Raw genomic sequence first — 120080 nt, 5'->3', positions numbered from 1 at the left:
AGAGTAAATGGCCACAACGGATTGGGAAGAGTTTATGGCATTATCACAGTTGTTATATGTCCACTGAACTTTCTGAATCATGCTGTTCCCTGTTCTATCAGGGCCACTGGTTTTATTTATGTATTGTTTTATCTGTATTGTGATATTAAAGCAATAAGCCACTGGACCTCACTGTGTTCCCGTGCCCTTGCGTTCATACCTCAAACAAACTGCACCGGAAATTGCTTTGAAAAGAACCGAGACCAGCCTTCTCAAGGGGTCTCAGTCCATTTATTCAGTGAGCACCAGGGTTCAGATTGCAGCGTTCTCACCTGTTCTAACGAACCAAATTAAAAGCAGTCATACCAGCGTGTTCGCTTTAGGGTGCGTTCAGACTTGGTTCAATTAGCAAACCCCCTGGGGCGATTGCTGTTAGTACGTTTTGTTAGAACAAGTGAGAACGCTGCCATCCGAACTCTGGTACTTACCAAATAAGTGAACCGAGACCCCCTGAGAAGGTTGGTCTCGATACTTTTCAAAGTGAACTGGTGCGGTTTATTTGAAGTATGAACACAATACAGACCAAAGCAACTAAACACACCAAAGACAGAGTGAACTGTCTGCAGATCTTCTTTGGTACATGGAAAAGATGAGGTTCTGATGCTGTTTTGACCCACACTTGTGCTTTATCATCTCTTTGTAAACTCTAAATTTGCAATTATAGAATGGACAGTTTTGGTTTTAAAACAAGGCTGAGGCACGTTTGAAGTCATTATAAAATACTACATATACACATTTTACTGCACACATAAATCACGGCGCCAAGGTTTTCTGTTTTCTGAAAGAAAAAAGCCAGTCAAGGCTGTGTTAGAGGGATTTCACCCTGCTTTGCATAGTGGAAAACCATGGTAACACAGGGAGTCTCATGGCTTATTGCACTAATATCACAAGACAGATAAAACATGCCATAAATAAAACCAACAAGCCCAGATAGAACAGAGAACAGCATGAGCATAGTTCAGAAAGTTTGGTGGACATTATCACTTGCCAAGCAAGAACGCACCCTCACTCAGAGCATGAGGAACACTGTAAAGAACTAAAACTAAGAATGACTCAGATCAAACATAGAAGAGTTACAAGATACATCACAGTATTTCTCCTAATAACTGTGCTGCCTTCACAGAGCACACTCATTAGCGTGACTCTTTTGTGTTTAGACTGGATTTGATAACTTACTATATAAGTCAGAGGTGTGGTCATGGCCTGGAATGATCGAGGGGCTCAACATGGAAGTAAAACTGTATCTGCCTGTATGAGGGATCACTCCTCAGCTTCTGACAGCCATAACTACAGAATTTACATTTTAGATGAATACTTGTTACTAGAGATGACATCTTTAGTAACAAGTAGGCGTCAGTCTGATATCAGCAGGAAATGCTGGATCGGACATCATAGGGGAAAAACAGAGTGAAGCTGATCCAATCCTTTGAAAAACATCTATCCTAAAATAGCTCACGCTCACACTGTGTGATGTGATGTTGTTAGCTATGTATTTCTTCCTGTGGGGTAGAAGAGTCTTTGAGTAGTTTGATCATGATAGCCAACTTTAAGACACTCACCTTAAGTGAAGCTTTCAAATGACAACTCACTTGACAGCTTTAAACAGCAGATGAACTTAAGAGGAAGCAGAATGCAAGTAGGTTTTACTGAGATTCATGATGAAGTCGGCTTTATTGAAATCCATGATGAAGGTGCCAGCACAGAAACAAAGGGAAAGACTAAACGAGAAAAGTAAACGAAGCAAATAAAAGGAATACTAAACAGAACAACCAAACAGAACTGAGTTTAAAATACTAGAAATAAATACACAAAACCATAATCTGGAAACAATCAATCAATGCCAAGCAAGGTGCAGGACAAACACAAGGGGTATAAATATGAAGAACACCTGGGAACAATTACAGAGCAGGGCTACAGATCAAACACGGGTGAGGGGTGTGACTAAAGGGTGGAGCTAAGGTGGGGCAGGAGAACCAAAACAAACAAAAGCACATGGCTAGAGACACAACATAAGGTAAACAAGGACACAAACAGACAATCACAAGGGGAAAGCTGGGCAGGATATTACAGCTATTAGATCTGCATCGGTATTGGACAATACTCAAGGTTTTAATATTGGTATTGGTTTCAGAAAATAAGTGGTATTGTGTAATCTCTACTTGTTACTGAAAAATTAATAGTAGTTACTGAATAATAAGGATTAACAACAGACTAATAAACCTGCTGTTTATTGGGTTAAAACATTTGGTTAACCACACACTTCAGTGCTCTAAGATGCCCCTTTAGTCATAAGGCTAAATTTAATAAACTTAAAAAACTTAAATATGTTTACTTCTCAAGATTTTTTGTTAGAAAAACCACTAGACTAGACTCAGGAGTTCAAAATGACCACCTTGGCATTTTCTTTTGCCCTTACTGTACGTCCATTTCTAAGTGAGGCTCCACTCATGGCTACAGCACAGACCTATTATTATGTAGGCCAATAGTGGACTCCAGGTATTTTTATCACTTGACGGGCCACGGAACACCTATTTTAGTGATATCAGTGTACCGAGGGTGTCACACTGTTTAGCAGATTTATCTTCTGAGCTTAAAAGAATCATAAGGTGAAACTACACTACAAAACTGAAAAAGGGATGTATAATCTATTAGTGCAAGTTAAAATGTTTTCAGTTTCAAATCCTTACTTATGTTAAAAATCTTTTATTGGTTTATATTGCTGGGCTAGATGTCATGGAATTTGAACATTTTCCAGTAGGCCACCTGACCAGTTCAGTGAACGTGCTTGTTGCCTCTTCTGAGGCCTGTCTGCGCACCAGTTGTGTGAGAGTCTCTCTAAGGGGGCCAGTAGTTGAGATGGTTGGCTGTAGAACTGGGCACTGTGACACAATAATGTGAGCATGAATGCTTATTCATTCAACACAGGTAAATAAATCTTATATGAACAGTTCCTTGCAAATGGATGTATTATGAGAACCGAACCTCCAGTGTCAAATTATCATAATGGGTCAGAAGTTAGATATGTGGAGGCACCCATGATTACAATTTTTACCTTTGCACTTGGAACTGTTTCTTTGCAAGTTACACTTGCACATCATCAGACAAGAAAAAGACCCCTTGTCTTTAGGGTATGAACACAGATTCTCTGTGTGTAATTTTTTATCACTTTTAGTTCTATTGTGTTTGTGTAAAATATTCTCCTTCCACACATCTAAGTGTAAGGATATTAGAAATAGTTATAGACAGCTTAAAGGAACACAGTTTACAGTTTTTATCTTACCCCAAATGTTATCGATCAGCCAAGATGTTTGGGTGCCTTACGTTTTGTACTGGAGCTGCAATGCTAATGTAGCTAACAAGCAATGGAAATTTATCCTTCAGGTTAGCATGGTGCAAACTGCATACCTAAGTCATCACACATTTGCTTTAACATGTACCGAGTTGTTAAGTGATCTGAAATAGACATGCTTATGTGGTTTCTGACATGGTACAACTACATACTATGTATTAAAATGGACAAAAATACAGACAAAATTGAGGTATCAAGATGGCAGGTAATACTGTTAGCTATGCAACATATTCAGTTTTAAAGAGTCATAGAGTCTGGAACCACATATGCAACTGAAATTACTTAAGATCTCAGGGGTTAACAGATTTAGGTATGCAGTTTACATATTGCTAATTGGTGGATTTGAAACTCATTTCATTGTGATCGGTATATTAGATTCTTACCTTCAGTGCAAAACTAAAGAAGCAGATTTCAGATATCAAACATGCGTTGGCTAATCAACCTACATTCACGATATGGGAAAATTAGTCTAAAATTAGTTTTTTCCTGAACTTCTTCTCTTAACAATTTGTTGGAAAGGCTAACATGCTAACATGAAACACTCCTGTAAGAAAACACTAAGTGAAAGACTTTTGTGGCACATTTTGATGTAGTCTTGAGCTGGCTACATGAGCACCATTCTAGCCTGCAAATCCCACCCAGGCCAAGGTAGCTTACATTTGCTTTCACTCATCCGCCAAACAAGAGCCAGTGTGCCAGTACAGTGTGGAGGGAGCTATCAGCTGTTGGTGGGAGAATCTGTGTCACTGTTGTTCTCCGGAGGTTTGAAACGCAGCCAGCGTTTTCTCATGCATTCCTACCTGCCCTGGTTTCTAAGTCTCAACCCCAAGAGAGAAAGAACGAGAGTGAAGGACGCATTACAGGCTGCTCCATCCGATCACTCATCAGAACTGTAACTGTGCCTGTTTATTTGCAAACCGTTGACCAGTCAGTGATGTCCTGTAGCCTCTGGCATGAATGCTGTTCTTGCAGAAGAGTTTTTCCCTTTTCATTACAGGGTCTAAACTTCGCATATATGATTTTATATGTGATTTGGTTCAGATCCGATCTGGTGTGAACGCAAAATCAGATTTTTTCCAATCAGATTTGAGCCACTTTTGGTGGACATGGACATGTTCCACTTTTTCCTGAAAAATAGCATACTAAATGCCTATTTCTTTAAACATTTATAGACTTTTAATGAACTAATACATGCTAGAATTTAGTGCAGTATATATATACACACATGCACACACCATATTTGCTGCTTATCCTCCTGGGTCATGGGGGATGCTGAAGCCTATCCAAGCAGGAGGCAAGAAACACTCTGGACAGGCAGCCAGAAGAAACCCACGCAGACATGGGGAGAACATGCAAACTCAACACTGAAAGGACCCTGCCTGGCCAGGGAACCGAACCCAGGTTCTTCGTGCTGTAAGGCGACAGCGCTACCCACCACTGCTGATATATCCACCTGCAACTAAAGCTCCTTTCACACTTTACATAAACTTGCGTCTTGTGTAACCCCATCATTAGTGGGCAGCACAAAGTACGGATGCAAACAATGTCTAATGTGCTAATGTATCATGTACACACATTGTGATCCAAACACTCAAACCATCTTTGGAGCTGTTTAGGGACACAAATGAGCACATAACATCTGTGGTGAGAATGCTAAAGTGCCCCAATGCATCCCTGACAGCAACGGGTATACACCTCGCTGTTTATTTGTGATCAGATCACTTGAAACAGATGCTAATACTAGGTGTGAACAGGGTCTTATTCCTAAAGTCAACTGGATGTGTTAGAGCAGTAATACACTACAACACTCTTTTCCAGACCTAGAACAAAGACAGAAAGGATCTGAGAAAAAAAATCAGAATTGAGCAAAAAGGTTTACAATGGTCTGTTGAACCTACATAAGTTTCATTCAAAATATTATCTGAGTTGAATAAAACCAGTTTAATTGTTTATAACTAAATTGAGTATTTTTTAAGTTAAAGTTTTTTTTGTTTTTTTTTACAGTGTAGCCTTATGTAAAAGCCTTCAATTTCAGCTGCAGTCAGAATCATTTGAAGGCTGTAGCTGATAACTTCTGGTTTTCTGTCAGTGCGAATGAGCAATAATGCAATAAATGAACGTCTCACAGTCTTTTTCAGATTATTCAGCCCTTTTGCCTTGTGTGTTCCAGAAATCCTGCTGAGGGGAGGAAGATCCTTATCAACTCAACTCCGCCACCACAATAATAGAGGAAGCGGCAGTTATTTGCATGCCACCTTCAATTTGTATCTGATGGCAGCATATATCCTGTTGTTTTTCAGCTAAATGGCAAACAAGGACAATTTATTTTTTCTCATTTTCCTTTTGTCCTCGTCTCTCTGTACAAATGTTCTTCTTTTGTGTTCATGTCCCTTGAAACAGAACAGAATCTTCAATTACCTTCTTGCTTAAATTGAAACGATAATAGAAATGAAACTGAAAACCCTGAACTTACTAACCCCCCCACCTCCCCCCACCCCTCCCCTGGTCCAATACCCATGAAACTGAAATTCAACATATGATCTTGTGCAAGCCACATTTTGCCTCAAGAAACAAAAGAAAGATATTGATTCACTACTTCTGTATTTTTTCCTGAGCAAAGTTTTCTATGTAGGTCATGCATTAAAATCTTTCTCTGTTGGTTACCCAAACTACTGATTATTTTTTAATAAGGTGTGGCCACAAATTAATATATTGAGGCCATGAATTACTATACACTGTTAGAAATAAAGGTACTGTGCAGGTACATTTTTTGTTCATCAAGGTACAAACAATGTAAATGTACCCTTAAAGGTACAACAGTGGTTTTAATGTCCAATTGTGAACCTTAAATAAGTTTTTCCAGGTGAAAAGTATGTATTTGTACTTTTTCATAAACTAATGTTTTAAAACAGAACAATAAAATAAAAAGCCTGTAGACGAGACAGGGTGTGTGGAGTCAATACAACTAGAATTTCAATGGATTGTGGTACAATTATGTTCCCTGGTACTGAGATGTACCCTTGGGGGTACCACCCCAGTGACAAGAGGGGTACTGCCCCAGTGACAGTTTCACAACTTTTTTTTCTGAGAGTGTACTGGGATCACAAATTAGTATACTGAGGCCACAAATTACTATATTGAGGCTACAAATTAATATATTGGAGCCACAAGTTACTATATTGAGGCCACAAATTACTATATTGAGGCCAGGAATTACTATATTGAGGCCACTAATTACAATACTGAGGCCACAAATTAACATTTTCAGGCCTCAGGTTTTAAGAATATTTAGTGCTGGCCTCAATACATTAAGTTGTGGCCTCAATGTATTATGTGGCCTCAATATATTAATTCGTGGCCATGCCTTATTGAAAAATAATCACCATGTCACCTTAGGGGACACTGTAGTTACTAAACTGATCAAAACAGTAGGCTCCACATATGTCTGCCACTACAATCACGATAAGCTTCTACAGGCTATAGTCTGTCAAAAACAGCTTACATAAAACATAATCCAATCTAAAATGCACCCGTCCATGCATCAAATCGTTTGAAAACCCTTCAAATCTCCGCAAACCCGCGTTATGTATGAATCTACTCACACAGATCCTGAAACAGTCATCCGCCTCTGAAAGAACTTGAACCAGCGGTTTACATAAACTAAACCTGATCCCAGAACAGCGCCGCTTGGCCTCATCCTTACTGCGGTGTCCATGGAAACGCAGCAAACAGAAGCAGCTCACTCGACTGAACTGGACTGAAGCAGTAAGTAAAAGAGAAGTGACAAGTGACTGTAAAGAAAATAGTAACATAGGAAAGTTGACAAAAAACTGATTATCTATAGTTAATATTACAGTCATGCATAGCTAAATAAAATGCTCAGCTTCTGAACTTCGTCAGCCACACGGGCTGCTAACTGAAGCTAATCCAGGATAACTAGCTTAACTGAAGCCAGCCAAAGGTAACGTTAACATTAGCGTAAGGTAAGAGGAATAAACATGGTAGCTAAAATACAGTAGTAATACAGTCATACAGTAGTTATGACAAACCTAAGATAACGACACATCGCTTGGACAAGCTATTTTGACTGGGTAAGTCGTAACGGAATAGATTTTATACGGAACTTTTAGGCGTTTGTGTTCCCGTCAGCTCGTCTTTAAGCAGGGATGAGTTAGCTTAAAGGGGAATTCCACCATTTTTTCAAAATTGCTAAATAATTCGTTTATTGAGATGTAAAGTCATTCAGAATGGCTTGATGTGAAGTGGTTCATTGTAGGGAAACTTACATACTCTGCTTTCTTTACAATGGTGGCGATAGAAATCAGGGGTCACCGTGTCTACAACACAAATATAGCCATTTTATTTACTATCCAAAACCAACAGTGAACCTTGACGTGTCTGCTGGGTGCTTATATGTAGTGTCGATGATGCTAATATAGTGGAAAATCTGAAAAAAACTTTTTCATTGGGGACTATTTTGTCTTACAAAAGCTGGCATGTATCTAAGATTTTTCAATTCATGTTACACGCAGGATGTTGTACAGAAAAAATAGTCCCCATAGAAAGTCAGCGTTTTCTGATTTCTTCATATTTTACCCAAATCACCATAGAATTCCTCAGAAGACATGTCGGTTCATTGGTCGCAACACCTGGTTTCTATCACTGCCACTATAAAGTTTCTCTAATGCACCATTTCACATGAAACCACTCTGATTGACTTTGTTTACATCTCAGGGACTGAATTATGCATCTCCTTTTTATTTTTTTTTAAACAGAATAAATTAATCACAAAAAAGATTGTGAAGCTAACGGTTGCCTTTAATCAATACAGTAAATGTAAGCAGAGACTACCCACCTCTGCAGCTCCTGTCGACATCACTATGGAGGACAGTATCTCTGAGAACTTTCCAGAAGCACCAATATCAGGATCTGAGCATGATGCTCCACAAACTACCTGGACAGATGAAGACACAGAAGGTGAGTGATCAAAAGAACGTGCACAAAAGAAAGATTTGTACTATCATGAACAGATGTATTTATGCTTTTTTTCCATCAAACTCAAAAGAAGAAGAAGATGGAACTTGGGAGGACGTTTTCAAGAATGCAGATGACTTTCCCGTTGATTATTCGATGGATTTTGAGGACCCAGAGTGGTGAGTCCATTATTTTCCATCTCGTGTATAAAAATATCCAGCTGCACTTGTATGTCTTTGTGACAGCCTGTCTTTCTGTCAGGGAAGTGAGTGAGTCTAGAGGTATGAAGGTTGACGTGAGAGAGAAAAGCTGCGTTGACAGCACATGGATGTTCAAGCTGAGAAAGAACCTGGACCAGCTGGACAGCTTTTACAAGCAGAAGGAGCTCAACGTGTTGAAGGCCAGGTCTGCATACGCACACATGCATGTACACAGACAGATCATCATCTCTGTAATGTGACCCCTGCCCCCTTCACACTTAACAGCAGGACAGTTTGCACTTTAATTGGTGGATATATTTAAAACTCTCAAGGCAGAAAAAAATCATATCCACCTGACATAATGTGTTTCCATATGTGTTTCTAGCCTTTAGCACAAACTGTGGAGAAGCTGTTAGGTGGGTGGATTGAGCGGCTCAGAGGTCACGTTGTATTTGAATAGCAGCGTGGAACAAACATGCTGTCAGAATTCCAGAACATGCTGCCATGAGACACATGAGGCTGTGTGCAGTCAGATGAATGGGGAATTTCTATTGCTTTATGTAGGTTTGAGGTATATCTGCTGTGCTGTATTTACCACGTTTGGGCTTCACTATTCTAACAAGATCTGCATACTGTTGGCTCTTTTTGGAAGCAGTGCGGATCTTTTTTTTTTCATATGTCTACTCCTGTTTCCATGTTAGGAACCTGCTTCTACCATTTAAGATCATCACAGTAGTACAGTACTTACTTTACAGCTTATTTAACCCTTTAATGGCAATGCAAGAAAGCACAGTTTTCTTTTTAAAGGGGAGCTCCACCAATTTTTAAAATTGGCCAGATTCAAGTATTAACATCATAAGCGAAATCATTTAGAGTGATGGTTCACTGTAGAGAAGCGTACCGACTCGCGTTTCTAATGGGGTGACAGGAACCAGGAGTCGCGGTGTGTATAATGCAAATATGATCATTGTATTTACCTTCCAAAAAAAGCAGGGAACCTATATGTGTCCTCAGAGTTTTGTATGTAATGTTGATAATGGTAAAATAGTAAACAATAGAAGACAAGTTTTGTTTAGGCACTGTTTTGCTTCACAACAGCCTGCATGTACCTCTCCGCCATTAACAGATTAAAAACATACATCTTCCAACATGTTGTGCCACCATGTGTCTACAGTAGCCCAGAAAAGACAAACCAAAAACTGGCTCCAGAGAGTGCGTTTCGCGTTTTTTTACGTTGAAGTGTATTCGGTGGTGCTATAGCACTGGTTGGAAGGTGCAGAAAGTCAGTGGTTGCTGCTGCTGCTGAACAGTAAACATGCATACAAATGTGCAGACTGTAAGAATGTACTTCACAATTCAGTTGCCCTTCGCTGTTGATCTGATTGAAACATAAAAGCCCTTAGCTTTATGAATTCTGTTGTGAATGTCAGAAAGTAGCTCAATAAAGGCAGCTTCTTGCTTGTTTTATATAGAGATCGTAAACATGACACAACACAGAAAGCTCCAATTCCACATGCTGATCCATTTTACTGGCTGAACATAGACGTGCATGCGTACCAATTATTCTGGCAGCAGATCTGACTGTATGCTGGCTGCATGTTAATTAAGAGCTTAAATACAGAGCAGGATTGCACTGTTTAGGTTCAGAAATATTTAAGTCCTTCTAACTATGTCATCTTTTATGAAAATGTCTTTATGAGGACTGTAAAGTTCTGAAACTGGATCATCAGCAAACTCTTATATGTATATAATATATATATATATATATATATATATATATATATATATATATATAGTATGTATAAAAAGTGTTATATAACCTGAGAAAAAAATAATGCATTTTCAGTCTCTTTTCTTTCAAAACGCAGCATGTGACTTTCTGCACTGAGCTGAGGTATGATTAATTTCTAGCTCCCCCGTGACTGCTGCTGAATAAGAGACTCTTTTGAAACTAATTTGGAAAGCTGCACTTCGCCATCAAAAGCTTTTGTAGGCCATTTCAATCTCCAGCCAGCCTTCTTCTTCTCTACTGTACTTTTCACAGAGAGGAATTGAAAGCCTGCCGTCTCCACCTGACTGAGCTGGAGAAGGAGAGGGACAACTTGGAGTCGGAGATAGAGAGGGAGAAACAAGCAGAGAACAGGTAAAACAGAAAACGAGAATTGAGATATGCATTGTTGATAGAAGAGAAGAAGCATCTGTTCTTTCTTTGTCCCCGGTGTGTGCTGTTCTCGGCAGCGCGGCCGTGTTCCGCCTACGTGCCCGGCACAAGTGTCTGTGCGCACAGCTCCAAGGAGAGGAGGAGCTGGAGGCTCATCTAGCCATGGTCCTGCAGGAGCATGAGTGAGTCTGATCTCTCCATATTGGCTCACCAAATCACTCATAGTCCACTAGGGTTTCCCATCTTCTCATTTTCATGGTACTTAGTTAATGAGTCCTATTCTCATATCATCTTAAAATAGCCCACAAACTAGTCTGTTCCCTGCTCTTAGCAATTGCCCTTTAATTAACCCTTAGAAGTCACAGTTTTTGCTAAGGACGACAATAGTAATTTTGTATTTACTTCTTAGCTCATTGAAACAAGCAGAGAAATTCAGTTTTACACTTCCAATGAATCCCATATTTGTGTTTGTCAGTAGAGGAGAAGATATTTTATTATGATTTGAAATTGATGAAAAGTTAAAGTTTTGCAAAAATGCATCCTGAAATGCCTATTTCTGGTACATTTTCATATTGAAACACACCTTAAAATGATATTCCAATTTTTATAATCAGCCAATAAATGCCTTAATCAAGAGTTCCAACTTAAATCTCTTTAAACATTTATACATTTTCTTAAATACAGATGATACAGTTTAAATGGAGAGCAAGAGCATTTATTGAGAACAGGGAAAAAAATCTGGCTCTTTGAATGTTTAAAAACTTCACTGAATTTGTTCATAGGTTAAGAGGTACAGGTATTGTATAAAAAACTAACAAAACGGTAGAAAAACACCTCCTAAAGGTTAATGGCACTTTAGTTGAAACTAAAATTTACTAGTAGAAACAGAAGTGCAGACTTGAAACTGTTGATGAATTTACAGATTGTGAATTAAATGTCAGGGTTCAGTTCACACCACAGTTTGGACATCACGGTTCGGTACGAGTTCCTTACAATAGGAAAAGGGCAGCAGGCTAACAAATAAACAATTTCTCTGGTTAATGTAAACACCAGAATCCATTTCACTTTAAATCGGCCTACATGTATTATTTGTCACTTCTCAAACATGAAACAAAAATAAAATCGTGCTGAACATCTTATACTTCTTATGAAGCTATTTTATTTTCGATAACTAAGGGAGGCGAATCTTGTCAGAATTTTGCAAATGATCAGTTGAATTTACAAATATACAATTACATTTAAATACTATCGCAACTTCTAAGGGTTAAATGGAGGACAGATTTATTGGACAATTGCCTTGTTTTGCCTTGATTAACCTTTTTCAATATTTGTCTCTGTGTCTGCTGAGAACCCATTGCTACTTTGCCATAGAAGGTATTTAAAGTAAATGTACTGTAAATTTTGCTCTCTTGTTCAGACTGGAGCTGTGTGAGGTGGAGGTAGAACTTGGTCGGTTCCTCAGCCTGCGCCAGGAGGTGGAACAGGAGGAGAAGAATTTCCAGGCCCAGAAACAGGAGAAACACAATCAACGAATCCAGCGCGAGAAGAACATTGCCAAAGGAGCCAGACTGAGAGCACTACGTGCCAAAAAGTAAGAAAAGTGACACATCTCAACACTAGTATGACAAGCGTAGATTTTTCGAATGAATAGATAATTTAGCTCCTAACCTTTAACGATTGTGTAGGGGAAAAAAGATCTGAAACAAAAAATCCTTGAACTCTCAAATCAGGTGCATTACCATTTATTTAGCACCAGGTTCAAGACAAATTGAGGTGCGCAATAGGAGAAGGTGCGGCACTCGTATGCCTGTACCCCAGCCAATTCATGCAAGGCTCTGCTCACCAGCATCCATTGAAAGGATTTCCAGCTATGCCAGACCAACCGAAGATCTCCGGCACTGCGGTATAGTTATGTTTAGGTGGAAGTCTTAGAGGCACTCAGTCATAATCCCACAGATGGTAGCTTGGCACCAGTGACTTCTCAGTCAAGCGCATGCACTCATCTTGAGCAGGATTACTATTGCAACAACACAGCATCAGTAGGGTAAAACTAACCCTGCTAACTGTCACGATGGTCTAACCCAGTTGACGTTCCTTGTTAGTGGGTGAATTCTGCTTCACAATGAAAACATCCAAATTTCAAAAAGGGAATGTTTGGCCTATATAAGCCAGTTATCCCTGTGGCAACTTTTCTGACTCCTCCTGTTTAAAACCCAGAAAGCCAGAAGGATCGGGAACCTATTGCTAGCTAACCTTCAGCATTAATGGCTCCTCATTACGGCTCCCGAGTGGCGCAACCGTCAAAGCGTTGGCCCTATCATCAGGAGATCGCGAGTTCGATCCCTGGTGATGCTACAGCCGTCCGTAGCCGGGAGTCCAAGAGAGCCCAAGTCCTCGCTCTCTCTGGGTGGGTAGGATGGCCCCTCCTTCTCCCCCATCACTCAGCACGATGCTAGTCAGCGCAGGCGTCTGTTAGCTGACGTAACAGATCTGGCGGTTGGCGCTTTTCTCCGAGCGTGTTCAGCTGTCCAATGACGTTGCGTGAGCGGCAGCTTGAAAAGAAGCGGTGGTTGGCTTCACAGGTCTCGGAGGAAGCCTGTGTTAGCCTTCACCCTCCTAGCGTTGATAGCATCGTGTGACTGGGGGAGTCCTAACTAGCGGGTGGAATTGGAGACGACTAAATTGGGGAGAAAATCGGGTAAAAAAAATAAGTCCAAGAAAGGAAAATTTCTTCAGTGATTGTTTAAACCGTTTGTTCAATAAAGATAGAAAGATACAGCACTGTAAAGTCATTTATAAGCTTGACTATAATGTTCCAGATGTATGAAATATGGAAATCTGGACAGTTTCAAAGAGTTCGCAAGTTAATGTAATCAAAATAATACATGAAAACAGGCTTACCTAACAAGGACCACATGCAGCAGTTTAGAGTGCTTGTTCTTTACTAAACAAATATTTTAAGCCAGCACTGTTTGGAAGTTTGGTCAAGAATCTATTTGTTTGTTTTCTTTGCTGTCCAAGGTACTGTCAAAAGTCTTCTCCAACACCAAAGTAAAAGGCATCAATATTTTTCCTGTCCTGCTTTTTTGTTGTCCAGCTTTCACAGCCACAAAGAACCACAGAAAACACCATAGCAATTCTGATCTTTCATTGTAGAGAAATTACATTTGAAGACCTGGGTCGTATTGTCATAATCTGTTGTATTTTTGACTGCTGGATTCTTTGTTGTTAATAATTGGGGCGGCAGTAGCTCTTACTCTTACACTTAGACCACAAAGACAGTCAGAAAATTTCGAGACCAGCTTAAATAATTAAGGGGATTGATGGAATACTCTTGAGTATATCATGAAGAACAGGTTACAATTTAGAAGCCATTCATGCAGAAATCCAGATAATTCCGAAGAGTTTCCAAGCTTTTCCACTCAACCAGATTTGTTACTGTGTGTCAGTGAACAGGAGATGGCTTTGCAAGAACAGGCAGAGCTTGACCAGAGGAGACGGGATCAGGCCCTGGCTGGTCGACGGAAAGCTGTGGTTTTCCTCAAACAGACTCTCAACAGGTAACGCACACACATTTGTCATAACGTATTTTCACACCTTGGTCTTATATTTCATGCTGAATGCTGATAAAAGCCGTAATTTATCTGTGTGCTGAAGGATGCGCCAGAAAGAGGCAGAGAGAGAAGAGAAGAAGAAAGAGCTGATGAAGAGGAGGATGGAGGCAGCGGTATCACTGAAGGCCAATATAGCTGCCACTCAGGTACATAACAAAATTAGAAGTCAGGAAGTGCACAGGTGATCCTTATGGAAGCTTTGCATTTCACAGGAAACCAGTCACTGTAGTGAAGTTTAAAATGGAGAACTATTCTGACACTAATGTGTAACTTTCTTCTGTGACCTGATTTTAGTCTTATTTAGTGTCAAAGTGAACATGTTAAATGAGTAGTGCCGTTAATGTTTTTGCCTAGTTTGGCTTTTAACCCATCCATAGTTCCGGCTTGAAGCCCAGCTGCTGACCCACTGACTGTTTATATTGCTAAAAAATAAAAATAAAAAAAGGTTCTTGTAAAGACTAGATATAAAAATTGATGGTCTAAAAATATGATATTTTTACTATTAGATGTACTAAATTTAGAGATGTCCAGTTATATTTTAAAGGAACAGGTATTGGCTAAAATAAGCTCTTCCAGTTCTTTCCTTTGTTTGTTTTTGCAGTGTTCATCTAAACACCGGCACGTAAAATGTGAGCCTGTGGCTATTCAAATCTGTTTTTTGCCGTTTGTTGCAAGTGACGTGCTGCCAAGACCATGCACTCTCACCACGTTTATCTCTTGTGTTGAAAACAAAACTATCACGTTATGCTTTGCCAGCCACATCACGTTGCTTCTGCTTTTAAAGCTGCGTTAGCAGAAACAGCCACATCATCAGAGAAGTCAGAAAAACTAGATCATATTTAAAGAGACGAAACATAAACATACGTATGTACATACATATAAACATACATAAACATATAGTTCAGAATATAGCATTATGTACACATTATGAGATGTAGTCATTTCATTGTAGTATTCTTTGGCAGCCTAGCATAATAATAAATTGTGCAGCTGTTGTCATATTTCATATTACCCATTAAAACACAAAACCTAGACTAAGAATTAGCTGATTCTATATTCGAGGACTCCAAACTGCTTGGAGGGCTGACAGTGATAACTCTTGATATCACTAGATGTTGGTGATGAAAACTCTGCGTTCACGTGATTTTAATGTTTGGGTTCGTGTCAACCCTGAATTGATAAAAGTAATAGCTAGATTCAGATGAAGATTATGTTATCTGTTTGACTGCTTTTAAATGGAAAAAACTGTCTATGTTCAAATTGGAGCACATAAGACAAATGTGATGAATCGCGATTAACTAGACAGCATAATTTGAATAATTGCACTTCATTATTTTAATGGTTTGACAGCCCTAGTCTTATTCCTTTGATTTTCCTGAAAGACACTTTCATATATATTTCATGTTTATGTTTCTGCATGCTGTTACCCGTATAGAAGTCACATACGTTATCGTGCACGTTTTAGGACATCCTAAGAACACAATGTCAGGTTTTAGACATCAGACAAAACAGCTTCGGGTCTCAGGAAAAACACTGTCTCATACAGATGAGCATCAGGTGAAACAGCCTTGGACAAAAGGAATCAGGCAAGGCTGTTGGACTACGTGCACCATGGCTTTGGACGTTAAAATTCGTGTGACATTCACAATTCTGTTCTGTCTTACCAGAGTAATTAGAGTTTTGTGGCCAAATTAAAGATGACAGTGTACTGCAACAACAAATTCCCCAAACTATGTTACTGCTCACATTCAACTAAGCTTGCTCACACTTCCACTTATGGACTGCTGCCGCCATATACATTTGTAAGTGCTTTGTGAATATAAAAAATAACAATATAAAGAAAACCAAAACAAAGATGTCAATTTTTTGTGATTCATTTTTTATTATTTCCCATTTAAAGAAAAAAAACACAAACAAAAAGATTTCACAAACAAAAAAAGTCACTTTTTTAACTGTTTACCATGGTTATTTTCCACATGCTTAGCCAATAACATGATTCTGTTACCACCACAGGCCTAGATCCTGCATGTATCAGTAAGTGCATTTTGAAAATCATGAAAGCAGAGGCTTGTGCACTATTTGACTACCCACTGTTTAAGATTTATTTCTCTCTGATTTTTGCATCCCTTCAGTACATGTTACTGAAGAGAGTGAGCTCCCCCGTTGAGTATGCTAAGTAATTTTGTGACAGCACTGAGAAAGGAACATAAAAGAAACAAATTTGATTCAACAATAGAAATTTCTTACATTTGCAAAGCCGCATAGAATGCTGTAATTGGACAGTGACAAAGTTTGTCTTGTTTTGACTCTCTTCTCCAGCACATGTTTTGAAATGAATGATGACTATGTTGTTGTTACGGTGCTGAATGTCAAGTGTATGTACATCTACTTTGGATGAATCATACAGAAATCACTGCTCTTTTTATACATATACCTTCCTTCCCTGATTTCAGGAGATCAAAAATGATTGGACTGTTGCTTGTTCAGTTGTTTCTTGGCTAGCTGTGTATCATTGCATCATCACTTCATGCACAAAAAAGCTAACAAAGTGTTGTAGCATTTGCAGTGTGACATTCACATATAGCATCTGTTGCTGTTGCCCCTCAGTATGAGAACCTAGGATGTGCCTATGGTGGTAAAGCAGAGAATGCACCAAGCTTAGCAATAGTGGACAAACCATGGATAATCACAGTAGAGGACAACCAAGACCAGAAGAACAACTTTAAATAATGGAAAGAATGGAGCTTTTATTAGGTCATAGAAGTGTGTAATAAAACTTTGGGCCTGCCGGCTGGTCCATGGCTTAGTCAGGGGCTAAAAGGAAAATTTAAGAAGATATGCAAAAATTGAGAAAATGCCCTTAGACACTAGAGGGTTAAGAGCACTGTGGACAGGCATTACAGTGCAAAGCAAACTGCAGACAGCGTACATATTTAGCATAGCACAGGCATATTCCCTCAGAGCAATCGCATTTCAGTCCGACTAACCGGAGATTCATTTGACTACCAAGTGTGAATGCATGTGGCTAAAATCTTATCAGGATACAGTCCAGATATTAGTCACATGAAGTGGCCAGGTGTAAACAAGGTCTTTGGTTCTTTAGCCTTGTTTTGCTAAAGCTACTTCCAAATTCATTATTCCTGCACGCTGTGGCTGTGATTAGCCTATGTTTTGCTGCTGTGAATAATTGTTTCCAAATAGAAATTGGATGTCTTGATACCCTCATTCGCTAGAGTACCGCATACTATGTTATTGTCCATGGCCTGTTACTTCTGGAGAAAACTACAGAGTGTGTTTGTGGAACATGCATTTTCCTTATTTTTGGTTTCAGGAAACACTGCGTGTTAGACAGGCCAAGGAGAAGGCTCGCTTGCAGAAACGAAGAGAGGATGAGAACCGTCGGAGAGAATCACTGCAACAAGCAGGCGTGAACAGCATCAAACTCATGCACCTGCAGAAAGCACAGGAGGACCTACACAAAAAGCAGGAGTAGGACTTCACAAAAAATTGCCAAGCCCTCAGAGTTACTCTTCCAGTAATGTATCCTAACTAGTAAGAATACCTGTTAACCAGAAATTGTTCTCTTTTTTAGGGAATTCCAGGAGAGGCAGAAAGCCAGGCGGATTGAGATCGTTTCCAAACTGCTCCTGGAAGAAGAGATGAAGGAGAAGCTGGAGAAACGGCAAGCACTCCTTTTTCCTCCAACACCGCCTCATATGACTGAGAGCGCAGCGCTGAAGCGGCGAGAGCAGAGGCTGCTCAAGAGCATCCTGCCTCCACCACCACGAGCAGAGAGAGAGGTACCTTGTGTTATATATACATGTACTATATATGTTTTGTTTTAACATAATGGTACACAGTGCTGTGCAAAGTACTTCTACACCTAACATCAATGCAGTAAAAGTAAAAAGAATTTCTTGTTTTCAAAAAAGTAGTTAGAAGAGCTACAGTTGTATGCAAAAGTTTGGGCGCCCCTGGTCAAATGACATGATCTGTTGATTTCTGCATAAATAAGTTAACACATCCTATACAGAGAACACACTTCTGCACATTTTAAACCCTTAACCCATTTAATCTCAGGCTTATTACATACTAAGGCTTATTATTCAGTAACTCTAGGGACTCCAGTGCAAACTGGCTGAGCTATTCTTAGGTTATAGAGTTGTGCACTAAAATCAGAATAATTCCATATTTAATTGTGCTCTCTGCAAAAGATGTGTCCCTTATTTTCACTTAGAAAATCAACAAAACATACACAATAGTTACACAGTGCTCTAAATTATGTTATGGTAACTGACAGAGACGTTCAGAAGTTGCTTCATGCGAGTCCAAGCTGAGTCTCTCAGGACAAGTCAATACCGCATTAAATAACGAGACTGTCATTACAGAAGAACCTGTAGTTTAAAAAATAGAAATGAAGCACTACACAGTCAATGCAGAGCTTAAAATAAAGGACCAGTACAGCTTGAAACATTTGGTTAGTCGGTAGCTTGTAAGTATGCTTTAATGCTTGCTAACTGAAGTTCTAGTAAGTTTTAAAAGAATGTGATTTGTAACTCAAAAAACTTCAGCTAGATTAGTTGACAACTAAAGTTAAATTAGCGATTGCTAGTTTAGCCTCTTACCTTTAAGCAACTAATTTACTGCATGTAGCGCTTCAGTTCTGCCTTTCAGTATGAAAGTTTTTCCAAAATGAGTGGCTAGTTATTTGAAGCCATATCGAAGCTGACGCAGTGGCAAGCTGCGAGTAAATTTACTGCATTAAAATTGGCAGTCCTAATTAAATCTAATTCATTAAATCAGAGTCTAGTCACAAATCAGTCATTTAAGCACAAGTCTGAGGCGAGTCATGAGACAGTGAAGTGTGAGTCGGAGTCGAGTCAAGAGTCAGTTAAGCTTGAGTCCAAATCGAGCCTCGATTTAGTTAAGCGCCAGTCTGAGTCAGGTCACAAGTCAGTTAAGCGTGTGTCCTAGTCGAGTCACAAGCCAGTCATGAGTCAGTTAAGCACGAGTCCAGGTTGAGTCAGGAGTCAGGTTAACATGCGGCTCGAGTTTGAGTTGTTGACTCAAGACCCATCTCTGCTACCTGAAAGCTGTATAATGTAATGAATTCTGTCTGCTAGTTAAGCTTGAGTCTGAGTCAAGTCATGCGTCAGTTAAGCGCGAGTCCGAGTCACAAGCCAGTTAAGCGTGAGTCCAAGTTGAGTCACTTGCCATTTAAGTTTGAGTCAAGTCACGAGTCAAGGTTGAGTCACGAGTCAGGTTAACCTGCGACTCGAGTTTGAATTGCTGACTTGATCCATCTCTGCTAATTGAAAGTTGTACAATGTAATAAATTAATAAATAAATTAGATTATGTAGATTATTTTTAATGCTGGTGAAACAAATGAAAATCCTAGTTTGTTTTATTTACATTAATGGTTATAAATTTATTAATAACTTGTATTGATATGCACAACATGCTCCCCTAATTTATTTATGGTAGGAAAGTCAGGTAATAGAGTGAGTATAAACACTTTTTCATTCCCTGTCTTTTTATTGATGTCCTCAGGAGAGCCCGACCCGGCGCTCAGTGTCATCTCCTTTCAGCTCCAGAAGTGACGTCAGCATCTCTCCAGACTTCCTGAAGGATGAGAGGAGGAAGGAGGGAGGTAAAACAGTGGAGGAAAAAGGACAGCAAGAGTGCCTGGTCCAGCCTGAGTTCACTGGCCTCTGGGACCGCAAGCACAGTGATTACACGGTAACATGCCACATTAAATAAAACTACAGTAGCTTGTTTAGTTACACCGTATTACATACATTCTCACTAGATCACATTTAATCATACCGAATCAGATAAAATTGCATTGCAGGACTAAATAGTGTAATGTGATGTAACAGGAAGACTTTTGTCAATACCGTCAATATTCAAATTCTTTACTTGCCCACTAAAATTCCCTCAGATGTGCACTAAGTCCACACAGTGGCATTGTTATTAGCCTGATCTGAGAAAGCTAAAGGTGTGTTGAAGGTGAATAGAAGGACAGTTGAGAGTTTACCTCAGTCCCACAGGGCCTAAAGCAGACAATTCGCAACTCTCTCTTAGTCTTTTTCTGTATACCTCCATTGTAATCCTTTAGATCTGCAGTGACACACATCACTTCTTATTTGCTGGTAGTGGTGAAACTTCAAACCCAAGATGACACACGGCCCAGCCTCAGACTGTGTGCAGCCAGCCATGTGGAAGACATTGAGGGCTGGATCTTTACGTGCTAGCTGCAGAGCACAGTGCCTTGGTGCAAGTCATACCACACAAATTGGTCTAGTGGGCCCTATTAGGAGGCTGACTATAATTAAGATCAAAAATACAGTGGAGAGCAGTCTAATGGCACTACTTCTGGTAGAATCATTAGTAAGCAGTAGTAATAGTTGAATAGATGTTTAACAGTAGATGCAGAAAAGCAGCTGAAATACTACAGTGAATAACACTATGAATAATCTGAGTAGTTTAAATACTTAAAGTAGGGGTGCATAGTATGTCCAATTATGTGCAGCTGCGGCCGTCGCTGCAAAGACTTGTCTGTAGATACAGTCGTATGCAAACCTTTGGGTGCCCCTGGTCAAATTACGTTTTTGTTGATTTTCCAAAATGAAAATAAGCTACACATCTGTTATAGCAGTGGTTTACAACCTGGTCCTCAGGGCCTCCCAGATGGTCTACATTTTTGCTCCAAGTCAATTCACAGCTCATAGGGATGAAGGAAAACTGTGGATTGCGGGACGGGGCTGGGAACCACTGCTCTATAGAAAATCCATTTCTGCACATTTTAATGCATAGTTACTGTTTATTTGCTTGAAGTAACATACTGGAAAAAAAATAACAAAATGTGGACTGTGTAGATGTTATGGCAGATTTTATATTTTATGTTTTTTTTTCAATATGTTAAAAATAAAATAAAATATGAAAATAAATAGAAATTGACCACTAAAATTTACAGAATTGCCATGTTTTAGTTTGTTCACTGTAGAGGATGTGTTTACTTATTTTCACTTAGAAAATCAACAAAACATGTCATTTGATGACTCTGAAAATTTGTTTGGGTAATCATTAAAAGGTAATTTCCTAAATTTAAACTGGTTCTACAATAAACGTTTGTGGCTAGCCTCTTAGTTAACTAATGGTATGCTCACGCTAGCTAGCAGCTAATGAGAAGTTAGATGGATAGATAAAAAATTTAATAATAATAACTTTATTATAGAGCACAGAGCATTTTTCATTTTAGTGGCATCTTAAAATCCTTTACAGACAGGTGATAGTTTAATATTAAAGTTTCAAATTGAGTTTGATTTTTGATATGTTTTCTCTGTTCCTCCATGATAAAATGAATACCTGATAGTGATTTCAGTATTCAAATACTGGCTTCTCGATCGGTTCACCAAAGACTCGAGTGCAGTTTAGTTTTGCAGTTCTCTGAATAAACTGTCCATGTTCCATTTGTTATAATGTCATTATCACGTAATGCCACGATATTTAAAGGGACTCTCTGGCCAGACTACATTCTTAAAAAAATGGTTCTTCAGGTATTCTTTAGTAAAAAGAATGGTTCTATTCAGAACAGTGACTTCTATATAGAACCATTTAATGCTTAAATGGTCCTTTGCATGGTGAAATGGTTCTTCAGCTTGATGGTGAATGTGTTGTATATGGTTTCTTTATAGAACCTTTTTGAGAACAGTTCTACATAGCACCAAAAATGGTTCTTTCATTGTTACCATATCAGGTTTGTAACAACAGAAGAACACTTTTTTGTGCTATATAGAACCATATACAACACATTCCTCATCAGTCTGAAGGACCATTTCAACATGCAAATAACCTTTTAAGCATTATAAGCATGGTTCTAAATAGAACATTTCCTTTACTAAAGAACACTTGAAGAACCTTCTTTTTAAGAGTGTAGGAACATCCCTTTCTGACGATGTATCAAAAGGTGGGAGGAACTTTTGAAAAGCTACAGCTGCTTAGGGATGGATTTTTTAGGGAGCTTCCAGGCCAAAGTGCTGCAGAGATTAGCATTTACATTCAGCCAGTGCTCTGAATTCAGCTGTTGAAGGCTGAATCAGGTGTGTTTAATGAGGCGGGGTGCTGAAGTCTGCAGTGTTTTGGCCCACGAGGACTGGAGCCTGACACATGGGATGTAGGAAGTGCTAGAGGGCTGCTTAGACATGCCTGCATTTGTGCTGCCTTTTGCATGTTTGAAATACGTTTTGTTTTAGTAGCACGCAAATGCATAATGAAGCCAGATAGCAAGCAGTAGCTTGGAAGCCAGAAAACACATTAAAAAAACACAGCTCACCCTCAAAAATCAAATTAGCTGTAGTAGTTCAACTTTCTTCCACCTTTTGAGATATTATCAGAAGGAGGTTTTCCTGGGCTGGCCAGTGTAGCCCTTTCACGACGGAGAGTAATGAAGAATACAATAGAAAGAGACAGTAGAAGACCTACAACCTACTGAAACTGGTATTGGATGTTAGATAATAGCACAACTAAAGGTAAAATATTGCCCAACATTGCTTATTCCAGTGCTGAATTGCCTTAAACAAATTTGTGCTTCTCTCTTGCTCATGCTAGAATATGAATTTTGCTGCTCCTGCGTTTCAGTTAATTGAAGATGACTGTTTGGTATTTCAGCCTGTAACATTTAAGGAGGTAAACGTCAGCCTTCTTTTCTTCTGTCACTTATAGGCAGGCCTCAGGCTTAACACTATACCCAATTTGATTTTTTTGCATACCCCAACTAAGATTCATCTGAATATATTATCAGGCCATATCATACAAGCCCATTACAGTTTTAAATACCTCTTTAGATGTTGAACTTCCCTACTCAAGTGTGATTCTCTTTGAAAAACACTGTCTTTTATGTGCACTGGGTAGCAGAGACTTAAAAGACAGAGAATAAAATATTTTGATGCTGACTGGGGGTGGTATCGTGGGGTTGCAGTGTATTCATTTTTTAGTAACTGAATTATGTAAGGGGTATTTTTGGAAGTTGGTTTGCAGATTTAGAAGTGGTGTTTCGTTCTGAAATACTTTGGTTTAAGAATCAGTTCTTAGATGCATTAATAACACAGGAACTCTGTAGTAGCAGCCGTCGTCACTGAAAATGTAAGGGAGTTGCAATTTGGTTTAATTCAAACGTGTATATCATTTACTCATAAACAGAATGTACACATCAACACATTTCTGTCTTTGTTTAGTTTTGGCCATAATTGTGTTGATCTGTTATCAATATAGTAAAAATAAGTAGACGTCCTCTACAGAGAACACACCTCTGCACGTTTTAATGCATAATTACTGTTTATTTGCTGAATTTAACATATTAGGTGAACATAAAATGGCACCTTTGCAAATGTTATGGCACATTTATATTTTATGTTGCATTTTTTAAATATGTTAAACAAATAAAGCGAATAAATAGCAACTGTGCTCTGAAATTAGCAAAAAAGGCCATACTAAAGTTTACTCCCTATAGAGGATGTGCTATATATGTGTATAGCACTGTGCAAAAGCCTTAGGCACCTAATAAAATGGTTTAAAACTATTTATATTGGCAGTACATGTATTTTTGCCTAATAAAACACCATAACATTAGAATAAATACAAACTAGTACACCTTATGTATCCTCTTTCTGCATGTGGCCACTCCACTGACAGCTCTGTTATCACACTAATTACGAAACTGTTGGCTCTCTGAGTATGAAATGTTGTGATTCTGTTTTGAGCTGCTAGCGAGCAATGAGGGGTGAAATGGGAGGACTAAGGAACCCCTGCTGTGAAAACAATCCACACACAGACAGCTGTGACACAGACAGCACAACTGTAGCTGTATTAATGTAAAAAACATGCACAACTGCCACAATAAAAAATAGCATTTAAACACAATTAAAACACTTTCATAAATGTTGAGTTGCTTGATTACCTCCAAAGATGAAAATCCAGTTTGTTTCGTTTTTGTAATACAAATTTCCATCAAAATATACTCCATCAATGTTAATGAAGAAAAAAAAATCTGAAGGAACTCCAAAACAGGTCAAAATTGCATTTTATAGCTACTTTTAAAAAAGACTTAATGTAGTGAAATATTGATTAGCCATAATATTTTGCCATCTAAATCTTGATATAGGTTTGGTTCCTATCATTGCATGGATTTGTTCAGTTCCATCAGCAGCACCTGATTTAATTTAATGAAGGACAGATTAGCTGAGCTAGGTATTGGATGGTGACTGTAAACACTGTGCTTCCTGGAGGAGAGGAATAGAAATACATGCATGATGTATTGTAAGTAAGTAGTAAAGTTTATTTATATAGCGCTTTTTACAACAGGTGTTGTCACAAAGCAGCTTTACAAGGAAATGAGCATTACAAAAAGAAGTCCGGGTCCGAGCCCCCATGAGCAAGCCAGTGGCGACAGTGGCAAGGAAAAACTCCCTAAGAGAAACAGGAAGAAACCTTGAGAGGAACCAGGACTCAGAAGGGGAACCCATCCTCCTCTGGTCGACACCGGATAGTAAACATTGTTAGTATAAAGTATTATAGTACAAAAAAACAGGGTAAAACGTGAAGGAAACAATTAATTTGAATAGTTCAGTTCATGCAGCAGAAGCAGCAGCATCAATGGGGTCAGGTTGTGAGGGTGAGGTTTGCACGGTGAGCAGTGGCACCCGATCAAGGCAGCAGAGGCAGCAGCATCAGCAGCAGGATGGGCAGCTGTTCAACTCGGCAAAAGAAAGAGAGGAAAAACACAGTCAATGGGTGATTGATTAATTTGAATTAGTTTGAATGATTGATTGGTTCAATTGTTTATCTGTATTTATATGAATTGTGTTTTTAGTATATAATGCTTACTGCCCAGATAGATTTAGCTTCATTAATGTGTGTGACAGTGTGGATTTTACACATTTGAGTGAAGTAAAGCGATTTGTTTTCCAGTGTAAGACATTTGCCCATGTTTTCATGGGATAGAAATGCACTTTGTTTCCCTCACCTTATTGATACAGTAAGAATGTTAGCCAGTCTAGGATGTTAGTTAGGCAGTTGATGTTCTTCTCAAAGTATATTGGCAATGGGCAATCACAGTAGCTGGAAACTGCTGGAAACTGGATATGACTTACACTGGAGAAAAAGGTGCTGCAGCAGTGAAAATTCTAGTCTCAGAAAACTTTCCTCTTGTTGACATCCAGACCGGACTAATACAGAAATGGTGTTACTGTATTGGGGAGTTCCCTGTCATTGTTAACTGCTACAGAAATGATTGATATTTTTGATATTGTTGCTAACATGTATTCAATGTGATATTATAAAGGTCTTATATTGTTGAGCTCAATTAAACAAACATTAGGTGTCTTAGTAAACGCGTTTCCAGCTTTCCTCAGCTCAAGTAATGGCGATCACACATTTATGTAATAATTGTGTCGGGCTTACTTCTACATGGTTTTCAGAATTGATAAAGTTGGAAGCTATGACTGTATGCTATCAAACCCAGTAGAAATATTTGACCATGGTTGGACTAATGACTAAGACAAGTGTAAACTGTGTCAGTTGACAAGATAATTGGTTCCCTTGAAAAAAAGGCATATTTAGATTGGAAATATCATGGTTATTACATATTTACATATTTCCCAAAGCTGTATTCGGCTATAGCAATTTCTTTGATGTGACTGTCTCATTCTTAGGGGAAGCTAAAACAAAGTTTGTCAGACATATGAAAAATTCTTATGTTACGGTAGATACTTGCTATGATGTCTAAGCAAATGGAAGAAAAGGCTTTTACAGTCTTCTTTCTCAGAGCTCTGCCTGCAGTGCACATTGTGAGATATATTAGAGTGGAATTATGGAGTTATGTGCTGGCAGCTCTGTGATTATGTGCTTCTCATATACAGTACTTTCTCAGAAACCTTATAGATTTCAGTGCAGTCAAAGGATAGAACTGGTAGTTCTCCTGAAGGGGACCAAGTAAGCACTGCTTCACTTACTCTGTAACCAAGGACATAACTTTGGGTTGAACATTGGAGGGGTTGCACAGGACCTGCTTAGGGGTCAATGGGCATTCAATCAGGGGAAATAAATTGCAATTGACACATAAAAGCTTTGGAAATATAATGACCTAATCTCACCACAAGAGTTCTAACCTAAATCTAAAATATTTTTAATGATTGGTCCAACACAGTTAGAGAATAAATCGTCTTATATAGTATTGTAGTAGGTTATATTAACATTAGCTCAGTCCATCCGTGGTCAGTTTTTTCTGCTGGGTCTGATAGTGACAACAACCAGATTTCCTACTTTTTTGTTACTTAAAACTGCGAAAAAGATCATGATTTTTTTTTTTACTTTTTTCTAAATATCACTTATATTGACTGAAAAGTTATGGAAAGTCTCAATATGTAACACTGAGGGAGACAAAGAGGCAGGATGCAAGTGCAGGTCTGACAAAATAGTATCCACAACAAAACAAAGACCTAGCACTACTGAACAAATACTGACACATGAAGAAAACCAAAGCCAAAAGGACATGAAGAAAACTAGAAAACAAACAAGAGATAACCAAAACAAGACCTGAGAGAAGAAAACACCAATCAAACATAAAGCACACAAGCAGGGGTATAAATACAGATGGAACAGACTAGAAACACCATAGACTAATGAGAGGGCAGAGCTACGGACAACAGACAGGCGAGACAGATAGCAAGAAGGCAGAAACAAAGGAGGAGACAATCAAAACAACAACAAAAGTACATGGAACAAGAAAGCTAAGACTATAACAGAGAAAGACTAAGAAAGGGCAAGACAGGATGTTATAACATTGTATGTGACTACTGTGTATTAGAGTGAAATGAGGGTAAAGAGCAAAACTAAAGAAAAAGACTGTGTGTTGCTAAGCAGCCCTGCCTCACTTCTTGACTCACTCCCTGCCTATAATATAGCTACAGTTGAATGCAAAATACATGTTATGTTGAATCTCTAAATGAGTACACATCCTTTACAGAGAGCACACATCTGCACATTTTAATGCGCAATTACTATTTCTTTGCTAAATTTAACATATTAGGGGGGAAATGAACTGTGGCCAGTACTAAAGTTGAGGAGTGTGTGAACGTATTTTCACCTAGAAGATCAACAAAACGCTATCTTTTCAACTATTAGCGATGGGCACCACAACCACAGATGTAAATGTAACATTAACTAACATTAGTCTCAGCCTCAGATGGAGTGATGTGTCTACTCAAAAGTCTACACAGCTGTGTAGGATACTGCACACCAAGCACTTCGCATTAAACAAATGTTTTTTATACAGTAAAGGTATGTGTTAAACACATCAAAAGTATAACCAAGGGGTGAAACAACCAAGGTTTTTTTGAACTGGGGTAACAAGAATATTTAAATCAACATTAATAACAGTATTATTACTAATCAGTAATAGTTATACAGGTACACTGTAAGTAAATACTATGAATAAAATCATGTATGGTAGCATTTTTATATCAGTAAAACCAATACTTATGCCTTGTTTTATTGCCAAATAATCATTATCAAAAATGAATTACTGGGGGGGTTATATGGTCGAGTTAATATTTTTAAAATTAAATCTGCAACCTTTCTACTTTTCCTTGGTGCACTCCCAGAGTAAGAAAAGTGGTCTCAATAATGTTCATACTGCCTATTTTGCTGCCCATGCAATGTTTGAAAGTAGTTTAAACGTGACACGTCACATCTAACACTTAATAGCAAGACAGGAAAATCATGAGCGCTCTGCAGTCTGACATGCAGAAACAGTGACAGTATGCCACAAAATCAGTTAGCAGCTGAATTCTCTTTGAATATTGAGTTCTCATGATATGAACTGACAAGATGCTGTGAAAATGAAAATGACTGTAAAGGATCTTTAATAATCATTGAAGTTCATATTATCTGTTGTTTTAGGAAAGAGTAGAGGCAGCAGTCATCTGCAGTGTGGTGCTGCAATTTACTGTATTGATTGAAACAAATAGAATATAGGCTGTTCAGCAGAACTAGCAGGAACAGAACATATGGTGGGGCCAGCTAAAGAAGGAAATGCATTACATCATAGACAAACCGTGATAAGCAGTTTTACCCACTGAATGAGTAGTGAGGAGTTTTCAGTTATACTTTTCAAAGCCAATTTAACTGTATCCTCAGGAGATTCCTCAGTGTTTTCTTTCTCCAAATTGAAATGCTTTCAGGGCACAACAGATGAAGACATTCCTCTAAAAGCAGCTCATTTGAGGTCTATGAAGACAGGCCTGGAGAGAAGTTTGGCTTCAAAAGCTGGCAAAAAATCTGCAGGTGGCAAAGAAATAAAAGGTCCATCGTTCGTCAGCAAGCCAGAAATCGTCCTCTTTAAGGTAGATGCTTCTCATCAGTTCTCAGTTAGACTCTCTTTAAACATACTGTTTTTAAACAGCTGAAAAATTGTTTTGCAGGATTTTGATGTTGGAAAGACATATAAGAAGAAGGTTGTACTCACAAATGTCTCTCACGCCACAAATTACTGCAGACTTCTGGGGAGTTTCACAGAGTCTCATGGATTTCATATCAGTAAGGTGAGCCTCTCAATAACATTTGTAAAAAGTTTATGTGAAAAGATGTGAAATGAATAAATAACCCAGGCAACCAAGGTGAAGATGTAGAGTTAGGATTATCATTCTTAAAGACCCACTCAGGTAATTTAAAACAAAAAGTGGTCTAAAACAATGGAAAAAAACTCACTGAATGTATAACATTTCAACGTACAAATGTTTCAAACTAAAACTTGCTGAATGTATAATCTGCAGCTGATTATAGTTGGGCTGCACGACATGGACAAAATGCCAGGGTGGGATTATGTTGCAGCATATTGCAGTCCTTGGGATATATAGTAAACACACATTAGTGAACCCTATTGCAAAGGCCAACCAACAAACAATATAATATGAACTCTAGTAGAGGTGGCACGATACCAATTTTTTTTCTGATACTGATATCGATACTGAAACGGCGAGTTTCTACTGATACTGATCTGATATTTTCTCTTTAAAAACTTCACATCTTTAAAACAAGCTGTTTTATTTTGAAGAACTTCACGTAAAATGAGTGTCTAAAAGTAGGCTATCGTGCTGAAATGCTCTACTGCCCCACAGGAAGAAATACACAGCTAATAACATCATGTCTTAGAATGTGAGTGTGTGCTATTTCAGGACAGATTTGTTGCAAACTTGAATTGCATTCTTTTTTCCCACCCCGATATCCAGTCCAGCATTTTCCACTGATATCAGCCTGATACAGATACCCATCGATACAGATATGCCAACTCTAAATCCTGCAGTTGGATGTGACATACTGGGAATTGAAAACAATTAAAAGTAATGAATGTGTACTCTATACAGTACTACGCAAAAAGAGACAACCCTTCATTTGCTTAATTTCAAGTCAAGACATCCATTAAGTAGAAGGTATTAATTTGTCAGAAGACATTTCTGATAAGATTATATATAAGATAATCCACTTGCATAAGGAAGGGGAAACTCAAATGGAAGTAAGTTTTTTTTCTTTTTTTCCTTCTTTTTCCTCTTCTTCTTTTAACTATTATTCTGGAATTATTAAAAGAATTAGAGAAAAAGGGACTCCTAAAACCATGCAAGACCTGATAGACCACCAAAACTGTCACCATCAGATAAACAGTACTTTAAGCTTTCATCTTTAAAGATAGAGGAGAAAATCAAGCTCCACTTTCGCTTCAGATCTGAAAAAATCAACAGGTGTTTCTGTACACCCTTCCACTATGAGAAGACAGCTCAACACTATGAGTCTGAAAGGATGTTTAGCTGTCAAAAAGCTGTTACAGAGAAAAGGAAACAGACCAAAAGTAAAAGAAAATTTGCAAACTGCTGGTGTTCTCAGAACCGCTTACCTCAGAGTCCAGACCTCAACATCACGCAATGTGTTTGAGATTGCTTGGTTTGTGAGAAGCAGAAAATGCAACCAACTTCTAAGACTGAACTTTGGAGGCATGGAAAAATGTCTCTATGTGCAGATTTAAAATAATAATAAATTGTTTTATTTATATAGTACTTTTCACGCTGGTGACAGCTCAAAGTGTTTCGCAGACGGGTGATAAAGCTTAAGAGTAATACAAAAATTTTAAAAAATTAATTTAGAATCATATAAGAAAAGGAGACTTGAAAGCAAATGCTGAAAAATAACTGGCTGGAATTTAAATAAATAAAGGGCAGCACTGTATCTGTTAAAAAAACTTCCTCAGTTTGCAAAATTCTAGGTAGCTAATATAACTGACATTATTTCAAAAAGTGGTGGGATTTTGCACACATTATTCCTGTAAATCTCATTCCTCCCTGTCAGGTTGGGTGTTTATGTAATCAGAAGCAATCTGTGTTTGTGTGGAAGTGAGCAGCAGTAGTAAGACTCTGCTCTCTTTGCCGTATGTCTGTGCCTCCTTTGACGCCCCCAGAAATTCTAAAAATGGCTCCATCTCTCTCTCTCCCTCTCCCCCTCTCTTTCTCTCTCTCTCTCTCTCTCTCTCTCCGTCTCTCTCTCTCCCTCTCTCTCTCTCTCTCACTGTGTTCTTTTGCTTTATGCCAGAGCCCCCTCTCCTGAGTTTCAGTGTCACAAGCATTCACACACACAGCTTCTTGTCTCAGTTCGCCAAACACAGGAAATGGGTTGATGGCACACGTACTGTTTGATTTTTTTTTCGCCTGCTTTTGCATATCAGAGTGTTTTTTTTTAGCTTTTTTAACAGGCTGCCGATGACAAATGTTTCCCTTCTCCCAGCATGGCATCCACACATCACTTCCCCCGATACGTCCTCTCCATGATGCGTCTGATTGATTACTGCTTCCAGAAAACAGTTATGCTCATTTCTTAACTTCAGGCCTTTGAAGCCATCTTCCACAATCCACATTTGTCCACAAGTCACATGTAATATTTCTGCAAAGTCATGAAAAGTTCAAGTGCTCACAAAACTTCTGTGTTCTGAAAATTTTGGACTTTTAACAGACCTTGAATTTAGACTAAAATCCTTTGAATGACCCTATACCTTAATTATGTTAATTTTATTAAAACAAATAATTGAACTGTTACATTTAGTCACTAATAAAACAATCATAACACTACACTTGTCACCAGCTAAAAAACACTAGCCAGTGTGTGATTAGCAAACACAGCTTTGAACAGTTGTTCACATATAAAATCATGGTTTTTATTAAAACACAAAAACGTTTAACTAATTGCAGCAAGTATCTTTCAGTAGTGACAATTCATTATGTTACACACTGATTTTCAGACTTTGGGACGCATTAACTTCAAAACAATGAGATCTAACTGCTCACCATGGAGCCATGAGGGACAGAGATGCTGTAAAATGCAGGGGTGTGGCTAAAATAAGGCCCTGCCCACGGACTAAAACTCTTTGTTTCAGTAGTGACATGAAACCATTTTTGATTGAAACTCATGATAAATCTTAATATTTTAATGTCACTTCTTAATAAAAAACATTCAGAAAATATGTTATGTATTATTTTCACAGTATAGGGGTTAGGGTCGGGGACAGACACTTTCCAATAAAAAGTACCCTATAAATGATGATTTTGTTTATATTAATTACTCACTCAGTTAATGCCTTGAGTTTAAATAGATTGCAACATAATCTCTAAATATCTAAGGTTTGAATACTTAATTGTTTTTTAAATAGTTTCTTAACTGTGGGGCTGCTAAGCAGCTATTTAGTAAAACATTGGGTATATTTGCAACACTCCATGTTCATCAAAGTGTCTTCCTTAGTATGAAGAGCAAGTTTTTCTGGCATAATTTTGACAGTTTCATAGCTGTCTTTTCCCAACTTTTGACAAAATCATATACTGAAAATCTTGTGCCTTTGACATCACAGCAATGGAATAAAATATGCTTGCTATGGTGTTATTTGCTAAACATTTTTGTTACAAATATTGTCACATATTTGCACATATATGTACCTGAAGCCTAGCTGCTCAGGACGCTGTTGCTATGACTCCACGACTGTGTTCCTCTTATTCAGATATAGCTTTCAAATGGCAGGTTTCACTGATGGCTCTCTTGATGAAAGGTATTTCCAGCTACTGGCATGGTAAATTTGATTATTACCAAAGTGCATCAAGTCTGAAGTATCATTAACAGGCAAAACACATCACTGATGCAGGCAGTATTTGTCAGACTATGCTGGACAGTGCTCCTGCTGGACATGTTATGAAATTATTTAATGCAAAAAGCAACAAATACGTTCTGATGAAGCGTATTTATCCACTCACATAGCTGTAACAAAAACAGTACTTTTTAAATAGTGAAATTTGTGCAAATAGACAAAGTAATGATTGATCCTTATTAACTAGACAAAATAATGCATTTAACTGTACTTCATTATTTTAATAATTTGACAAGCATAATATATAGATACTCCTTGTAAAAATGTTATTTTTACCTTTTTCAACCTCTCTTTGTCCCTTACTGTTAAACAGACTGTTTTCTCTGTTTTCTGTGTTTATCTGTTTTCTCTGCTGTGCCTTTAAGATAATATATATGGCTGCCTGTATAGCAGTCTGGTCTGAAACACTCCTTATGACTTGAAAGTATGGGGCAGAACTGCTGATCGGTTTTCATGACATCCCAAGTACTAATTAATCAATAGTGGCCTGTTTTTACAGCTTAGTTTCTATGTACGGACTGTATTGACTAGAATGTAAGCTGTACCTTTTGAAATTTAACCAGTGTTTACACACTTCTTTAAACTCTTTTATTTACAAAATATTATAATCTATGTACTTGAAACATCTGTCCATTGCAGAAATAGATTAATGATGAATCATGTCATGGGAGGGTCATTATGGGCTAGCTCAAGGTCCCTTTCCACATTGTAATAGCTGAATTTTTGGCATTAAAGGACAAAGCAGCAGATTTAGATTTAGGGTTATAGATTTTATGTGACTTTTAAAGCCACTTTCAAACCCAATTTTGCCTCTTTACTTAAGTTGCAGATACACCTATGCAAGTGTTATGGTTTAGTCACACATTGATGCACATGACTAGGTGTGAATAGCATCGATGCCTGACGGAAACCACTGAGGAAAACAAGCTAAAGAGTTTCTGGATGGTTAAACCAGGCTAGTGTTTTCTGAGCTTCACAACATAGAAAAGTGGCATTAATAAGAAAATTTAAATCCGTGGCTCAGACAAATTTACACAGTTTTCCTCTTATCAAGGAATCAAAGTTGATCAACCAACATGTTCGGTCTCCAAGGTTCTCTTTAGTCATGCACTAAAGCTTTGCGGCTAATGTAGAAGTACTGGAGGCTTAAACCTAACCCTTTAGCCTCACGTTTGCAAGTTGATATTGAGTTTCAAATAGACTTGCATTAGTGGTTTATGAGACTGTATAGACATGCTATTGTTTATAAACAGTGACCAAGTATAGACAGAAATCGCTTCAGGGTGGCTGCTGCTACTGTTTTTGTCTATTTTTTATAGATATAGTATGCTTTGTAGTGTTACAAAACTCATCAGCCTATCTGAGATAACTTAACAACTCAATGCTGTATTGGGTGCATAAAAACTTTCTTTGCTAGTTAGCTACATTAGCCTCATAGCTCCAGTGCAAAACATCAAATGTGTACTGGCTGATCGACTACATTTTGGATAAGGGCAGTAAAATATTGAATTTCCTGAGAGAATTTACTGTCTCTAAAGAATATGTGAATAATAGTGGGTCAGTAATATTAATATCAGTGTGTAGTATTGTCCTTTAACATGTACTGTAGTCTATTTCAGTTTTGTATTTATTCTTTTTATGTCAGTCATTTAATGGAGATGAGTAGCACTGAAATACACTAAGCGAAGTATATGCACTTTACCATGACTGCAAACCGTGATTATTAGAGCTAGACCTGCAGTTTGGGCAAAATTCAGTCAAACAATGAGGACCCACTGCCATGATAATGCTAATTTCTGCTATTGTCATTATAGGATTCTAGTTATCACTAAGCTAACGGTGGTGCATGTAAACATTGTTGGCTGTTTGAGATTAAATACAGATATTTGAATCTTGTAAACATTCAAGCTTTAATTGTAAGCTTGTAATAGACATTAACTTATATTTTACTTTGTATGTAGCAGTTTTATAGTGACCCAGTAAAGAGCCCTGCCATAGAGCTGCTGCTGCTGTTTTTCATTTTGTTTATCAATATCTGACTGTAACCCATTGGGTACACTACCCTTTGTATTCACAGTGACACAGTAATTCACATTGTACATCGAATTTAAGTTCTTAATTGGGTTAGTGGTTAGTCTGACACGTTAGGCCTTCAATTCATCTTCTGAAGTGCTAACGAATGGGAGAGCTCTCTTGGCTGTATTGTTGGGGAAAAGGTCCTGACTGGCCAATTTTATGTTGGGCATATCAAGATATTAACCCTTTTCCAACCAAAACTCAGCAATGAAACGAGTATTGCTACAATACCTGTAGAGTTTGAATAGTCGTGACTCTATGTAATAAAATTAACTAAACACTACAGAAAAATACAAAAATATCATTGATGATCACAACGCAATGCAGGGTTTGTAAAATGCAATTGAAAGACTTCAGTGAATTCACATCTCGATCACAGGCATTATCAAGGTCTTGTGTCTTAGGGGAGAAGTCCTTCTTCATCTTCTTTGAAACTCCCAGCTACTGCTTTAGATGGAGAGACTCAAGGAGGTCAGGAACAGCAAGCACAGAACCATGTAGAGTTGTTAGTACATGTAAGCTCTGTATCTGCTGAAATATTTACAGGCAAGTGAATGTTTGTGAGAAGAGCTGATGACCTGTGAGGGTGTGAGGTGCATTCGTTCCTGAGAAAAGACTGCTGACATATCTCCAGAAAGAGTGAAATAGTGAAAAGGAACAGAAAGTGAAAAGGGGAAAAAAAAATGGATGAAAATGTGGGTTGGGAAAATCTGGTGCAGGCAGATGGTGCTTCCGTGACTTAAAATCTAAAATATTCTAAGGCTGTCTGTCCGTGAGTTAGTTATCAGCCTTCCATCCATCCATCTGTGTGTTTTGCTTCTGCTGGCGCTCTGCCATGCTGCATTGATTGCTTTGTTTTTTGAAGGCAGGGTCTGCACTGTAGGCAAGCGACTGCTATTGATCAGTTTTGTTTCTGAGAATTTCTTATGTTAGTCTCTCTTACTTTTAATAATTCAGCCAGTAATCTCAAGCTGCACCATACGCTGCACATGCTTTGTTTTTTACTTGTTTCTTTAACCTTACATTAACAAGTTTATTGTTGATGAAAGTGAATAACAGATGTTGTCCTAAGAGTGTACTGTCATGTTGGTATTGCTGAAAGATCTGTATCATAGCAGGTTTTTTTGGTGTTATTGAAACAAGTTAGTCATTTTGTTTGTTTTTTATTGTTTTTTAAACATGCAGGTATTAGTATCTCCTATGGGACATCAGAAAATCTCAGAAAACAGAGCTAAATGAGTATGCAAATGGAAATTATTCAAAAAGAAATGTAGAAAAAGCTGTGAGAACACGGTGCCCATTGCATCAGATGTGATCATTTGTTTGACAGCAGGCTGCTGACAGCTGTGCTTTCCCAAGACCAATATGTGCAAGTGACATGCAAAACCTAGTGATTTACACATGCAATAGCATGGAATTGCCAAAACTTTCATTTGAAACCATTTTGAATGGGCCATAGAAACAGTAGGAATAAGATTGAACTAAGTTGCAAGTTACATAGATACTTCAAAGTTTTTTTCTTCTAAATCATAGTGTAAAAATCAGAATTAGATCCGTCTGTTAGAACGATACCATTAAACCAGTGGTCCCTAACTTTCTCAGTCCATGATACAATACTAATGCCAAGTAATTCAAACCAGCCTGTCCTGCTTTTGGTGGATTCTGTACATTCTTGAGAGAATGGCACCAAATGTGACCATTAACATGTATTAGATTGGAAGGAGATATTCTGACACTGCTGCTTCAGTTGTGTGGTTTTTTACCAAACACTCAGTACAGATGGAGCCAGTTAGCTGTGAGCACATAATACATTCTTTTACTAGTTGGTCTTGATATGAATGCTGCGGCATGGTATTCTCAACCGCGAGGGTGGTGCCATTACTCATTAGTGGCCCAGTCTCATACTGGACTCTTCTACCATGTCCTATCCATGCTATGTTACTAGTCTTCCATAGCAACCCTGTAGCTTTTTTGACTGTGGTCATCCACAGCCTAGCTAATGAAATGAAAGTTCCTCATACCATAATATAACTGTTTGCATAACCATTATTCATGCAAGTTCCTCCATTCTAGTGATGCTCACAATACACCCCCCAGCCTGAAGGTTCTGAAGAGGGAATGATAGAAAGAATGGAGCATATGACAAAAAAAAACATGAAAAAAGGCTGCATATTAATGACACTAAGCACATCAAGCTAGAGATAAACAGCAGTCCAACTGGGCCCTATCACTACCAGCTTGTTCAAAAACACAATCCGCACAGCATTCAGCAAATAATACTAAGTGTATGAAATCTCCAAAATAGCATTAAGGAAGTCTAGCAAAAAGACTTGCAAGTATATTTGTATCTTTAGATATTGAGCCGAAAGATCATCATGAAAAATAAAAATTCCTGACCGAAACCAAAATTTGAAAATTCTTGACTGAAAGCCAGAAAGTACTCACCTGAAAACCGAAATTAAAAGAAATATATACTATATATATATACTTTGTTGTTTTCTTTGTGCTTTTGAATTAACATGATAATGCTGATGATACTTCATACCTGATAATCACCATGTTGGAAAGGTAACTGAGAGCACTTATTTATTTTTAAACAGCTTGCTAAATAATTTTAAATAGTACAAGTTGTAAAATTCCGAAAATATAATACGTTACAGGTTTCCCAAAGACATTTTAAGCTTAATTCCAGGGCCCCTTCACTATAACAACAAAAAACACCTCATTTCTGAATGTTCAAAGCACATAGACATGGCTTTGAAACTCCCATCTAGCAGTCTGAAGTTTCTCCAGCAGGGAGCACAGTTAGCATGCAAGTCATTTTAGTGTTCATCATTTAGAGAACAAACAGACAGAAATTTTAGCAAGATAAAAAAGATAAATAGCAAAAGATTATTAGAATTTATATGGTTTTCTTTAGAGAATTACATTAAATCAGTGAATGCTAGTTAATGCTAAAAAGGTATGTAAGCTAAAGACAGTATAGAATGTAGCTGCAGAGGACCATGTTTATGTGTCACTGTTAATCTGCTGGTTCTCAGATTGTTTTAACATGTCTGTGCTGACCTGAGCAGGAGAGTGAAGGAAACAAATAGTGTTTTAATCACTACTTCTCATTTTCTCTGTAATTCAGATTATTTGTTAAGTGTTAGATTTTGACACTTTACTGTAGACGTATTTAATCTTTTGCTTTTTTGGGCAACATTTTTATTTTTTTCTTATTTGGTGGCTAAAAAATTTCAGTGCATCCCTACAAAACATATATAATCAGTGATAAACTAGTAACAAAAGTAATAGACTGATGCAAAGGTAACCAGGTCATGTGAAACTACTATAGCATGGAATTATAAAACCTCCTAAAGAAAAGTCACCAAAACTGGTCTTATTTAAACATGAATGTCTGTGTAATATTTCATTTTTCAACATGAGTTCTCTCAAGTGGATTTAGCACCTCAAACTGTATTAGCAGGCTATATTACCTTAGTAATAGGTACTAAACCTGGCCCTAGTGCTAATGGAGGAAAGGCCCCTAATATGAGAGAGCATCTTGATCAGTGAGAGCATGCTGTGTATTTCAAATATGCTGCTAGTAAGTCATTTTCTCAACAGGAGTATGTCTGATTGTTAATCTCTGTTCTCAATTTTAGTTTTGAGCCTCCTGGGCCAATGTCTGCAGGCATGGCATGTGAACTGAAAGCTGTTTTCAAGCCTGTGGTAAGTTGTCTTGTTTCAGAGCTTGCATAGCAAGTTGTGGAGCAGCTATGCATCATCCTCATCATTTTCAGTCAATTCCTCAACCTGAATTTTCTTATCTTCATAGAACTTTACTTAGCCTATAGCCCTTCTAGAGTTACTAACATCTTTCTGAATCACAATGAAGTTGTTTTGTTGGTGCTTCTTATGTATGTGCACTCATTAGCAATACTCTGAGGTGTATTCTGTGACACAGCTCTGCATATTTATGGGCTAGTCAAAGAACGGAACAGAAAACAAATATCAATCTCAAATTCTGTTCAGTTTAGTGGAAAAACCTTTTGGTGCAGTACATGGCAAGAAGTCAAGCATGCTACCATTACAGAGTTGGTTTAGCGCACACACTTGGAACACTTTTGCATTTACTATTGCAGCAATCATCAAAAATCACATACAAAAATCACATACATTTTTGTATTTTGTAAATATTTTGTAAATGTACAGGGTACAAGGCTGTTAAGTCCAATTATGTACCTTAAAATTACAATATGTTCACTTTGTCAAGGGAAAGCCATGTATGTGTACCTTTTAACCTAATGTTTTAAAATAGAAAAATAAAATAAAAGGCCTGAAGCCAAGATGGGGTGTATGGAGTCAATGCAACTTAAAAAACATATATACTGCAACAAGTTCTGGTACAATTATGTTACCTAACTGAGGTACTGAAAATGTACCCACAGTTTATTACCCTTTTTTAGAGATTGTGACCTGAAAGATGCACACTTCAGAAACAAGACATTGTGTAAGTGCAGTACAAGAAATTTCAATAAGTGCTAGATTAATGTAAATACTTCTTAAAGACATGGGTCTTCAGTCAGCGTTTGAAGACAGCAAGAGACTCTGTTTGGACGGCCACTGGAAGTCCTAGGCAATGCTCTTCTTGTCTTCTATGCATCTTGAAAGATGGCCAGTCAAGTAGAGCTTGAAGGGCTTTAGGTATGGATTGAGTTTTGCCAATTGCCATCATGTATGGAGGAACAGGTCTATTTTGGCTTTCTAGCCAAGCATCAGAGTTTTAAATCTGATGCGAGCAGCTATGCGAAGCAAGTGAAGAGACCGCACTTAGAGTGAACTTGGGAAGCCTTGCTGCTGCATTCTGGATCAGTTACAAGGCCTGATGGCACGCAAAGGGAAAGCCACAGAGTTGCAGTAGTCAAGCCTCAAGATAACAAGAGACTGTACAAGCACCTAGAGAGAGTCAGATCCTCTGGATATTGCAGAGTCAGGTTTGCAATAAGAATCAGGCTTTGTGCATCTTCAGATGTAATGACTAAAGAATTCTTGAATAAGATGGCGTGAGCATGGTAAGGAACTGTAGTTCCTCAGATATTTACCAATTTGCTCTTGCTGGGATTCAGGTGGTGGGCTGCTATCTACAATGAAATGTCGGCCTGACAAACCAAGATGCAACTGGAAACCTGAGTTTCAGAAGGTGGAATTGAAAGAATTAGTGTTACCAGAATGACTGAGATAGAAGAAGCCATGAAATGAAATTACCACTAGAGTGAATATATAGTAAATACATTGAGAACAGATAAAGGGCTTATACTTTATAACGGTGGTCAATGTAAAATATTTAAATACACACTTTTTTAGAAAATGATTTAAGTTATTATTAATAATAATCAACATCAACAAATATTCCGCCAAGCAATGTAGTTCCTTTAGAGGTATCGTTGCTAAGCAATTATGGACCACTGAATGAGGAGATTGTTCAGTTGCCCATCGCTGTATATTGCAGTCATTTCATGATTTTTTTTTAAACTTCTTGTTGTATAACAATGAACATATCGCTGATCTCCAAAATGGTAACTTAAACAGGAGAAGAAAAAAAACCTACTTTACTCTTGATGTAAGTCAATGGAACCAGACATTTTTCCAAGTAATTTTGGGCCATTTCTTTTTGTCCATTCATCATGAAATTTACACACAATGTAAAGGGTAACAGGTATTTTCAAATTATGTCAAAAACTGAAAAATGGTTTTCTTTCTTTCAACAGCAATATGATAACACAGCACTGTTTGATGCAAAAACATTCACTTTATAAGTGCTTTTGGTAACCAAATTACCACTGTAAATCTTATTTAGCACCAATCCAGCAGCACCCCTCTTCTCATGCTGGGGCTGAATCTCAAATGGCTCCCTGCTCCCTAGCTACATAGTACACTACGTAGAAATTAAAATACTGGATCCTGTACCTCAAAGGTGCAAAATATCACTAAGAAATAGTCATTTGGGACTCTTTCTAAACTTTCATAGTTAGCACACTATTTAGGGAATATGGAGCTGCTTGGGATTCAGCCTGGGTTTGATGGTACAACTGAAACGGGAACGTTCGAAGCGTGCAAGACTTTTTAAGACTTTTATACTGCTGTTTTACAATGAAGCATGACGTATGTACTTTAATTTAGGCCTGTGATATTAATGGAGTTGTTTAGGCTGCTGGCTATCTTTTTGCTTGTTAGCTAGCTAACCAGCCTAGTTCTAGTTAACAACATAAGTTACCAGCCCCTCAGTTTAAACAAAAACAGGTTCTTACTTCATCAGTATCCTCGGAGGTCCATGGGAGCAGCACGAGAGTCATAGATTATTCATTAACAGCACAAGGATTTTTTCGTGCTGTGGCGTAGTAATACACAATTCAGTTGTTGTGAGGCGGTCAGTGGTGTGGGTATAACGTGGATTTTACAAGGACTTTGAACGCGGCTCAGCCAATCAGATTTAAGGACCGGAACTATCCGTTTTATAAATATACTATTAAGTCTAACCTTAATCCTAAATCTAAGCCTAATCTTAAATTCAGCCCTAAACCTACACCTACTCCTAAATCTAATCCTTACCATAATAATGCTGGTACTTAACTGAATATCATGAAAAAGTTTATTAAGAATGTAAGTATCTGGAGATCATCTACAGGGGACCATCAAAATAAAGTGTAAATTACTACTTTTATACAACAGGTTCAGGCCTTTTGTTTCATCACCATAGCCACTTGAGCTCTGTGTCAGATATTATTTGTTTCAGATTGTTTTCAGTAGTCAAGTCACCTTTTTGGAGCCAGAGTCTTATGTCTTCATCTGTGAGATCTAAGCTCAAGTCATTAGTATGAGTCCAAACCATTAGGGACCAAATCCACAACTGAGTCATTAATGGCTAAGTTACCAGTGAGTGAGTTTACATTTGAGTCATCAGTGACAATATTCAGGCACGTGTTGCGTTAAACCTGTAAACATGTTTTACTTAGCAAACGGGGTTCTATGTATTACTGAAAAAGAATTCTTTACCCCCTAACAATAGTGGAACCATTTTTGGTGCTACATAGAGCCATTTTTAAATGTATATAAGCCATATTCAACTAGTTTTCCATCGTAGAGAACAACTATTTGACCATGCATAGAACCATTTATGCATTCAGACAGTTCTTCATGGTTCTATGGCTTCATGGAGTGTAATCATCAACTTTTATACTACAGGTTCAGGTTTATGTTTTGAACAATAGTCAATGGAGCGCTCTGTGTCAGATATTAATTGTTTTAGTTTCGGAAGTTACTCAAGGTATGTCTCTGTGGGAGCAAATGTTAGCTCTTACCGTCTCAGCTTGGTAGTGTAATACTATAGTGGGAGACCTAGCTAGCAGGCGGGAATTGACAGTGACCAACCTTTTAACCACAGGGACCACACGTCTCATCGATGCAAACACTACTTTTCAGTTTACTCAAGCCAGACTCTCAACAAGTCTGGTATTTCTGAGCTGTTTTGTTTTCACTAGTTATGTTTCTCTTGTTTTCTCTCCGTGTTTTTATTATGACTGATGTGCTGTGGTTTCTCCTGTTTTTTTCTCCAAATTTCTCCCAGCAGGCCCTGCTCGCAGTGAATTTATCAAAATAAAGTGCAATTAAAATGCAAGTTAATGTGGCATAACAAGCATTAGCGTTCCTGGTACACTCTCAGAAAAAAGGTACTAAACTGTCACTGGGGCAGTGCCCCTCTTGTCACTGGGGTGGTACCTTCAAGGGTACATCTCAGTACCTTTAGTCAGGGAACATAATCTATCTATTGAAATTATATTTTCTAAGTTGTATTGACTCCACACACCCTGTCTCGTCCCCAGGCTTTTTATTTTACTGTTCTGTTGTAAGGTTCACAATTGGACCTTAAAACCACTCTTGTACTTTTGAGGGAACATTTTCATTATTTGTTCCTTGATGAATGAAAAATGTACCTGCACAGTACCTTTATTTCTAACAGTGTAGAGGAAGCCAGTTCAATATATGGATCTAAGCGTTCATGAGCCCACCTTCTAGTGATTAGCTTTATGCATGGGTGGGAAGAAACCATTATCCAGCATGTTCTGTAGGAACTAATAGCACCACGAACACTGATGAACTGCCCACCAGTAAAGAAACATTTTCCAGTGAAAGACATGCATGACTTGTCCACTAGGCTCTTGCATGCCAGATGGTCTCCCGAATTACTTACTTCCGGTCCATCAGCAATGACTTCTGCCCAGTCTCCCAGCTGTGGCAGTGAGAACTGTCGTAATGAGGTCCTTAGCAGTGACAGCAGAGGAGCAGTAGGAGCCATGGTGATGTGACAGTCTAATGGAGCCTAATGGAGTCAAAAACATTTTGAAACCTGAACAGCATTTGTGGGATGAAGGGAAGTGGAGGAAAGACATAAAGCAGCTGGACTGACCAAGCCATGCCCACTGGGAGGACAAAAGTTTCATCACACGCTTCTGTAACCTAAGAACATTTGCAATGAAGTCCCTTTAGTTACTGATTAATAAGACTTAGTATGTGATAAGCCTGGGATTTTAAGGAGTTAACAGCACCAGGCAGTGCCACAGTTTTGGCAGAAAGTGCCTCAGTGCCAGGTAAACAGTGTTACATCAAACATGACACATGCTCCACGCATGTCCAGAGGGGAGGATTTATGCTTTTGTTCTTAGCAGATACAACACAGTCTGCCTACAAATTCTGCATTGTTCACTTAACTGGGAAACTAGCAATGAGTGTTAGGAGAACTTTTAATTGAGCTAAGAAGTTTGAGTTGATTGAACTTGGGTGTCCTAAAGTTGTAAATGGCTACCTTATAATTTCAAGTTGAGCTGACTTCTGATGTTTTACAGTGTAGAATCAAAATCAAACTGTCAGAATCATTTTGTGAAACTTGTGCCAATACATACCAGCCATGTACTTATTCTGTGGGAAGTACTCTTTGATGATTTTGCTCCTTTTTGATGTCTTGCTTCCATGTGATAGTTTTTGTTTCTTCCATGAGATTGTGCTTCTTAGCATTCTCCAAACCAATAGCCAAAGGAGGATGTATGTTTTAATATGAGGACATAGTTGTGGAGCTCAGTCTGAAAAAAACTATAATAATTTCTCTATGATTGCCTGATATGATATATCTCATGGGGAGAAAAAAGAGACACCCTACATTGGCCATTGACTGACACATAATAGCTTATTTGCATTCAGTTTCACAAATCAAGTTGAACCAGAACTTCCAATTTACTGTGAAAAAACTGTGCTCTTAAAGTCACATTTTCATATAAAACTGGATGTTTTATGTTGTATTTGCATCACCAGGATTAGCTTAGATAAGAAATAAGATTGACTCTTCTGTATGACCAACAACATGAACATGTTGCATGAACTAGTAATACTTGTTTTTCTTTCTTAGCTGAATGAGAACTTGGAAGGTGAGGTCCAGTTTCAGTCTGCTACTGGGCCATTTTCTGTGATCATCAAGTGCACAAGGAAAAAATGTGAGGTGAGATCATCTATTCTGCTAAGTGTCCATCCAAATGATATGTTCTTGAGATCTCATAAATAAGGAAATCTTTTGGCTCATTCTATACTTTAGTTTTTTTCTGAAGACGATATGTCTTTCTTTTCCCCAGATGGTTGTTGGTAGCAGCCTCATTGACTTTGGCACCCATGTGGTCGGGCAGACAATTTCACGGGTAATCACCCTGACCAACAGGGGGGCTTTGGGTACTCGCTATGCACTGGCTACCCTCTCCACCAATTGCCGTCAGCTTCACCATCTATCCAAGAATTCTTCTTCTAGTGTGCAGGCAAGTCCAACCAAAGGCTACCAAGACAACTGACCAAGACAACAAGCACATCAGTCTGTTTCTTCCAATAATAAGGAAGTGGGTTTTTGTGTGTGTTACAACATGAAAAGTAGCACTGTTGAGGTGTTTAAAGAGGAATTTCACAGATTTTTGCATAATTACAGAGTAATTCAGAGTGGTTTGATGTAAAATTGTATTGATAAGGATGGTGAACTTAATCCATTGTCTACAATACAAATATATCCAAAATGACCAGTGAAGCTGAACGTGTATACATAACTAAAGAAAGATGTTTGTTTACCTTAGGTACCTGGAGAAAGCAGCAGTGTGAAACTTGCTGCTTCATATCGTGCCCCAGAAGAAATTCAACCAGAGCATGAAAGCACTGAGTGCATAACTCAGTCAGATGTAAAATCAGGTGAACTCAAAATTAGCTTTACTTCTATAAAATGAGCTGAAGTAGGAGGCATTGATATGGAATTTCTGGTCCAGTAATAATTAATAACTAACACCGTTGCCAATACTAATAACCGAGCATTTTCGTTTTTGGTATTTTAACACACGTTTACACTGTAGTCCATGTGTGAAGTGTACTGACTGTAATGCTGTTGTAATGCAGCAAACCAGATATTCCGTTATTTCCGATGGAGAACGTTCCATAGAAGTTCAATTTTCCCGGCGTTTGCTGTTGACCACAGTGGTGAAATAAACCGGATGTTGATTTTTTTCAGAGCAATCAGCCTTGCTAAGCTCTCCTCTGATAATCATTCAATTTTGTCGTCACCATGCCAACATTTGCGTGGCATGCCGCAGTCGGTTGTGTATCGCTATGAGATGCGGAATGACATTGTATATATATATAGAGAGAGAGAGAGAGAGAGAGACAGATAGAGATAGAGAGAGAGAGAGATATCATTGCTGGCACAACAGAAATCTAACTAACCTCTCCTTTAAGAAAATACTAGCACAATTTTCTGAAAAAGAAAAGAAATTCTAACAGCTACTTACATCAGAATTGAAAACACATTTTTTGTGCACTGAAAGGCTGAGAAACACTCAGCATTATCTATAAATCTCACAAAAACAAATAAATATATATATTTATCCTTTATATCGGCACACAAGAACATTTTTTTAGTGACAGTAGCTATTACTGCCTTGCACACGTTACATACTGGGTGTGAGAATAATCCTAATGTTTGCTGTGTTTTTACAGGCGTGTAGTTCAGGATGGAGTAGTTTTTGACCTGTTCATGTGTGTGTTTTTTTTAATATGTGCTTTGGAATGGGTTAAGTTACTAATTCACCTCATGGGAAAGCTGGGTTCAATCCCAGCACAGAGAAACATTTATTAGACTTCTGACGGTTTCTGCCAGCAATGCTATGACACTTCTGTGGCACTAAGTGTATGAGGTAGTTTGATCTATTCTGTCATTACAGTTCTTAATGATACGTTTATCATGGAAACTCATAATATCGTGATAACGATTAAAATCTGGTTTATCATGCAGCCCTACTAAGGACTGACAGAGTTACATTATAACTTTTATTTTATTATAACGACTATTTTATTGAAAACTTTGATTTCAATCTCTTGAACGGTAATTCCAAACTTTTGGCTGGTAGTGCTTATTCACAGCTCATTTGAAAATGTTTACCCACTACTTGTGATTGTAGATGCACCCCCTGCCAATGACACCTCCCTAGGTGTTGAGGTGATCAGAGCCAGTCAGGATTCAGGAGGCGATGGTTTGGAGGAGAGCACAATCACAGGGGTTGACCAGGATGGATCTGAGGTCAATGAAATCAGCATTGGAGAAGTATGCAGCTAAACATTCTCTTTAACCTAGCAGTTTTATGTGTTTGCATGTCAAACAGTTTTTATACTTCATCAACTCTTTTATTTAAAAAGTTTCAAGGTTTTCCAGTGAGTCAGTTTCAAGAGTCGATTCCACATAACAATTTTTTAGACTCTCAGTTACAAAAATCAAGATATAAGCCCCTCCAGTAATTGACCAGTAATTAAACGGGAAGTGTGAACACAAGCTAACTGTATTTCTTCTGCTGCTCAGAAAACACAGCATTGCGTTTGTGCAAAATAACTTTTTCTAAAATCTGCACATTTTAATGTTCTTCATTTTTTGCTCCTGTTAAATATTTATATGCTACAGTGAGATAACCAAGGTGGCTAGTTAGTGGTAAAATGAAAACTGGCTAAAGCTGTTGTCCTAAAATTGACTCATGTCAATATTTTCACTGCCTGCCTGCTTGGATAAGTTCTCATCCTCCTTAAATAGCATTGTTGTATTCTTGGTGCCACCTTGTTTTTTTCACAGTTCTTTGATGCTGCTGTCCATCTTTACATGATTCACATATGAATATAAATTCACATATGATATGAGTACTGCTATGTAGGTAATGCAAAAAAACGTATGAACTCTAGAGAACTGCCTGCTGTGTCAGTTGAGTTGGGTCAGTACCAGATTCACACTGTCAGACTCAATTTGATACACTAACCTTGCAAGCCTAGTGTTAGCTTCATATTCAAGCTTCCGTTCTACCTTAAATTGTACAGCAGTTACTTGCTACCACCCACACAGGCATCTGAATGTAAGTGCTACATCATGTAAGAAGGAACAGGAAATGAGAATAAGATGCTAACTTCAGCTTCATCTAATCTCTATGGACCATGTATCTTTTGGGCATTCGATTTTCATGTGAAATCCAATATTGAAAAACGGGAAAATGGGTCAGTTCTGGGTTTTGGTTCTGTGGAAGAACCAAGAAATAGCTTCATTTTACAATTTCACAAACTAATCATTGGTTCCGTAACATCTTTGTTTTTATCGTACGTATATAAACAGAACGACTGCAAGCTACCTTTTGTTACAAATTGTACAAATGTCTTCCCTTTCTACTTTGCCCAAAGTAAAAAAACACCCTGTCTGTTGGTGTGTGTTGTGCCTGGAATCAGAGAATTGAAATTTTTATGGGATGTGACTCCCAGCCCTAGCATTGTGCATTTGTGGAATACTATCTGAAGTTTACCACTGCCTGCAAAATAGATATACGCCTAAAAAAAAGAAGGCTTATGTTTTTGTAACTTAAGACCTTTCTGGAATACTAACTAACAATGACCAGTTTGAACCCCACTTTCAAGGGAGCATATCTGTTTTGTCAAAACCAGAAGGTGATCTGGGAAATTTGTTTATACTGACTGGCCACTTTATTAAGTACACCTTCTTGTTTCTACACTCATTGTCCATTTTATCAGCTCCGTTTAACGTTTACTTTTAAAAACATGGTTCCTCAAAGGTTCTTTAGTAAAGAAAATGGTAAAGAACCCTTGAAGAAACAGAGTGTATAGGTGCACTTTGTATTTCTACAATTACAATTACAACAAAGACTGAGTTGTTGTAGCAGTTTGTGTCATCTAGTCCTTCGTCAGTGGTCACAGGATGCTGCCCACAGGACACTGTTGGCTGGATATTTAAACACTGAGGTATTTAAAAACTCCAGCGCAACACACACTAACACACCACCACCACCATATCAGTGTGACTGCAGTGCTGAGAATGATCCACCACTGAAACAATACCTGCTCTATGGTGGTCCTGACGATTGAAGTACAGGGTAAAAGGGGTTAACAAAGTATGCAGAGAAACAGATGGACTACAGTCTGTAATTGTAGAACTACAAAGTGCACCTATATGGAGCTGATAAATGGATAAAGAGTGTAAATACAACTATGTGTATGTAATGAAGAGCCCAGTCGGTGTGTATATTCTATTTTGTTTGGGAAGTCTTTAAGACTGGACAACTTTAAAATATTCTTTTGCAAAAAATATTTAAAGAAAAGTTCTTCATATGGCTTCCATTATGCAGCCATAGTGCATAAACCCCACTGAGCATTGATTTCATGGGTGATGCAGAGGGGAAACCAACCTTGACCAATTACAGAAAATTGCCAGTGTAATTTATTTGTTCATATCTATTATTTGACTGGTATGGAAATAGAGCAGATGGAGAGAAAGGCAGGGTGGCATCCAGTTGCATTTCTTGACAAGATGAAAGATGAAATTGACTAAAAAATAGGGGAAGTTTAAATGTGTTCCATTTTATTGTATTTTTGATTGGTCTTCAGCTATTACGTAGCAGATCCTCTGAACTACAAACTGAGTTTGAGAAAGAGAAATGTCATTTACTCTTCTTTCTCTTTATTCAGACATTGCTGTTTATATGCTTTTTCAAGATTCCTATACTGTTCATTACATTCACTGGCCAAAGTATGTGGATACTTGAGCATCACACCTATGTGAGCTTCTTGATATAGAGTTGCCCTCACCCCCTCTTTACTACTCAAACAGCCTCCACTCTTCAGGGAAGGCATTCCATGACATTTTGTAGTGTGTCTGTGTAACTTTGCCATTCAGTTAAAAGAGCATTTGAGGATCTGGCACTGTTGTGGGACATGAAAGACTGGCTCACAATCAATGTTCTAGTTCATCCCAAAGGTGCTCCGTGAGGTTGAGGTCAGAGCTTTGTGCAGGTCACTGAGGTTCCTGCACACAAAACTCATCAAACTATGTCTTTATGGACCTTGCTTTGTGTACAGGGGTACAGTCATGCATGGAACAGGAAAGGGCCTTCTCCAAAGTGTTGCCAAACAGTTGGAAGCATATAACTGAGCCAAGCCCAAGCCCTGAAAAAACATCCCCAGACCCAGGGATGCGGATCCTGCGACTGTTAAAATGAATAATAACAATAAAACGTTCTGAACTTAAAAATTAGACTTACATAATAACATTTTAATGTGTCAGATGTTTATAATATCGTCTCTCGTGTCTTTATAGCACAGTATGACATGTGGTGTTTGATGTACATTAGCAAAAAAAAGGGCAAATAATTTCATGATATCATCAGTCACGTCACATATACACTGCTTAAAATATCAGCACCCCCAACTTACAACACCATCCTGCGTCCCTACCCTGACCATTATCCCTTCTCCAACAAACTTTACTGTTGGAACTATTCATTCTAGTAGGTTCTTCTGCCATGACAAACCCAATTTCATTCATGAAACTGCCAGAAAGTGAACCCTGATTGATCACTCCAGAGAACACTTTTTCGCTGGTCCAGAGTCCTTTACACCACTCTAGTTGATGTTTGGTATTGCATATAGTGAGCTAAGGCTTGTGTGCATGTGCTCAGTCATGGAAACATGTGGTGTGTGTGTTTCTTATGGTTAAGTGGCCAAGTGGTGGCAGCTGTCACAGTGCTAAAGAAACTCAATCTAAATGTTTATAGTGCATTAAACATTTCTTTTAAAAATTTGTGAATCATACTTATCTGGAATGGATTAATAGCATAAAATTCACTTTTAGTGTACTGTAATGTGTCTGCAAAGTGACAGAATTTATACACTTATAATTATGAGTATAATTTATAATTGGTAGTTATATGATAATAGGAACATTTAAATTGTATTGTGAGACATATTTTACACTACAGTTAATTAAAATCACAGTATTCCCAGTAGTTCAAAGTAAACTAGTGCAAAAGTTTTTTAGTTTCATTTTTAAAAATACGCGAGCTGCGACCGGGAGTTTCAACAATAAACATTTCTACAAGGGGTAATGCATTTTTATAAATATTTATACCCATGTTTATAATGCCTTATGAATGCATTATAACATGTTATGAATGTGTTCCTGCATTGTTATGGACATGATATTCATAGAAAGTGTTACTGATACTCTACTGGAGAACTGTTACCACTTATCCGCTCAATCACTTAAAAGCTTCTCTTATATACTGTTTATATAATAGTCATACGGATACTCCAAGCTATGTTACCAAGTTACCCAGGTACTTAGTACTTTCCTCCTACCCTATCAGGTGCATGAGGGCGAGGTGGGCCCATTCGCTAGTGTCAAACTGCCCATCGTTTTCACACCGACCATTCCAGGGGAAACCAAGCTAGATATCCAGATCACCTTCTCACAACTGGACTGTGAAGCGGTAAGGAGTATTGGAAAATCAGAACTTTGTGTTTTGTGTTGTTTACCAGACAGTGACGACACCCATGTTTTTGTGAACAGATTGTGGTGTCAGCCCGCGGTGTAGCAGAGAGTGTTCCTGTGTGGGTGACCAAGCCGAGCATGGACCTGAGAATCTGCATGTACGATCGTCTTTACCAGGACAGCATTGAAGTTCAAAGCAGGTGAGGTCAGCCACAGATATTTTGGATCCTTAAAGTGGTAGTTTACAAAAAAAGTGAATTTACAGAATTTATGATCTATAGCAGGACTTTAGTTTCAAAGCTAATGTAGCCAGCACACAATGGAAGCTTATATCTACCAACTAGCAAAGTGCAGACTACATGCCTAAATCATCATGAATTTGCCTCAGGACCTCTACACTGTAAAAACTTAACTTAAAAAAGTGTTTGAGCTGCCCTAAAAGTCTGAAAAAACTGCAACTCTTGATACCATGTAATTGACACTGATTGCACTGTCACTGTACCAGTGGAAATGATATGGGACTAGTACTTTTGAAGAAAAAGTATTCATGAATAAGCTACCTGGACAAAAAAATTGTCACCTTGCGTGTTTAAGGTGGTAGTAACTTCAGGCTCCTGCAGATGGTGTTGCACAAGGATGATCGGGCTATAAACACCTGCGGGGTGAGCAACTGGATTCATAGATTGAGAAGAGGTGGTACAGCGCAGAATTCAGTGAGGACTGCATGGGTCCGCACTCATAACTGGAACTACCTTGTTTATTTGTATACTGTTTTGTCTTTTTGGCCCCTGGCCCACGACAGACTAAGGATCCCCTAGACAAAAAAAGCTGGGCATCCCTGCTTTAGGTATCAGATGTTGTTATAGGCATAGAAATAAAAGTGTAAAAAAGTGTTTTTATTACATTGTCTTACACGTGAAATTACCAGATTTTACCTACATATTCAGTAAATAATTGAGTGAATTTATAATTTTACAGTTGTGAATGTGAGTGGGTGTTAGTGTGTGATGGTGTGTGTGGATGTGAGTTCACATCATATTGCTGGATTTGGTGCTGTAGCCATCTGGAACTCAATCAGATCATTGCATTTGCTGATGACTGTGTGTATTTGCACCCTCCACACACACACACACACACACACACACAGATCCACTTAAAAGGATGCCCACGATATTTGTTTACTTGCAGTGTCACGCAACAGTCTTGATCTCGTGACAAAATGGAAAAACCCTCAATGTGTGCCTTCCAAATACTGTAAAAGGCACCACATGATTAAAGTGTTTAAATTAAGGCGAAGGACTGAACTCTGTTTAAAGCTTCTGACAGGAAGGGCTGACACATACTGTAGCTCTGCTGTCTAAAAAACGCTCAAAATAAGCCCTTCATCCTGTCACCTCTGCCTGCTTTAACAGGCCTCATCTTTTGGCTTTTCCCCTGCTCTCTCTCTCTCTCTCTCTCTCTCTCTCTCTCTCTCTCTATCTCTGTCTTTTTATCTCTGTCTCTTTCTATCCCTGTCTTTCTCTGCCTTCCCCTCTCCCTCTCTCTTTTTCTCTCTCTCTCTCTCTCTCTCTATCTCTCTCTCTCTCACCCCGCCTGTCTCTTGCTTTTTCTCTTTGTCTGTCTCTTTCTCTCTCTCTCACTCTCTTTCTCTCTCTCTCTCTCTCTCTTTCTCTCTCTCACTCTCTTTCTCTCTCTCTCTCTCTCTCTCTCTCACACTGTGTGTCTTTCTCTCTCTCTTGGTCTGTCTCTCTCTATCTTTCTGTCTCTCTCTCTTGTGGCACATTATTATTATTATTATTATTATTATTATTATTAATATTATTATTAGTAGTATTATTATTATTATTATGTTTTGGATGTGTTTTTTTCCAATATGTTAAACTCAGCAAATTTAGTTTAATATTTAAATTTATTCGCTGTAGAGGATGTGTTAACCTTTTTTTTTCTTAGAAAATCAACAAAGCATGCCTCAACAAAACTTTTGCATATGACTGTACGCTGTACGCCCCCTCTCCCCGCCCATATCCACAAACAAAACCCTCCTTTCAGGGTGATAAATGTCCTGTGTTTAGTGTATTCACACCTCAGGCGCGTACACTCACCCATGTGGCTGAAGCAGTGCTCTGCCCCCTTTTTCTTTCCCTGTGAGCTGCTTTTGAATTTGGGCTGCAGAATTCTTAATATAGAGATATTAAAAAAGCCTCTGAAAATCCTCCAAGTCTTCCTCCCAGAGCTACGGCTACGCTAAGTGGGTTGACAGCAGCAGCTTTATACACAGTATTATGTCAGCATAGAGATGGAATACAGAAGTAATGGAAGAATAATTCGGACGGACTTTCGGGAGTGTGTGAAAGAGCTAAAGGGCACGCACACGCATACACACAGTAACTGTGAGGACACACACTACGTCCGCCATCTGGACCTGCCAGGCACTGATAGTGACACTACTGCCAGAAGCAAGGCGCGCTCAGCCACTAATGAGTATTAGCGTGTCAGGAGTAGAGGCCTGAGGGTGGCCATTTCTTCCCTTCCAAAGAGTTATGTAGATCCCTTATTTGCTAGATTTGAAAGTCTTTGCAACATGTTTCATCCAACATCAGCTTGGGGAGTCTGTGGGTGCAAGCTAGGGCTTAAACGATTTCAATCTTTTTTTAACTGATTTCAGTATCGATTTTAAAGAGCTAAGAATTCTGCTAAATGCAAGTTTTGGCCAGAATAACCTGGGCTGGTCAGAGTCTGTATTTAAATCATATAGAGAATATTTGTTCTCACATTAAGCACCAACTGGCTCGGCAATGTTTTTTGACTGTTTGAAGCCATCAATGCTGAGTGGAAAAATACTGACTTTTTGTAAAAGATTGTTTGCAAATTTACACACAAAACTTCAACATTTAAAGAAGTCAAAGGGAAAAGTTACCACATTCTATGTTACTTTAGTAAACTTAATATAGTTTTTGTTTTAATATATAATATATATATAATATATAAAAATAATAATTTGATTAATTATTTTTTAAGACCATTAAAAGCTTAATGTTTTGCCATTTTTTTGCATGGGATAGTGCATTACATGGACATAACCATGCCATAAACATGTCATGGAAGACATGTTCTATCATAACAGATTTTATTTGGTGTCAGTGTCATATGCCAACATACAGACAAATGCAAAACATGTATCTCACCTCCCGTGTAGCGAGTTGCAGTCTGAGTTAGTCAGTTAGTCCAGTTCGTTGTTGAAGGAGCGGACATCGGAATGTAATGAGTTAAAGGGGGAAAAGACAGTGAAAGTAAAAGCCAGTCTTTTGGAGCTACCCATTAACCATTAGGCTAGCTTGGATCCGCACCGCCTATGAAACCCCTCTGGTGGCCAACTGCTTCAGGTGATCCTGTGGTCTCTCTTCCTGGTCCTTGCTGAATTTGAGAGGCTCCGCAGCTTCTTAACTAATATTGATGGCGTGAGTGGCTTGTAATATTTACCTAATTTCAGCAGTGTCTGACACTTGTAAATGCATGTATGAAATGAAAGGAATCTGGACATAAAACACCATTAGCACTGTTTTTGCTGGGCTCAGAGAAGCTGATGCATGCTTACATGCACTCATCCTTATCTATTTAGGGCTAGAAAGCAATATTGGCATCTATCTTTATATTCTTAATTTCTGTCTTTACTATTTTGCCTGATAAGAATATATTAGATTTCTGTCTTTACTATTTTGCCCAATAAGAATATTTTAGATTTAAGTCAGTTGTTAAATATGGTTCTTATTAAAAGTGAAGGGACATCCAAGAATAATACCACTGTTAATCTACAAAGTTAGGTTTACGTAACCACCCACAATGATTTTAATTGAAAAAAATACGCAAGTACACTAAATCATGATATATGCTATGCTATAAATTTACTACACTATTTATAGATTGTGGAGAATGATTGAAACCTAATTATTTAAATGTTTGCTACAGAATAAACATGAAGCATAAGTGCATTTGATTGTTACTTTAAGATCAGTTATCTTTGGAGGGACTATAAGAAGACTATAATCAAAACTAAAGTCAATTCCTGGCCCAACGTGAACTTTTCATTTTCTCTGTTGTGGAGCTCCCTCCCAGGCCTGCCGTGGCATTTATGTGTTCTAGATGATTGAAGACAGCTTCTTTTCTTTTTGATGTTTGTGACTGACTTGTTGCAGTTTGCTGTTCTTTCTTTTGTCAGCGACCAAAACTGTGCTTGTCAGCGGCTGCCATAGTATTATAAATTGCTAGACTGGTGAGCAGCTTTGAGTCTCTGTGGTTTCATATAATTGGCCACAGGTCTTAACATCACTGCAGCCAAGTAATGGTTTTTCACTGGAGAAATAAAAAAAATATAGATGCTATAGCTGTACTCTGTACTCTACTGCTATAACATGATACATGATTAATGACACCAGTATTTTAATACCAGCAATGCATTGTCCTAGTTAGACCATTCTTCATTAGTCCAGGTTGAAGCCCAGCTGCTTGGGCAATATGTCTTGCTATGATAGAATCTGCAATTATTGGTTTTTAGTTTAAATACAGCTTCCCTGGCTCCGTACAGTCATGAAAATCTTTGAAAAGTCATGTAATATAGAAATGTCATTTTCCAGGTCTGGAAAAGTAATGAAAAATATGTCCTATACTAAATGTTCGGCATTTAAATTTTATTTCTTGAGAAAGTCATGGCATTAAACTGTTTAACCCCTTACATGACCAGGGTCCGCCGGTGGGCCAAAAAATTTGTTACACACTTCTGTAACCTTAGTATGTAAGCCTTAGTATATAACAAGCCTGATATTTTAATGGTTAAAAAGTGTATGAATCTGAGATATATATAAACTCTCCATGAGGAAATCTGGTTCACGTGATAAAAATAATGTTACTGAAAGTAATAAATACAATTTGATAAAACTTATTTTAGTTTCCTTCATATAGCTATAACAAAATGCACTGCTTTTCAAATTGTTCAGGTCAAGTTTGTGAAAACAAGACAAATGCGATTAATCACAATTAACTACAAATAAATAATGTGATTAGTTGTGATAATTTTTTTGATTTATTGTTTGACAGCACTGCTCTGTACTATACTAATATACATTGAAATATCTGTATGTCTGTTTTTAAAGATTATGGCACATAATTCAATTTTTGGCTGAACTAGCGAATGTGTAATAATATGTAAGCAAAATTGTAAGCAAAATTCACTGTGTTAGTGCCTGAAAGTCTGTCCGAAGTAGATCTGTGACTGAGGCAGAACGTTCCAAGAAGGTTTACCATTTATATCCATGGACTGCCACTGCCCTTGCCTGCAGCACAAGCCCATCTGTTGAGTGTTCAACTATGTGGGTCACTTTACCGGAGGCTGGAAAATGAGGTGCTGACAGCATACTGCAATGTCAGGGAATTTCTGGCTCCTCATCACTGAAATATCCAGTCTGTCTCCCTTGAGGAATTGTAGAGGAGTCTGACTTGAAGGGCACTACGCAAGGACTTCATTACATATTCATGATGTACGCATAACACCTTCATGAGCAGTTTGAATATTCGTACACCTCTACAACAGACCTTCATGGGCCAGTGTGCACTGTGTATTGAAATTGCGCTATCAAGCTACAAATTTAGCAAGTTGTATTCATGATATCTGGCAGTGCTGTCAGTACTGTAGGAGTATCTTAGCTGTACTTATTTAGGCCCCCTCAATCAAAAGCATCATCAAAACCCTTTTATGTAAGTTGAGAAATTACCACGCAGGCATTGGTAGTGAGTCATAGAGAGCCGTAAGCTCTTGGCTCATTGCTTGCACTTGTAGGTGTGCGTAGTCGGAATTCTGTGGAGAATTCCCGAGATGGAGCACCATTTATATCCCTCGATCTGGAAGCTCCTTGCCACAAGGCACAACCCGCCTCTGGATTCTTCATCAAAATTGGGTCACCTCAATAATGGCAAGGATGGAGACTGTTATACAGTATGTGGAGCTATTAATGTCCTCAGCTATCAGGTGGCTCTTGTGTGCACTTGCTGAGTGTACTTTTCTGAGTAGATGTTCGGCTTGCCTGAAGCAGTTGTGTGTGGGCCATTCAACTGGAGTTCAAATAAATGAGATATTCCCTACAGAAACATGGTGGACAGGTGTGCAAATGGACAGAGATGGCACTTGTACAGTGCACTCTTGTTTTTATTCCCATTCACATGCCTGTATAACAAGGCTAAAACTTGGAGTGCAGCTCATCTGGTAAACAGGCTTTGCAGTGGAGAACAGGGAGGCAAATGTAGCAGGGAAAATCTGGTATCCAAACAATTAATGGGGCTTACGGCAAGATACAGATTCTGCTTTTGCTGTCACCCTTTCTCTGGTTTACTTTTTAATAGGTTAATTGAGTTAATTAGTATGTGGCAATGCTTCATTCATTCCAGCATTTGTTTGTGTTTCAGAGCCAGTACGGCCCTCAAAGTGACATTTGAGGTGTGTAAAGAGCTGAAGAACCACATGAAGATCCTGCCTAAAACTGGCTTTATCCAGGCCAAGTCCAGCTTCCATGCCCAGCTCAAGTTTCTGCCCAGGTAATGACCTGTAGCAAGAAAAATCTCATAAGAGAAGTGTTTTGTCACTGTTATAAGAAAACCTCTGAAACAGTTACTATATGGGAAGGGCTGCAAACATCATGCCTTTATATTCATTTATTTTTTATAATTTTTTATTGTTTTCTTTTACCATGACAGCACAGCTAGGGGAAGTGCATTTTAAACCAGATGTAGGCTTCACAGCTGCCTGCAGCAGCACTGACGTTTGTGGTGCGCTCCTGTGTTAATCAGTGTGGACTTTTTTAATGGCCATGCATGGTAGAAATCAGTGGACAACTCAGTGTAGAATGACCATTACTCAGCAGTTTGTATCAAGTGATTCTGTTTATAAATTTATTTTAAAGGAAATGAAAAGGAAAGGACAATAGATTCTCAAACATGGAAAGCTATGAGACATTTTAAAACAGTTTTTTCTTTTTTCATCTCTCTTCTCTTCTGAGTAACTTAAGTTGTGGACAGGGTGAGGCTGGTAAAGGTCCTGGCTCCCCCCAAAAAAGAAAGTAAAAACAGTAGCAGTCATATGTGGATTATGTGCAGTTTTAATCTTCGAGTCTATTCTGTGCTGCTTGCTATGAATGGCATGTACCTAAAGCCCTGTTGATGTTCTTCACTTGTGCCTGCCATGTAAGAAACAAAAGCATGCAGAAATATTCTGCTTTGTAGTCGTGAAGCATCGCTTCTAGCATAAACCTGGGCTAATAATTTCTTTTATTTTTTGTTCAATAAGCTGATATTTTAAGGGTCATGCTTAGACACTAAAATTAGTGTTTCCTCCATTTCGGATCTTCAGTGTGAGGCTTCATATCTTCATATGAAGCCTCACACCTTTGTATAGCAAAGTTTAATCTTTAGATTGTGGCCGCTTAGCTTATGTGTAAAGGCCTTAAGTATGGGAATACTGCTGTTTTGCTGTGCTTTGCAAAGTGAATCAATAACTGAGCAACATTTTTTTTCTGAACTTTACTATCACTGAGGACTGTTACCATGGTAACTCAATTAACCATCACCAAGCACAGGCCTAGCGTTTGCACATCAGAGTGTATATATGGGCATGGTCCCGTTGTCTTTTTTCACTCCGTTTTTTTTGCGTACATCATGGACGCATATTGATCGCTAAGGAGCTTTGAGGTCCAATAGTATGACTTTACATGACAAAAGTTAATGACACATTTGATCAGGGCCGGCGAGCTGATCCAGGGGGAAGTGAAACCTCGCTAATCTGCTTTAGTGAATCAGAGGGCTTTAAAAACGCGGATTAGAATGGCATTACTGTCGCCCGCCCTCTCTCTCTCTTTCGCTCTCTCTTTCTCTCTCTCTCTCATCTTTCCTTCCTCGCTCCTCTTCACTCACTCCTCTGCTCCCATGCTCAAAGCTCACCACCCAGATTTGCTTCCACTAACTTGATTGCTTATGTAACCTACTGTAGTTTTTGCATTTTCATTGTGACCCTTTTTCCAGCTTTGTTTAATCTTTATTTTATTGAATTTTGTTTTCATTAGCATTAGCAACATAAATAGTGTAAATGTTAGTGTGGATGTTCTTGGTGTACATTATATGCTTTTTAAATGGCTGTGTTCTCTTGTTTGGAGTTTCTATTGCAGTGGAGTGGATGAATAATTCGTGCCCTTCCAGCAGCTCACGCGCTCAGCGAGGATCATCATCAGATTCGATTTTTTTTTCTTTTCTCGTCGTGTCTCTCACCATTATCCTGTATCCCTGTCAGGAAGGGGAGTTAGAATGTGGAGCTGATTTCATGCTGCTTTCGTTCTCTTTCACACAAACATACGTTTGTTTTTGTACTGTGTCAGTACATGGGCTAATGTTAAGGCACAATTACTTGACTTGCTGAATTTAACATGTGTGCAGAAGAAAGTTGCATTTTACATTTTATGTAATTGTTTTTCGAATATTCAAAATAAATAGAAATTGTGTACTAAAATTTGAAGAACAAATGACAGGTTGAGTTAATTTCACTTAGAAAATCAAACAAACGTAATTTGATATATATATATATATATATATATATATATATATATATGTAGATATATAGATATTGATACACACACACACATACACATCTTCTAAGCCGCTTATCCTGGGTCGCGGGGGGAGACATTGGGTGGAAGGCAGGATACAACCTGGACAGGTCACTAGAACACGAGGGGAAGTGTGTTATAGCGAAATCACATCACGGCTGTGATTTGGTCGCCGTATATCATCACAGCCACGATAACACACGACCTTGAGTGTTCTATTGCTTTTATACAACAGTTAAATAAATAATTTCCGCAATTTCTTCCGCCAAATTATAGTTCCTTAACAAGCAGCTTGTTGCTACATCAGAGTAATGAGCTCCGCTCAGTCAGTTCATTCCCCAGCTCCTTACACTAAATTCCAAAATCTGTCATTACCACTGAGCAAGCTTTTTTGTGTATGGCTCAGTCCGATTTGGTCAGGCTCTGAAGATGAGACTACACGTTTGGCAAATGGTATTTGGTTCATTTCTGGCTAATTCCAGGTTGTTTAGTTGTTCTTCTGTCACTGTTGCCGACTGAAAACCCTGCTCAGTGTTGATGACAGTTTCGGAAATTAGTGTAGTGTCATCTTCAGAGTCGGACCAAAACGGCTGTAGGTCAAATATGATCTTAAAAGTATCCATTTTCTGTTTGTGCGTAAAGTAAGAAGTAAAAACGTTCAAATGGCTTGAGTGTCTCCTACAGCTGTCAAACTCGTTGCTTAGCAACGGCATCTTAGCAGAGTGATACAGTGTTTGTGAAAAACCTGTGATGTTATGGCAAAATATCAGCACAGTTAGAATGCCGGAACTAACTGTTGTATAAATATATATATGTATATGTATTCACACACACAGCACTGTGCAGCAATAAAAGTCATACAGCATCCTTCATTTTTTTGAATTTCCAGGCAGCAACCAATTGAGCACTTAATTTTTCCATTAAGTTATTCAATTTTTAGGATTAGATAAAAAAACAGAACGTATATGTAACAAAATATTACACAGAAGCCTCAACAACTAAATATAATCTGCATTTAGTGTGTCCACCCTTGTTCCTTTGTTATAGCTATCATTCTTTTTAAAGAAATCTGCAGGGTCATGTTTCACACCTCCAAAGTTCAGTCTTAGAAGTTGGTTGCATTTTCTGTTTCTCACGATCCAAGTAATCCCAAACACATTCAGTGATGTTGAGGTCTGTTTCTCAGTCTACTTTTCTGAGAACACCAGCTTTTATGCATCTCATGATAAATGCACCAATACAAATCTGAAAAATCTTGCTACATTAACACACATTACAGTTAAGAAAGTTAAGGAAGTTTTTCCTTCTCCTCTAAAGTTACTATTTCGGTTATAACAGCAACAATATTGAACTATATGTGTAAAAGAATTTTATGAGCTGAAACCTTAACCTAACTCTAAAGTTAACTATAGTTTAAACAGTAATACATGGAAAAGTAAATAAAATCTTTCAGGATATATGTGAAATATACATCAACACACTGAAACACACACCTGCCTGTATTTTCAGTAGTCTGCTAGAGTAGTGTGGGAGTAATTGCGACAAGAAGCATTATGTCAGTGGTGTGTGGGGAATTAAAATTGTGACTGATGTTGTTCGCTGATTGATATTGTTTGTCCAACAATACTCCTCTGATCATGAATTTAAAGTTTCTTTATTAGTTTAGATTCACTGACTAAAAAGTGGTCATAGTCGGTAATTGCCAGTAATTATTTCTTTGTGAGTGGTTGGTTTTCTTGGAAGGAAAAACGACCCACTAATGCTCATAGTTAAGATTTTACGTGTGTTCAAGATAGGTTTCAGAGTCAATAATAATAATAATAATAATAATAACAATGTAGCATGTTCACAAAATGCTTTTAGATGTTAGTTTCAGGTTATGCATCCTCTAGTATTTCTTGCATTTATTGCACATTTTGCTAAGATCTTATTGTGGGGGGGTGGGGCCAGAAACCACAGGAGGGATGTGTGTGTGTGTGTGTGTGTGTGTGTGAGTTTGCTTAAGCTGTCAGACAGGGACAGACGGGGGTTGAGTCATAGGGCGAACTACTAGAGAGAGACTCTGTTTATGTACAGTGTGGCTGTGGCCCATAACAACTGGAGAATAAAGCACCACAACTTGTGCAAACTCTGTGTCTCTTTTAATAGCAATGAATGCTACAATAATAATAACAACAATAATAATAATAATAATAGAAATTACAATAGTGATATCAAGTCAAATAAAAATGTGAATAATAGTGGAAAAATGAAAGCTAAGACAGACAAACTAGAATAGAAAACATATGTAATAAAAAGTTTGAAATTTTAAAAACCAGGGTTTGAAAAAGTGCAGAATTGATACATTTCTCTTTGTGTCCACTCTCTCTCCCTCTCTCCAAATGAGATTAACCCCTTCCAAGAGTTTTCAGTAGTTTCAGTGGAGGAGAAGAGCTTTAAATGAGCTTCTGTGTCCTCTGATGACTCAGAGTGAGGCGGCAGGCAGAGAACATCATACAGTCTCAGTGGTCAAACATATTGGACCATGTGGAGAGTCTTGCTGCTAGTCAACTTTCTGTCACGTCAGCTGTTGTTTCAGCTTTATCTGCAAACATAGTAGTTGGGACAGGAAGGACCTACTGACATAACCTATTACATAATACAGTGAGCTACTGTTGTGCAGCTTCAGAGCACTGTTTACTGTTTGCAGAGTTCAGTGTTCAGGTAACTGGATTACGCTTAGATGGTAGATTTGTTGAATATTTGGAAATAGAGGACTTATAGTATTTATTTGGGTAGTAGGACGCAGTGCTTTTGTATGAGAAGCCAAAACTGAGCGGCAAGCGTGTTTGTTCCGACAGATGGGCCGTGTGACGTCCTGCAAGGCTTTTCCACAGTGCCTTGCCAAGCTAATTCAGGAGTGACTCTCCCACCGAGACTCTATTAACCGAGAACAAGTGATTCCTTAAATAAATCATCGCTAGTGCGGGATTGATAACACCAGCCTAAGAGTGCTCAGATGGTAGTAAATAGCACACAGACCCTTTTAGGGGCCAGTCTTTGGCTACAGTGGCTTAAATATATCACGGTAGTAATAAATCACCTTTGCTTTCAGCTGAGGATGGTTTTACATTTGTTTTAAAATAACAACCATCATTTTTTGTTGAATTTCAGGAACTATGAGAAATGGCTTTTGACCGTGACAAAATACATTTGTAATTCCAAAAAAAACACTACCAACTGATAACTTTATTAATCCATAGAATATATTGTACTTTAGCCAAAAATGAAATGTGTACATTTCACCTTTACCCTAAATGTAGTCGATCAGACAGGTCACGTTTGTTATCCAAAACGTGTTTAGGTATTTTTATGCATTGGTTAAGAAGCTGCAGAAGCCCTCAAGGGAGAGATGAAAAAAAAATGAAAATCCGATGTTGGTTAAGACATGGTTTGGCTAAGTAATACGATATAAGCTGTGTAAATGACAATGGGTCCTATTGACCAATATCTTTCTATGTTTTTTAAGTTTGTTCTTGAGAAAGATCCTAAGAAAAAGTCTATGTCGTTTTCATGACACGTTCATAAACCACAGAATTGTTCTCACCTTTGTGCTCTTGCATGTGCATAGATTCTGTTCCTACCTAAGAACAAATCCCAAATAAGAAAACATTGGTGAGTGTCAGATTCTTTGAAAAAAACTGCATAAGTGGGCTTTAAGAAGAAATTTCTTCTTAAGAACGGTAGGTAAATGAGGCCCAATGTCTTTTTGGGTAAGCATTTGGTGACTAACCAAAAGACAATGTTTAGCTAAGTAGCATCATTTATACATACAGTTTCATAGTCGCTAATTAAAAAAAAACATTACATTGGAATAACTTTGAATAACTTCTAACTTACTAGACCATTCTGCATTTTAACTTTGGTGGCAGCTGTGTTATCTGCATGTTGCTTATGTAAACACTATCAATGTCAGTTTCTTATGCTGCTTTCAAGTGCAGGTTGGGCTGTACTTTTTTCCAAAAAGGACCTTGCTTACCCAGCTTACGAGTTTATGTGGTTTACATCGGAGGTAATAAAACATGAAGGATGTCAAATGGTAGTTGTAGCATCTACCAGATTTGGCCTGTATGATATTTTACAAAGTGGAAGTAAAAGTAGGTTAACAAGTAGGTACATGATTAAAACTGACTTTACCGTTTAATACGTTTATACGGTGTTATTTGATTATGCTGATGTTTGCTTCTTTCCTCCGCCATGATGAAAATAATGTTGATGTCACAGCTCGGCCATTGGAAATTTCGATGTACCCAACTTCATCATCCATCTTGTCTTTATGTGGTGCCTCCAGGTGGGAAACTCTTTTGTCTGTTAAAACCCAGACCACCTGAAAGCAGGGTTAGCCCTGTTAATAGCTCACATTTGTTTTTGGGCTGAGGCACTTTCCTCTAATTGTTTACTACAGAGGAAGCGTGTTTTGCTTACTATTTATGCACATAAAAATTACAGCATGAAAGGCTGTGCAGTGCACCTCATGTTGTTAGGCCTTCACAAAACGCAGAATGAACACAACTGTTAGCTAGATACAAAACAGTTTGTTGCAGTGCATCAGAAGCTGGATTTCCACTTCAGGGAAAAAAAAATGTCAGTTTTGGTCAAACTATGGGTTTAAATGAGCTTATATGTATTTTGGGAGAACCACTGGTAGCCTTCAATTTTTTTTTAATTTTTCAATTTAAAATGATGAAATTAGTACGTTTTATCCTATTACTTACCTGAAAGACGTTTTTTTGTCTTCACCCTCTAGCAAACTTCTTTAAGTACATATTTTAATCCAACATTGTTGTTCGGAACAGAATGGGTTGCTTGCAGTCAGAAGTATTCGTGAGGGGAAATATGGAGGCTGAGCTGTGATGAGCTCCAGTTTCTGCAGGATTACAGTAAAAGACCGTTACTGGGTTTAGATCATACTGTGTCCTATATCAAAGGCTTCACGCCAAGTTTTAGATGTTGGCACTAAAGCCAAAAAAAAACACATTTTAATATGTGTGTTCTTTTTACACTGCAAAACTGTTAACCTGACTGCTGCTCGTTATACTACAGTAGGTCATTTAGCAGAAGTCCTTAAATATTTTAAAAGGGAATTCACAGCATTTAAACTCAGCAGTTTAATGACCTGCAAAAATCTTCAGGAATAAACAGATGTGAAAAAAGTCTCCCACACCAAAATTGGCCAATTATTTTGATTCAGCTGTGTCGGCAGAGGAAGAAACAGCAATTTGCTTTTACGCCTCTAATTGAGAATACTTCAAGAATGCACAAAGTATAAAAACACATTAGAATACAGAATGCTAAAGTGAGTTATTGTGGTCGCTTACTGTGATGGTTTGGCCAAAAATCTAATTTACACAGTTTTTCCTTTCCCTTAATATTGTTACTTAACCCAGATATGTTTGTTGTTTAAAGGCGTTATGCTGGAGTTATGAGGCTAATGCAGCCTAACCTCAACAATTACCACTGTGTTAACTGTATGCCTAAATCATTGCATACTTCCTCAAACTGTATCGATTTAGGTACTCTTAATTAGACCTGCCTACACTGACACTGTATGACATGCTGTTATCAATGAAAAAGGAAAGAAGTGCAGACCAAAATCAAGCTTTATGCTAGTTTTAGCTACTTTTAACTGCTTTTTCCATGTTTATAGATAACTGTATGTAATGTACATGGAGGATTATACTGAATTAGTTGAAACAGCGGCCACTGTAAAAAAAATATTATTTAAAAAAAAGATTAAGTATTCAGACCTGAGATATTTACAAGGATTATGTTATAAACTGTTTAATTAATAATCACTTGCATTAATTGAGATAGTAATGAGCCACATATACGCAAAATTATAGGTGGGGCCTTATTTTAGCCACACCCCTACATTTTAGAGGAGGGAGTGAGACTGCATCTCTGTCCCTCTGTCCCCTTTCTGCTATTAAGTGATTGTTGTGTTTAATGAAAAATAGTATAATTTATGTGTGTACAGCTGTTCAAAGCTGCTCATGTACTGGCTAGTAATTTTGAGTTATGCTCAAAATTAGGCACTGCTTGTCATGTTTCCGGGTTCTCCTCCCTTGCCTAGCACGCTCCAGGACTCCATTTCCCATAATTCCAGTCCCGATGATGTCACCAATTCCTCCAATCACGTGCAACTACCTCGTTCTCAGTCACCTAATTTCTAATGCGATTCACCTGTGTCTGTTTGTCTCAGACTTTAAATAGTCTTTGGTTTATTCTCCTCATTGCAAGGTATTGCCATTTCCCTGGTTTACTGAACATTGTTATTCTGATTTCTTGACTTGTGTTTTGAACCCTTTGCCTGTTTTTTGGATTTCGCTTTTTGTATTTGCCCTTCTGCTCTGGTTGCCTGTATGTTTTTGTCTTTTCCGGTTTTTGACTCTTGCCTGGTTTTTGGATTTCAATTTTGGATTTGCCCTGAAACTGTCTTTCCATCTACACCTCTCTCATTAAATAGACGTTTTTAAGATCCGCGAATGTCTTCTTGTGCTTGTGCAGCGTTACACTGCTGAAACATTTGGACATGTTTTGGTAGTGTTATGGTTGTGAGTGGCAAAATGGAAAGTTCAGTCATTTATTTTAATAAAATAAACATAGTTAAGGTAAAGGGTCATTTGGAATCTGACTTCAGACTCCAAGTTACAAGTCGAAATGTCTTTGCAACTCTGACTCTGCACCAGTTCAGTGGAATGATCCATAATATTATTGCTGTCCAAAGGAAAATAAGCATCTCCAAAGTGGTAACTTTACAGGAGAAGGCAAAAAAGTTGTTTATTTTTAATGCAAGTTAATATGAAAAGGTTGTATTCCAAGCAATGTTGGAGCATTTCAGTTGGTCCATTCATCATGAAATTTTCACGCAATGTAAAAGGCAGCCTCTGTACTCCAATTATGTAGAAAAATGAAAATCAGAAAAAATTGAGATACTTGTTTGTTTGTTTTTTTGGACAGTGACGATATGTGAGACAGGTTTGTTGCAAGTATTTGATGATTTAGACATGCCGCATCAATCCAGTTTTCCCTTCCAATCTGATCCAAGTGCATTAAGGTTTGGTATCGGTCAGTACCAGTCTGATTTTTTTGTATTTTCTGAAATAATACAGCCACACAGTTTGGGCAAGATATACCAGACTGTTACTTAATACTACAGTAAATTACTTCATTTTTAGTATAAGCATAAAGTGACCTAATTACACTGATACAGTTTGTTTGACATTGTTTTGTATTTTTTTATCATGATCCAGTTTGGTTGACCCCTGATTATTTGGCTGTTGATTACTTTAAAGTGCTGCAGTAGAAACACTTCATTTTTGATATGTGTAAAAAGGTTGCACACTGTAACAGTAACACACACACACACATTTTCTAAACCATTTATCCTTCTGGGTCACGGAGGGTGCTGGAGCCTATTCCAGCAGTCATTGGGTGGAATTTATAGCAGTAACTCTAAAGAAGTCGGAACCGATATCTTTAGATGTGTAGCTCCTTTCTTGTAATTAATTCGCTAACTCACTCACTCAATGACTCACTCACTCATGTTTAGCAGGCTGAAGATTCTCCATTATCATATTTGCACTCAAGTAGGTTTTGGTGCATCGCATTAGTGACATGACCATGTCATTATGTCCTTGTCCTTGTCATTTATTTGGGCTAATTATATGAAATAACCATATTATAGTGTTGTGGATATGCTATAATTTCATTCTTCTGTAATGCCTGTGCAGTAGGCCGCTCATTCCTCTTGGTTTTGAAAGCGCTGTTAAAGGACAATTTTAACCCAGAAGCAGCATGAAGCAGTACGTTCTTTCTCATTTTTTATCTGTCGTGACAGATAAGTGAAAAACAGAAACACATAGGAGTGTACTTTGTACATGGTTTATAGCACTTCTACAACAGGGGTGTAACCAGAATGCACAATAAAATAAAGATTCAGACATAGGCTTATTTTAGCCAATACCGATTCAAATATGCCTGGATCAGCCTGATTATGATTCATTGGATAGGGTTGGGAAATTATTAATGCTAATAGGGGTATAAGCTTTCTTTACTTGTTAGCTTCCTTGTAGCTCCTGTGCAAAACTAGAGAGGCAAACTTCACACACCAAACATATCTTGGCAGATCAACCTTATTTGGTGTAAGAAGCAAATTGTGTAAATTTGATTTTTCACCAAACTATTGCTCTCTTCTCACCATATTGCATCACTTATAACATTAAAATTCCTTGTGTCAGCGCAGCTGCTACTGTGTGTACATCATGTGCTTTCAGGCACTGACCGAGCCTGACCATTGCTCACTAAACCGTTTCCCACTGCCATCCGCTCAGGCCTGTATTTGTGTTTGACCTCTCGCAGGGTGGCACTGCATTTGCACTGTAGATGATTTTAATTCAGGGCTATTACTGAGCTCAGCTTATTGCATTACATAACGTCACTGCACGCCTCTGTCTGAATCCCACTGTACTGCACCCTACACCCGCAATCACCATGGTTACCACACTCTCTTCTACTAGTGCAACTCCTCTCTCTCTCTGTCTCTCGCTCTCTTTCTGTCTCTGTCTGTTTATCTATCTATCTATCCATCTCCCCTCTCCCTCTTTCACCCTGTCACCCTCTCTTCCTCTCTGAACCTATCTGTGTCTCTCTCTCTCTCTGTCTCTCGCTCTCTCGCTCTCTCTCTCTCACTGCATTAAGTCCTGCTATAGACCATCAGATCCACTTTAGTGTATTAGTGGAAGGGCACTTTATCGCTGGAGCGTGCTTGATGCTTGAGTGTTTTGCTCTCAGAGTTGTGATAAAAGCAGAAATCCTCTGCCACGCAGACATGGGCAAATGGCAATATTTCAGCTATTTGATTGAATGTGCTGCTGCAAAAGGTAATTTTTGAAATATGGCCTTGAGCTTAAAAGAAGTGGCCAATAACAGCCCTGTTGATTAAGCATGTCTGCCCGTACCTTGGCATGCTTGTGCATATGAAATCAAAATTTACATCAGCACACTGCTATTAATAATATTCCCTTTTCCTTGTCGTGTATGTCTTTTTAATAGACGTAGCTTGCCAGTGGATGCCAAATCCCTCTTTGACCAGAAAACAGGGGTCCTGGAGGTCCCTTTGTTTATACAGGTGGCCGATCAGGTAGGTGCCTCTCATGTGCTCTCCAGATCAGTGAAAAATAGCTCATGGCACTATGTACAGTCTCTCTCTCTCTCTCTCTCTCAGCTCCTTCTCTAATCGGTTTCTGTTATAGGTCAAGCTTTCTCTGCTGCTGGCAAGGCAACACACTTAACCACTTAACTGCAGGCTTATTGTTCAGTTATTAATCTTAAACCTCATTATTCAGTAACTGCTATAAATTGTTCAGTAACTATTGAAGCTGGTACTAATAATTACAGTACTCGAGTATTCGTCAGCATGTTGTATTCAATACCACATCAGAATGTTTGTAAACATAATGGTTGGTTATACTTCTGCACCTAGTCAGCACAGAAGCAGCTTAGTTTACAGCACAATTTACAATAAATTCAAACATAGACAAAACGTAAATGTTGCCAACCAATATTACGTGAGCACTAAAAGCACCAGACTTTAAGCTAGGAGTGTGTGTTGATGAGTTGATTGCTATTTTAGAATTCTTAATTAGAGATTCAACATAAGGCGCCATAAGCTATAAGAAGCTAGTGCTATTGCTACGAGTGATTTTGCTCATATATTGACACTTGTTGGAGAAAATTTGAAGCTTTGTTTGATTCTACCTCTGAATCGATGTAAACATAGTCAATTGTGAGTGTGTGTGGGCAGAACAGTGCAGTATATTGTTCTGGGATGCAACGATTAATTGACATTGTCGAGAAGGTAGATAATAAAAAATAGTTGGCAACGAATCATATTATCAGTTAGTTGGTGGAGGTTAGCTTAGCTTGATTAGCTTGATGACTTTTGCAGATCTTATTTGCATCACATGACTAAAAGAGGGAAATACGGATAGTGCAGACTGCTGTTCAGCGTTGTGCACAACCCAAAATCTATAAAAATTCCACTTGAATGTCATGTAAAAAGATGAATTCCTGTACATTATATGTAAAACTGGCAGCACGAGTATGAGAAAGAACATACACTGTGTTCACAGCAGAAACTTGGGAAAGAAAGACACTAATATCCAAGTCATCAGCAAATTTATTTCTGCTGGTAGTTGATGGTGTCTGTGATACTGTTTATCCAAATAATTTGTACAGAGCCTTTGGAATTAAAACAGCCCAAATGCATCACAGATCCACCACCATACTTTACAAAGGGGATGGGGTACTTTTCTGAATGGTAATCTTTGAGTCCACCGCAGACTCACCTCTGCTGTTTGTTGTCAAAAAGCTCTATTTCGGTCTCATCTGACCACAGTCAAGTAATATTTGGCGAACTGTATGAGCTTAAGTTCGTTGGTCCTTGACAGCAGAGGCTTTCTTCTGGCAACCCCTCAAACATGGTTACATAGGTGGTGTTTGATTGTGGTTTGGGAGGCGTTGTGACTCAGAGACCTTACTAATTTCTGCAATTCCCAATCTGTGATCCTTTGAGATTCTTTGTCCGTTCAAACCATCCTCCTCACTGTGCGTGGGGTCAGTATACACGTACGTCCTTCGTCTGGCAGATTCTTAACATCTCCAGCTGTCTTAAGCTTCTTTATTATTGCCCTGATAGTGAAAGGGACATTTTCAACTGTTTAGCTGTTTTCTTGTAGCCATTTTCTGCAATAATGTGCAGCAAAAATTTGTTGAGCTGCACATTATTGCTGTATTCTCTGGTCTTTCTCATAGACCATGATGGATGACTGAGGAAATTTGACTGGTGTTTCATCTCATATATATACCCTACTTAATCAGGAAGTAATGGCTGACCATAAGTGTCCGTAATTGCTCAAGTAAACTTCAGTTAGACTTCACTCTTAAGAATTTCTAGGGGAGCCAACAATTGTGGCACACAGCGATTTGAGAAAAATATTTACCAATTGCACATAGTGAGAGGCAGGTGACGTGTATCATGACCCCTCTTCATAGCCTCATAACTCTGGATGAGTAACAAACAATCTCGCAATAAGACTCTACAGATTCAGGAAATGTTTGAACCATATTTCTGCACTGTATTATCACAAAGATAGCAAAACATATATAAAAACATTGAATTTGACGTGTGGGAGTGTTCGTGGACCCCAGAGGTTTAATGAAATATATGGCTGGTGTGAGTTCTTGAATATTTAACTAGAATTAGCCACAAGACGTGGAAATGTCAGCTTATCCATTTTCCAGTATTTCCAGGTGAAATTAGTACTAAATCCTGTTGTACCAGTGCATCGCTACCTTCTTCTTGCTCAGGATGTAACACAAACTTGTCCTGTCCACGTTATTTTTTGCATGGCCGCTGTATTTCGAGATTGTGGTCAAAATAGCCGATTGAGGAATGGACGTGTTGTTCATTGCTGCTTTAGCTAAGTCACGGAAAAAGTGCTTACTTGTTAACGTTTTATTTCTCATGATCATCAGTACAGCCGAGTGAAGCTGAAAGTACAGCGGGGATGGCAATGTTATGAGAATAAACCTCTTAAGAAAGTGCAGAGCCTCAAAGGACGTGTGCCTGTGGCTTTATAATCACTACTTGAAAAAGCCCAGTTATTGTTGAAATCCCTGCCCCTTTAGCATTGCTATGTTATATCAATGCTTTGCGGTTTTATGCCTGTATTTGATAGTGTAAACAAAACTTAACAAGTTGAAATGGAATGATTTTTTATTAGTGTGACTAATTGGTGTAGACTATAAATAGAATCGTCTGACTAAAGCATTTCTCTCTTGTAGACTCAGGTTTCTGTTGACAGATTGATTGCAAACATTGGCACAAAAGCATTTCAGCATCAAAACAGGAAAGATTATTTTCTGATTTCTGTGTTTTCTTTCTCTTACAAATTAGCTGTTTTAAATTAAAGCACTTCACTAGATGGACATCTAAAAGTAGGACTACTCCGACTACTACCGACTACTGCTCGAACTACTCCCACTACTACCCCCACAGGAGGATAGCTAACAGTGAATCAGACTGATTTCATTCTTTTTTCCCTTATTTATCAGAAACAGCATTTTTGCTGATTTCAACTCACTACTGATACCACATAACAGATGGGTGCCATCTCAAATGGATGTGCATGTTAGCATGTCATTCCTTTACTACTCGGCTAAGCACGTATTTCATTTCATATTGCAAACTCTTATGTTAAACCACTCTGCAACATGAAATTGAATATGTTTTGAAAATGTTTTGTTACCTGGAGCTTCTAGGCCTGCTGTTTATATCTGCTGTATACAGTTAAGCATATCTAGCTATAAAGTATTTCAAACTGCTGAATAATATATGATATTTATGCAGCTCATTTCAAGATGCCTGACTTCCCTGAGACCAAACTGGGCCACACTGTGTTACTTTGATAAGAGACTGTGCTTATTTACTGCATGGGTCGATTATATTCAAGAGCACTTTAGTTATCTGTAGCTGCACATTGAGTAGCGTGAAGAGGGAGGTGGGGGTTCAATACGAGTGCAGGACGTACTCCCATAATCCCCAGAACTGGACGCTGGTTATCTTTCCTTTTCCAAAATCCTGCCCCCTCCACTCCTCCGTCTCTCAGCGTGTGTCCACGGAGAGCAGGATCTCACCTCATCCGCTCGTCCTCTCACCCAGGCGGAATCATCCTCCAGGCCAGGACACACGCCGAGCTCAAACCTGTGCCCCAGACCAGAGTGCTGGCATGAACCACAACCCCCCCTTACCTTGTCCTCTCATACACTCATCAAATATCCATACATATGACAAGCCAGGAAATAATTCTGGAAGACTTGAGAACGTTGCATGAGACCTGACTATATAAAGTAAAAACCTTTTTTAAGTCTCATGTTCTTGATTCAAATGTCACACAGCTCAGCTGACAACAGAGGGCTTTTATTCTGACATGCTTTTAAAAAAAGAGTTGATGGGGTATTGCATTATAAAGAACACCCCAATTGACCTTCTTGGTGCAATGCCAAGGTCAGTCTCCCTTTCACAAATACTGAAAAATTGTCATTTTTATGTCATGGTTAGGCTGGTTCAGTTTAACAAGTCGTGTGGTGCGAAAACCATGAAAGTGTTATTTTTATTATGATAATTTATTTGTTCAAATAAAGTATATATAAACTAATGCTCAAAGGATGAAGGTCTATACGAGTGTCCAAGTACAAAGACTAGTTAATACACTTTCTCAGTTGTGATGATATTTTTAAAATATAATATTTATATTGGTTGCACCACTTGATATTTGACATTGTCTGGTTAAACTAATGACTCTGTTTAAAAATGAATTAAAACTATTATAAAAGCTGCAAAACAAATATCAGTGCATTGGTAGATTGTACAATACATAGTTGCAGATCATATCCTTTCTAGTAAATATATATCACAAGTTTCATTCCAAAATGCTATATTAAAGGGGTTTTTGAAAACAATATTTACAGAAAACACATTTTTATTTCTCTAATAAAGGAGGTATTCATTATAATATAGCACTGAACTGGCTTGTATGTGTGAAGCCCACTCTGAACAATAGACATAATGGGAAAAAGAAGAAAGTTCTTGAAAGTGGTGTATAATTTGAAATGAAGCCCTTCAGATGCATACAGTTGTATGCAAAAGTCCTGGTTGATTTTCTAGGTGAAAATAAGTACACATCCTCTACAGAGAACATTCTTCTGCACATTTTAATGCACAATTACTGTTTACTTGCTGATTTAACATATTAAAAAAAAACATAAAATGTGGCCTGTGCAAAAGTTAACGCGCATTTTTTATTTGATATGTTTTTTTCCCAACATGTCCCAAATGCAGCACAGAAACTGAAACTGTTGTTTCACATTTTTTCGACAAAATTACGAAAACTGTAATATAATTGGGAGTGTTCAAACTTTTGCATACAACATACAGTATGTGTATATAATAAATAATATTACCAGCACTAAAACATCATATTAGAATCATTTTATACATTTATTTGCAGCAGAAGTGGTTTTATTTTATTGAAAACAGTCATTCTGAACTTTTGCATGCTATTCTATATTCATAGGTACGTATGCACACAAAATTGTGCCCTACACCGGTATTAGTGTGTGCCCCAAATCTGCTGGTTGACACCTCCTGATATACAGCAACACGCACGCCCGTATCCTGCCTGCTTGTCCTTCTGCCTGAGAGACTCAAAATAACACACATACATGCACACGCATGCCCCACTCACATACACACAATGCTGTTACCAAACCAGAGCACTAGCTTGAAGTCTTCTGTTCCGTATATACAACTCATGTAAAAAAATACACATTCTTTCCATCACACCTTTCTCCCTCCCTCTTTTCCAAACTATGAATCATGCCAGTAGGTAAACAAGGCCATTTGTGTCAAAGTAGGGCACTTATTGAATAGAGACACAAGCTGTCGATATTTTAGTGTTATAGCTGTTCATTTCTTAAACTTGCCCTATCTGCACATTTCATATCAGAATATATTAAATTAGAAAAATCATGTATCTCCATATTTGCCATCAATACACTTCTATGGCTCATTTCATCTTCCTGTTTAGATGAAACCCAAACTCATTTCTCATCTGTAATGAGATGTTAGACAGGCCATTTGAAGTGTGGTAATAAACTGACAATCTGGAATGTTTCTGTTAGGTGAGACCCGTTCCATTCACAGTCCACGCAGTTGTCACTACATCCGATCTGGAGTTTGACTGCACCGAGGTGGACTTTGGCCACTGCTCCGTCTTTGAGTCGGTCCAGACCAGCATCCGGCTCACCAACCACTCTTTATTGCCACAGGACTTTGGCTTTGTGGGCATTCCAAAGGTGAGTTCAATAAACTGCCAGTCAAAAGCTTAAGTACATTTGCTAGGAACTATAGTGTGCCCTTTTTTCATAAAATCATTGAAGTTTTTGAAGTACTTTTTATGTATTTACAGAGAAAAAAAAACAATGTTAAAACTGAGTGTTCTCTGAATTTTGAATTCTTCAAAATAGCTACAATTTGCGTTACTAGTAGTTTTAAACACAAGGCAATAAATTACTTAATGTATTTTCAGACCTGCATTAAATACGGTGCTGATTGAATTGACCAAATCCATACAATGAGAGGAGTATAAAAGTATAACATATAAAACTAAGTAAAATTAAAATATACACATACAAGGTAGGTAAAGGAGGAAGAAAGTTCAGTAGAGTGGCTTGTCTGAATGATGTACAACATAAAAATATTAAATACAGTGTTTCGAAATCACATAAATAACTTTGCTGATTTTATCTGAAGCTTTAACGAACAATACTAAGCCCAGTTTTTGAAAGTATATGTCTGAATGGCTTTCCCAAAGGGAAAAGATAAATAATCAAATAACTATCATAGACAGTTTCACCATAATGTGTCAGACTTTTTTTATTTAAAATATTTTAAATGTTCAATGCACTTCTGCTTATATGCGCTTGTATAAGAACACACATACAGTCAGGTCCATAAATCTCTGAACATCAATAATACGGTGAACGTTGTAGGAATTACAGCCATTTCCATTCATAGCTGGCACCCCCCGCCCCTCCTTTTAGGGGCTGAAAAGTATTTGGACAATTGGCTGATCAACTGTTCCGTGGCTGGGTGTGTGTTATTCCCTCATTATTTCACCTACAAGTTAGCAGATGTTGGCTACAAGTGTGGCATCTGCATTTGAAATCTGTTGCTGTTAACTGTCAGTATGTAGTCAAAAGAGCTGTCACTGCCAGTTAAGCAAGACATCATAACCCATCAGAGAAACAGCAAAAATATTAGGCATGGCCAAATCAACTGTTTGGTACATTCTTATAGTATATAGGCTATATTATTTGCTCATAGTCAGCAAAATGCTTCATAACTTATTGGACGGTGCTTCACAGTGCAGATAGACAGTGGCCCTGAACCATACTGTGAAAGCAACCCAGGACTTTAAGGCAAAGAAGTGGAATGTTCTGTAGTATCCAGGTCAACCACCTGGCCTCAATCCAATCGAGCATGCATTTCACTTACTCAAGGCAAAACTGACGGTAAAACTCCCCAGGAACAAGCAGGAACTGACGACAGCTGCAGTAAAGACCTGGTAGAGGATCACCAGAGAGGAAACCTAGCATGATGTCTACGGTTCTCAGTCGTTGACTGCAAAGAATTTGCAACCAAGTATTAAAAATGACAGTTTAATTTATGATTATGTTAGCTTATTGACTTAATTAAATATGTAGGGACCTGACAGAAGGCGGCACGGTGGCGCAGTGGGTAGCGCTGTCGCCTCACAGCAAGAATGGCCTGGGTTCGATTCCCGGCTGGGTGACCAGGGTCGTTTCTGTGTGGAGTTTGCCTGTTCTCCCCGTGTCTGCGTGGGTTTCCTCCGGGTACTCCGGTTTCCTCCCACAGTCCAAAAACATGCAGTCAGGCTGATTGGACATGCTAAATTGCTCCTAGGTGTGAGTGTGTGTGTGGATGTATATGTCTGTTTGTCTGCCCTGCGATGGACTGGCGACCTGTCCAGGGTGTATCCTGCCTTCCGCCCGATGACAGCTGGGATAGGCTCCAGCACCCCACCGCGACCCAGAAGGATAAGCGGTTTAGATGATGGATGGATGGGACCTGACAGTATATTACTAGGATTAATAGGTTTAGATCATCATAAAAGCCTCCATCACAAAACAAAACCTCAAGCAGGTGTACTTTTGACCACCAGTGTACAGCAGAACACAGCATGATACCAAAAGACACAGCATATGCCGCTCACAGCGTTAACATATGTCACTGAGAGCACTAAGTCAAGAACTACAGCGCACATCTCAGCACAAAACTAATACAGGATATACAGATATGCAAAGCTATTTATCTGGGCATTTATAATGATTTGTGTTTTTTCTAATGTTATAGAGTGTTTTTACAGGCAAAACACATTAACTGCCAAAATAACCATGTTAAACAATTTTCATTCCTGCCTAGGACTTTGCATAGTACCGTATGTCCAATATAAAATCATAATTATTAGAATTTTGAGTTCAGACTTCGGAAATCCTGACTTTTCCATCCATTTCTGCACCATTTAGTTTATGTTACATTTTGAAATATCACCAATATTTATTATTCCTCATAAAAATACAAATATTATTATGAATACTGCTTGTATGCTTAATATCTGCTGCACTTTTATCCCAGCCCATCAGAAAGAGTGTGAAGCCCCCCATAGTTAGTCATGCACACAGTGACACTCTTATTCTCTGATAGTGTGGCCGGAAGGCATCACTAATGTGTTGTACATGATCTCATCAGCTATTTCTGGCTTTCCAAAATGCATATTAACACGATACTTTAGAGACTGTTTTAGGAAATTAATTATTCCAGTTTTAGCCACTGCAGATCCACCTACGATCTGTTACTAAGCTGATAACAGTAAATTACTGATGACATAATCCTTCAATCACAATTTTTAGCATATAATGTGATATTACAGATAACATTTTCCAGTAGTGCAATAACACTCCTCCACTGATATAATATCACTGATGTACCCCTGATGTAATAATGTCTTTTACTGTTAAATGAAAGGCACACAATATATTTGAAATTCTGCAGTATATGTGAAAGAGTATGATTACACTATGAATAACATGCTTGTTATTACAAATATTGTACTGAACAGCAACACCTAACTTAAGGAAAGAACATACTACATGATTTTAAATACAAAAGTATTTTGAATTAAAATTAAATCAAATGTACAGCAAAGGTATATGCACTAAAAATATTTGTTAATAAGTAAGTAGTTGAAAGTATGTGCAGTTTGCAGAGTGAAGGGTCAAAAAAAGCATGTGAACAACCCCTGAAGAAATCATTCATCAGTAGATGCTTCTTTGGTGTCACCCTGTAACAAGTGACACGCCAAGCTAAAATGGCAGGCAAACAGTCTTTCCATGCAGCATAAACACAATCCTTCTCAAATCTGTCCTGCAAAGGTAAAGGTCACTTGTATGGCACCTGTCCATGGGCCTTCTCAGAAATAGACTACTTCTGCCTAAAATTTCCATTGTGGGCAGTGCCCTGGCCCCCTAAGATGCCATGGTCATCAAGGGGAAGAATCCATCTGTCCCTGACTTGGCTGCCTCAGGAAAGGACCACAGATTCCAAAAATACTTGGATAAAATGCTAGATTTAAGCTATCACCTGCAAGAAGGTGATGTCACAAGATGAGTCATGTCATAGAGATCCCTAGTTCAGTAGTGTGGGTACTGCAACATGGAAATGAACAGTTTAATAATAACATTTCTCAATGTAAAATACCAAAGATCTTGGGTATTTCATCATCTATATCATTAAAAAGATTCAGAGAATCCTGAGAAATCTCTGTACGCAAGGGACAAGTGGAAATCACTGCAAGGGCTCAGCAACGGTTCCAAAAACCACTGTGAACACAGTTCACCGCTGCACACACAAACACGTTAAAACTCTGCCATACAAAGAAGAAACCATATATAAACAGGATCCAGAAACACTGCCGTCTTCTCTGGGCCCGAGCTCATTTAAGATGAGCTGAGGCGAAGTGGAAAAGTGGAATAGTTCTGGATCAGGAAGCCACACAAGCCGGCATTGGGCATGGTGATCTTAGGCGCATGTGCAGGTACTCCGCAGAGTCCCATTTTTTGGTCACTGCTTTTCTGTGGAGACTATACATGCTGTGTGTTCAAATAAACACCTGTGTCAGCAAAGGACACACATACAAAGTCCTAAAAAAAGTAAAAAGATTTGTCTGAATATTTTTGGACATACAAGTTCAAAACAATAACACAGATCAGACTTTGATTTTTTTTTTAATTGTTTTGTTTCTGTTTTATATGGAGCTGTAATAATATAGTTTTGACCAGAGCTGTCTAACACCTTAGACTGTGTTAGTTACAAATGATCTTTTCTCTCACAACTTGCAAGATTTATGGGGTTTTTATGATCGCTAAGTCTGAGCCAATACCAACAGCTGACTTTTTTCTCTGTAGTTCATTGATGTTCAGCCTAATGATGGCTTTGGCACCCTGCTCCCACTGCAAACCCTGGAAATCGATCTGATCTTCAGTGCTTCAAAAGCTGGAGAATACAACTTTAAGCTGAACTGCAAGTCTGGAATTAACAGGTAAGGCACAAGCAAACTTTTTTGTAGGTTACATGTAAGTTTTATGTTTTATTTACTCATTTATGTTTGCATTAATTTAATTTCAATTTCAATCCCATCGTAATTGTTATTGGATGAAATTTGTTTTGAATTTATTTTAATACTATTTAATACTATTTTTTTCAAACGTTACATCGTTCAAATATCTTAATCAACATATGCCACCAAAGCTCAAATTTGAGACTGATTTTATCAGCCCTTTTTTACCCCAAATTTACACTGTGTGAGCTACATAAACACATAAAAACACTAGCACATTTGCTATACTTTCTCTATAGTTTCAACATAAAGAACATTATTTGCTTTTTAAAGCTACACTATGCAACTTTTGAGGATTTGAGGACCTCTCTGAAAATGTGTATTTGCACGCCACATGCAAAAGAACATTCTGTAACATCTGTTGTGCTTTGGATCCCTTCCCCGTGAGGATGTATCTGATGATTGTGAACACATTGAAAAAGTATTCAGAGAGAACTCGGTCAAAACTTGGTGAAGGCCAGACGTCCTCAGAAGACATGCCCTTCACCAAGTTTTGACTGAGCTCTCTTTGAATACTCTTTCAGTGCGCTCGGAGTTGAAACAGATGGTAATATTTCCTTACTTTTCTATTTAGAGACTTCATGTTATCATGTCGTGCCATTGGTGTCCGCCCTTTACTGGAGCTTTCTGGTTCAGTGGTGCAGTTTGGTGGTACAGCAGTAGGAGACCACTCCACTGCTGTGCTGTATGTGGTGAACTCCCATACCAGCTGCAATGAGTATACACATGCTGTGCCGCGGGTGGGCAATGGCCCCATACCTTCTGTGGGTCCCAGACTCTTCGCATTCGCCACGCCAGAAAATTCTGAAATCACGGTGACCCCTGCTACAGGACGCGTTCTGCCCGGACAGGTACTGACCACTACAGCCAAAGCAGTGAAGCTTGCAGTGTTTCACTGTGTTGATTTGATAGCATCATATGTAAATGTAACCAAGATTTAAACTGCCTTTGTGCAGATTATTGTTTAATTATTTATTATTATTATTATTATTAGTCATGCTATACGATGCTACATAAGTTACTTATGCCGCCACAGTGGTCCTCTGTTCCTGTCCAGGGGTCCTGAAACAATGCATATTTTGGTGTTTAGTCAGATTTTTGCCCCAAGACAGCCCTTACATGTTGCAATTAAAATGTCAATAACAATACAATTTTATATTAATTATTCTTATTGAAAGAAGTTGAAAACATTCTGTTGAATGTGCAGATTCTAAACCTTCCATCAATAACTAAATGTAACTGAATATGTAATTTTGTTTATGTAATGTTATATAATGTTTATATAAATGAATATAAATCACATGTAGTGAAACATCAATAGCTTCTAAGGGTTAAAGAGAGAAGGAAAAACACAGAAACTATGCATTGCATTGGGTCCCCAACACTAGAACAGAAGAACGTAATCATATGCAAAGGTTTGGACTTCCCTGGTCAAAATATACATTTTGTTGAAAGCAGGTTTATAAACCCTCTACAGAGAACGCACTTATGGCACATTTTATAGATTAGATTTTCTTTTTTCCAATACCTGAAACACAACAGCTAAATAGAAATTGTGCAGCTAAATTTAAGAATAATGCCATATTCAGGTTCCCTGTATAGAAACAATCCTAGTTTTTTTTTATTTTTTTTATTAGAAAATCAACAAAACATGCAATTTGACTGAGTGTGTTCAAACTTTTGCATACAACTGTATGCCCCACTGAGAAGGGGCAGAGAAAGGGATGGACAACAATCTGTAACTGTAGATCAGCAGAGTGTGCATATATGGTAAGTGGAAATGATATATGGACAATTAAAGTAGATACAAGATAATTTGAATACTGGCTACATATAAAGTGACCAGTGTGTGTATATAGAAACGCTTATAACATTTTTGCCCCACGGCAGCTTAATGCTCCTTGATTGTCCACAGAGGTGTCTGGTGCAGGTTACTTTCAGCCCATCTCTGTCTGATGATGACGTCAGGGCGGAGGCTGTTCGGTTGGTGTGCCATAGTGAGGAGCTGTGTGTGCAGGAAATTCAGAAAGCTAATGCTGAGGCCAGCTACAGCAAGAGCACAGAGCCTAAAACAGTGGTAGGAATTTACCACTCTAAGCATTCTTCAACTACGTAATACCAGTGTGTTTTCTGTATTCTAGGCAATATGAAAGGATTTAAATCAATACTTTGGCAAAAAAAAAAAAAATCACAGTTTTCCCCTTACCACAAATGTCAGTTAGACAAGACATGTCTCTGCGGTCTTGAACTAGAGCTACTAGAACTAGAACTAGAGCTCCATATATATAATATTATATATATATATATATATATATATCACTTAATTTACCCATACAGTAATGTTCTGTCACATTAAGTGACTTGATGAGGAGTGATACCCAACACACCCAACACCCAACACAGTCCAGTTACAGAGGATATAGAATATAGACCAGTTAAAGTGTTAGTTAACAGTAACCAACAGTGCAGTTGATAGGCAAAGATTTCAGAGCTAACAACTACACAGTAAAAATGTGTAAGGGTATCTTGCTTTTACCATTGGTTATTGTTCAGCTTGTGAATAAAACAGAACCGTGCACATTTTGCAGCACAACAATGTTGCTGTGTGTAGTCATGAGCGCTGTTCTTGTTTTTATTTTTTGTTCATGTGTAGTGTACTGACCAAGTTGTATTGTTTACCTTTTTAATCCATGAAAGCTGTAGCACTATGCAGTAGTAGGAAACTTTATGGGTGTTCAGATTATTCAGTAGGGTAGGTTTTGAGGAGAGACGAGACCATGAGATTAGACCTAAATGAGTGAGTCTCACTGCCAATGCATGAGAGTTGGCAGCACTGCAAGTGTGTGATGATTTAGGCTTTCCGTCTTGATGCTAGTTGGTGACTTATGAGCTTACATAACTTGTTAGCTACATTATCCTTGTATCACCAGTGCAAAACTAAAGAAGCAAACTTCAGACACCAAACATGTTTTGACTGATCAACTACATTTGGGATAAAGGGAAAATTATGTTCATTTGATTTTATCAAGATGTCCAGTTTTATTAGGATTTCAGGCAGTTTAAGTGATTTAATGAAAAAGCTGTATTCTCTGACTGCAGTTAAGCACCACAAATGAAAACGACAGAGCCAGCAAAAGCATTTCTGTCCTACTTTTCCTGTGCTTTCAGAACAAAAAGGAGACGCAGCAGGATGCAAAGAAAGGAAAGAAGCCTCCCATAAACCATGGCTCGGGCAGACTATCTGTGAGGGAGAAGGGCAGCAAAACATCTCTGACCCCAAAAAGTGACAGTCCCTTTCAGCCCCCAAATCCAGCAGACATTCAGAAGGGGTCAGTTTTAGGGGTGAAAATGACAAATTAATATTACCATAATTAAAGTATTGTGGTATTTTGTGTGAAGAACAGTATTAATGCATGGAGGCCCAAATATCACTGTTCTGATATCTCATATTTTGTATTTCAGTCATCATATTGAACAAAACTGAATTTTCTTTACTTCTTTTAAATAAGAGTTTGATGTTACTTAAACATTGTCGGAGTTTTAAAACATACCATTCACTCTCTGAACCATACACTACATATATGAAAACTCAGCCTAATATTTGTGTATATAAGTGCAAAAGCAGCCCATTTTGAATTTATTGTTTTTGTGAAAAGCAATGTGATTGCATATATCTACAATTCATCCTGGAGCACTTTAGTCCCCTCATTCACATTGACATTATATGCAGTTTTTCAGCCCAAACTCGTCTTTGAATGAGGCACAGTACAGGGCAGCCAATCAGAACAGAGTTCATTTACATATATCAGGCACAGAAACAACAGACAACAGAGAAGTTGCAATTAGGGGTTTACTGAAATTCCGGGCCACCAAAAGAGAAAAAAAAGGCCTGCAAAAAGCCGTGTCCAGTCCATATTCTTCACATATTAAAAATGCTGATATGTCCACATATGTTGAAAAACAGAAACATTGCATTGGATGCACCTATTTCTTAACATGACTGTAAGATATCAAAATACTTAAAGTGGAATTACATCCATTTTTCAAAATTTCTGCATAATTTATGGTTAAGACATAAAAAGTCAGAGTGGTTTGATGTGAAATCCACACATCTAAAGAGTTTAATGCCACTAAAAGCTACCTCATATAAAGTTATTACATGATGTGGTTATGAACATGTAGCCTGATGTCTGAGACATTGTTTTGCAATAGTTTTGGCCTAAAATAAAGTTTTTTAAATCCATTCATGGCAGAGAGCAATAGGTGCTGTAAGACAAAACTACACAAATAAAAATCATATTTTTTCAGATATAGCACTATTTTACCATTCTCAGCATTACATATAAATCATCAAACATGCGCAAGTTCAGTGGTCATTTTGGGTACTAGCAAAATAATTGTAATTGCGTAATTCGGTGTTTGTAATTGACATCTAGACCCCTGGTTCCCATAAACACAGCTGTGAAGAAATCTGTTTGTAAGTTTCTCTACAATAAACCATTTCACATCAAACCACCTCGTTTACATCACATTGATTGGATTAAACATAACTTTTAATTTAACATACCACAAATCTTAAAAAATTGCAGTAGAACAGTATATGGGCTGAAGTATTGTGATTTGTATTGTGTTATGGGGCCTCGATTTCCAGCTGTAGTTGGTATTGTTGAATTTGAACACAGTTTATGGAATTGGTTTATAATTGAAAAGGCAACTAAAAAACATGATTATTGTGTTCTTTGTTTCTGCTAGTTCAAATGAGTATGCAGCAGGAAAGGCCTCTCTCCTTCGCTGTTTTAAAGAGCGATACAGTCGTTATGTCATCCCCTGCTTTGTGTCCAACAGCGACATTACGCAACCGGAGTCTGAGGAGTCTGTATACAGGTAAGCTTCTGGCCATAACTTGAGTGAACTGCAGTTCAGAGAAAGGAAAATGGGCATACATATAGAAAGCATAAAAATAAAGGTGAAATGTTTCTTGCAACATCTGTATTCCACTTCCAAGAAGGGACATGTGCAGTGTTGTTCCTAAACAAAACAATCCAAATTTGACTCACGGAAACATTCAGATTTTTTTGTAGACAGTCTAAATAACAGTTTTTTCACTGCATGAGCTTACAACAGAAAATACACATAGAACAAGGAAACAAACATTCCTTAAATATCCACTTTAAAGAACACAGCACTTGTCTTGAGGCTCTGCTAACCAAAAGAAAACCTTCTCCACAGCCCCTATAACACCCTCTACCTGGAACTGCATTGCCCAGCTGTCAGACCAGCACTGGTGGTCATTTCTGACAATGGGGAGACCACAGTTGACTTCAACCAGGTGTTAGTAGGTAAAGCACAATTTGTGTCCCTCTTACTTTCCATATCTTTGATTAGTATTAGTGTTTAAAGTTTTATTTGCTTGGTTTTGCTGTTCCAGGTCAGAAAGTTTTGAAAAAGGTGACAATCCAGAACATTTCATCAGAGTGTGTGAAGGTATCCTTCCTCAGTACTGAACCTCAAAGCTACAGTGATTTATGTGAAGTGTTATTGGTTTTATTATTGCCAGAATTATTTTTGTAGTAGTTCTTATTATTAAAGTTACACTATGTAAGAGTTTGCAATTTGGAGACCTCCAAATGGTGGAAATGTGTAATTGCACGCAACATGTGGTAGGACATTTTGTAGCAGCGGTTGTGTTTTAGACCCCTTCCCAGAGTGAATGGGTCTAATGATTGCAAGCATGTTGAAAGAGTATTGAAAGAGAACTGAATTATCCACTGTTGTCACTATATCTTCGTCAGTATAATACTGATTTTGCATTTGAGACCTAAACATCGAGCTGGACCTTCTTTTTAAGGATTTGTGTGTTATTTTCATATGTGAAGACAGATGACGTGGTCCGAAAGCTCCTGCAAAATAAGACCCAACACCTCTGACTTATCTAAATTATTATTTCAGGCTTTACAAGGTGACTCTGTAATACTCAAAAGATCGTACCTAGTTTAGCTTTAATGTTTGTTACATCACTGCAGCTTATGTATTGAAAAGTATTATTCTTAACCTGAGCTACAGCTGAAGTCTTCACTGTTGGATCTATATGGGCCATTCTCTGTGCTGAACGCTATGAGAGAGGTCAGACCTGGAGACACCCACACGCTACTGCTGGCTTTCGTACCAGCATTGGCAAAAAAGGTGAGCGGCACTGACCTCTGCTGGAGTGCAGCACAAATGGCAGAAGACCTTACACAGACGCAAGACGTACACTTCCTTATATCTATACTCACTGTCCATTGTGTGTGTATGTGTGTGTGTGCATGTGCTGATCACAGACAGCAGTGTTACTGGAGTTTTTAAACAATCCAGTGTCACTGATAATAGTTCTGCTGCCAAAAATATCCATGCAACAGTGTTCTGTGGACAGAAACTGTCCATCGGTGAAGAACAACTAACAAACTGCCTCTAACTTTACATCTAAAAGCTGGACTAATAAAATATGTGTGTCTGCTAGAGTGGACAGTAAGTCGACACTGTTCAAAAACTCCAGCAACACTACTGTGGCTGATTGGTGCAACACTCATTAACATGTCGCTACCAAGTCAGTGTCACTGTAGTGTGAGAATAATCCACCACCCAAATAGTACCTTCTCAGTGGTGGTCTTATGGGGGTCCAGGGGGGCTAACAAATTTGAAAAGTTTGAATACACTCTGTAATTGTGGAACTGCAAAGTTCCCCTATATGGTAAGAATATTCTAACTCAATTCTTCAGAACTCCACACATTTCATGTTATCATATATTTCATTTAGCAAGTGTTAATTATAATGTTATTATATTATTCTAATAATTAGGGCATCTACTTTGTTCACATCAAAGATAATAGATAAAAGACTCAAGATTTATTGGAGCTTTGAAATGAGCTCTTATGGAAATGAAGGACGTATTCTAACTGACTTAACACAGGAAATATAAGACAACATGAAATGTGTGGAGCTGGGAAAAATTGAGTTTTAACGCCTAGGTCGGGGTTTTTAACTTTGGAATCAGGCACACCCTTGGGGGTCGCAACATGATCCCCCGGGGTCATGAGAGTGGTGCTACAAGACTCAAAGACAGAGAAAATCATTTTGACGAGCGCATACAAGCTTGGCTGAATGGCTCCATCTACAGGCCACAGAAGACAGACTAATGTTGTGAGTGAATCTATTGATCTATTGGGTGAGCTGCTTCTTACTGAAAGAGGGTCATGATTGGCCACTGAACTTGAACCATTTTTCAGCACCAGACTAAGGATTTGTAGTTTGTGGTGAAGTGGTACCTGAAGAATGCAGGCCCAGTAAGTGAGTAGACTCACTTTTTGATTGTTCTTCTGTGATTAAAGTTTATATTAGTGTGTATAGGGAGGGGGGGTGCCTTGGAAAAGGCGTGTGGTCACAAAATACCTTTAAACCCCAAAAAATGGTTGCTATAACAAAAAGCTTAGTAAACTCTGGTCTAGGTGTATAACATTTAGGCCTCAACTCTAGGTGGACCTTATAAAATGGACAGTGAGTATAGGTATATTAGAAACGGCATCCACCTTTACTTAAACGTGTCTTACCCAAGTAGAATTTCAAGACCAGGCATGATATCCTTTAAGACTGCTTTCAAATTTAGAAAGAAAGCATTACATTCACCAGGTATGTAAGGTGTAAATGCAGTTACAGTCTGTAGCCCATTTATTGCCATGTACAACTTATGCTAGTCATCCTGTTCTGGTGCACCCCTGCCCTGCACATTCCCTAACTCAGCGCTCACCAACATTTCTCCCAGAGATCAGCTTTCCTACAGACTTTAGCTCCAGATCTATTTGTCCCCCTCTGGATCCATCTAATTACTGCCTTCAGAAATGACTGATTTGCTGAATAAGGTGGTTAGATTTGGGTTGGAGGTGAAGCCTGCAGGATGGTAGATCTCCAGGAGGAACATTGGCGGCCAGTGCTCTAAGTGCATCACAAAAGCTGAGCTCCAGCTGAGAAAGGTTGATCCTCAGTAGTTCTATAGAAAGGTTCCTCATTTGTATTATATAATGCAAATCAGAACAGTCTAGCCAGGATGTTTTCCCATGATGTTAGAAAAGGGATCAGTGTACAAAATACTGTTTGTGAATGCAGACCACGCCTTGGTAGAGGAGTCTTTCCTCAAACTTCAGTCATAACTCCATTTGATGTTAATAATAGGAAGCTGGCAAGCACAGCATTAATTTACTTGCAATTAAATGCTGTCCTGTGAGCTAAAACCTGTTCAACTCGCTGACAGCGGGTGCATTTAATGCAGTGTATCTAATTCCTCTTAAACAGATACACTGAAGAACTCACGAAATAGCATTTTGTGTATTTTACTATACATTTTACCGGCCTGTTTAAACATTGCATAGTAGCTAATTTAATCTGCTGGCATTTCTCTTGAACTTCTAAATCAGCTGCATGTGCAAAGGATTATGGATGATAGAAGATCTGTGAAGGATGCCCAATCTAAATCTCTGGTCTCCAGACTTGCAAAGATGCTAACTTAATGTGTGTGTTACCAAGAAAGTCCACAGGGCCATAGGGCTGTCTACAATACCATTCATCTATACCATAAATGGGATAATGCTGTTTTTCTGTGAACTTCCAAAGAGGCTGCTTGGGACATAGGTTTCTGAATTCATAAACAAAACAGCATGAACTAAACAAGAGTAGTTCCAAAAGAAATAACATAAAAATTAGATGGTTTAGACATGTATATATTTTGGTGTCAGTATCAACAGATCCGATGCGATGACGTTGAGCATTTCAGAGAACATCACAGAACGAAGGTCTAAAGCATGTGACACTGGAGACAAGTCCAGAATTTAAGATTGGGCAGGATACTGCAGGTGCGTCCTTGAAAACTGTCGGAATGTAAGCTGCCTTACTCAACTATATTTGAAGGATCCTTCTAATTGGCAGAGACTTCGATAACAAACTTGGACTAGGAGTGCAGCCCACCTGGACCACAGTCTAGCTCTTGCAATCCAACTTCTAATACTCTTGATTCAACTCAGGAAGGGCTTGTTAATTAGGTAATAAAGGAGAGAAAAACACCACAATATGCAGGACCAGGGACCAGGATCAAGACTAGGGATAGAAACCACAGCTCTAGTCCTTCATCAGTAGTCATTTTCTGACTATGCAACAGCTCCTGGCTGGACATTTTTGGATGAACCACTTAAAACCTAGCAGTGATTCTAAAAACTCCAGGAAAGCTACTGTACCTGATGCACTCATTCCAGCACCACAAACACTACCATTCTCATAGTACGTCAGTCACACTGCTTTGTTGGGAATCGTCCATCACCCAAATAATACCTTGTCAGCAGCAGTCTCGTGGTCCAGTGTTGAATGGAATGTAGGGTGCCTGGCAAACTGTGCATGACAACATATGGGCTGCAATCTTGTACACCTATAACGTAGATCTGTAGGTTATATGGACCTCATATGGCGGATGATGAGTAGAAATACAAGCTATATGTTTCTAATAAAGTAAGTGTAAACTAAATGATCAGTTTAATTTGCAGGATGTAAACAAAGGCTTTTTTCAGGATGGAACAGATGGACGAGAATATAGGTAATCCAGAGAACTGCTGGAGATGTTAATCACCATAATGATTAAATGTATGTGTGTTTTCTTGATCAGTACCGTGAGACGCTAGAGGTCAGCTGCAGTAAAATGGCTCTGGAGTTTACATTGTGTGGGGAGGGCCTTGAGCCTCTTGTCACCTGCTCACTTGAGGGGGGGGTTATGAACTTCGGATATGTGCTGGAGAAAGAAAGTGCCACCCAAGTGTTCACAGTAAGACCTTAGCCCTTTATTATTACACATCTTACCAAAACTCCTTTTTTGACTTTTACTTTTTAACCATTTACACCCTGCACTTAAGAAAATGCTTTAAATTCACATACAGAACTGTGCAAAAGCCATATGTAACGCAGTTAATGCCATTTGGGCAGGAAGCATTTATTTGCTCACCAAAGCACTAACAATGAATAAATACAAATACATGAAGAAACAATACATTGTGATTGTGTGAAGTCCCAGAGGTGTGTATAACACTTCTGACTCTCCCTTTATATTTCTGTATATATCTCTCACCCTCATCTCTTCTCTGATGTGCAGCTGCAGAACTCTTCCTCTCTGCTTGTTCAGTTCAGTGTGTTGTTGGACAGTCTCTGCCCTTCCAAACACAGCGACAACCGCTTGCTCCCGGCATTCATCTCAACACACTCTACACCAAACACAACTTTGGGTAAGTAGGCAGAACCACACACACTCACTGCTTTCACAACTGTGCATACGCTGTACACTTAGGACCCGCTTAGAAGCGCTGTGTTGGATAACTTTAATATATATATATATATGATTTTGCTGCAGATACCTATATACAATTATTATATTAAGACACTACAGGGATGCTGTAAAAAATGAAAAAATGTTAGATGTGTCCAGAATGATGAATGGAGCTGTAGATGCTTCCATAATAACTGACAATGCTGTTTAACACTGAGTTGATTGTGTGGAGAGTGACACAAATCCCTTTCCAAACAGAAAGCAGTGATGTGTAAACTGTGATTTACAGGTATTTAATTGAACACAGCACAAAGAAGAGATATTGAATAGTTTACATTAACAATTTTGTTGATTTTTGTAAATGGACACTAATTCCAAATTTGATACTGCTAAAAATTCATATAAGAAGTTTGGAGAATGATCAAAAACACCTGTTTTGGAACTTTGCTCAGTTTAACAGCTGATGCGATCAAGATTGGGTATAAAAGGAGCATTCACAAAAGGTGTATTTGCCAATGCATGAGCGAATAGTCTAACAGTTTAAGAACAATGGGCCTCATTCATTAATATCCTTTGAAGTTTCTTCTTAAATGTGTCCTGAGAAAAAGTCTATGTCAGATTCATGACGTGTTCTTAAAGCGCAGAACTGTTCTCACCTTTGTGTTCTTGAGTGTGTGTATATAGTCTGTTCTTACCTAAGAACAAATCCCAAATACAAAAGCACTGGTGAATGTCCGAATCTTCGTGAAAACTGCACAAGTGGGTTTTAAGAAGAAATGTCTTCTTAAGAACAATTGGTGAATGAGGCTCATTGTTTTTTAATGCATGAATCCAAGGAATTTAGGGATCTCACAGTCCATAACATTATTAAAAGACTCTCTGGAGAAATGTCTGTGCGTAAAGGGCAAGGCTGAAAACCAGTGTTGAGTGCCTGTGACCTTTGTTCCCCCACACGGCACTGTATCATGTAATGCTTGAGATTACTTTGGAAAATCCTTGTCACTAAACACAGTTCATCGCTGCATCTACAAATTTGAAAAAGTTAAGCCTACTACACGAAGCGGAAGCCATATATCCACAACATCCAGAATACTGCTGTCATCTCTGGACTAAAGCTCATCTGAGATGGACTGATGCAAAGTATGCTGTGGTCTAATGAGTCCAGCTTTCATATGGCTTTATAGTACGAGAATGCAGGTGCTAGACTGTCTGCCTGCATTCCAGACCTGTCTCCTGTTGAAAACGTGGTGCTTTATGAAGCACAATATACGACGAAGGAGACCTTGGACTGTCGAGCAGCTGAAGTGTTATATCAAGCAAGAATGGGAAAAATTTCGCTTTCACAACAATTGGTGTGTTCAGGAAAGTTGGAAAGTGCAGGCATCAAATTTAGATTAAGTGTATATATACAAAAACAATTATTTAGTTGAAACATTACATATCTAGCTGTTTTCAGTTGAATATAGGTCAGAAAGGATTTGCAAATCAATGCTTTCTATTTTTATTTACATTTTTCCTACTGTCCCAACTTTTTGGAAATGAGTTGGTAATAAAATTAACATCCGGAATCGCTAGTATTTGAAAAGTGGTAAACTCATATAATGTACAAAGAATTAGTATAAATACACTCATTGTCAAAAAAATAGTTACACCCAGAAGGAAGTGTCAGATTGCATTGCTATTCGAAGATAAAGGTTACCAGGATCAATAAATTATTAAAAAATTAGACTGATATGGGTGATATTTATTGAGCTACACATACAGAAGTAGAGTCTCTCAGTATGACGTCGGGCCGCTATGTTTGCTAACGCAATGACTCGGCATGGAGTTGAAGAGGTTCCTAATGGTGTCCTGCAATAATCCATCCCATGCAGCTTGAATATTCTCACGCAGTTCCTGCAGATTTTGCAGTGGGGGTGGATCCCACACATTTTCAATTGGGGATAGGTTTGGCGATGCGGCTTGCCATGACATAGTATCTGTGTCTTCAAGGCAAGCTCTTGAGACGGCAGCAGTATATGGACGAGCGTAGTCCTTTTGGAATAGCACTCAGCAGTGTGCGTTTAGAAAATGTAGGACCACTGGCTGCAGGACCTCATTAACGTAACGTTGCTACGTAACGTAAGTGCTTGTAACGAAGACCAAAGGTGATCTTGCATCGTATGAAATTGCGCCCCACACCATGACACCAGGACTTCTTGTCGTGTGACGCGTGACAACAAACCATTCATCTTGGTGCTGACCATGGTGCCTCCACACACGGATTCGTTGGTCGTCTCCACCAACACAAAAGCAGGACTCATCACTGAAGTTGACCCACTGCCATTCTGAGTGACTCCATGACAGCCTGGCACGACACCATTTCAGTCTTTGGCGATGTTGACGTGGTGTTATGGGCAGTCGTCATAACGTTCTGTGTGCATGTAGTCCTGCATCGTGCAGCGGTCCGCGAGTGGGGCTGGCTGTAACAGGATGACTCATGGAGGGCATCACTCCTCACTGAATGTCCACAATTGTGACATGTCGGACAATCCGCTGGTTCTCCTTCTCCATGGTGCCTGCTTCTATCCACTGCCACAAACAGCGTGCTGTGGTAATATCCGAACAACTGGTATGGTGCACAATATGTTGATAAGACCATCCCTCTTCCCAAAGTCCTACGATGCGACCCCTCTCAAACTCCACCCAACAAACACACCCCCCCCCCTCCTCCGACAAACACACCTACTCAGCCGGCCTGCATACAGACATCTCTAATGGACAAAATAGTGTAAAACAGTGATGTAATGTCACATATTAGACATCTGTCTACACTATCTGTATTAGTGACTGTGGTTTTTTCCTGGTGTTAACAAGCTTTCCTTGGCCAAACTGGACTATATTCTGTCCTCACTGGAGTAAGTTATCACTGATCTAGCAGGCCCCATGATGTTCAGAGACAGGCTTTAAGTTGAAGTCTTATTTGAAGGATTCAACATTCAAACTGGAACATCCAAAGCAAAGAATATGTTACTTAAATATCGAGCTTCAGACATCTGCGTTTAATCCAGAGAGCTGCTTTAAAAAGTAAACTCTCGCTATTGTCACTAGGGATGGACTGAGACCACCTTTTCCCTTCCGATACAATACCTGATTCTTAAGTATCCGCTGAAACCAAGCACCCATACCAAAAACAGTTCTAGCTAACCTAAATAGCCTCTAAACCCATATATAAAATATATGTTTGTACAATTCCACTTTTTTAAAAAGCAGTATGTATGTTCTCATCTTAATTTCACTTAATTTGTCTCATACATGTGTCCGGTACACTTGCGCTTACATATAAGGGTGTCAGACTCTGTTGGACTTTGTACATATTACAGTCATCAGTGCCAGTAGGTTTCAGTAGCAGTAGACTTCCTGGCTTTATGAGCACCAAGCCTCAAGACCACACAACTGTCTGATAAAGCTGAAAAATGGAGGGGCACTGCAGGCAGGGCAAGTGGACACTAGCTAGCAGGCTGCTACTCAAAGAGACCTGCATTTCATTTCTTATGTCTCTCTAATGTTCGCTTCCTCTGTAACAACCTGGACTAACATTAACTCGGACTATAACTGACTACACAGCAGGACTTGAGGGATTACTGAAAGATGCCTGGCTCAGCCATTCAGGTAAAGTGCTACTATTAGTGTGATTTGCACTGTTTGTACATAGCATTATCTGGCTTATTTGTGGCATACTGATGAAACCAGTATCTTAGGAAGAATTCCAACCAGCATATTATCCATTAATATTGCCTCCCCTCAAAATACTAGAATTACTAATTCTTCCTTGAACATTTTTAATACTGCTTGTCATCCCACACCACTGACGAGTTGCTGCTTTAGCTATATACTGGCATGTACGCGTGTCAGAAATTGCTTCATGGTGTTGGTGTTCTCTATTGTCGGTAACGATACAGTGTTTAAGGCCAGCATCTGCAGCAATACCTTCATTGTTACCATGACGCTAATGTAACAGGTAAATCCCTGTTACCAAGCTAACGGAAATTGGTATTATCTAATGTGTATTACAAGGTTTTTGCATTGAACATTGTTATGTAATGTGTGGCTGGCAAATGCTTATAATTTTGTGACTGTATATGGTATTTTTGTTCAAACAGGCTAAAAACATTTACCATGCATGGTCTTTACCAGGGGTTGGCAACATGCGGCTTTTACTGCCCTGTTGTGGCTCCACAGCAGAATTAGATTTTTAGATAAAAACAAAATAATTCTACTTTGCAGTAAAATAAAGCTCTGCTGATCGTTCTAACACCGTTTTAACAATAATAATGGTATTAAACGCTGGAGTTAATGTAGCCTGTAACTGCTAATTCACCCTTTAACCCAGAAGGTTGCCACTCAGACTGCTGGTCACCATAACAACGTGAACAACAATCTGGCCTAGCTAGAAGCTAACGAAAAGGCAAAGAGAAAGATTTAAGACGAACATCGATAATTTGTGTTGATAATCAGTCCAGCTGGTTTCCTGTTATGTTTAATCTGCAACGAGAAACTGTCAAACACTAAAAAGTCGCAAAGCTGAAGTCAGCTTCTCGTTCGCCAGTTTCTTGTTCAGATTTTCCTGTTCCATCTTAAATAATGCCTGAGGTGCCAGAATGTAACTGCTGCACCATTTAAGGTGGAACGGGAAAATTCTTACATTTGAATGAGAAGCTGACTTCAACCTCGTAAAAAGTTGAACGTTGAGAGACATTTTACAAGAAAGTATTCCACTTTTGCGAAAACGTTTCCTGCCGGAGATGCGAGAAAAGCGGCGGTGGCTGAACATAGGCTTAAAGCAGAGCAAAGTAAGTCTGCGTTTTCGTTTATGTCATATTTTTAGCTTATACTAGGACATCAGCACATACTGAGACATATTTACAGCCAATACAGTAAAGTGGACATAAAATGTTGTGGCTCCCAAGGTGGTTTGATTTTTGTTGAAAGGACAAAATGGCTCTTCCTAATGTTTGGGTTGTCCACCTCTGGTCTATACTGTGCTGTATGGCAGTCACAGTGGAGCTCTCCGCTACCGGTTAAGGTCCACAGCCCCAACCTCGCCCCCTCTACTGAGACAGCCAAAAAGAACCATGGTCATTAATATACAAAACCAACATCCACTGTATAAGCTGTCTTTCACAGAGGAAATGACAGAGTAAAACACTTCAAACAAAGAATAATTTAGGGTGTAATATTTTTTGAGAGCACAGGGAACTATATTATATATGAAATTGGAAGAAATAAGTAAAATATGTCATCCTTAATAAGTTCTTGTTGTTCATTTTTAAATACATTTTAAAATAAAACAAAGTTGTTGCCTTTAGTTCTCTAATTCCCACCTGTTTTCCACTAGCTTAATGCTGATATCAAATAATTAAATCACAATATGTGAGTGGAAGGCTAATTTAGGCAGAATTATGGATCATGCTTCACATTTAACCATGATCTGAGATCGGTTCTTGTTTCTCTGCGACAATGCATATTCTCTCCAGTTGTAGTCTTTCAGTTACAGTGTTTAAGTTTACAGTCTGAGCAGGGTGAGGTACTTTTGTACCAATGGTTAATCCATGCAGTGTTAAAACCCTAAAGCTCTGAAATGTGTAAGTTCTACTTCTGTGAATTCTGTGTCCACTAGATCTCATCTCATTTTGTTTTTTTCATCCTCGTAGGCACTCAGAACTATAGTGGGCAGAGTGTGTTCACTGTATCTCCCATAGGCGGCACTGTCGGCCCTGGAAAATCTCAAGACATCACTGTGACCTTCCAGCCTGACCATGAAAGTCTACATTACCGGGACATACTCAGAGTGCAGCTTATGAACAAAGTGAGAATGACCTGCTGATAGCTGTAAACTATATTGTAACAACGATACTAGGGGTGTTAATCTCTGACCTCGCAATGACTTAATTTAATTACAGTGCATTGAATACTTACATATGAGTAAACTTTGAATGTCATTATAATCGATTATAATTACTTCTAACATTCCACAATCAATGCAGTTGAATCCCCACATTCAGACTGATGTCTCAGAACCCATCAATTTTTCTGTCTACACATGCATAAATATTTTCTAGTTAAAAAATTGCAATTATTGATTATATTGCACCCAACCTCCCCAAAAACGTGGTCAGCTGCAGCTTTGACCTATTGCCTAATCTGTTTAGTTTATGTGCTTTCTACTAATGGTTTTACTGAAAATCATTAATAAAAATCACATATTGAATGATATAATACTGAGTAACCCAACATCTTTTGAAATCTTCAGCGTAATTTTAATCAATGTTAACTTTGCATGCCTGCTATCTTCAGACAGCCTGCAGTTTCCAAAGCCGTGTCCACATGCTTTACATAAAAAACAAGGTGTTTTTCATCATTACAGCAGAGTCACTCACTTATAGATGCCTTTGAAAAACCATATTGTATTATATTTCCACAATTTTCGTAATTAACTAACCCAAACCACTGGGACACCTAAGCTTTACGTAAAATGCTGTACAATTTTTTCTTTGTTAACTTTTCTTGATCGTGTTTGCCGGCTGTAGATGATTGATCAGAGGAACTTTCCTTACTTCCGGGCTAGAGGTAACTTAGCTGCTCTAGGGTAATACCCAGTCACATTAGTGCAGTTGTTTTACTGCAGTGAGTCACACTGAAGCACACTGAACTTCCAAAGCATGTTGGCAGTTGTTTTCGTTTCTGTGCCCTCAAGCTAAACTTAACATAAAGTAAAATAAGTGGAAAGTGTAGAGTTGTGAGTTAAGTACAGCAAGAATTCTCTATAAATCTCTATAGCCTGTACATTTCTTAGAGGAACGTGAGTTCAAGCATATTTAACAAGCTGTTTAACTGTAAATTGGTTTCCCAACTGGGTGATTATTGCCTTTCAAGCATCGTCATTTGGTTACTTGTCAATCATTGACAATATCCAATTACATTGCCCTATTGCCCAGGCCAAATAAATACACATATATACATGTTCATATTAGTACATATATAATACATGGTAAATGACATGACATGGATTTTTGTGACTAAGTATATTATTTTCACATTAAATAATTTAAAAATACAGGAAGGGTCATACCTGTAAGTGAATATATTTTTAGTGCATCACAATAAAATTCATTTTATGTCTCCCAGATTTAAAAAATGTCAGGTGGTACACTCATCCAACCATAGATGCAGCTTAAGTAAACTATTAAAAAGAGTAATTTGATCAAATAAATTTCTAAATCAAATAATTTGTCACAATTTTATGTTTGAAACATTTAAAATCAATGTTGCAAAGAGGTGCAGTTTTAAAAGTATTCACCTTATTGCGAATGTTGGCCCATAAATTCTGAGCAAAGACGTTAGTTTTATTTTCAGTAGTGGTAAATAACTTTTTAATTAATGTGTGGTTGCGCCACCTGATCTTTTTGAGTGGTAAAACTGATGTTCCTGTTTAAAACAAATAAGTGTTATTAGTTATTAAATATATTCTTGTAGATAAAAATGCACATTTTATCCATTTAAATCTTTAAGATTATTTTAAATTTTCATTTTGAAAGCCTTATTTGTCATTAACCCACATCTATGAGTGTATGTACATGCATGTATTTATCATGTTCTTTAGTTTTGATGTGTGTGTGTGTGTGTGTGTGTGTGTGTGTGTGTGTGTGTGTGTGCGTGCCTGCAGCAAACCGTGTGTGTTGTGCAGTTACGGGGTGCAGCACAGTGTCACACCATGTTTGTGTGTGGTGGGGATGCGTTAGACGTATGCTATGAATCGCTCATCCCCAAACACATATACAGCACAGCACAAACAGAACGCACAGGTATGCTAGTGCTCTTCTCTCTTTCTCGGCATAAAGCACAACTCCTGTGTCATATACCATTATATTTATGTCTATATCTGTGTATGTACACCTCAGAAAGTCTTACCTTGTCAGTAATCATAATAATTTCAGTTAGTATCTTACTTAGCACTGTGGCTATTACAGAATAACATTTCTCAAGTTCATTATCAGCTCCTTCGTCATATACTAACTTCAGATTGGACAGGAAATATTACAGAACCATCTTCACTTGTCAGGATTCCCCAGTACCTAACTTGGGAAAACCCCAAGCGTGTCTTAATGGCACAGGGCCATTAATGACTTTGTTTATATCTTAACCATTTAATTATGCAGAAAATTAGCAGTGGAAATGTCATACTTCATTTATTAAGCTTCTTAAATTAAGCTTGAAAATAGAACATTCTCCTTCATTCAATTGTGTTAGTATTTTTTTTTCTGTTGCAAAATCTCAGTATTTAAAAAAATAGCATTCAAGTATCCCAATGGAATATTTTAGCAAATATTTTAGAATGTCATGCATGCAATGCACCACTCTTGCATAGCACCACTAATGTGTTTTTATGCAGGATCATCTCATCACAATCTGTACTTGCATGCAGTTTCCACATGCAGTGTCCCAGTGAATCCTTCAGTAAAAAAAAGTTTAACTCTGGATATTAGTCCATGTCAGTGGTTGCTTGGTAACTAGTCTCACAGACCTGATATTGCCTATTGTGAGAGAGTCTGGGGTGTTTCATAACTAAGAAACACCTACTTTGATAAGGCCTTTTGACTGACATGCAAATTAACCAACCACAGTCCTTTGTTTTTCTGTGATGTCTAGCAGCAGGGACCCAGTTTTAGAAAAAAACATGAGAACCAAGAAAGCATGAATAACTTGTGAATGTGATGCCTTGAGCTTCACAATTTTTTTTCAGCTGATTGTGTTTCGCATTGGAGGCAAAGGTCACCCAAGTACATTTTCGCCCCATTTTAATGATATCCAATTTACATTTTGTCCCATGTGAATAAAATCTAATGGAAAAATATTTCAGATTGGTATTAATAAACACACAGTATCTCTTTCACCCTGTGGTCATCTCCACAACCTGAAACCTTTTTAAAGAAGGATTTGTTTATCTGATTTCCTCATTATGCCTCTCTGGGGTTTCACATGTTGTCCGACTACTTATTTGATGCTTCGTTCGAATACCTGATCAAGTTAACAAGTACTATGTTGAGAGATGCATATATTCAAAAAACCACTGAACCCTCCTATAATGCTTCTCATCGAGTTTTCCTCAAACCTGTAGGCAACGCAGTATACCTATACCTATCTCTGAAAGGCTCATGTTGTCACAGCCCAGTCCCGTCAGACTGATAAAACACCCTTAACGCTGTAGACAGCTTGGCTTACTTTAGATACCAGGTGCTTGTTGAAAGTGTGGACGCAGCGTCTTGGACCGAGACTGCTTGGTAACAGACAGAATAATTGATCACAAACTTCAGTTGAGTAGTTTAGTGTTATCTAGTCACCTGAGTGTTGCTGCAGTACTGCATGTTCATAAAATAACTACCAGCAAGCAGGGTTGCCAGATTGCATCTATAGTTCAAAACAAAGAGTGTTCTAACACTTAACATTATTATATGAAATAATGTAACATTTAACCACGTGCATCAATGAAAAACCTCTGAGTATGTTATCCAGCTAGGAAGAACCAAAAACTTTAAATGTAATGTTTATTATCCCTGTCAAAAATCTGAGAACTGAGACTATAAATAATTAGAAACTATAAATAATTTTAATACAATTTAAACAATTTTTTAGATGTTTTTCAATTTTTTTTAGTATTTTTTAGTGCATGTATGATTGGACCCATGATGCCATGCAGAAAGGCAAACAAATAATATTGTAAGCATAACTAGTCCTCATTACTCATCTCTAAAACTTGCTTATCTTTCAAGGACATGCAACAGATCAAGTCGTTCCAATTTCATTTCCAGCTATTGCAGAACTCTGTACAGTCAGTAATGCCATGTAACCTGGATAATGCCATGTGAACTATGCTGTGTTAGGCCCGTACACAAATCAATTACATTAATAAAATGTTTGCATTAACCGCTGATGCTGATGTGGATGACGCAGATGGGCTGAGCAATGGCCTGCTCTAAACAGGAGTGACCGAAATGTCAGTCAAAGTTTTGATAACTGATTGGATGTGGTGAGAAGTTAGACCTATTCAAATTTATATTCAGCTGCATTGTTAAGTAATGAAGTTTATTTATATTATATACTTTTTTAAAAACCTGCCAAAGTAATGACAAACCAGCCCAAATTTTGTCCACCTGCCAGAGCACTTTTCCGCCACCAAAACCATCAAAAATCCACCCAGTTTGGCGTAAACCCAAATTCATTGTGGATGGCCAGGGAGAAAAGTACTGTGTTTAAACAATGATCTACCCTTACCCCTACCTCTGTCCTTCCCAAAAAAGTATATTTGCTTTGACTCAATAGACTCTCTATATAATATCTCTCATTATTTTTTCATGAACACCCAAACCTGTTTAACAATTCAATTTCTTTCATCTAGTCCTGTATATATTAGCCATTAGGGTTTTTTCTCTTTTTTAACCTTTATAACTGAATGTATATAAATGTATACTATGCCTCTCTTGCTGTCTCATACAGGGGCTGAGAAGCCACCCACACCGGTGTTGTTGACTTTGAAAAGTGTGTATGGTGAGGGTAGGGTGATGACAGCAAAGCGTGAGTTAGAGGTGGGCTGCATTCGTACTGCACAGCCAGTCCCCAAGAAGGTAACAACCCATTAAAACTACACACTCTGTAATGGGACACTTTCACATAGATGCACCAGACCCTCACAAAAGCTGTATGGACCACTCTACCGAATAGGGTCAAAGTCAAAGTTGAATACACATTTTGGAATTTTAACTGACTTGGACTTTTACCTTAAGTAACTTTATGACTTAATTATGTTTATTTTTATTAAGAAAAGTGAAAAACGGTCATAACACTACTCAAACTACTTAAACACAGCCTTGAACAGGTTAACATAAATAAAATCACAATATTTTTCATTAAAACACAAAAAAGTTTACTTCTGTGTTTTGGTAGTGACAGTTTCTAAGCTAGCTGCTCAGCATGTGAACAGTTTTTTAATACATTTTTTATTTAACAAGTTCAACTCATGATAAACCTAGATCTTTTAACTTCAGTTTAAAACAGTGTAGTAGTATATAGTACATAAAATATTATTCACTTTAAAATTTAGGCGACAGAGTCCGGGACAGCCTCTTCCCAATAGAAAGCACCCTATAAAATGCCTGTTAAGCAAATAAAAACAACTGCTAAATAACACACACTCATATGGTAATTGACCCTTTGCAAAATAATGATTGACGCCAATGAAAATCATCTCTAAAAGCTACTTCTGTCAGGTGAAGGAAAAACTCTAATAAAATTCCTCAGAACAAACCTGCAGTGAGAACAGAGGTGGCAGTAGAAATTAGAATAATTTAAGACATAGGAACGTGTTGTGGAGGAATATTCCATTCAAACAGGCACTATCTTAATCATCTGGAGTGGCTTGTTTTTGTTTCATTTCTCGAAATTTTCAAAACTAACAGACTTATACTGGCTTTAAGGTAATCTAAACTTTACTGTCATGTCTAACGATAAATAATGTTATAAAGCAGTGTTAAGACACAAGGTAGATGGGCAGCTCAGTTTGTAAAAGTGTATACTGCACCATGTCCAGTAATCAAAACATATTTTGAATGTTCCGAAAAGTCATTAAAAAGAGTGCCACAGCATGTACTAACAAAACTAACTAATACCTTTTTGCTCTCCTCTCCTTCTCTTTTGATTGCCTCCTCTCCTCTCGGTCAGAATGTGGACTTTCTCTGGGAGAACCTGGCTGCTCTGCAGCAGCATGGCTTCAGTGTGGACCCCACCAAAGGAAGTGTGGATGCGGGACACAGGCGCAGCGTCACTGTCACTTGGACCCCCCCTGCTGGACACCTTGTGAGTAGCAGGAATCAAAAACCACCAGGCCTTATTTGTCCAGCATACATACAATCAGCTTTTAATCACAGAGTGGGTGTGCACTGGCTTTATCTCATCAGCACTGAAGCAGTCAGGTGACTAAACACAAAAATGACATGCAGTATTTGGATGGAAAAAAGAGTGTGAAAGAAGATATTCAGTAAAACGTCAACAGAGCAGTGCAAAAACAATGCATTACACAAGTGACTCAAGTAATTAGTTAATCAGTGAAGTGGCTCTATTATATACATAATGAATTTGGTCAAGGTTACATTTGCATTCCAGTGTAGTCGTTCTCATAGATTTACAAATTTGACCTATAATAACCATTGTAGTGTACTTTCTTGTTAAGTTCCAGCCTGCAATTAACAATGTATTCCCCCCCTCATTCCTGTCAGTAATTGAGCTGATCCTGCCAGTCAAGGACTTTTCAACCCTCAGAAAAAGATGCCACAAAAGAGTTTTTTGTCTGATGAACCACTTTTGGTTCCCTGAACAGCCAATAAGATGTGGGTGTTCGGAAGGTTTAAAGAATCTTTACATAGTGTAAAGGTTATACACCAAGTTAAAAGTTCTTTCTAGACTCTTTACATTATGTGGATGCTTAAAACTTGCAAGGCTCTTCACACTCACACATTCCACTCACTAAAAGGTTCTTTGGGGAACCAGAGGTGGTCTCTCTATTGTGCCACACAAATACCCCTTTTGGCATCTTTGTTTTTAAGAGTGCAGGACCAGGGTTGGTGACCACTGGTATAGATTGTTCATCCCCCTGGATGTACCCTTGCCACTTTATTCTTATTTGAAACTTATGACAAACACAACGTATGCTCTGAATATTGGTTTGCATGCTGTTACGTATGTGCTTTTCAGTGTAATGACATGCCATCAGTAACGTCACACACGTATTTAGATGACTGAGGCTTTATTTAGAAATATACAGTAACACAGAGTCTCCCTAAAAAGCTTACAGTGATGCTCAGAAAGGTTCTTAAAAAGTTAAGTGAAGGTTAAAGTCATGTCTGTATCAATGCTGCAAAGCTCCAGTGTGTTTAATACACCATACGTATGCATAAAACATGCTATGTACATATTAAAAATTACAGTTTAAGTTTTGTCCACATCATTTTTGCAAAGCAGTTTTAATGTAAGAAATACATTTAAGAAGTCATGCCAGTTTAAGCATATTTAGACAATTTAAAGCATTGCACTCGTGCTCCATTAACCCCCATTTTAAGCCTCTCGAGGAAATTCACTGATGTAGAAAATCACTTAATAAATAAAGCTCCAGTAATCAAAAAAGTGTCTGGTTTACCAACAGCATTACATAACACATTATTATAATTTATTGAGCCATGACAGTGAAATTTAGGTCAAACATGTGAGCTTTCCCTTCATCCATTTCTCATTCCCTCATACCAGCCCAGCACCCACCAATATGCCACTGCCATTCCAGGGTGACTGCTGGGTTAGGAATGATCCAGCACTCAAATAATATCTGCTCAGTGGTCCTGTAGTGGTTGGCTGTGTATATCAGGGCTGCTAAATTGTGCAGAAGGCACTACAGTCAATATCTGTAAATGTAAATTGCACATAGATGGTAAGTGCACCTGATAAAATGGCGGCTCATTTTATTTTATCAGTAAAGACAGTAGTGATGTGAAGCCTGCTCATCAGCCCACTGTAGCAGTACTGTGCTGTTATAATAGTCTCAAATAGTCTAAAATATTTGACCCAGAATCATATGCAAGTTTCTGAATAGTCAGAGGAACTAGTGCTTACTTTGACTGACCACACAGCGGCAGACACCAATGACTGAAGATAGCAGGTGCTGCACTATCATGACGTCATATAGTCAGGTCCATAAATATTTGGTAAAGTTAGTGTTATTTTGCTGTCTACCACAGTACATTGTAGTTGAACCTAAATAATGAGCTCAAAGTGCAGACTTTGAACTTTTTAAATTTGAGGGTGTTTCACACCGGTTGAACGCTGTAGTAATTACAGCCATTTTCATGGCTTTTTTAGGGGCTCAAAAGTAATTTGACAAACTAATATAATCATAAACTAAATTGTCATTTTTAATACTTGATAGCAAATCCGTTGTAGTCAATAATGCCCTGAAGTCTGATACCCATAGACATCACCAGATGCTGGGTTTCTTCCCTGGTGATGCTTGGCCAGGCCTTTACCGCAGCTGTCTCCAGTTTCTCCTTGTTCTCATGAAATGCAAGCTTGATTGGGTTGAGGTCAGGTGATTGACTTGACCATTACAGAACATTCTACTTCTTTGCCTTAGAAAACACAATGGGTTGCTTCCTCAGTATGCTTTGAGTCATTGTCCATCTGCAGTGTGAAATGTCATCCAGTGAGTTTTAAAGTATTTGGGAGAATCTGATAATACCACTCTACACACTTCAGAATTCAGTCTTCTGCTTTTAACAGCAGTGACATCATCAATGACATCATCATGGGAACCAGGTCTGTGGGCAGCCATACATGGTCACACTATAACACTACCTCCACCATGCTTAAGAGATGAGGCTGTATGCTTTGGATCATGAGCAGTTCCTACTATTCGCTGTACTCTCCGCATCATTGTGGTACAAGTTTATGTTTGTCTCATCTGTCTGTAAGATGATTACATAACTGTACAGGCTTTTTAGATGTTTTTTGGCAAACTCTAAAAACTGGTCGTTCTGTTTTTAATACTTATCGGTGCTTTATATCCTCTGTATTTACTGTGAATTCCTCTATAGATTGTTGACTTTGATACATATATGCCAACCCTCTGCAGGGTGTTCTTGTCTGTTTTTTCTTCACCAATGGAAGAATTCTATTTTCCATGGTCTTTCAGGCCTTTTGGTGTTTCTCACTGGTGTGTTCTTTCTTTTTAGGAATGTACCGAATAGTTGATTTACACACACCTACATTTTTTGCTATATCTAATTTTTCAGCCTAATGACAGCTTGCTTCAGCTTACTTTGGACTTAATATTGATATATTAGATATTAGATATCTAATATATCAATATTAGGGTGATTTATTAGATAAATAATTAGGGAATAACACACAGCTGTCTATGTAATAATAACTTTTGTCCTGCTAAAAATAGAAGGCTGTGTGTGGAAATGGTTGTAATTCCTGCACCGTTTACTTGATTCGGATGTAAATAACTTCAAATTAAAGCTGAAAGTCTGCATATTCATTATTTTATTTCAACTCCAATATGATGCAATAAACAGCTAAAATAGCAATAACTTTGTCAGCGTTTAAATATTTATGGACATGACAGCATCTGTTGCTTTTTATTTTCATTCAAAAAGGGGAGACCTTAAAATCTTGAATCTTTAAATCAACAAAAGTGAATCCAGTGAGAAAAACCCATCACTGTATACTGGTGGTTTAATTGGACACATTTAAATCCTGTGTTTTTTGTGGTTACCTCTAGAAAGCAAACCTATCTTTGTTTTTCAATTTACATTTTTTCAGTAATTAGTTTTGTGTGTTTTCACATTGTTTTCCAGCCCAATGAAGTTGCTCAGGTGCGTGTTCCCTTGATTTTGAAAGGAGACGAGACTGAAGTGTATAGCGTCACTCTCATGGCCTACATATCCCACAACACTCACTCTGGATAGGACTTTTGAAGAACTTTATGAAAAACTTTTCATTCTTCTGTAAACACACTGTGATTTTAGACTTCATGCATTTATATTTATGGTGTCAATATTAAACACCTCTTTATTACTTCAAATAATCAAAGAGTTCTAATTCACACTCTGTTGTTTCTGTTACTCTACGGTCCTGATTTATATGCAGTTGTATGGTTTTACTCACCATATCTGCTCCTACACTTTTACTGATGATTGCCAATAAGTAAAGTACATTCGTCACTTTCACAAATCCTGTGATTTGTTCAATTTGTTACTTACTTTTTACTTTTTATTTATAAAAATCTTGTAAATGTTCTCTACACTTTTATTTTTGTGCAATTTTTATGTCACACAAACATAAAAATGTAATTTTACTAGTAGGACTTATAATTTGTCGCAAATATGTTTAGACATGGTCAATTTACATTTGATTTGATTTTGTACCAATAAAAATTAAACTGTTACAGGAAAAATCTTCTTTCTATTCTTTTTTATGTGTCCTCTGGGTGCTCTGGTTTCCTTCTGCCAGTCCAAAGACATGCAGTCAGGTGAACTGGAGGTGCTAAATTGCCCCTAGGTGTGAGTGAATGTCTGTGTGTCTGCCCTGCAATAGAGTGGCAACCTGTCCAGGGTGTTTCCTGCCCTTCGTCCAATGACCACTGGGATAGGCTCCAGCACCCGCCGTGACCCAGAAGGATAAGCGGTTTAAAAAGTGTGTGTGTGTGTGTGTGTGTGTGTGTGTGTGTGTTGTGGAAGCATGGATTTGGCCTTACTGTATATGCTGTGGAAGTGCAACATGATTCACAGGCAAGTAGACACGCCTTCTCATCCTATTTCTCTCATTTACAGAGCCTGGGGTAGCCACAGAGACTGGATTTTTCCTCTGTGAATATATTTTACTGACAGTTGACAGAATACATGTAGAACTTCACCAAATATTACAGAAAGTGTTCTAACTTAAAGACCCCAAACAGTTGCTTTCTGTCAAAAATAAAGACCTGTTTCATACATTTCAGTGACCTTCCAAACTTTTTTTCCCATTGCATTAAAACAAGTGTTTTATGCTTTCCTTTTTCTCTTACAACCTTTTTCATATTGCTGTGTGTGCATGACCCCCAACGTATAGCATATTCATGACTACTTGTTGATTGACAGACCTTGCGTGAACAGTCCACTTTAGTTTTCAGTACAGCACAGGCATATCACACTAACCCAACTTTACATGAGTGGGTATGAAGAGAAGACCAATACAGAGCACAAATGTGTTTGATTATTTGTATATATGACCCTAAATCCCTAAATAACCCTAAATGAGAAAGCATTTTTGCTTTACAACCAGCACACCAAGGTTTATGTACTTATTGAAAGATTCACTGAAAATCTGCAAAATACAAACATGTTACGTGCATGTCTTAGCAGCCCTAACATCAAACATAACACCCCAAAAGTGTAATCTTGTCATTGTGTCGGCTTTGTCATTTCTTCTTATCACAGATGTGTTGAGAGAGGAATGAAATGTAGTTTCCTCAGGACGCAGTCATACATTTAACATGGAACGACAGCGGTTAACAGTGTAGACAGACAATAAATACAACAAATACAGACAAGCTATACAAGCACTATATAATAAGCTCTTCTGTACAATATACAATAACATAAAATAAAATTTTGTATGCTGTGGAAATGTGGAACACTGAATCACTTGTCGTGGAAAATTCCATTGAAATTAATGTCATTTCGCTTGTGAAAATTCACCTGCAAACCCTACTGAGACTGGTTCCTATCACCACTGCTGTGAACCATGACTCGATAAGTTTCTCTAGAAAGGAGGATTTCACATCAAGCCACTCTGAATGACTTTATTTACATATTAACAATTAAATTATGCTGAAATTCGGAAACAATGAAATTCCCTTTTGAGGCCTTCAGTCCAGCTCCTTAATACCTAACCAGTGGGAGAGCTTGCTTCTCTGTTTTTATCTAGATACCACAGAGAAAAAAATTCTGATTGGACAATGTTCTGTTGGACTGCTTTTTAACCCTTTTTATTCCAACCAAAACTTACCAATGAAATAAGTAGCAGAGCAATACTAATAGGGCTGGTTTCCTGGAAAGGGATTAAGCATTTTGAATGATGATTTTCCACTGAATGGAAACTACAGTCCATGGGTAGGCCTAATCCCTGTCTTCAGAGTTTAAATACACCAAGCATGATGATCTTTTAAATTAAAATGGACTAAACATTCCAGACATGTATTTCCAGACAGTATTTCTTAGTTTCCATAAATCATTAGGCTTTCTCTAAAGTTTACTCTGCAAGTTCACCCAGGTCAAATGTGTTTTATATTTCAGATGGATGTTGCACTGTCTGTGGTTTTTAAGCATGTTATGTTCCAAATTGACAGCAGGGGGAGACTGAGAGCGCCCACTCAGCACATCATGCATTTACAGCTGGTAGATTAATTCAGGGAAGAGGGATCATTTAACTGCTTTTACTTTTTTCCATGCAAAGATAATGGCTGTTACAGTGTGTCTCTGTAGCATATCTAATTCAAATAAACAGGAAAAAATTATACAAAAATAAATGGCATCATCCATTACTTTCGAAATCCAGAGCTATATACATATATATATATATATATATATATATATATATATATATATATATATATAGATAGATAGATAGATAGATAGATAGATTACAATGAAGCCATTCAAAACTACAATCTATAAGGGAAGCAAAAGATGTAAATGGGAAACTATCAAGTTTTTTTTACCACCTTTATTCCAACAATCCTCGCATTTTGGGCTGGGATTGGCTAGTAGGACCCCCTGTTGCGGTACGATTGACCAGGATTTCATTCTCCCAGGTAGTCAGTCAATCTCAGGAAATCGGAATATAGGTGGAAAACAATACCCCGTTTATCAATGGTCAGGACCACCACTGAGCAGGTATTATTTGGGTGGTGGATCATTCTCAGCACTGCAGTGACACTGACCTGGTAGTGAGTGGATCATGCAGCAAAGTTGCTGGAATTTTTAAAAACTCAGTGTCACTGCTAGACTGAGAATAGTCCACCAACTAAAAATATCCAGCCAGCAGCATCCTGTGGTCAGAAAGTGACCACCAATGATGAACTAGAGGCTGACTAGCACAAATTGTGCAGCAACAGATGAGCTATTGTCTGTAAATTTACATCTACAATATGGACCTATGAGGTAGGTGTGTCTATAGAGTGGACAATGAGTGGACACAGTCTTTAAAAAGTCACTTCCCTTTTCAAGTTTCTTAATGATGGGGAAAGGATTGCCATGTAGCCAAACAGCACTGTGCTTTGCTGTTTGAGTGCTGGCATCCAAAGAAAATAATAAAAAGTGGCAAACAGATGAAACTACTGTGTATCATTTTGCAAACCTGCGCACAGAAAAGTGACATATGGAATTGCAAAATTGATCCATGGTTCAGATGGTAATCCAAACCCGGCGATAATGAGCCCACCCCCAAACAAGCCCAGAACTGGTCTTGGGTTCGGACTCAAGTATTTGGGACAAGTGTGTAAATGCCTTTGGTGGACAAGGTTCATTATTTTTGTGCCTTTTTCTTTTGTTTAGGTTAAAAACGACAATGAATACAGCAAAGGTTGCATTCCAGCACTATAGTAAGCTGTAGTCCAGGTTCTCTCACTGAACACACTCACCCTCAGCTAGATTAGCCACAGTGAGCTAATCAGCTAGCCATGCAAACTTTGGAAAGCAGATTTTTATTTATTTATTTTTTTTTTTGAACATAATGTAAAATTACATAGATTTTGTAAAAGGTTTCATATTCAGGCTGTAATCTTTGCTGTAGAACTGTAGTGTATTCCCTTTATTTTTGTTGTTGCTAGCTGTTATAGCCTTTCTAATGCAGATTAAAGTAATGAAGTTGTATCATCAGTTCTTTAAGAGATGGAGTACACACCTAAAACGATAGTTCTTCAAGGGTTCTTTTGTAAGGACAGTGGTTCTATTCAGAACCCTGAGTTCTATTGAGAACAATTTTCATGCTTAAATAGTGAAATGGTTGTTCAGATTGAAAGAGAATGTGATGTATATGATTCTAAAGAGTTCTTCTATTTTTACAAGTTTGACATGGTATCGACAGCAGAACCCTTTTTGGTGTTATATAGAACCATGTTCGAAAACGTTCTATATAGAACAATATACAACACATTCTCCATCAATCTGAGGAGCAATTTCACCATTTAAGCATGAAACTGTTCTAAATAGAACTCATGGTTCTAAACAGAATCAATGCCTTTACTGAAAAACCCTTGAAGAACCATCTTTTTTGAAGTGTGCAGTTTGCTATCTAAAATCCTTTCTGGAAATAGAAAACAGAGGCTTATAGCTTTGAAATATTGTGCATTTTATAGTATTTTATTGCTAAATGCTATATGCTTGTAAACAGCCTTCTCCACCATTTGTTTGTTGGTTTTAAAAGTGAAATCTGTCAGGTTGCAGTGTTTTCTGGGCAACTTCTGCTGCCCAGAGGGCTCATCTTAACTTTATCTGTGCTCATAAAGAAATAGAACAGGCCTGAAGATGGCATGGAGATTCCCACAAGAGGACGGCGAGGCAAAGTTGAAGAGGGACTGTTGTTCAAGCAAGTGTTGAGTGGATATTCTGAAAACAACAGGATGAGACAACTCCTTTTTTCAACATTCAATGGTTAAAAATCCAATGTCATACTTAATATCCCAATATTAGAAGAGTTGGGTAATGAAAGTTCCAGCAAGACTTGCAAAACAGGATTAGCTTTGAGTTTATGAACCGACAGCATGGCAAATATACATAGTGTAAGCTTTTGTGGTCAAGTTGTTATTTTAAGAACGCTGTTGTTACAGTGCTAAAAACAAATCTCTGGTTGGGGCTTTAAATTGACTTAAATGAAGTTAACATCATAATATTAGTGTAGCATTGTGTAATTTACTTTCACACTGCATGGGCATTAATGCAAACATCCCAGAAAAGTTTTCTATTTGGAAAGAATGATGTCATTCAGCAGGGTGGCTGTTACAGGTTCCATCCACTGTACACAACAACATAACAGTCATGTGAAAATTAGAACCATTATCTGCAAAGTTCACTGGGTTGTTCTGCGTCCTTGTGAATGGCTGAAATCATTTTCATGCAGCAATGCAGTCCACTCAGAAAGGCTTGAACAAATATGTTTTCAAGTTCTGGATATGGGAAGTAGCATTTGAGAGGTTTAGGGTCAGGAGCTCTGCTCAAGGTCATAAGAGCTCTAACTTCAACACCTGTGTATCTGTAAATACACTTTCTTCAAAGATAGTTTTAATCATACCTATTATATATCAATATTTATTACTATTTTATTATTAATATTTCATTTTGTGGACATGGATTAAGCCTAGTCTTGGAATAAACTGCACTGCCAATGGTGTTTTACCATTAGGAAACCCAATTCTAGCATTAGGCCTAATCTTAGTCTGGGAAACTGGTCTTTAAAGTTAATTTAACTCCAAGAAGCTGGTGCGGTTTAACTGTACACATTACTTCAGCATGGATGGCGTTACATATAAAATAACTCTGTTTAACCCCTTAAAAGGCCAGGGCCTGCCAGTAGGCCCAAAAAGTTTTATTACACAATTCTGTAGTCTAAGAACAGCTTAACAGGTTTGCAGTGGAGTCCCTGTAGTTATCGAATAATAAGCCTTAGCATGTAATAAGCCTGGGATTTTAAGGGGTTAAAAAAAATTTCAAGGGGAAATTCTGGAATTCAAGATGTAAAAAAGTTGTTCAGAGTGGTCAGAAATGTTCACAGTTGTGGTAATAGAAACAAAATGTCTGAAGTAAAAATGCATGTATATAGTGTTGTAAAACAGTCCAAAAAGAAATTGTTTTTTGTTTGTTTTTTCAGATTTACAACATCATATATAAAAACTCAGAAGATGTGTAGGTTCACTGGTAATTTTTAATTTTCAGTAGTAGATAAAATGGCCATACTTGTGTTGTAGACATCATGACCCCTGGTTCCCATCACCACCACTGTAAAAAATATCAGAAGGTCAGAAAGTTTCTCTACCATCTCACATCAAACCACTCTGAATGACTTTGTTTACATCTCAGCGATTGAATTATACAGACATTTTGAAAAAACAGTGCAACTCTTTTTTAAGCACATGCTTTACTGAATTTACAGAACCATTTTTGGTCAAAAACATTTTCACAAGGATGGCAGAAAATACATTGTTTAAAATGAATTTAATCAAGTGCTGTATGTTCTCAACATTTCCAAATATGTATCAGTGTAACATGTTATTAAAAGAAAGTCAAGTATATTCAACCTCTTGTTTCAAAACTCTCGTATTAAAGCTGTTATCCTTTCTCCGTGAATGAGTACAAACCAACACAGCGCTGCAACCTACAAATGTGCCTGAATTGGGCTTCGGATCTATATACTACTCGGAAAGTTGCCTCGTCCAGTGGTCCGCTATTGAATGTCAATATGACATGCTCCAGTTTGACAGCAGATATCAGTAATGCCGGGGCTCAGCCAATAGGAACTGTCCATTAGGAGAGAGGCATGCGGTCAGCATTTATGCCAGATTGGAGCAGATTACTCCAAATCAGATTACCGCATCCCAACCCTGCTATAAAAAGCAAGGTTATTATAAGCTTATCAGCATGTAATGTCAGTCTTTTTTCATAGACTGCATCGCATCATTCTTTGGTGACATTTTAGCCCTTTTTAAAGAACTAATCTCATTTCTGCTGTGATCTTTTTTTAATGCCAAATGATACTGCTACTCAGTGTCCAGTCATGTAGTAGAGCTTTAAAGGAGGTTTATTTGCCAGGCAGCTCTGCATAACAGCCTTCAACAGTCCTTCAGCAGCACAAAATGCATCAGCTACTCACAATGCCACTATATATTGTACAGTACATGTTAATATATGCTAAATAGGACTGCAAATTTGGTCAGAAAAGTCTATCAACACTGGATACACAAGATCTAATGCTTTATACCAATATTAAAACACTAAAGCAAACAAATTATTAACAGAAATTATGTATGCTGATGCTTTGTAGGTAGATCACATAATAACACAAATGAAAGGTAGTGCAGTTAGCTGTTAGGCTACCTGCTTCACTAAGCTCTGCTGCACACTGCGCTTACACAGTCGCCTTCTGTTTTAGCTTGTAATGATAACACAACATGATTGGTGTGGGGGATGTAAGGGAGAATATAATTAATAACACAAGCATATACGTTTTTGACAACTATCCTGCTAGCCCACAACAAATGTCTGCCACAATGTCAAAAATTCAGAGGGACATGTTCCCAAGACAACATATCAACTGTTGAAAATGAGAAATTTTAGTTGTTTTGAGATATATTTTTCCCCATTTTGAATCTGATGCCAGCATGACATTTCAAAAGAGTTGATACAGGGGCATGTTTACCACTGTGTTGCATCACCTCTTCTTTTAACAGCACTCTGTAAGTGTTTGGGAACTGAGGAAACCAATTGCTTGATATAGCATTTCAGCTGCTCAACAGTTTGGGGTCTCCTTTGTCAAATTTTTTTGTTTCATTATGCAGCAAAGGTTTTCAATGGGTGACAGGTCTGGACTGCAGGCAGGCCAGTTTAGCACCCAGACTTTTTTACTACAGAGCAATGCTGTTGTAATATGTGCAAAATGTTTGGCATTGGCTTGCTGAAATAAGTGAGGCCTTCCCTGAAAAAGACGCTGTCTGGATGGCAGCATATGTTGCTACAAAACCTGTACATATCATTCAGCACTAATGGTGCCTTCACAGATGTACTAGTTACCCATGTCATGTGCACTAATGCACCCCTATGCCATCACGGATGCTGGCAGAAGGTCCCTTTCCTCTTTACACCGGAGGATATGGCGTCCATGATTTCCATATAGAATTTCAAATTTTGATTAATTGGACCACTGGACAATTTATCACTTTACCTCAGTCCATCTTAAATGAGCTCAGGCCCAGAGAGGTCAGCAGCATTTCTGGATCATTATTATATATGGTTTCTTCTTTTAACTTACATTATTAGACAGAGCAATGAACTGTATTGATAGACAGTGGTTTTCGGAAGTGTTGTCGAGCCCATGCAGTGATTTCCACTACAGAATCATGTCTGGTTTTAATGCAGTACCACTTGAGAGCCCAAAGATCATGGCCAGCCCATATTTGTTTTTGGCCTTGTCCCTTGCACACAGAGATTTCTCTGGATTCTCTGATGATGAAATCCCCAGGTCCTATTTTACATTTTACAATGTTTTTCAAGAAACATTCTTGATCTGCCTGTGCAGTCTTTCACAGAGTGGTGAAAGACTCAGCCTCTCTGGGATGATCTTTTTATACTCAGTCACTTTACTGACTTGTTGCCAATTAACCAAATTAGTTGTGAGATGTTCCACCAGGTGGTTTTTTAAGCATTATACCAATTCATCAGTCTTTTGTTTCCCCTGTCCCACCTGTTTTGAAATGTGTTGCTGGTATCAAATTCAAAATGGGCATGTATTTTCCAAAAAATAATAAAATCTTTTGTTTACATGTTGTCTTTGTACTATTTTTAATTAAAACATGGTTTAAATAATTTGCACATCATTGCACCAACGTTTTTAGGAAACATGGTTGTAAAACCTTACATTTTGTTTGCAATATTTGAAAATTTAATACATTGTATGAACATTTTATGATGGATGGACCTGTAGAAATGAGCCATAAATACTAATAAAATCTTGTTACATTATTGTACAGAAATGTTAAGAGCATTTTTTTGTTTGTTTTTCTTGTTATAAAGTTACCATTTCATAGATAATACATCTACCCATATGTCAAATTACTAAAGCAAAAGTCAAGTTACATGTTTTGTTGAAAATAAATGAACACATCCTCTACAGGACATCAAAACTCTGTCCCTACCAAATGAATAATTCCTTTAACCCTGTAAACAGCATTTTATTAAACACTGCTAAAACCTAAGAATAAGTCAGCCAGTTTGCATTGTAGTCCATGTAATTAGCCATAGCCTGGAATTTTAAGAGGTAATTTCAACACCATACTCAGACTCTAGGCTTAGCAGGATCTATGTAGAGAGTACCTTCTTTGTCCCATCACTGTACTTCATGGGAAAAGAGGGCTATACCTAAGGGCCCACTCCATTTATGATTTAGCTATAAGTTTAATTTCATTATAAAACTGATAACTGTCCTGTGGACCCACATGATGTTAAAAAAACAGATTTCATTTTATTTCATGATACTTCAGCTGAATTAAGGGGAATTCCACTGATATTTTCAAAACAATGCATAATTAAATGGTTTAGTTGGTTAACAAAGATGGACTTAATGGACTTTAAATATGCATTTAGGCCTAAAATCTTCCTCAAATCTGATGTAAAATTACATCTCAGACATCAGGCAGTGTATTCATAACCATTTAATGTAATCATTTTCTGTGAGAGAGCATATAAAGGTGGATGTCTGGTGCCTATCACCACCATTGTGAACATTAGAATTCCCCTTCATGGCATGATTTTAGGTTTACTATTGTTCCACCTTTTAGAAAGCCACATGGCAGTACTTCTTAAGTCCACTTGGTGGACGCACTACTTGGTAAAGGAGTAGAAGAAAGCAACACAATATAAATACTAAGCTGAAGCGTAAAATAATTTTTCACCTAAAATCATTTTTCATCTAAAATCATTTTTCACCTAAAAATAAAATAATAATCTAGTTAATAATTAATCTTTTGGGACCAGTTTACATAAAATCATTTAAATAATGCTAAATGGATCTTTCTAGCAGTGCATTTTACTTAATTCTCCTTTTTCTTTTGGACAACTTTGGTGTACAATCAAACTGAACTGGTTGAATGTAATATGTAATATATTTTTATAACTGCTGGCTTCCTTCACTGAACCATATTTGTGTTTCAGCCTACATGTGTGTGGCAGTTATAATCAGACTGCCTTGCTAACAGGATCCCAAGGGATGCTTTGTGAAGCAGCCCAACATCTACGATGCCTTTAGAGAAAGTATCCCAGGCAACTAAATCTCGCCATGTTTCTGATCCTTTTGAGATGGTGGTTCTTTACTTTTTGAGAAGGTGTTCCTTTACAGAGTACTAGTCCTATGTACATCTACAGTGCTGCAGTTCGGGTACTATTAAAGGAGATTTCCACTGATTTTTCTTACAGACTCAGATTTCTTTACAATGCTAGTGATAGGGTTGTGAGGTCCACAGTGCAAATATAGCCATTTCATTTTCAATCCACAACTTCCAGTGAACCCCCATACAACTTCTGAGCTTTATATGTAATGCTAATGATGGTAAATCCAAAAAAACAAGTTTTTTATGGGTATTATTTTGCCTTGCAATGTCCTGCATGTACTTCTCCACACCGAATGTTTTAAAAATAAGTTTAGGCCAAAGTCTTACCTCAAAACTATCATAAAACTATATCTCAGACATCAGGCAGTGTGTTCATAACCATTTCATGCAATTACTTTCTGTGCGGGAGCTTTTAGAAGCAATAAACATTTCAGATGTCTTGTTTTCCATCACCACCACTGGTAAGCAATTAGGACTGAGTTTCTCTTGAATGGTGCATTTCACATCATACTTCTCTGAATGTCTTTGCCTACACTTTAATGGTGTAATAATGGAGAATTTTTGGAAAACTGGTGGAGTTCACCTTTAACTAGACACTCTGGATTATATATGCTTATTGTATGCTATATACAATGCTACATGCTATATAAATTGTATTTTATAACTAAGAATGTGTCTAGGTGCCTTGCTTAGTTGACTATTTCCCAAGCTAATGGGCTCATGGGCTAATTTGCTAAACTCTAAAGCAAAGCAAAGGATATTTAATTGAACTAGAATTCCATTAAAAGTCCAAAATTCAAAATATGACTCTAGTGGAAATGTGTAACTGCGCACAACATGCGGAAGAACATTTTGTTGCTTGTGCTTAGGACCTCTTCAGCAAGCCGATGAATCTGGTGACTGCAAGTGCATTGAAAAGTTTTCAAAGAGAATTCAATCAAAACTTGGTGAAGGATGTGTCTTCCAAGGATGTAAATGAATAATCTACTTTTCTCATCATATTTTCAGTATAATCGTATAATAATAATAAAGGCAGCTAATGTGGTTCAAAAAACCCAAAACCCGACCCAACGCCTCTGACTATTATTTCAGGCTTTACAGAGTGAATCTCTCCTGTCTGTTTTTCTCCTGTCTCAATAATGCTACTTCTTTTAAATTTAACATGAAAAGCATGCATAGAGTAGCTGTAAATGACTTGTTGGCTTTGAGATAGAAAAAAACAAAGAATTATAGGACCGAGAAGACTGTAAGATCTGAAAGCAACAAGCTTTTAAACCTGGAAGGAAATTTTCCAATCAGACTGGAAAACAATGTATGAATATTCAACTACTTTGTTGGTGTATAGGTTTTAGACTGTTTTTAATCTGCAGTTCTATTCTTTTGCCATCCCCTGCCAATTTTAAGTTGGGCTCCACTTGCCTACCCCAAACTTCAAAGTCACATGACTACTACTTCCATCCAGTTCAGCACCAAAGTACCTGGGAAATGCTGAATAAAGTCCCACATTCGTCTTGATATCCACAATAGTGCCTATGTTAGAGGGTGTTTCACTGTGAAATCATGTATTCATTATTGTAGCTTCTATTGAGGATGTGACTTAATGTTATGGCCTGGTTACTTTCCATTCATCCACTTAATTTTTTCCCTAAAGTATACCAGATCTCAATCATGACTCCAGCTACACTTGAGCCTGCTTTACATTACCTGAAATTAACCCCAAATTCAAAATATAGTCCACATCTTTCATAACGTCTTGTTTTGATGGAAGATTCTGGAGTGCTCCCTCGCCCCTTTCTCTCTCTCTTTGTGTCATACTCAAGGGCCCTTGCATTTGAGGTGCTTGCCCCACCCTACCTGGAGAAGAACTCCTAGAGGAGGACTCTGTTGATGCCCCGATCTCCTTAGCAGAGTGTTTGCATGCGGGATGCTAGCGGCCCTCTAGACCCTCTGGGTAATGAATCAGGGTATATTGTGTTCCAGGTCTCTAAGTAACGGCGCTACCCAGCTCGCCTCTATGTCTCCATGGAGTAATATCTCACTCATGCTGCTGGCGATAATTAGCTATGGGTTGGAGACTGACTCCCTCCCCTACCTCCCTCGGATCTGCCAGCGGTCCCCTGACTACCTGCCTTTCACTTGTTCCTTTTGTTTTTCTCATAGAGGTACAGCGGCCCTCGCATGCAGCCCTGCAGAACTCCCTTGGTGGGGGTGGGTCTCGTTGAGTATTGACTGGAACTAAACGAGTAGGTGAGGCAAGCACCTAACGGCGCAATTAGACGCTTAGAACACTGTACATATGATGCAACTAATGCATTGAGTGATGCTTTTCTTTTGCCGTCACTGTTTCGATTAAGCACTTTTAATGGACTTTGAGAGTTTTTGGGCACAAGCCTTTGTGCCAGTGTTCCCGTGAGCCTGGACTCTTTTATTATTTGGTCCAAAGGTTCATAGAGTCATGGCAGTAATTTCATGCGAAGTCCAATGCCAATGATAATGTGTATAGAATTATGTTTTTTCAATGTCAAAATGTAAACACAGCATTACCCTCCTTGAGTGTTTCTGCAGACTGTGGGAATTTAGCTGAGCCATTTTGGTTTTTAGCATAAGCTACTACTTATCTGGCTAGTGGGCTAGGTATGTTTAGTTTAGTTAAGTGTTTATTTTGTCAGGGACCACGAGCATAAACATGAGAAAAGATGCTTTTCACCAGCGATAGCTAACTAGCTCATTTCCATCTGCAATCCATGAGCAGGTAAACATAGCTACTATACAAATTACAAAAATGGCGTCACCCCCTGCTTTATCTCCCCCCACACAGCACAAATGAATGTACTTATCGACTGTCACCTAAAATCAGGGCTGGGATGTAACAGAATACAAGTATTGGGAATATGTATCCAGAATACAGAAATTAAGTATCTGTGTTCAGTCTAAATTACATTTATTAAAAACTAAGTCAAAGTTAAAGTTTATTTATATAGCGCTTGTTACAGCAGGCGTTTTTGGCAAAGCAGCTTTACAAAAAAATCTGAGTCCAAGGCCCCATGAGTGTCGCCAATGGCAACAGTGGCAAGGAAAAACTCCCTAAGAGCAAGAGGAAGAAACCCTGAGAAGGACCAAGACTCAAAAGGGGAACCCATCCTCCTCTGGCCGACACCGGATAGCAAACAGCATTAGTATAAAATATTAGAATACAGAAATGGGGAAAAACGGGTAAAGCAATGGTTATAATTAGATAGTTTGTGTTACTGCAGCAGCAGTATCATCAGAAGGGTCAGTTCATGTGGGTGAGGTTTGCACAGCGTTGTACAGCAAGAAGGTTGTCAAACCAGTCCAGAAGGCTGGTGAGCAGTGGGCACCCGATCAGCATCAGACCACACAGGATGGGCAGCTGTTCAACTCAGCAAAGAAAACACACAGAGAGTTTGTTCTGTAAAGAGTGACTGATCACAGATTACAGTATTAATAGAGTGCAGCAGAGACTCCGGCAGGTCTAGTTATTACAGCCTAACTAAACGGGAGAAACCAGAAAGGTAACAGAGACATGAGGCTCCCTGAGATGTCAGTGCCCCTCCGCTCCACTGTCAGCAAACCTGAGTGAACGAGTGAGAGCAGCGAGACGACAGCACCAACACTCCCAGTTTACCATAATACTCTATGTCCATGAACCCCCAAATCTTTTATCTAACAGGAAAAACTAATTACCAAAGGCTTGACTAAAAAAGTGGGTTTTTAGCCTAGACTTAAAGACTGAGGCTGTGTCTGAGTCCTGAACACTGACTGGAAGATTATTTCAAAGTTGGGGGGCTTTGTATGAGAAGCCCCATCTGTTTCTCTGCATACTTTGTTAGCCTCCTTTTACCCTGTACTTCAGTGATCAGGAACCCATGGACCCTCACAGAGCAGGTACTATTTGGGTGGTGGATCATTCTCAGCACTGCAGTAACACTGACGTGATGGTGGTGTGTTAGTGTGTGTTGCGCTGGTATGAGTGGATCAGACACAGCTGGTAAGAAACCAAAACAATGAGAAACTATTCCCCCCAGATATCTACAGCTGTTGTCATAAAAGGTATGTCTGTGGTTAATTAGCCAATACTCACCATGGTTAGCTGTCAGTTGTTATAATACCTAGGCAGATACATGCAAGCTTGTGTGTTTAAAATTTCTTTTTTTGCTTTCTCTTTCTCCCTGATTAAGGAAGCTACAGTGAAGTAGGCCAGGTGGCTAGTTGGTGGTTGCCAACCTCATTATAGCAGTGTCTCTGGCACATAATTCTACTAGCTGCTTTTAGTAGCTAGTCCCCCCTAAAATGAAATTCTGGCCACACTACTGGCATGCCTAGACATTTCTTTACCCATGAGGCACTGAAATATCACAAACACAGTTATTGTCACCTGATTTCCAATTAGTTGTCATCAAACAGCTGACATCTCTGACACATTTGCAAATATATAGACTCAGAGGCATGGTTATTATTGTGTTAGGACCACCATCTCTTCACACACACACACACTCACACACACATCAGCCAAACCGCTTATCCTCCTGACCATGTCTTTATTTTTACTTAAAGCTATGGTTATACTTCACATTAAAATACATGAACACAGATGGACTGAAATATTAAAAGCATGCTCTTTGACTGTAACGTGACTGAAATTGTTGAGGTGAATTGATTATCAGACAGCAACACCTATTCGTGATCCACTTTATTAGAAACACCTCGTACTTACACTCACTGGCCACTTTATAAGGTCCATCTACATTATAGGTGTCTATAATGTTGTCATGCATGATTTGTCAGTCGCCCTCTACCCCATCCATTCTGACCACATGACTAATGTTGACCTTGTATTAATTGGGGGGTTGACGAGTGAGATAGTAGTATATGAGGAATAGTATATGACGTGGTAGTGATGGCACTAGTACAAGTGTATCTGGCACATCAAAACGAGTTTTACACACTTCAGTGTCACTGCTAGCTTAAGCGTGCTCTGCCAGTCAAATTTATCAAACCAAGAGTAGCTCTATGGCCAGAAACTGACCACTGATGAAGGACCAGACGAAGGCTAACAAACTATCAACAGATCCCTACAGTCCCTAACTGTACACCAGCAAGGTGGAACCATGAGAGAGATGGCCTGTGATTGTACGTATAGCAATTTAACAGGACTATTGGTTAAAAACATATAGTGCAATTGTTTCTGAAGCTATCTCTGTGGGTGAGATTTGGAAGGATCAGAAGAAAATAGCCCTGGAATAGTATGATGGCCAATTTTCAATGGAAAATAAAAAAAAGGGAAGGGGTATATTGATAAAGTCTATCCTCCATTTAAGCGTACTGGAGATAACCAGCCTCCTTACCAATTAACTGTGCTATCCTTAAAGTGGAAGATTTGCACGTGGGGCTTTCTTAGAATGCTACACAGCATGCACTACAACTTACATGTATCTGGCTATGTACTGTATATGGCTCAGAGCTAGCCTTGATGTGGCTATACTATGCTTTCAGTAGCTAC

General features: G+C 38.2%; 1 protein-coding gene across 1 annotated transcript; it reads left to right on the top strand.

The window, feature by feature from the left end:
* Positions 1–7117: 7117 nt before the first annotated feature.
* Positions 7118–104673, top strand: cfap74 (cilia and flagella associated protein 74). Its single transcript, XM_036579719.1, is given in 40 exon segments — positions 7118–7153; positions 8220–8365; positions 8454–8541; positions 8624–8767; positions 10607–10705; positions 10801–10905; positions 12141–12314; positions 14173–14283; positions 14381–14483; positions 17669–17826; positions 17930–18137; positions 19889–20077; positions 28579–28740; positions 28819–28899; positions 28901–28938; positions 38294–38360; positions 44089–44178; positions 44309–44485; positions 44792–44903; positions 46163–46305; positions 50387–50509; positions 50590–50711; positions 56965–57093; positions 68244–68331; positions 73935–74108; positions 78300–78433; positions 79086–79362; positions 80427–80588; positions 81680–81840; positions 83264–83395; positions 83741–83850; positions 83940–83995; positions 84575–84694; positions 88195–88350; positions 88675–88804; positions 94539–94693; positions 96551–96689; positions 99379–99506; positions 100600–100734; positions 104283–104673. Coding segments are annotated over 39 exon segments (5088 nt in total). The 5' UTR covers positions 7118–7153; positions 8220–8268; the 3' UTR covers positions 104394–104673.
* Positions 104674–120080: the final 15407 nt, after the last annotated feature.

This window comes from Colossoma macropomum, unplaced genomic scaffold (genome assembly GCF_904425465.1).
Source record: "Colossoma macropomum unplaced genomic scaffold, Colossoma_macropomum, whole genome shotgun sequence".
In the NCBI taxonomy this organism is placed as follows: Eukaryota; Metazoa; Chordata; class Actinopteri; order Characiformes; family Serrasalmidae; genus Colossoma; species Colossoma macropomum.
This window is presented reverse-complemented; position numbering and strand designations above follow the sequence as displayed.